Source organism: Chroicocephalus ridibundus, chromosome 5, assembly GCF_963924245.1.
Source record: "Chroicocephalus ridibundus chromosome 5, bChrRid1.1, whole genome shotgun sequence".
Classification (NCBI taxonomy): Eukaryota; Metazoa; Chordata; class Aves; order Charadriiformes; family Laridae; genus Chroicocephalus; species Chroicocephalus ridibundus.
In genome coordinates this window covers 29,001,165-29,145,343 of record NC_086288.1, presented here as the reverse complement: position 1 = coordinate 29,145,343, position 144,179 = coordinate 29,001,165, and the positions used below count along the sequence as shown (strand labels likewise).

The following is a 144,179-nucleotide window of genomic DNA, read 5'->3' as shown; positions in this document are numbered from 1 at the left end:
TGTAACACAGATGGCATAGCCCTAACTGAATTGTTAATAATTAATAACAACAGGTTCTCATTTTTAGTCGTCTGCAACAAAGAACTTCAAGCAGCCATAGGGTCTGTTTTATACTGAGAAAGGTACTCATTTCACACAGTTAGGCAAGGTGTCACTATGCATATAACTGTTACCAATACGCCTTTACAAAAAACAATAAGAACAACTCAGGAGCTCACTTCTGCCAAAGTCTGGGATTGCAGCTATAAGGTGGCTCATTCCCCAAGAAGAATGAGACCCTGAGAGGCTGTTTTTTTTTTTTTTTGTCGTTTTGGTTTTTTTTTGTTTGTTTTTTTTTTGTTGTTGTTGTTTTTTATTATTTTTTCTTTATCTTTAAATTATAATAATTGTAGCTTAAAAAAAAAGAGGAATGGTACATAGGTATTAGACTCCTCACCTTCTTTCATCTCTTCCTTGCTCTTTGCTGCAGTGAAGGTCCTTCTGCTTTGGACTCATTTTAGAAATTGCTGAGTTATTTTGGTTTTCTTAATGTAGAGGTTTGCACTTGGAAGTAATTGATCTTGCAGTATGACTATTAATGTCCAATTAAATTTGATATACTGTGAAAATAATTCACCCTTTGGCCAGGGGCATGAAGATGGATCTCTTCAACTGTGCGACTGAGCAAATGAAATCGGCCCAATGGTGGCAGCATAACATAAGAAATAAAATACAAAAGTATGAAGGATTTCCTTTTCAGTAAGGTTTTTAGGCTGAGTCATCACCGCCAAAGAGGTATCCTTGTTCTTTGGGTGTGGGGTTGCCTTTAAAACCAAAGCACGGCACTTATCTTTCTATAAAATTGGAAAGAAAAACATTTCGTTTTTTGCTGTCAGGCCACCCAGGCAAGGTCAGCACTTCACATGAGATGGTCCTTGTCTGACGGCCACCTGGTTAAGATCCTCTGCTAGCACTTCAGAGTGGGAAGGTAACATGCATTAGGGATCTTGGGTTAAAAAGAGATGTTTTCTTAGATGTGAAGGCAAAATAGAATTTAATGTCTGAAATGTCTCTAGGTGGAGTTACTGCAGATGAATAGAGGCATAATTTTACAGCTATAAAATGACTGCCTTTAACAAGTAAGCTCTTTTCTAGCTTGAAAAGAAATAGTAAAATCCCATCCTGTCAAACTTTGTGGGGGTTTTGTATGTTCTGATAATATCTTGATTAGATATCATTATACTGTCCTGGTTTCACCCAGAATAGAGCTAATTTTCTTTCTAGTGGCTGCTGTGTTTCAGATTTGGTATGAAAGGAATGTCAATAATGCATATTGTATTAGTTGTTGCTAGGTGATGTTTATACTAGTCAAGGACTTTTTTCAGATTCCCATAAAAGCTGAGAGAGCATAGACAGAACAGTGGAATGGCCAATGGAATATTCCATACCATAGACGTCATGCTCAGTACATAAATGGAGGTTAACTAGGGATCAGGGATCCACGGTCCCTGCTCTGGACAGGCTGGGCAACCGATCATCAGGTGGTGAGAGCCAATTGTGTCTTTTACCATTATTATTATTATGATTGTTATTTTCCTTTTCCATTATTGTTCTAATAAACTGTCTTTATCTCAACTCACAAGTTTTTGGATTTTTTTTCTCTTTCCCCTCCTTTTCTCTCTCTTCTCCCTACCCTTCTGGGGCGGGGGGGAGGAAGGAGAGAAGTCAGCAAGCAGCTGCATGGTCCTAGTTGCCTGCTGGGGTTAAACCACAACATACATCTTTTCTAACTTTCTTACCTGGGGCTGGGCCTGCATGTTCTTGCATTTGTCCAAAATCCAGCACATCAGACCCCACGTGCCCATGGAGGTCATGCAATTGAAATAACAAGATACATTTGCAGTGGTGGGTAGCATTATCATTGCTTGTGAAGCACTTTCCTTCTCATGCAAAAAGCAGAAAGAAAAAAACTTCATCGAGTTTGTCAAATACAATGATTTACTGGTGGAGGCTTGCAACACCTGGGAGCAGTCTGAAGGGAGAGAAATATTCAGCACAGGAGGAGTTAAACATCAGTGGTTCGAAAGGTTTTCATCAGGAACATCTCCTTTTTTGTGACTCTTCAAGGGGATGCGTATCCATCCCTCTTATCTTAGTGAAGCAGCTGGGCTACTGCTACCATAAATCAAGAGCAAAACTGAGGGATGGTGATAAGGAAGACTTATGGCAGGGTGGCAACGGTGCAGACCGGGTTAAAATGAGGCGCCCAGACCTCCTGCGGGAGGGAGAGATGGGGAACACGAAGCCTGCAGCGCGGCGGCGACTGGAGGGAAAGGGCACTGGTGATACCTGTCGGGTAAACCCTTCTCCAGCATGTGGGAACCCCCATGCCCCCAGCCTAGTGTGGAGCAGGTGGGAGGTAAGTGTGGGGATGGGCTCGGGGTGGGAGCGCTGGCACCAGGGTGTTATATGATGTCCTGGGCCCCACAGCCGGCCAGGCACGCCAGGAAGCGATGCCAGCCTCTGAAAGCCACTGGTGCTAGAGTGGGTCGAAGCCACAGGGAACCACTCGCACACAACAGCCTCTCAAATGTGTCTTGCAATGCCTTTCTCAGCACCATAGCCTTGCCCAGACCCGATTGCAATGTCACCGAAGCCTCTGCAGAAAGTCCCTGGGGCTTTCTGCTCACCAGCCCAGGGAACACAACACGGAACCAACCGATGGTTGTTGCAGTGCAGAGTTTAGGGAGTGGGGGCTTTTGCTAGTGCACAGTAACATGGCATCTTCCAGCACAGTCTTTACAAGTGGGAGTTTTTAAGCACTCCTCTTGATCATCTTTTTGATCCGGATCACCTGGCTTTGGCACATGGGTGATGGTGCAGGTGAGATGCTGAAGCTGCTGTAGGAACCAGATTGCTTAAATATGCATGCCCAGCCTGGTATGGCTCCCCCACTGCCCAGTTTGCTGGTGTAGCCCCACCAATACCACTGGACTTCCTCTTGCTTTAGAGCAGCCCCAAGAATGCAGGGCTGAAACATGCAAAGAAGTTTCCGAATGAGTCACCACAGAACAAAAGGGTGGGATGAGCAACCGAGAGGTCCCTCCAAGACTATGAAGGTGGTTTCAGGCCAGTGGTCTGCTTCCCACCGCTGTGTGGGGCAATGCAACAAGCTCCACATGTTCCTGTGTTCAAGGAGGACTAACACTCATTGCCTGTCTGGGGTCTCCAAGGAGCTCTCAGTTTTGGGGACTACTGGTTTCAGTACCTGGCGCCAGCTGTGAGGGTGAGGGGCTGCAGATAACCAGCCTGGAGGAAGCCCAGAGGACTCGTGCCTCCCTTCTCCATCCCACCTGCGGGGAGATCTCACTTCAGGGTGCCCCTCCTCCATCAGCAGCTGCTTCTTGAGAAACATCATTATGTTTCCCCTCTATCTTGGTCTTGGAGACATTTAAAACAGCACAACATTTACCTGAACACAGATGTAGCCATGGCTGAGGGCAAAGGAATATTTTTGCTAACTAATGATGAAAACGTGTGCTAACGTCTCTGCTTGCTGTGGGACTGGCTGCATGCTTTTAGATGCCTGTTCAGATGGTGGGCAGCCAAGCAAGGACCATTTGTGGCACCATCTCCCAGAGCTGGGACCAGTGCACTCCAGCACTTTGTGCACCTGCCTTTTGTCATGCATAGGTCTTGGTCTTCCTCACCCTTTAGGAAGGCTTAGGAAAAGAAAATAGAAAAACAACCACAAAACCTAAAAATCAGATTAGGGATTGTCCTGGTTTCAGCTGGGATAGAGTTAATATTTTTTCTAGTAGCTGCTGTGTTTTGGATTTAGCGCGAGAGTAACTTGATAACACATATTGGTTTTAGTTGTTGCTAAGTGATGTTTAAATTAGTCAAGGACTTTTTCAGCTTCCTAAAGAAGCTGAGAGGGAGCATAGACAGGACAAGCTGGCCAAAGGAATATTCCATACCATAGATGTCATGCTCAGCATATAAATGGGGGTTGGCCAGGGGCCTGGGATCTGTGATCGCTGCTCAGGACGGGCTGGGCAACCCCTCATCAAGTGGTGAGAGCGACTTGTGTCTTACTACTTTATTTTGTATATTCTTTTACCATTAATAATATTATTATTATTTTCCTCTTCCCTTACTGTTCTATTACACTTTCTTTACCTCAACCCAAGAGGTTTTTTTCCCCCCTCCTTTTCTCCCTATCCCACTGGGAGAAAGGCGGGGAGTGCCTGAGAGGCTGTGTGGTCCTGGTTGCTGGCTGGGGTTAAAGCACGACAGGGACAGTCAGTGGGCCATTTCTAAAGGAACTGCCTGTGAAACATCGCACCTGTCATATCTGACTGCCTACACAACTGCAAAAAGCCAAAAGCCTCCCCATAAAAACCAGCCTGGGACAAAAAGCGGTCATCTAGTGGTTCCCAGGCCACCAGCCTCACAGGCGCCAGACATGGTGTCACCACAGCAGTGAAGATGAGAGCTGCCAGCAGCAGATGGCTGATGGTCACGGACATCACCATGGAGAGGTAGTGTCTGGCAGGGAGCATTCACACTAGGACGTAGCCCCGTGGCAGTGGTGCATGGTCACAGCCTGGCTGTAGAGGTTTCCCCTGTGACCTGCAGCACCTGTCCCACAACGTCCTTTCCCCTTTCATTCAGAAATAGTCAGTCATTTGTTTGCTGTTATGTGTGGTGTTCTGGGCTCCCCAGTTCAGGAAAGACAAGGAACTACTGGAGAGACTCCAGCTGAGGGCTGCAAAGATGATCAAGGGACTGGAGCATCACTCTTATGAGGAAAGGCTGAGACCTGGGTCTGTTTAGCCTAGAGAAGACTGAGAGGGGATCTCATAAATGCTAATAAATACCTAAAGGGCAGGTGTCCGGAGGATGGGGCCAGACTCTTTTCAGTGGTGCCCCATGACAGAACAAGAGGCAACAGGCACAAATAGAACACAGGAAATTCCAACTGAATATGAGGAAAAACTTTACTTTGAGGGTGGCAGAGCACTGGAAGAGGCTGCCCAGAGAGATGGTTGAGTCCCCTTCTCTGGAGATATTCAAAACGCACCTGGATGCGCTCCTGTCCAACCTGCTCTTGGTGAACCTGCTCCAGCAGGGGTTTGGACTAGATGATCTCCAGAGGTCCCTTCCAGCCCCTACTGTTCTGTGATGTACCAGACATGCAATAGAAACAGCTCTTCCCAAACACCACATTTCCCACCCATCTCCCAAGACTTCAGGCAGCTTCGCATGGAGCACAAAGGAGATCCACAGCTGCGAGCACCTTGCAGCCCCCAAATCCGCACCCATAAAAGCGCCACCACTGGCTCTCACAGCACTGTGCGCTCTATATCCTGTGCCTGAAACTTTCCGTGACATATTCCAGCCTGAGCCACTGCAACAGTGACAAAATAGCAGTGACAGTATTAGGCAGTGCATGGTCACCGTGTGAAACCATCCTCTTACTCAGCAGCCTTTTCTCTTCTTCAGAAATGCTGCCCTTCCCTTCCCCAGAGACCTGCACTCAGCTTTGCCTGAGGTGGACCCTTAACATCAGCCATGTCTCCAGCAAGGAGCACTTCTTACCATATTTCTTTCCATCATGATTTTTTTCAGGAATATCATTTCCTCCCCTTAAATAAGAACAAACACATTCATCAGTAAGCAAATCGACCTATGACTTGCATTTCCTCTTGGACTTGCCGTTGGCCTACAGTGATTTACATACCCATCAGTGCTTCCAGGCCCCGCAGGTCCCCATTGTGTTACAGGAGAGCTGGTTTTGTCTTGAAACATCTGGGTATCATCCCTGTCTGAGCAACAGCATTGCATGGGCTGAACAGGGGGTCTCAAAAAGAACAGCAAAATTTCCTACATTCAGCCATTCAGCTCATCAGCCAGAAAATCATATGCTGGGTCATTTGCATGTCATTATTGCTTACCTATTTTATCTACTTAGCCTAATTAGCTAACTAGGCTCATTTAATCCTCAGCATTCACTAATCCCAATTAGAGATGGGCCTGAACCAGGACCTGGCTCCAATTAGGAGATAACGAGCTCTTGGCAACCTGCTGCCTCCAGAGGTCGCCACAGCCGATTGTGGTGCGTGGGAGTGCAGGAGCTCCCAGAAAGCAGAGACGAAGTGCCAGACCCACACCATTTCTGCCCTCAAGCTCTCCAGAGAGCTGAGAAGCAGATCGGGACCTAAATGTGCCATTTGCTTTGCAATGGTCTGCATATACTTCATGTGCTATTCTCCACCCCAAAAAATAAGGGGGAGTCAGTTTTTGCACCCATCTGTATCAGTTGCATCAAACCATCCTTAGTGGCCAGAGGAGCCTCCAGTTATAAAGTCCTTGCGTCTTGTCACCCTTCCAGCTGCTTCTTGTCCCCTTGGCTGATTCTGACCATGGCATGGTGACAAACCCACATACACGCTGTATCCACTGTTCATGAGTACCCGTAGCGATATTATGCCCAGATGAAAAAGTCCACTTGTTCTGTGACAGCCACGGTCACCCAGGCGGGCCTCAGGACTTGTTTCTGACTTGGCCATTGAAATGGGTCTGCTTGTATCTGCTCTGCTCCTGTGTCCACAAGAGAGGAACAGTGGCCTGCAGGGTGCCTGCTGGCACTTTGGCACATCCCCATGAACAGCAGACCCCAGCGTCCGACATTGCTTGCACCAAAGCTGCAGAGCTGGAGGGTGAGGGACTAGCGGTCTCCTCCTGATCACCCACTGTTGGCTTGGCTCCTCTCAGCATAGGGTCGCACTGAGAAACCTGATCAGCACTTGCCTCCAGTGTTGTTTTCAAAGACCCACATTTCCACCTGGGATTGTAACTGGCCTCTGTCTCCCCACGTAGCAGGGAAGGGTTTTACCTTCTGCAGTGCTGGTGCCATTGGCAGGATGCACTGCTTTTCCCTGCGTGGAGGCAAAGGACTGCTGGTAAATTGTGTGGGCAGGAGGCTCACCTGGGGGTCCTACAGCCTTTTCCTAACCCCACTCTTCTCTCCCCAGCCAGGGATCTCTGACCATGCCAAGATGTGGTTGCTCAAGTTGCCAGCTCCTCTCACTGGATGCTAATAGCTAGCTCACTGAACAAAGAGAATTCAATTTGGCATCAAAAAGCAAACAGCCCAATTCTGGTCTCTCATCTTTTTTTCCCTGCTGGTGCAGTACATCAGGCTTTTCGCTGATTTATACCTTGGATGCAAGAAGAGTTTCAGACCGACGGTTATTCTCCTGTCAGGTGTTGATGTCGGTGACGTGTCCTCACTGCAACAAGGGATGAAAGGGTTTATGAACTGGGGACATTCACAAAGGGAGCGTTCACCTCCATACAACGCTGTTGCAGTTGGCGGTGGGCAGTGGTGGGCCCAGGACCCGGCTGCCCGGGGAATGAGGCTCCTTCTGGCAAGCCTCCTTGACGAATTGCTCGTAAAAGCCTGATGCCGCCTTATGATTTTCTTTTTTTTTTCTTTTCTTCAAGAGAACCACTAGAGAAAGAAATGTTTGTAGTTTCCTTTGCTGTAGCAGAGCTTAAAGGGGATATTAACTCGCTGAAGTCAGTGGTGCCTTTTCTGCCTGCTTCGGTAGGTGCTCGAACCGTCTATCAAAGATGACTTTGATTTTCTGTGGTTGTGTGAGCCTTTCCTCCCATTTCTCTGTGAGGAATAGCTTCGGGAGGCTTCAGAGCTTAGATGAAATATTTGCGGTAGCTGTTTCTCAGCTTCTTTTTCTCCTTGCGTCATGACTGCTCCTCTCTTTTACAGTTGGCAGCTGTAATCACCGCTGGCCTCCTCCTGCTCTACATCCCACTGTGCTACGAGGACTTCCATTTCCACGTGGCTCACGTGTACGCTCGCCTGGGGTACCCCAACGCCCAGCACATCCTGGGGCAGAGGTATTTGCAAGGTAACATTTCTCCAAGCCGTGTCTGACTTGCTGCCAGAGTATGTATGGGTATAAGCCAGAAGCACAAACACGTCTCTGCGCTATGTGGTACGCCACCACACTGCTGGATTTTGTACACTGTGTTTTATATTCTCACTATGACTTTGCTACCTTGTCTCACACCCAGGAGCTGGAGTGGAAAAAAATGAGGACATGGCCATGCACTGGTTCAGGTGAGGTGCAAAAAAAACCCCCAACTCCTGCCATGGGAAATTGCCCTCTCCTGGGGAAAGGCTACAGTGGCATGGGAGGAGGAAAAAGAGCCGGCAGTGCTCTGGGGGGAGAGTCGCGCTGAGCTCTCCTGTGTTGGCAGGAGGGAGGTGCACAGGGCAGCACCGGGGAGACCAGGAGCTCCCCATCTTCTTGCTGTGGGTCGGATGCTTCCCTCTGCTTTCCCCACCTGCTATTGCTTTTTTTTTTTGTTAAATCAGCGGGAGGCAAGTAAGTATCTCGACAGCAAGACTGCAGAGGGATGCTGGCGCTGCTGCACAGCCTTTTGGGGAGGCTCGAGCTGCAGGTGGGCAGTAGGAAAAATATACAGGCACAGGAGGGTGGAAGGCCGGGAGATGCTGAGGCAACGGAAAATCAAGTTACGGCCATGTATTAATTTCCTGCTCTCAGCATGTGGTCCCAAGAGGTTTCTGTCATGTAAGCGAGGCAGCCGCGCCTGCTGTGTGCATTTGCTGTGGTACCCACAGTGATTACACCCATGGTGGGAGCCTGGGCTGCATCCCCTGAAACCCTCTTGCTCCTGCTGAGAAAGGGGAAGGATGAGGGACGGGGAAAGTCACTGTGCTACCCAAAAAGCCAGGGGAGAGGGAAGGCACGTTGGATGCTTCCTCTGTGTCTGCTCAAGGCATAGAACAGCATCAAGCTGCAGGATTTTTAGGGCTGAAATAACTGTGCCTGTGACAGCAAGGGTTGTGAACCAAGAAGGCATCTTTAAGGATATCTGTACTTAGAGAAATGCTGAAGCCTTGGTGCCTTCCTGAATAAGGATGTTTCCCAAATCAGGACCTGAAAATTTTAAAGGCGTCACATTTCAGGACACTGATTTATATATACCTTTTTCATTCTTTGCTCTTAACTCACTTTAAAACATTCAAACTCAGGTTTTCTTCTTCTGCACTTTCTCTTACCCCTTCCTTTGCTTCTCCCTTCCCGCTACAGGCAGGCTGCGGAGCAGGGCCATCCCCACTCCTCCTTCAACCTGGCGGTGGGGGCGCTCAGAAACATGACCGTGGCGCTTGAAGAAGGGTAACTTGAGCTATTCTTCTTCCTTTCCATTACAGCTGCATCCCCATCTCCTCCTGGGGAGGGGGGGAATGCAGTGCTGTAGATACTCCACACGTGAAGCTACCCCAGCATTTCTAATAGCCTCTCCTTGTATTGTCAGTAATGCAGCCCTACCTGCGGCAAGAAATCTGAAAAACTCAGTTAGCCCAATGAGATTTTAAAAAGTAGGTGACACAGTACCTAAAATGCCTGTGGTCTGATTACATATGTATTTCCATTGTTGATTTCCCGATCAAGGTAAGAGGCAAGACCCATACTGGTATAGAAAGAGCTATTAAAGACGCATGTGAATTTTCTGCTACAAAGACCTGTCTGTCATTTTGGGGAGCCCCCTTTTTGCTCCCCTTCCTGTCCTGCAAGGTCAATGAGAAGTTTCCTGTTGACTGCCCAGAGGTCGGGTTGAAACTGTCCGGGACACGTTTCTCTCCCTGACGTGCCTGCGCACACTGCACACCAGCATTCCCAGTAAGGCCCAAAGCCAAAGAAAACTTGCCTTGTGCTTTGTACATTTGCTGTGATGACTCATCCTGGGGCTAAGTGAAGCTGAAACAACCAATGAGTTCCCATCACAGCGAAACACAGTCCTTGTTTTTGTTTTTTTTTTGTATTGAGTTTTTTACATTTGCTCCAAATCTGAAAGTTAAAATTGGGGTTCGGGAGAGCAGTCTTAGGTTAACTGAAACTAAAAAAGCAACGTTTGGGCAAATTCTGTGAGTTGAAGCCAGCACATTTCATTTCAATCTCTGCTGCATGTCGCTTGATCAGGCAGACTCATGTATTGAGTGGTAAAAGGAGTATGTATTTCAAGAACACCAAATCCATCTCTACTTCAATTCAACTAAGATGAGAAAATCACCAAACACAAAACATACATGCTCAGATCATAGGGAAAAGCAGAAAGAAAATCAGATCATTTTCTGAATAGTGGAGAGTTAACTTTACAGATGCTTTCAGATCCAGTAGCTGTGGTCCTCTTATAAAAGCCTGAGTAAATAAAATTTAGCTAGGAATGAATCAAAGCTGCTCCTAGATTTTCCTGATGAAGGTTTCATGTCCTTCAGGGAAATGGAGAAACTCCTCAGTGTGGCAGCAGCCCATGGGCTCCAAGAAGCTCAGCAGCTTTTGGAAAACATCCTCAAGAGCAGAAACCTTCCCTGAATGACCACTGCAACACCGATGCTCATCCAACCATGCCTTCTTTTGCACCTAGCAACTCAACTTTCTCCTTGCTGATTGTCTAGTCTTCAGGCATTTGAGTCATTCATCAGACATTACGTTTGCTTTGCACTGGATCTCCACAGTCAGATCTACGGCAGTGATGTGTTGTTGCTCCTTCTCCTTTTGCTTCCCGGCTCAGCACTTCTGAACAGCGCTGGAAAGGTGGGGTGGAGGAGACAAATAGCCTTCAGGGTTACACTGACGATGGGCATATGAACGTTACTGAAAAAGCACCTCTAGTGTTGCACCAGCTGATCTGCTAATACTAAGTTAGATACAAATATTGATCGGGGCCTGATGTGGTGTGGCTTGTGCATTTGTGCTGTGTGTATTTCTTGCTCTGCTTATGCACTGCAATAAATGATCACGACTGAGGCTTTATCGCTGTAAATCAGCATGACATACATGCATGGTGTCATTTGTAACAGAAATGACAGTGATTTAATGGAAAATATAAATAATGTCCTCACTTAATAGCTATCGTTCCTTATCAGCATTACCATTGCCATGCCAGTTTCTGGGAAAAATAATTCAATTTAATGGAAACTGCCTTCATTGTCAGGGTGGTCTCGGTTTAAAACCACAGTGGGAGCAATTGCATTTCACGGGAAGTGCACTCACTAAACAAAGATCCACAGCATTTTGCTAGCAATAAAATTGTTTCCCAGGGCTGCCTTTGTTGGTGTGCAATCTTTCCTCTTTTCCGACTGTGATTATCCAGCTCACTTGTTGCATTACACCAGGTCCTGTGCTCCCCCCAGGTGCCTGAAGCCATGCTGGTGAGCCTGAGACCACTGAGGGAGCAAATGGGACAGCAAGCCCCTGGTGAAGGTCAGGCTTTGGTTTCCGAGAATGGCTTTTGTGCTGTGATTTGTAGGCAAAGGTGTGAAGGATTTTGCCCCAGCTCCTGTTTCCCCATCCCCTCTCGGGTGTGAGCATCACTATCTTTCTAGGGTGATGCCAGCAACACCCAGGGGGGCATCCCACGGGCACAACATGCTGTACCCAGCGTGGTGGGGGCTGGTGGTGGCTGGTGGCCACATGTTAAGCAAGGGATGGCCAAGTTTTGCCTCTGGTCCACCTCTTTGTCCCCAGGCTGGGCTCCTTAGGGCCAGCTCTGCATCTTGCTCCCAAGAGGAGAGGACAGAGTGGAGGACACCTGGGGCCTGGCCGTCCTTCTGCCTCCCCCAGCTGGTCCCTGGCAGCACTCGCTGCAGACCAATGCTGGTCTCTGTTTGCTGTGCAGCCGCCTGCTCCCCCCGCCCGCTTTCCTCCTTTCTCTTTCCCTTCTGCGCTCCCTCCCACGCATCCTTTTATTAAATCTGGTACCACAAAACCCGCAGCAGAGCAGAGCACCAGGCGAGTTTCTTTCTTCCCTCCCCCTCAAGCAGAAAAGCAAGACAGCGTTTGCCAACTCAAAAGGAGCTTATTTCCATGGCCTCTGCAGTGGCTGCGGACTGTGGCCCCAAGCCAGGACCCTTTGAAGGCAGGGAAATATTTCCCTTGACATGAGGCTAGTGCTGCATCGTGTCTCATACCCGCTTTTTTTCCTCATACAGTAAACACGCGTAAGCTCCTGAACTGGAAGTTAGACCTATGCTATATGTCTCATATGAAGGTGGGATGGCCCTCTATGTCAGGGTCAGTTTTTAATGCCAAGAACTTAACAATGTGCATGACGACATTGTTGAGTGTTTATGGATAAGAATCAAGGGGAAGGCCAATAGGCCAGACATCAGGGTGGGAGTTTGTTATAGACCCCCCAACCAGGATGTAGAGGCCGATGAAATATTCTATAAGCAGCTGGCAGAGGTCTCGCGATCGCTCGCCCTTGTTCTCGTGGGGGACTTCAAGTTCCCAGATGTCTGCTGGAAATATAACACAGCAGAGAGGGAACAGTCCCAGAGGTTCCTGGAATGTGTAGAAGACAACTTCCTAACACAGCTGGTGAAGGAGACAACTAGGGAAAGTGCCCTACTGGACCTGCTGCTTGTTAACAGCGAAGGTCTTGTAGGGGTTGTAAAGATTGGAGGTCATCTTGGGCAGAGTGACCATGACATGACAGAATTTTCAATTCTTGGTGAAGCAAGGTGGGGAGCCAGCAGAACTGCCATCTTAGATTTCCGAAGGGTGAACTTTGACCTGCTTAGGAGCATGGTTGAGAGTGTCCTTTGAGGGACAGTCCTGAAGGGCAAAGGTGCCCAGGAAGGCTGGTCTTACTTCAAGAACGAACTCTTAAAAGCTCAGGAGAAGGACATCCCCAAGTCTCAAAAAACGAGCAAACAGGGAAGTAGACCAGCCTGGCTAAATAGAGAGCTTTGGGTGAACCTCAGGAAACAAAGGAAAGTTTATGATCTTTGGAAAAGGGAGTTGGCTACTTACGAAAAATACCAAGATGTAGTGAAGCTATGCAGGGCGAAAATTAGAAGGGCTAAAGCTCAAGCAGAACTTGTCTTGGCCATGACGGTTAAAGATAACAAGAAGAGGTTCTTTCAGTATATCAAAAGAAAAAGGAAGGCTAGGGAAAATGTAGGCCCACTGACGAATGAGATGGGCACCCTAGTAGTGGAGGACACAGAGAAGGCAGAGCTACTGAATGCCGCCTTTACTTCAGTCTTCACTGCTAAAGCTGTCCTTCATGAATCCCAGGCCCTCGAGGCAAGGGGGATGGTCTGGAAAGAGGAAGAGTTTTCCCCAGTAGAGGAAGATCAGGTTAGAGACCACTTTGCCAAACTGTACCTCCATAAGTCCATGGGCCCTGACGAGATGCACCTGCGAGTGCTGAGAGAGCTGGCAGATGTTATTGCTTGGCCACTCTTCATCATCTTTGAAAGGTCATGGAGGACTGGAGAAGGTCAATATCACTCCAGTGTTCAAAAGGGGCAAGAAGGAGGACCCAGTGAACTACAGACCGGTTAGTCTCACCTCCGTCCCTGGGTGTCACTCCGAATGGAGTGACTCGTTCTGGATGTCACATCCAAGCTCGTTCAGGAGCATGAAGTTACTGGAAGTGGTCAACATGGATTTACCAAGGGTAAATCATGCTTGACCAACCTCATAGCCTTCTATGATGTTATAACTGGTTATCTGGATGAGGGCAGAGCAGCAGATGTCATCTATCTTAACTTCAACAAGGCTTTTGACACTGTCTCTCATAACATCCTCCTTAGGAAACTGAGGAAGTGTGGACTATACAAGGGGACAGTGAGGTGGATTGAGAGCTGGCTGTGTGACAGGACTCAGAGGGTTGTGATTAATGGAGCAGGGTTGAGTTGGAGGCCTGTAACCAGTGGTGTCCTCCAGGGGTCAATACTTGGACCAGTATTGTTTAACATATTCATCAGTGACCTGGACGAGGGGACAGAGTGTATCTTCAGCAAGTTCGCTGATGATACCAAACTGGGTGGGGTGGCTGGCACCCCAGAGGGCCGTGCTGCCATCCAGCATGACCTAGACAGGCTGGAGAGCTGGGCAGAGAAGAACCTAATGAGGTTCAACAAGGACAAGTGTAGGGTCCTGCACCTGGGGAGGAAGAATGTCAGGCACCAATATAGGTTAGGGGTGGACCTGCTGGAAAGCAGCTCTGAAGAAAAGGATCTGGGGGTCTTGGTGGACAGTAAATTATCCATGAGAAAGCAATGCGCCCTTGTGCCCAAGAAGGCCAATGGAATTCTAGGCTGCATAGGGAAGAGTGTGGCCAGCAGGTCAAGGGAGGTCATTCTCCCCCTCTACTCTGCACTGGTGAGGCCACAACTGGAATACTGTGTCCAGCTCTGGGCTCCCCAGTTCAAAAGGGACAGGGAACTACTGGAGAGAGTCCAGCGTAGGGCAGCTAAGATGACTGAGGGACTGGAGCATCTCCCTTATGAGGAAAGGCTGAGAGCTGGGACTCTTTAGCCTGGAGAAGAGAAGGCTGAGGGGAGACCTTTTTCATGTTTACAAGTATCTAAAGGGTGGGTTGAAGGAGGATGGAGCCAGACTCTTTTCCGTGGTTCCCAGTGACAGGACGAGGGGTAACGGGCACAAGCTGGAACATAGGAAGTTCTGATCAAATATGAGAAAAAACTTCTTTACGGTGAGGGTGACAGAGCACTAGAACAGGCTGCCCAGGTGGGTTGTGGAGTCCCCTTCTCTGGAGACTTTCAAGACCCGCCTGGATGCAGTCCTGAGTAACGTGCTCTAGGCAATCCTGCTTTAGCAGGGGAGTTGGACTAGATGATCTCTAGGGGTCCCTTCCAACTCTGAAAAGTCTGTGATTCCGTGATTCCATGATTCCATGAAGGGAGACACACCAGTTAAGTGCACCAGGCATCCTTTTCAGGCCTGTGGTACCCTCCTTTTTAGGCCTGTGGTACCCTCCTTTTTGTGTCTGTGAGCAGGAAGACCTTGTATTTGTATCCATAAAACAGCACCCACCAGGCCAATGGCATGAGGAGCCCTGGCAAAAGCCCCACTGAAACCCGGACCTGTGGTATCTGCTGCCTTGGCTCTAGCCCCAAAGTCATCCTCTGTGTTTTCTCCATCCTCTGTAACCACAGCAGCCAGTGTCAGAGGGGCATTCAAGCATGGTTGGGGAGAGCCACGCCCTGCTGTACACCTTCTCCAACTGCTGATGGCCAAATTCACATCCCTTTCCTATTGCCACTGGGTCCAGGATGACGTTGTTAGCTGCCCAGGTTCGGTTATGGCACTACGTTGGTGAGCACCAGGGGTACTAACCTGGCTATTTGAATAGCGACTATGTCAAGGACCTGGTAGGCAGGGTCGTTGCATTTCACAGGACTTAAGAAATCACCTTTTTCTGTCCCCCAATCAAAGCGAGTGAGCAGGTTTTTGTGCGCTTATCAATTTTCCCACCTGAACCATGTCAATGCCCAGCACCAAAATGGGCATTAACATAGACCACGAGACTCCGCAGCTACAAGGTGTAATATCAGCATGCTGCTCATGTGCCGGTTCTTTCATTTGCTTTCTCAAAAAAGCTGTTTTGGAACATGACATTTTTCTCTTTATCTCAACTGTAGTTTCCTTACCGGTATACAAGGTCTCCTACGAGGGGAGAATGACTTCTCATCCAATGCTTTCCAGGTGGCCTCTTTTTTAATAGGGAGTAACAAGAGCTGGACAATAAAGCACGAGCAACCTTGCATACATTTCAACAGAAAAAAAATAACTGTTGATTTAATAAAGGTGGTAATCAAACAGCAGCAGGAGGAGGCTATTGCAACTCAATGCGGTGCCAAGACTTTACCAAGAAAAGATGTTCACCAGCTTCATGCAATTTGCAGAATTAGCGCTTGCATGTTTACCTTTGCACCACCTTCCCTGAGATACATGTGGCTCCCACCCCAATTGTTGTCTGTACGATCCCCCCCCGGATTTTCTTTCAGTTCAATCCCACGAAACATGGTTTTGCAGTCGATGGCCAAGGGTATGCGCATTCACATTCCTCTTACCTTTTCCCCTTTCTCTCCACCAATCTGCCTTGCTGGGGCTGCACCAGCTCCTGGTGGGTGCAGGCACCCTGTCCCCCACCCAGGGAACAGCCCCTGGTCTCAGGACACTTGTCCCACGTGGCGCCGGCTGGACCTCCCCAGCAGCTGCCAGCCCTCTCCTCCTTGGCACTGCCTGTATGCAGGCAATTAGAAGGATTTTCTTTCCCAAAACACAGCTCTAATTATAATCTAATTCAGCTTATTTGAAGTACATTTTGGTAGCATTTCCATTATGCAAATATCAATTTATTATCCTCACATTATGTTTTGACTACAGTTGTGTTGCTAATTAGAGGCAATTTAACTGCTTTAAAAAACCCCATCCTTTCCTCTCCATGCACCCTTACTTCCTTGCAAACCACACAGAACAGACATTTAGCACGGAGTCGGTGATGAAAACCTGCAGTTATCAGCTCCGTTTTCATCACTCTAATTGACTTTCATTATGTGAGAAGCCACTTAGAAAGCACGGATTTTTCTGATTTACTTGGGTTTGGGGATGGAGGCGCGAAAGAGAGGAGGGCGACTTACTCCAACTGCATTTCCAACATTTTTTCTGCCCAAACTTTTGGGTGGGTTTGGTGTGGCCACCTGCTCCCAGCAACCAGCCACGCTGTTGCCTTTGGCTCGGGGGGAAAAATTATAATGACAATAGTAGTGGTCTGGAAAAGAGGACACATTTCTGCAATAAGAGGGAGGAAAGCTGACCCCAGGGATCTGGGATAACCCCCCCCTTAAACCAGGCTGTGGTGGAGGTATTTGTGTGTCCTGCTTGGCCCTGCCAGCAGAGGCACTGGAAAAATGGGGCAAAATCCCATGAAAGCAGCAATTCTGGTTTGCCCTGGCTGAGCACAATGGGGGAACTGTAAGTTTTGGTCATGGAGGCTGCCCAGCTGGCTGTGGGCCTTAGAAGATGGGCAGTGGAGATTTTTTTTGTGGGGGGAAACGAGACAGCCATGGGGAGGTGTGTGGGAACAGGGACTAGGCAGTGGGAGTTTATGGAGGCCTGAGAGCCTGCCAATCTCTCTCCAACATCCTCAAAAATCCCCACAAGATTATTCCTCCTAACGCCTTTTACAATGGCCATGACTTCTAACCACTTTTCTTCTTCAAACATTTCTGTTGGACATGTCAGAGGCATCTGCTACCACGGCTCAGGGCAGGAAGGGGTCCTACACGCTATGCAGGTGGCATGGAAGTTTTTGCCTCCCAAAGCATCTCCAGGGGCGTCCCCATTTGATGCAGCTGGCACGTTTTCTGACCGTAGAAATGCTGTTTTACCAAACATTTTGAGGAGCTCTCAGAGCTTCCCAGAAAGATGACTTTTGGCAGGGTGAAGGGAGCGTTAGTGCCCGGAATAAATGCCCATCGGAATGATCAAACCCATAGACGGCTAAAGAAGCTGTGCAGCTTTGGCTTTGAAGCGTGTGTGCTTCAGCAGCAGCTGAACATTAGGGGTCCCCAGTGGACTTTCAAAAGCTTTGTAGGGAGCGAAGGGGGTGGGGGGGGAAGGAGGGGGAGGAAAGGAAAAAAAAAAGACTGAAGCCTTCCTGAATTTCTCTACAATATAAATCCCAATACCCCACCCACCTACCAGGCGAGCTCTGTTGATACCAGGGGCGAAACAACAGCATTAAGGCTCTGACGTAAAGCGAAGGCAGCAGCCGCCGCGCTGTGCCTACAGAAACCCGGGGCTCGCGGGGAGGGCCTTTTCTTCCTGCCCAAAGCCAAGCTGCAGAGCTTTCTGCCCCGTTTTGTTCCTAATTGCAAGTGCTATTGCAGCGCAAAGGGTTCTTTTTGTTTTGCTGTTTTTCTTCTCCCCCCTCCCCTGCCTTTTAATTCGTTCTCCGCAGGAGACATTATCTTTCATTCGCAGAGTGAATTCAGTGTTCCTGTAATGGAGACTGGATGGCCGTGGGCAGGCCCGGGGGAAGCTCTGCCATGGCACTGCCACCCTGTGCCAAACCTCCTCTGTCTGGTGAGGAGCTGGCAATGAGATTAGGTGGCTGGTTTGCACTTGTGGCATCCATCAGATGTCTCAAGTGCATGGGACGCTCTGGCCGTCCCCTCTGTCCCGCTCTCCCACCCCATGAAATGCTGCGGGTCCTTCACCGGTGCCACGGTGGGAGCAGGGCTCGACCTCCCAGTGGTGGCCACAAGGAGAGGCCAAGCCTCGGCCTCCACGTCTGGATGAAGAGCTAGCAAGGCTCTTCCCAGCCCAGCTCAACACTGGTGGCACTGGGGACAGTGCCCCCTCTTTCCTTATCACTCCAGTGAGTAATTAGTGAGTGTGCCAGGCCAGCATATTGCCAAGCCCCAGAAGACGTGACCACTGCTGGAGGCCGTTCGGCACTGGAGTGGGCTTTGGCTGACAGGAGGGAGATGCAGACCCAAGCAGATCTCATGCAAGTGCTGGGCAACCGCACAGCAACGCATCCCCCAAAATTGGCATTTTGCGGGGTGCATGGGGCCTGCAAAAGGCCTCCGCCTCTTGGGAGCCCTCCTTAAAGCCCCTGGGTATGGTGCTGGTGGGACTCTGGTCACCAGGAGAGGAGGAGATCTTACCTGCAGCACAGAAAACTTCAAGAAAGCCATTTTGTTACATATCCCACTACTTAACAGCAGTACGTTAAATTAAGGAGCTCCCCAGAAAGGGAAGACACTGTGGATTTGTCTTCCTGAGGCTAAAATGAGTGTTTGGATACAAATGTCCAACAAGAGCCTGATAGCACGTTAAAGGGCGGTCATTTCAGCATCCCACAGCTGACAGCTCTGTAAATCAGCTCTCGGACATTATTGCATGTGATAACCTGCATCGCTTCCCCCCATGGCTTAAAAGGGAGAAACACCATAATATTGCATCCTTAGTGTGTTAAGAATTTCCTAATTCAAGACCAGCGTTGCACTTCTGCTTGGTCAGTGTTCTGCATGGGGCGCTTTCTGACAGCTGCTCCCAGCAGGATTTAGGACCTTTTGCAAGCACTGTCTCTGCCGTGCAGTGGATACTGTGGGAATAGGGCTTAGTAACCCTCCCCCTTTCCATTCACAAACCCGTTTTTAACAGTGAAAGAGAAAAAGCCCTGAAACTACTGATGGGTATCTGAAGGTTGTATGGGGTGGTATTAATTAAAGGTAGGTACCAGCCCTCACTGGGAATAACCCCTCGGCACAAGGCTGAGTGGTGCCGGGGACACGGTGGCTCACGAGGGTTGTCAGCCCGGTGTTAGCCACGGCACAGCATGGCATCCGTGCCACACAAGCCCAGCCTTACAGGGAGACACCAAGGTCTGTCTGGCCTCACACACTGGATGTACAGGGAAGAAAACCAGTGCGGTGCAAAAACAAGGCTGCACAGAGACCTCCATCATAAAATAAAATCTAAATCTTTTCAGGTTGTGTCAGTTTCCCTGATGCTAACAAGGTAACTCTGAGGGAAGTTGTCTCCTGCCCACCTTGTACCAGCAGGTTACCAGCTGTTCCTCAGGATGGTCAATGCCTTCCCATACAGCCTCATGTGCAGCGCGGAGTCCACCGGCTCCGAGAGCCAAATTGTCTTTATATTGAATTGGGCTGCAGATCTGCCTCGTCAGAAGAAAGATGTGGATTCACAGCCGGAGGGCAGAATTTGTCACCGAACAGTAAAATAAATCATGGATATTAACGCCAAATGCAATTATCCTTGGGCTATTCCCAAAGGCAGTAAAGCATCTGTGATTCCCCGACTCTGTGAACTTTATCAGTATCGGGTATATCAATACACACTCCCGAGCATTCAAAGCCAAAACCTGTTTGGGAAATGGCTTAAGCGCAGGCAGAATAAACGTCTTCCAGTGCTACATATCTTAAGTAGGACTTACTGAAAACCTGAAAATATGACATCATCAATCCTGAAGTTTTGAACCTGGCACCACCTTTTCAAACCCATTTCTGAGCAGCTGCTTCCCTCAGCTACAAGCCAGGGATCAGGGCACAGGGCTAGCTGTGACCTTTGCCTCGTCCCAATAAATGAGGATTCACTATTTTTTCCATGCTTGAAGTGTTGGGAAGGAAAGGCACGGTGGCTTCCCACCCAAGCCTCCCTTAGTGCTGCGGGTAATTGCCATCTCTTTTCATTTGGTCATGATTAGGCAGTGGGATTGGATAAAAATCCACCGCGTGCTGCATAAACCGGCTGGAAAACACCTACCTGCGACAGGTCACTAATACTAATCAGCTGTGATGTACTCCCTCCTTACCAGGAAGGGATGAAGGCAGCAGCTTTGTAGCCATGAACCCCCTGATTCAGCCCTCTCGGCTCCCCCAAGTGGCCCTGAGGCTGGGGCTGGGAGGGGGTGATGACCTTGGGAATAAATAGGCTGCAGCACAGGAAAAATTTCCAAAGTGGGATTATTCAGGAGGTTTTTAGGAAATCCCTGTTGATTTCAGGAAGGCCTGGGTCCAGACCCTCTCTGGGAGATTGCTGGGACTCGCTTTGGGCACGTGAAACATGGGAAATATCACATAGATTGATCCAACCCTGTTTCTGTCCTGCTTTTTGGGGAATTATGTCAATATTTCATGGAACATAAATGTAAATCCTTACAGGAAGCCATGATCCTTCTTACCGTTTTTTCTGCCTCAAGCTTAAGAAAGAAAAGAGGCAGGAGCAGCTATGAAAAATAAGACACCCTAAGAGATCCGTGCAGCAGCAAGGCATGACCATAAAAAGCAAGGCCATGCCTTGTCCTGCAGCCAGAACCTCCATTTTATGGTGCAAGACTCCGTGGAGCTGGAACAGAGGAGGAACCACGAGTGTGGAAAATAAGAGCGATATAACACATGACGGCCACGAGAAGTGAGCTGCTTCCTGCGTCGTATCAATCATTGCTTTGGCAAGACAGCTCCAAGCAAGAGCGCGCGTTATCAGTAACGGAGCAGAAGATACATGATGTTTGTAATACTTCATCGCACCGAGGGTTAACAGCATAGTAAAACATCAATGCGGCATTATTACCTCCAAGACATAGCCGCGTGTCATATTGCACGGCACCTGCTGAGGATTAAGCATCTCAATAAAGTCATCTTCTGACACAAAGTCGCTGCAGCAGCCATTACCGACCACGCTGCCCAAAAGCAACACAAAATATGGCACGCGAAAGCACTGGCACCACGGCTGGCCCTGAGGAGGCGGCTTTCCCCACCGGCAGCACAGGGCTTCTCGCTGCCAGGAGCTTTTATTTGCCTCGAGCTGCCCCAACAGCTCGAGACCAGAGCCCACGACACTTTATGAACCCCCAACACAAAATAGAAATCCATCCTCAGGGAATGGTGTTATAACCGTATTAAGCCAGACAGCGCCATGCATGGGGGTGAGGGGCCAGCGGCACTAGTCTTAAACAGCGAGGAGGTGGCTTGTAGGGCAGGACCTGATGGCATTTGGGGTGCTTGAAGCCAGTCGCCCTGTTGCAGATCAGCCATAGGCACTGGCTGGACAGAAGGCCCTCCAAATTCACCAAGAAAAAGGAGCCAGTTGCACAGGGGTCAATAGCAAACAAAGAGATGATACTTTATTTGTCTTTCTGGATGCAGTATCCACCACGTGATACATCAGGTGTTTTGGCCAAGAGTAATGAGGCAACATCGAGCCTAGGGCTGAGGAGATCCTGTTTTAAAGAAATTAATCTCCTCTGCTGAGCCTGGATAACTCTGCTGAGGGCAGATGATGCTTTAGCTCAGGGGCCTTAGAAATAACAGGTCCAGTTCTTCCAGGCTTTTTTTCTTTCCTTGCCTAGGGGTTGTTGAACAAAACAAGCCACGTACAAGGCACAGAGCTTGTCCCAGGGAACATCGCAGCTGAGCCGTCCTTGGCCGTGCGCCAGTTGCGATGAAGAGATATTTAATTTATTTTAAGACAGAAGCCAAACGTGAGAACCAGAATAGCTCCAAGTGCTGTCTGTGTACTCACACGTTGCTGCCTGCCGACCATCCTCGCTGGTACCCCCCCAGCTCCAGCACCGGCTGGATCTGCCACGGATCTTCTTGCAAATCTGGTTTTCTTTCCCCAAAATCACTTTCTGTCATCCAGACGTCAGCACGAGGCATCCGTTATGCACATCAGCGATCGCATCATCTACATTGACAGGGCAAACTGCTGAATTCAGAGCATGCATCACAGGCATGCAGGCGGATGCACACACCTATTGCTTGCAGTTTCACCTGGATGCAGATGCTTTTCCCAGGTGAGGAGTGACCTGCATGAGAAACCTCGGGTTCCCATCACCGCCCTGCATGAGCTGATGGAAGCTGAGCACCAGGGACCTGCAAAATTCAAACTGTGCGAGAAACCATCCCTGCCCTCTCCGCTGCCAACTCTGAGTTTACTGTATGCCATTAAGGAGGTCAGCTTTGTCGTTTTTCACTTGAACATTTTCCCTGGTGGCCCCATACATAGAGGCAATCCAGTCCTGCCCTGTCAGTCATTTTTTCACCACCAAACATAGAGACGACTTTCCAAAACCTTGCTTTTAAGTTATGTAGACCCAACGTCTCATCTTAGCAGTGCAAAGATACAAACAACCGTATTTCTCATATGTCTGAGGTTTATATCAATCCTTTTGGAAGAGCACTGTGAGATGAAGGGGCTGCTGGGTTGAGACTCAGAGGAACCTCCGGCATGGGGAGAAGGAAACGAGACTTTCAGCAAGGAAAAAAGTAAACTGTAGCTCTTTTTCCACATCTTCACTATGTTTGCCTTCGATATGAGGTTAATAAGAGGCATCGAAACATAGCCACATAATAGCCCAAAATAAGTCCAGGAAAGGAATCAAGTTGTCCCTTAGGAAAAGGCAAATGCCTGGGTGCTGTTTGAAAACTATAGGTAAAATTGTCCTCCATGGCTGGGGTACAGCAGCGGGCGGCCACGGCAGGAAAAGGGAGGACCCAGGGAAGGACAGCTAGACTTTGGGAGAAGGGCCTCTCAGAGGTGAAAAATGTTTTCTCTGCACTCAAAAAAAATAGGTGAATTGGGATGGCAGCCTCCACCTTTTGCTACCGCACAGCTGATACTTCTCCTACTCCCTGCAAAGTGACCTTTTAATTAAGGAGTCAGCTCAACAAAATTAGAATAAATGCTGCCGGAGCTTAACACTAACCAGATATCCCCTTTACTGCCAATTTTCCTCCAAAATGAATAGCCAGCCATCACGGTCTCTGCTGTGGCTGCCTCTTGCCTGGCTCTGCTCTGTTTGCCACTCACATCGGTATGGCCGACTGCCTTAAAAATAGAAAAATCAGCCAATTTTTCCTTTCTTCCATATGACTCATCCATCACAATGCTGGTTGATCCTCATTTGTTTCCCAAAATGCCTGCGTGCTGGTGTCCAAGTTATCACCAACAGGATTTTTATGAAATACTTTAAGCCAAACGTCAGTGGCTTTGCCCAGGCTCTAATATATATCTGAACTGAATCCAGCAAGTTTTGCCCCAAAGTCCCAATTCAGCAACACATTTAAGACCACACTTAAGTTATTTCATATTAAATTATTTTATATTAAATTGTTTCATAAAGTGGGATGAACGACTGAGTCGGGGCCTTGGGTCTCTGGCACATTCAGCAGTTCCCAGGCTGTTTGCCCAAAGCTCATTCACAAAACAGCAGTAACAACTGTAACATAACTCTCTTTTTCAGAGGCGGGGGGGAAAAACCCAGGTACACACATTTGCCTTCTTATACGAGGTGAGAACCAGACCAGTAAGTAGTTTCCTGAAGCCATTTGCAAGATCTGATTTAGGATTTTTTTTTTTCTATGTATAATGGCTAAAAAACTGTAGAACAAAAAGCCTTTTGCGAGTGCTCCAGCATTTAGAAAAAGCCAGCTAAAAATGTATTCCCATCACCCAAAAGATGAGTGCTCGGCTTAGGGAAAGTGCAGAGGGGTGGAGGACAGGCTCCATAGCCACTGAGGACCGGCACAGTATTGCCAGTGTCAGCAGAGCCAGCCCAGTTAGTCCTTTCCCAACCACCTTTACACCTGGCTGTACGAGGGGAGCAAGTTTTGTGAACAAACCCCATGTTCCCAACCTGCCAGGAGTGCAGTCTGGTGCTCCGTATTAGCATTTAATAGCTTATAAAATTCAAACCAAAGAGCAGGCACCTGTTGGTTAAGTAAACGCAGAGCCGCTGTGATGTGTTTCCATGCAAACTTTGCTGCAGTGGTGACAAGTCGTTGCTCAGACCTGAGTACAAACATCCTGCAGATCCCTGATTTTCTTGCCCATATATAACTATAGTGCCGCCTTTGCTATCCTCATATTCACTTATAGAAACGGCTCGCCTGGAAGTTGGCAAGTACTCAGCCACCCAGCAATACCAGCCCATCTCTACCTTATAAATGGGTAGCTCAGATTGTGCAAAATTTCTTTTCAGATATTTCTTCCTTGTTCATCTTGGCTCCTGAGCATGGAAATTTCGTATCTCTCCCTCTCTCTCTGCCTCACCATCCCAGCTCTATTGCTCAGGTCACCTGGCCAAATATCAGGAGCACACTGCAGCAGAAGAGCGGAGCTGAATCCATCCACTGCAGCATTCGGCGTAACGCCTGCTGGAAACCCCTCTCAAAGCTTTCGCCATCTAACTTGCTGAGTCAAAACAACCATGGCAAACCATTACCTCCCCTTTTTTCCCCCCAGTGCTAACGCTGAAGGGGGACAATCCTTGCAAGCAGCAGGTCTCAGCAGTGACTCACTCTGTGAAGACCTGGGGACTTCAGAAGACCTGGGAGCTGCATCATTCAACCATCATTTTGCATCATTCAACCAGATGAAATAACATAACACCAGAGAGCTTTAAACATCTTAAAAACAGCACAGACATATAAACATCAGAGATACATCCATCAGCATCCTGTTACCTCCTCCTAGATAACAAAAAGGGCAATTTTCAACTTAACAGGAGCCCACCACGCAGCCAGGGCGGCAGCAGCATCCATGAATGAGATAGACTTGCTGTATCGTATTACATGAACTATTATTATATTTCCGAATGCCCAGCTGTGTACGCCCCCTGCATCCCTGTGGCTCCCCTCCCTGCCCCGGGAGGCCAGGTGGGCTGAACAGCAGCCTCCGGTGCCTCAGCCCATCCGATGGGAGGTGCAGTTTACTCTGACCAGTGTTTGCAGCCCCATGGCAAGATACATCCATTTTCTTTTTCTGCTTGGTGCAGGAAAACACACTGAAGGGTTTCTCTTCCCTTCCCCGTTGCATTTGTTCAGCAAAGAGGCAGAGGATACTTGTGTTGGTGAGACCAGGGGGAAGCAGATTCGGGCAGAGAAGACAGCAGGAGACCACAAATTTTCTAAGCCTCAGCAGAAAGGTCACTAAGGCAACTACAATGGTGCTTCCCATCACTAAATGCAACAGCACATCTGCACAGTGGGAAGGGGCTTTGACTATCTACCTTTGCATAAAAGGTGCTGCAAGAGGACTGTGCTTGTGACTGCTCCATAAAAAACCCAGCCTGAATGTGTAATTTAAATTGCAGCGTCGCGGCGTACTGGCTGTCCCAGATGAGATAGTTTTATCAGCTAAAGAAATGCAATGCGGCCACCAATATTCTTATCCAGGAACTCTGGTGCAAACCCTTTCTTTGAAAAAGGATGAGCGAGTTACAGGCACATTAATGCCCATGGCCATAAAGATAGTGCCGAGATGCCTACAGACCAGGCTTCCTGGCAGCAGAAATCCAGGCTGTGGCTGTGAAGCTGATACAGCAACTGCGGAAACTGCAAACGGGCTTTGGGCGCAGGCAGAGGAGCGGGTACCGAAACACGTCCCACCCGCCGCTGCTGCCAACCCAAACCCCATCAGCCCCTGCTGATAAATCGCGTCCTTAGGTGACATCAATGGGTTTTGCCATGCAACATCTCGGCGTTGCAGAAGTTGCTTGCAAACTTTAGCATCCCCCCTGCCCCCCTCCACCATCTGCTGAAAGCCAGCCCTCTGCTCTGCCCTCCTGCCTGGGGAAGCGCGAGCTGGGGCTCGGCCCTGCTCATACAGCTGCCCTGCTTTGGGGGTGGGGTTTTTTTTGTTTGTTTTGGACATACACAGGCAAGGAAACATTTAACCTACAGTAGGTATCAAGGGAAAAGTTTCGTTAAGGGTGTAAGTCTAAAGAAGAAGTGATGAGGTGGAAGGGGAAGAGAAGTGCACGCTGTGGTTTTCTTGCGCCCACACATCCCGTTGAAGTCATGCTATTTAGACAGTACCTAAAACCCCCTGAAGTAATGTCAAGCTTTCTGTTGTCTCATATTAGGTTGCTGACCCAGAGGTGGGGCTGAGACCTGCTTTGGGAATGCGAGCATGCAATGGCACTGAAATACCCCTCGGAGCAGTATTTATGGATTAGGGAAAGAGAAAAGCCTTCAGTGCTGCCCGAAGCTCAGCAGAAACGCAGGGAGCTGAGCCGACGTCGGAGGGACAGAGAGCTTGCCTTGCTTGCTGTGTGGGGAGAAACCTCTTTCCCACTCATCTCTCTTGCTCACCCCCTGACAAGTCAGGATGTTGAGCGGCGTATACAAATCCCTCCTTACACTCCTCTGACTTCCTCAAAAATAGTTTTTGAGGAGTTTCTTTTCCTCCTTGTCCCACTTTCAAGCCCAGATAATCAGTGCCCGGTTTGCACTTGAAATGTTTAAAGAACTACCCCTACCTGTAGGATGGAGGAGTGCGGTAGCCACTCTCTCAGGTGTCCGAGTCATTTCTTGGAGATGCAGCAGCCTTCCTGGTGTCCCAGCGAGCCACAAGGTTGCAGCACAGAAAACCCTTGCCATCAGTGACACAATTACTTTTTGTGCACTTTGGACTGAGCTCCAGAAAACCTTTTTTCACAGTCATGATCCTCTGGAGAAAGAGCTGGGGGGGGAGAAATAAGAAAAAAAAAAAAAAAAAAAAAAAAAAAAAAAAGGAGCCTACCAGCCTGGGGTCCCACAGACTGGCACAGTAGCTCAAATGGCGGGAGCAGCAGGGAGGAGCAACTGGGATGTCCCCGCTCTGCACGAGCGTCCCCTTGCCTTGGCCACCTCCACCCTGAGGCTCGTGCAGAAAATGGGTAATGGGAGACGGGCACCTGCAGTGAGACCTGGTGGCCCCGTGTGCCGGCCTGTGGGACTGCAAGCGCATCCCGGGGCATCTGGATTCAAACTCACCTTGGGAAGCCTGGGTGAAGGAACTTGCAGTTTAATAAATTTGGCTTTTCTTTTTGAAAAACTAATGGGATTTTTTTTTTTCATGCACGGGAAGAATACTGTCTGGGTTGGAGTTGGAATGGAGGATGCAGCCTTGCAGCTGGTGCTGAGCGCAGTGCAGCCCCGCTCCAGCATGTATGGTACCCGACACTGTTTTTTCCTCCTGGCATCTCTGCCTCGTTTGGTTCATGGGGTGGCTTTACAGGGATGGAAGATTAAACCTGCCCAGGGAACTGTAAATGGTTGTTCTGATTGTTCAGGTGGTTACCTTTCAGCACAAGTGATCTGTTCACACGCAACATCTGTCGAAGGCATCAGCAACTGACACATCCACACCTCCTGTCTCACCCACGAGTACATCTGGTTGAAGGACCTCTGCTAGGATGCAAGGACCTTGCAGATGTTGCGCTTCATTACTTGGATGTCCTGGCCACCTCCTCTGGCCTGATTTTCCTCTCTGCCAACCACATTAAGCAGCCTGCTTGCACATCTAGGGGAAGTCTCCAAAAAGTCACATCACAGCAGGGGGTCGCTTCGAGAAGCAAAGACGGCGTGAAGCCCCGGCCCCTTGAGCTGCTCCACCAGCAGGTTGCAGGGTAGGTGCTCCTGCACAGGGAAGCTCTTTAAAAACATTGACTCAGCTTCAGAGCGATGGCTAGAGGATGGGTACAGTGGATGTTGGAGCTCCAGGAGGATTTTTCTCTGCTTGATGTTCATTTGCCAGAAGAGAGATGATGGGTTGGTCTTAACTTGGAAACGTGCTGTTTCTGTCTTGCAAGCAAATCCCTTTTGTTTCCCCCTTTCTGATACCCCATGGGCAAGGACCATCACGTCCTACTCTCTCCAGAGGACAAGGAAATGAATACAGGCTGAGTAAGTAGACAGAGGGCCACCTCCTCCTGGTTAGCCAGCTTAAACAGCAGGATTTCTTTAACACTTCACAACGTGAGGGTGCATCACGCTGGTTTCTGCTCTCCAGTGCTGGGCATGCTGTTCTACTTCAAACTGAAGTAGGCTCCTCCAAGCTTAGAATCGCTGATTGCCGTAGCCTCCGTAATCTCAAGTAACTATTATTGCCAAGAGCTCCTCAGAGCTCAGCGTGAGGACCACCAAAGCTGCAGTTCTCCTCCCCCCCAAACCCTTTCTGATGGGCTTTTGCATTTCTGACCCTGAGCACTGCTGGGAGAGGAGGGAGGAGAAGGTCGGTTCCCAATACCGGGGCAGGATAAAGAGCTTCAGCATCCTTTCCTCCATTTCGAGGCTGAGGCACTAAGGGAACGGTTTGTCCTGCTCATTGCAGCACATCTCAGCTCCACTGTTCTCGGAGCAGCTTGTTAAGGGAGTCCTCACTGGCTGGGACAACGATGCACATCCTTGGTGGTAAGTAGGATTTCACGCTGCAGACATCCTATGCTGAAAAAAAAAAAGTGTAGTCTTTAGTGTCAAAACAGACAAGCTCTTTTATTGTATCTGAGGGTAGAGGTATGCCAGCATAGGAGGCAAGGACATTGCACATCATTACTTGGATCTGCCATTGTGGAACTAGAAAGATGAGGGTGGCGGAGGGGGCTAACAACACATGGCAGTGCAGGAGATCCAGCCTCTGCCAGGGACACCACACCTGAAGACACTGCTCAATATTAAAACCATCACGAATGCAAAACCCACTTGCACTCATGGTTGGGAGGGAATAGGACATTTTCTCATAGCTTGAACCATAGCTTGTCAGCTGTGACACTTTCCCAGCAGCTCAAAAAAAAGGGCAATTGCCGGATACTTCAAAAAACCGAAGAGAGAAAAAAAAAAAAGCAGCCACCAGCCTGAGTTTTGGGGACCAAACCATTAGCTTGAGCTGCCAAAGAAGAACAGAGAAACCCCCGGGGCGTCTCTGTGAAAAGCCCGCAGGGAAAAGGCCGAATTACTGCTGCTCCCCAGCTGAGGGAAGGATGCCAAAGGCGAAGCTGCAGGCACGCCTCACGGCCAGAGGGTTCAATTCCCCAGCTTCAGGTGCTGCCTTGCACTTTGTCCTGTCCTGGAGCTGCGCCGCAGCAAGCTGCAGGGTCAGGAAACCTGCCCTGAGGGCATCCCTCTGACACTGCCAGCATCCTCCCTCGCCCCCCCGCACGGCACACTGGAGCTAACTCACCTCTGAAGTGCACTTTATTGAGCTGCGCTTCAGCTGATTAAACTAATTATTGCTCCAGGCTTAACGAAGTCATTCACCACTCGACTTTATTATAGCCATTATTAAGTATTTACCTTCTCTAGGTGGCAAGAGGTTCACCTGGAGAGCCCGAAGCCTTAGCCTGTGTGAAGGGAAGGCTGTAGCCAGGCACGTGGCCCTCAGCTGCTGAGAGCATCCCTGTGCCAGCCCCGAAAGGCAGGCAGGGGCTGTGCCACCGTGGGCAGCACTGCCACCATCCTGGGTGCAGCGCTTCGGCTCCACAGGCATCTCTGGGCTCTTCTGGGTGGCTGGGGGCCAGGGCTTTTACAGGGTCCATTCCCAAAAGCCTTCAGGCAGCTTGATGAATTACAACTCCTCCTTCACCGAGAGCCACTCGGGTGGATGGGTGGCTGGAATGCCTCTGAAAGGATAAAAATTATCAGTCCGTGGCTCATTAACCTCGCTGATTACTGCTCATCTGGAGCACAGGAGTCTGCTCCCCCAGGCCCGGAAGAGGCAACTTCTCATTTTAGGTGCCTCATTTTAGGCACCACAAAGGCTTTCCACAGTGTCCTGCTGGAATACCTGCGGCCACCAAGCAGTAAATCCACTTCCAGAAGAAAACGCCCAGGAGTCCACAGGGATTCACAACTGTATTATGGAGAAATGAGCTAAAAAAAAACCACAAACATTGAAAGCTACAGGCTTTTAGGAAAATAAACATTTGTTCTGCCTCCTTCTTGCAAAGAGTGGAAAAGAAGAAACATTTAGGCAAACAATTCTATTGCTATTTACATAAAACATAGGCGGATATTTGCTCCATAATGTGTGAGCTGAAGAATGAATAAGCTGCAGCCCCTAAAAAAATGAAATACCAGGGGCAAGTGCCAAAAATCCTGCTAAGTCTCCCGGGCTGGCACAGACCCAGACAAAGGAAGAGAGGATGGAGCCACCCCGCTGCTGTCCCCTTGGAAATGGTTCACATTAGCAACAGGGACTTCTCTCCTCCCTGAAGCCACCTGTGGACAATTCCCGTGAGAGGCAGCTCATCTAGGTTTGCTCCCCTTGAACTAAAAACCAGCTTTGCCACCAACTTGACTGGGGCCAGTTGGAGCATTATGCTCATCTTACTGATGTTATAGTTTTTAAAGGCAGCCGCGCTGATTTACCTGTGAATGCCCACCGTGTCCCAGCAGTCTGCCAAGGTTTCCGCATGTGACCTTGGTCCTTGGAACAGAAGTGATGGGCCCAAGGAAGAAAAGCTGAGAGGTTTGTTTTTCCCTTTTCTTTTTTTAAAAAAAAAAAAAAACAAAAAACAAACCAAAACACAAACAAACCACTTTTCTGCTTAAGCCAAAGGAAAATCTGAATTTGTGGCCAGCCCACCTGTTTACAGCAGCAAACCCAGACCCTTCTCTGGGCATCACGAGTTGTGATGAAACACGAGCTTTCAAGAGGTCTCATTTATCTTATGCTTTCCCTTCTGTAAGAACAAAAAAGCATTCCTGGTGTTCCGCTGGAGTCTGTTGAAGTATTTAAGAGGTTGAAGTCATCGACCACAATTTCTGACAGTACATTCAAAGCAGGTTACAGTCTCTCTCTATGAAGTGTTGCATTGCTGAATTATAGCAAATGCTGATGCCTTTGGGGGCAATAAAAATAACTCCAGTGTGCGACAGAAAATGAATTATTATAATTCAGAGTAATTCTTGGTAGAAAGCGTACCTTTTTTAATTACGATCATAAGTGCTTTTTGATTCTGAGATAAGAAGTGGTTACCATAGTGACCCAAGCCTTAAAGATAAGTTTTGCCTGACGCTGTATAAAACTCTATATGATACCTGCCTTCACAGAAAGCAATTCAGGAAGATGGGTTTTCCAAATGTTAGGCCTTGAGTATGAAAAAGCAACGTAGGGTATACGGAAAAATAATACCCTTTTGCTTTCTGCCTGAAGAGCCTTATATGCACTTTTCCCTGCAGGCACACTCATAGACGTTGTCTCAGATTTGGTGCAAGCTACAAATCTTGATCAGTTTTCCAGCCCATGTAGACTCTGCAGAAGAATTTCAAACCCTGTGGAGAATCAGAAAAAACGGAGAGAAGAAATCAGAGACATGTTTGTCCCTCAGAAAAAAACACCCACTATTGCCTACCATCGGGGGGGTTAAAAAAATGGTTTTACTTCCTTTGAACAGTCTTAATATATATTTCTCTAACAGACCATCTACCACCACTTCCCTGTCAAGATTTCAGGAAACATATTTTGAACTCACAACCTTTGCTATAGTCGAGCAAAGGCACATCTTGATGCATGAAGTGAAATGCAATCCTCAGTCAGACTAGTACAAAGTACTATTAGTCAGTAATATAATCTTTTTGGGGCTTCTTTTGTAATCCTTACCTATCTCCCCGCATCCCTCTTGTGGATTTAGAGGGACTGGTTTGCAGGGTTGCGTTGCGGATGCTCCCTGTCCCAAGCCGTGCGGGCACCTGGGTGCCGTGCTCCCTCCCATTGATAACCTGCTGCCCATCCCTGGCAGCAGCGAGGGCCATTCAGCCCTCTTTCGTTTGGGTCACCCTGGTTGTGAAACCAACTTACCTGTGGCCAGGCTCCCTGGGGACTACCACAGCCAGCATCATGGGGCTGAAGGACTGGGCAAGTTGTTGGACCTCTACTGCCTCATGGAGTGAAGTCATTTGCCTACACACAGCTCAAAATCATTTTAGTTATTAAAGATAGTGAGTCGAAGAGAGAGAGGCAGCACCGACCCAACTGGGGTGGCAAGGGGCTTTTCTCATGCCGCTGCAGAGTGTCTTGTCGTCAGTGATAGCCCTGCAGCACCCTACTTTGGTATACAACTTCCTATATTAAATTTACCCTGCTTAAATTACTTTATGAGACTTGGTCTGATCCCCAAGGTACCCCTGAATTGGGAAAGTACAGAAGTGGCAACCTCTGGCCGGCGAACCGTGGGTTTCTCACTTTCTGATGTGTCTTCTCCTGCTGAACCTTAGCCATCGCGTGAAAGTCCCAATGCTGTAGCTCCATTTGATTAATATACTAAGCCAGCTCAACCGGGGCTTAGTTTAGGCTCTTGGCTTTAATTAACCTTTTATTTTTGGAAGTTAATAGATGCAAAATTCTTCCTTCCTGAAATGGCAAGGGGGAGGTAGTGGGGTTTCAGAAGCACTGCCACCACCTTGCTTCAAAGCTGGCCCGCATGGGAGGAGATAAAACAGGTATGTGGCCTTTTCAGCTTCCCTGCGATGTGCAGGGAAGGTGCAGGAGGTTTCTCTCCCTCCCACCACCAAGTGATGAGTATTTTCAATAGCGGCTTTAATTAAAAAGTGTTGAGTCTTACAATAAATGTCTCCCAGTCCCCTGCTGCGGTTGTCTAGCAGCTATGAGGAAGACCAAGCCTGATCGCCTTGAGATGCCCAAATTGCTAAAAGCTGCCCCTCCTTTTCCTCAGTACTCTCTCCTCCCTCTCCCCTGATAACATGGTCCTGCTAAAAGCCGTCCAGTCCTGCCCCAAAATACAAAGGGAGCTGAGTCCGCTTGGCCAACCTCAGCTGTCCCCAGAGTGTGCATGGACAGGGTCCCCACCAGGCTTTTAACAAGTGGGACTTTTCAAACTCTAGTAAATCCTTTTGTGCTTCATCTCAGCTTGAACGCTTTTGCTTTCGAAAAATCTTGGGTGGAAAGGGCAGAGGTTTAGATAAGAAAAAGCCTAGAAGAGATTTAATTTGTGACATAAAAATGCTAAAGTGCTAGAGTAATTCCAACTATGCATTTAATATATGAATAATTAAGTACCTCATACCCAACAGTTTCCAGGCATGAGCCCTTCCATAAGCCAAATCCTTACCTTGAGACCAGCACTGCCAGCTCCTGTGAAGCTCTTCCTCTTCTAAAAACCCTATAAGCTTAAGGGCAATCGCAAATATATAGTGGTGTAAACTGGTGTGTTCATCATTGAGGCTGCAAAACAGAGGAAACTTTAATTAGTGAGGACCTTAACCTGTTGGGAAGCACACCATCACCGTGACCATTACCATCACTATCTTCTTCATCACTGTCTACCTTTCCCACTGAAAAAGCAAATTGTCCCCAGAGGGAATGAGGAGCCAGCAGCAACTTCTGGACCCAAGGACCTGGTGTGGGCTGGTGGCAAGTGTCCCCGTCAGTCACAGCACCAACAGCATCCACCCGTCCATATTTTTGGAAGAAAACATCGTGATGAAAGTAGAGGTCTTTTCTCTAATTGCCTGCAGGGCCAGGCGAGACCTACACATTTCCCAAGCTCTGGTTTCACTGCTTGCGAACATCTCCATCTGCCAGCTGGCCACGGTGCTTTGCAGCTCAGGGGCTGTCACTGCTGAAATATCCTTCGCCGCGTGGGAGCCCTGCACAGGGGCTTTGCGACTCACATTTCTCCTTGAAAAAATCCTTCTATTTTGTCGGAAGGGTTTTCAGTTTCTGGGGATGGAAACCTGTCTGTTCTCAGGGAAAAATTAACTGGCATGGACTTCAGGTGCCGTTACCTACCCACTGCTGCTGGATGCAGTGCGCCCAGCGTTGCCATAAAGGGCATTTGCAATCAGAATGCCAAATTTCTCTGCTTGGGGAGAAACAAAACTGAAAGATGGTTGCATCATTACTCTGGCATTTCTGGTCTATTTGGATTAAAAGATAGAAGTTTGCTGCAAGTTGTCCCATACAAAACCCATTGCTTTCTTCTGTAAAGCAATACTTTAATAGGTGTTTTTAGGATAGGAATCATTTAGTCCTCTATTGCAGCTTATGGATTTCACAGTTTGTGTATTTGGTAAGTTATACATTTACTTCTTCCAAGAAATTTCACAAAAGTTCAATCCAAACTGCTGGTTTGATTTTTGTTTGCTTCTTTTACACCTGCTCCATCAACAGCCTGCCGTGCAAACAGGTCTTTGCCAAACCTGTTAAACCAAACATAAAGCTGATATGAACAGAAGTCACCTGGACAGTTGGGGGGCTGGCAGCAAAGGAGGTGGGGGACGGGTTGCCGGTCCCACCCCGATGACCCCCATCACTTTGGGGCAGCCCACGTGTCCCAGAGTGGGGAGGAAGCTGCTGCCTCTTCAGAGATGTTTTACCAGGCAAACCCCTGCTGCGCCCTGAAATGCGGGTTGAAAGCTGCTGCCCAGAGCATCTCCCAGGTGAAAGGACATAAGGAAAATAAAAACCAAAAAACCTCAAACCCCCACCAACAAACAGTGCAGTGGGAACGAGACACCAAACTGCCTCAGGGAAGAACAGCAAAAGCAACAAGCGTTATGGTTTAGGTTGGCATGTTACTGTGAATACAAATAGGTGTTACCTGGCTCGTTTCGCATCTGTGTTATGAGCTTAACTACGGTAAAATGGATGGATGTAACATTTTAGTCAAGCCTAGTTGTCTTTAGGAAGATTATCTGCGCGGCAGTAGGTTTATAAATGGCTGTTAGGGAACAGAAGTGGTTTCTTGGCGTAGAAAAAAGCGCAGTGTGCCTGGTTGCAATTCTCAGTTAAGGGAGTTCAGCTCTTCTAATCACAGGTCTGCTCCCTCTGTCTCTGCCCCAGGGCTGAACTTCGTTAACGCTTTGGGCTGTTTCCCTTCTTCCACTTTAAGACATCAAATCCCTCTGGAAAAAACGAGACCTCTTGACAAGTCATGTTCATATCCAGAACTAACTCTGAGGGCTCCCTCCCCTCCACCACCTCTGCTGAATAAATGACCTGAAAAGGTAATGTCTCCATCCTGCTTCAGTAGTATTTTTCAGGTGGGTATGAGGGTTTTTTGGGGGGGAAGGTGGAGGTGCAGCCTGTTGGAACCCACACTCGATCTTTGCACCCCGGCATCATACCAGTGTCGGGGTGGTGAACCAGGGAGGGTTGTGCTGCTTTTGCAAAGGCTGATGAAGTTCCTTGCTGATGTTTCTCACAACAAGAGAGTGTGTGCTGGGCATCCCCATCATTCATATTGCAGAGCCATTTCTCCTGCCCTGCCGGAGCACCTCACGGGCTGGGAAAACCTGAATCCACCTGCTGCAACACCTGGGTCCATGCAACACGTCCAAAACCAACCACACTGTTTTTACAGCCCCGCACAACCCAACAGCACATTGATACGGTGATGGCTGTCAACCTCCCGCTGGTCTCTGCCTGCAGGGATGAAATACCACCTGGCAGCACAGGCTGCGCATACGATAAGGCAAAGGTTATCGTTCTTTTTTCATTTTTTTTTTAAGGTCTTCTAAAGTAATAAAACAAGAAGGTTGCGAGATCGTTGAAGCAGCTCAGCCCCCATCCATGCCTCGACGGCGTTTCGGGGAGGCGGTGCAGCAGGTAGCAGCACAAGGCAATGCTGGTTAGAGTCGTCACACCAGCTGCCATCCCCTGCAGCGCAGTGACACAAAGGCAAGAAACTGTTGGCTTGTTGAGGGTCTAGAAATCTGCTTGGGGAGTGCGGTACAGGAAAGAAACCCCAACATAACCAGAGGTGATGTTCTTACAAGGAACATTACCTTCCTATCCAGGTACTAAAATGTATTAAAAGCATCGGCTTCCCAAAACAGCTTTTGCTTCCTAACGTGCCACGGGGCTCCAAGTGAGCCCAGCTCTCCCCACCCAGGTGCAGATACGTCCTGGACACTGAGCTGCTCTGGTGCACCGCTCCCTCTGCGAGAGACCTTCATGTTTGTTTTCCACAGCACAAAGCTAAGCCCCCTCCGGTTTCCTAATGATCTCAGCTGGATTCAGGGCCAGTACCCGGGCTTGTGCCTTGCCACCAGCACGCCACAGGAAGCATTGCTGGCAGCCAGTTTGGTCCATGATGAAACCGGTTTGGTGCCATGTCTTCCCTCCCCGCCTTCTGCTGCAAAGCAGAGGGGGGCTGGTTTTGTGACTTGCTCGTATAAAAGCAGAGGTTGCCGACCCCAAGTCCTGTGCAGTTGCAGCGTGATTTGGAGGCTGGGCAGAGGAACTGCTAACATGGCAGTATCAAGACAGTGGTAAGATAACTTCCTTTTGAGGAGAAAAGGAGGCGGGAAAGGACAGGTAAGCACAGTATCCATTTAACCGAGACCATCACCGCCCATCCTAGTTTCTCTGACATGGCTCAACATTAAAGGACATCAGGTTAGAATAAACACCGGGAATATATTCCGGTCTTCGGTGGCTTTGCTTAAAAGTTCTCCTGTTTCTAACAACCCTCCTGCACATTTGCAGAGGCAAAAGCAATGCACACCCCCTAAAGCATTGCACCAGAACCTGCATGACACCAAAAATGCCAGCAGCTCAACCAATGTACGTACTGCAAATAAATACATACCAGGGTCCTTGCGTGGCAAACCCCTGCCCCATGGGACCCATACTCTCCTCGCCTCTTTGGCTGTGGGCTGGTTTTAGCAGGGAAGGCAATTCCAGATTTTCCAGCTAAACCAATCCAGGACCACCTCGTGTCCCAGTAACCTTTTTATTTGTACGAAACAACCGAGGTTAATTCTCTTAGTTTTGTATCTGGTATTTTGTGCTGATTCACAATATTGCTTAACACAACATACATAATTAAGAAAATTAACATGCCCAAGAGTCCAGACCTGACGTGCTGTAGGCTCACCTGACGGGGGTTTTGGGCCGCTGTTATCTGATGCTGATGGGGACATGTTTTCTCCATGCGAGCGCACAGATGCTGTCAGAGACCGCTTTGTATCAGCTCTCTTGAAGGAGAGGGAGGATTTGCACCAGAAGGTTTCACTGCTTCTCTGGCACTTTGTTATGGCGTGCTGGAAACTGCAAGTCAGCTTAACTAAAAATAGACTGATTTTAATTAATATGAGAGATGAACGCAAATGGCACAGGAGCTTCATGGTGTTGGTCTCCTCTCATACTGGCTCTGGTGTGGGGTCCTGCACGGGCTGCAGGTGGATATCTGCTCCACCACTAGCCTCCACAGGCTGCAGGGGCACAGCCTGCCTCACCACGGTCTTCACCACAGGCTGCAGGGGAATCTCTGCTCCCGCGCCTGGATCACCTCCTCCCCTTCCTCCTTCACTGACCTTGGTGTCTGTGGAGGTGTTTTCTCTCACATAGTCTCGCTCTTCTCTCTCCGGCTGCAGTTGCCCAGGTGGTTTGTTTTTTTTTTTTCCCCTTCCTAAATAAGTTTTTGCAGAGGCACTACCACCATCACTGATGGGCTCGGCCTTGGCCAGTGGTGGGTCCGTCCTGGAGCTCACTGGCTTTGGATCTATTGGACATGGGGGAAGCTTCTAGCGGCTTCTCACAGATGCCACCCCTGCAGCTCCCCCGCTACCAAAACCTTGCCACACAAACTCAGTACACCTTGATTTCTGTTTCATTTGCAGGACTGCAGGCCTTAAACGTGCTTTTCTGGGCATTAAGCCTGCAGAGCAAAGCAGGGCCTATGTGAGCCTTGATGAGCTGTTGTCCCCGTCCCCAGCGCAGAGGCATGCTAGGCTTTGTAAACGCGATGAGCTTCAGCTCTCATTTTTCCCCTCGGTAGCATGGGGATAATGTCACTCATTTTCAATTAGAAAACACAGACTCTAAGTATTAAAGTGCTTCATTTGAAAAGGATCTCTGAAAGCCTAGAAATTATTTTATCCGTAATAGTTTGGGTTTCTTCTTCTTCCCTGAATGCCATCTTGAGTACCTGGAACGCTTGCTCCAATAATTAGGTCCATTAACTTTTCCTTACTTTGCTCCGTCAGATACGCTGTTTGTACTCTACACTAATTCCTGCTGCTTCCAACACACATGGGTAACATAACCAATTCTATATGTCAGACCCAGCTATGGAAATTAAAAAAAACCCATATGTGCCTAATGACTGAGGCTCAGCTAAAGTTAGTGCATTGCCTTTGCATCGCAGTTGAATCCTAATGATTATGTTCCTAAAACTGGCACAGTAAACCAGCTGGTCAGGTCCCCTCATTTAATGGGGGGGGCGGGGGGGGAAGTCCTTCCTTATACTTTGGGTTTAATTTACAACCTGTGTAGGGACAGAAAACTGAGCGTGTGGGCAAAGCGTCACCATACCTGACCCCGTCCTGCTGCGTCCAGATGGCCAGTGGTGAGCTCAGCCACATGGAGAAAGGCAGGGCTGTGCTTTCCAGCCTACAAATGGCGCGGAGATGGCTTCCGTGCAAATTCCTTCATCCTCCAAACAGGGCATAATGCCCACCCCACCAAGGGACAGTCCCCGGGCAGCTCACGCTGTCGGTGATCTGTAGGCACAGGAAAATTGTTTCTTTGAAGCTTTGAAAACCCAGACCAGAAAGACAGCGCATTGGCATTATTCATTCCTCAAAGGCCACCCCTTACCTTCGCTCCCAGGACGCTGCTTGAAGCGTCAGACTGAAGCCCTCCCACCTGCCCGCCTCCCGCTTCTGCTGCTCCTTCCACGTCGCTCCGCCCCGGCGAGAGAAATCCATCACCTCTGCTGTGTCGTGCTCCTGCACGCGCCTCTGCTTCAGGCCAGCGAAGTTGCAAAGAACTGCTAAAATGCTTTTTAAAAGAAGCTTGAAAACCAACAATTAGCTTTGAGAAACTATTCGAAGGGAGAACGCATCATTCCAGATCGCACCTTTTACCGGTTTCGAGGCTGGGCACAGCAAGCAGAGAGTTGGGTCACAAACTTCAACATTGAGTTTAAAACGGAGCTTTTAAGTTTTGGGTTTTTTTTTTAAGTTTAAGCTTTTAAGAGCTGTATTTTCTTTTTCAGGTACAGTGGTCAACAGTGGCTGTGCGGAGAGGGCCAGGTTGTGCCCATCACAAATAGCTCTTCTTGGTACACAGATGTTTTCGTGGCTCTGCAAGGGCATCAGACCCAGCCCAGAGAGATGCAGGTGCCTTCCCTGTTGTAGCACCATGAGGTTTTGGAGAAGGGCAGAAGCAGACTGCCTGAGGGAACAGCTGAAAGCGGCAGCTCTCAGAAAGAGAGGAAACACAGGTACAGGATAATAACGATTTTCCCCCTCACCTGCTGTAGTTACTCAGTGAGACGCCATTGCCATCCATCAGGGACCAGCAAACCCCTCCTGCCTGAGCTCAGCCTTCCTGCTCCTAAGCTAACAACCAAGCCTGGGCAGCCATGGGGGGCCCAAGTGCATCCATGTTTTTGGAGGTTGGAAGATACCTCAGAGTCTCCATCCTTTGCAAACAGCAGCACTTATTTCCATGGAGGAGGGTACAAAGCAGCCCCAGCAATAAGTAACCTACCTGTGAGGGAGGGAGGGCAGCGCACAGGGCCAAATTTCCCTGGTGATCACAGAGTAGCAGCACCTGAAGGAATTGATCAGGGTGATGGGGGACATATGTGCCTCCAGGTCAGCTCCCCAGTGCGGTGAGTCTCTCCCAGCTTCTTGGTCAGGCATAGTATGGCACAAGAGGATGAGAACTTGCCCTGGCTTGTAAAGCAGTACCCGGCTTAACCAGCATGAAAGCGTGGCCTGGTTCACACCCCGGTCCCAGGTTATCCCCATCTCCCGGACGTCTAGGCTAGGACCCTCCTGCAGTGTGTTGGGCAGAGGTTAAATCACTGCAGTGCAAGAGGATTAAGCCATTGCTGGCCACGTCTTTAATGAATGACCACAGACTTTGGGATGCGAGGAAGGGCGCGGGAAGCCAGCCCGGCAAGCGTGGGGCAGAGGAGCTGCCCTGGGCAGCCATGGGGAGTTTGTACCCAGGAGGTGCTTTCCCAAAGAGGTGGGAGCCTCTTTGCCCCCCTGCCGTGAGCAGGGGCTCTGGCTAAGCAGAGGGAGCACTTAGGGGTTTCTGTCACTCACCTTTGGGATTTGACCTGCAAGTCCGGGCAGCCCTGATGCTCCGCGCTCTCTGTGCAGAGCAGCTGCAGGTACGCGCAATCACCTCCTCGCTGCCCTTCGCACGGGCTGTGTGCTTCGCCGAGCTGAGCCATCGGACCCCAGCTGCAAAGGCTCCTTCCAGTTACTTTTTTGATAGTAGCAGCTCTTTGCTGAGCTCCCTTGCACTAACTCTTCTTTGGAAAGGTAGGCCTGGGGTTCATGAATGTAGGACTGGAAGTATCTGAGTGTGATCAAACCAGCTGGCGCGGGGCACCTGCGGCCGCGTCCTGACGCTTACCGTAACCTGAGGGCTGAAGGTTGGAGACAGTTTTGTCTCTGCCCTGGGTTTTTCTTGGTGTGGATGTGAGCAGCAGAGTTCAGCGCTGGCTCTGGACTCCCCCCAGCTACACAGGTTTTGTTTCGCATTGTCTTCCTCATCCTTCCTCCCTCGCTTCGCCAGTTAAATCCAGACAAGGCGCTTGTATGCGTAAAAGCTGTCAAAAGAATAACTTACAAATACAGGAGCTAGAAAAGGCTTGAAGTGTAAAGCTGGCAGCCCCCGAAAAGCTGCGGGGATTATCCAATCCATCTGGTGCTCCTGGGTGCACAGCAAACAGGCTTTTGACTAGTTCATAACCGTGGCACACGTGAAAGGCTCAATTATTGCTTCTTAGAAAAACCAAATTATCTCCTGGAGTCGGAGACTGACAGCCACACAGTCTCCGCAGTGTTCTGCACGGCTGAATTTTTGCCGGCTTTTTCTCCGCTGTTCTGTACTGCCGGTAATTGCATTGCATTTTAATTGTTTAGCATCGTCAGAACTTCAGCCCCGGGGGCAGCGGAGGTGGTGAGAGCTCAACACATCAAATTACTACCCAAAGAGCAGGCAGACAAAAAGCAGAGCAGGGAGGGAGGGAAGGAAGGAGACAAATGAGCCACGTTCATTAGAAGAACAGCAACCCTGACCGGGGAAGTGTCCTACTGATGTAATAAGAAAGTTGAAAGTTGTTAATAATAATAAAGAGCACAATAACACAGTTGTTTTTCTATCAGAAAGCACCACATCTGGAAAAAATTAATGCACTGTGGAAAGCAGAGAGGAAAACCAGGGAAATGCTCCTTGCCCTCATAGTCCTGTCTTCCCTCCCAGTTTTATTTAACGGTGATGTTTTTGGTGGGGTTTTCTGTAGTTGCACTGTTTAGTGCTGTTCCCTCGAGTGCTACGATGTGGCCCCAAAAGCTGGCAACTCTGCTCCAGAAACCCCTCCGTGCGAGGCTGCGCGGCGCGGTTTCCCTAAGGCAGGCTTGCGGCTTGCCCTTGGCCAGAGGTCCTGAGTGCTGCTCCTTTCGCTTCCCCAGAAGATGCTGCAGGCCCAAATCCCTAGGGCAGGTTGGAAGGAAAGGGCTGTTGTCAGGCTGTGACACAGCACAGGGAGCAATGGCAGCCACGGGGCAGGGGCAGAAACAGAGGGAGCGGGACGGGTGCGACACGGACCCCATCCCGTGCTTGCAACAAGTTGGGCAGAAAGTGTATCTTTTTTTTTTCCCTCTGTAAAGGGCTGCCCATGAGGACCAAAAGAGGTGGATGAAAAGGCTGGATCATGCGCTGTTGATAAAAGAAATGAATTTTGCCACCTGTGAGTGTCCTGAAGCGCATCAGAGCTCATGCTGGGGCTGCCCTGCTGAGGCACCGCAGTAGCTTTAATCTCAAATAATGGACTAAACTCTGTGCAGCACCTGAAGCTGCTCCATACCCTTAAGTTACAGGAGATCCTTCCAGGGAACTGGTACAGCACAACGCGGCAGCCACAAGACAAAGGCTTATCTATAGCTGCCGGTAGGACAGCCCCAAAACTGCCCACCATGGAGTGGAGTCCCCATGCCCCAGCAGGACCTTCTTGGTGTCCTTTGCAGGCAACCGGCAGGCTGCTTGTGGGTCTTTCTCCTGGCTGCCAGCAAAGCCATGGGTGGATAAAACCATAGAATCATAGAACGGTTTGGGTTGGAAGAGACCTTTAAAGGTCATCTAGTCCAGCCCTTAAGAAGTCGTCAAACAGACAGGCATGTCAACAGGTATAGCTGGCACTTCCAGCAACGAAGATGCTGGTGGGAGCAGAGAGATTTCTGGCCCTGGCCCCGGCCCCGGCACAGCCTGGTGAAGTGCCTCTGCCACGGCTCTTCACCCAGGATAGCGTGCAGGGTGGAAAAAAGTGAGCTGAGAAGATCCTTCATCTGTCTGTGATGAGTATTTTGATGGTATTGGCATTTCACATGGGCTGCATTCGCCAGGGTTAATTAAAGCCTCTGTTTTATAGGTTGCCCTCAGCCATAAACTGAAAAGCTGCCTCAATTGGGAATCAATAGAGTAATCTTTAAGCTCATTTATTTTATTACATATAGAGTCATCATTTGAAGAAATTGAGGACCCATAATTAATGGTGCCGGAGAGGTCCCAGGACATATGTTTAAAGCTTCCCGAGGAGAGCCCTTTGCCCGCAGGGCGCAGTGTGCTGCAGGTGCCCGGGGTGCCGGAGGGCAGCAGCTGGGTCAGGGGATGCTCCGGCCGGGGAGCCCCGGGGATGCTCCGGCGCTGCAGAAATCCAACAGCAAGTCAATAGCCAGCACACTGGGCTGCTCCCTCTCCCAAAAATTGAAGGGCAGGCTGCAAACAGCAGCGTTGCCACCGCGGGGCACAGCAGAAAATCCAGATCCTGGGGTCAGCAGAGGGGTGCTGGCAACCGAGGCATCCCAGAGATGCTGCAAACCCTCTCCCCATCCCGAGCCAGCGAGAAGCGTGTGCTTTACCCCCTTCTCTCAGCCAACTGCGCACCGGTGTGCAGTTAAATGGTTCACCCCTCTTCAGTGGGGTGGAGTCGCTTCAAAACCACACAAGCCTTTGGGGGCTTTGGAGGGCGAAGCATCCAGATGGTGCCGCTGCCTCCCCTCACAGCGGCCTCGCCGGCGGGCGGTGTGGCTTTCCCACACCCAACAGACGGCCCCCGAGGAATAGTTTTGATTTAAGCACCTTTCTGAGCAGTGCCAGAAGCAGCCTGTAAATAGTCCCGTCCACAGACCCCAGGGTTTCGAGGGCTGGAACGATTCCTGTGATCCAATAAGCAAAAAAATGAACAAAAAGGCTGACCCGTTCATGAGCAGCTCACACAAGACCCTCAGCCAAACATGCAAAAATAAATATTTAAATACTTAGGAGGCTAATCAGCTGCTTGTGGGATTTTTTAAAGCACCTAATACCTACCTCTTCAGCCCCTACTTTTAAGAAATTATTATTTTCATTTTTCTATGCTGTTTTCTCATTTCTGGGCCTTTTTCCTGTAAATAATGATCAAAGTCTTTTTCTTTGTGGTATTTTTTCTCTTATGTGAGTCAAATAAGTTGCTCAATACAGCATCTTAGAATAGAAAGCCAATAGTCAATACACTATGCAACACCTTTTTTTTGTTTTTTTTTTTTTTTTTTAGTGCCCACCTGTCTTGTTTGGGAGTGGATCCAAAATCCCAGTGTGCTGAATGCCGCTGGCCGTTCCCAAAATATTGCAAGACTTTTAAAGGAACAGGGTTAGGATTTCGGGAAGGGGTCAGGAAAAATTTTCTATCGTTTAGGGATGGTTTTTGTCAGAGTTAGGTTGATGGTTGGACTAGATGATCTGAAAAGTCCCTTCCAACCTAGGCAAGTCTATGATTCTATCCTTGAAGACCGTGACTCGTCTTCCCAAGTTGTGCCTGAGGTGGACAGTGCTGAAAATACCTTTTTCCTGGCAAACCTGAGCCTCGCAGGCTTTACTGACGGTGACTAGCAGTACCCCAAACAAAGTCTTTGCCAGCCAGTTTTGTTCTTTAGTCTTGGATTGTCACACGTAGATCAGAATAATATGCTTGACCCAAAAACTTGTTTAACTAGTAACTCGTGAGCTGAACTAATTTGAAAGTGGATCCAGTTCAATCACATTCACGTGGGCATGCTCATTCCACACTGAAGTGGACGTCATTCACTCCTGTAGCAGATGATGACACAGAAACTGAAGGACACTCAGTTTAGGTGGGACTGTCTGCACTAGATTTAGCAAAACTTTAGTGGAAAGTATTTTACAAATGTAGATCCACTTTCCTAGGTATCCTCACACAGACAAACCTCACGTGTGGAGGAACAACTTTTGCTTTTGGTTGTTTGGTTTTTTTTGACCATGCTAGTGACTAGAAAAACTCGAGTGGATCTTTCAGACGTGTATTACACTAGAGCTGTTGAGCCAGACAACTGGAATTGATTTTTCATTTCTTTTTCATCTGCCTGAGCCATTGCGTGTAACTTCTTTAATAGCTGAGTTCTCTTTGCAGTCACTTTGTCACCTCCCATTAAAGCCAACTCCAGCATCTCCAGCTTTGAAGAAAAAAGAGCCCCAAACATTCTTCCAAATCCTTTCTGTTCTTTACAGATACCCTTCAAGCAAATCTGTCTTCTTTTCTTTGTACAAACGTCAGTTCCCTCCTGATACTTCACAAGGAAGGACAAAGGTCACACATTTCCCTTTACCACAAGCTCTGTTGCCTCAGGGGTTAAGAGGATCACAGGTTCTTCTTTTCTGCTCTCCACTAAACCCACCTCTTTTGCTTCCTACACTCACACAAGCCAGTCATTTTGAGGTTCGTTTTCCAGCCCTCCGATGAGAGCTTTGCTGTCTGCCATGCCCTTTATCATGAAAAGCCCAAACATCTTCCCCTGTTGTGGTGTTTCTCACTTTTCCCGTACCAAGATTTGCAGTGAGCCCCGCTCTCTCCCCATCAACTCTTGTAACGAGGAGGAGTGTTCTGTACTCCGCCTGCCACCCCCAGCATGCCTTCTGCAAGGTCTCATGCTCCCCCTGCCACCACAAATTTCTAGTGTCTGCTCTCTAGGCTCACTGTAAAGAGTTGAGCTCACTCTGTGCGATGGGAATGCAGAGTAATGAACAATAGTTGCATTTCATATGGGTAATGAATTGCATTTCTGCAAAGAGAAAAATAAGAGCCACTTAATAAAGAGAATAACTTTTAATAGGCAGTTAATTTTTTTTGACACACCATGGTAGTTCCTGAACAAATTTTGCAGAAACATATATATATTTCACGATCTTTCTCTGCTTTTTTTTTCTATTGTCCTTCCAGTACGATGCAACATGCTACAAAATACCCTTTTTTTTTTTAAATCAACATGAAAATCCACAATGATTGCTTTTTTCATAGGAAACTTCAGCAATCAGGAATCTCAATAGTTCCAGAGGCCAATTAGCGTATTTTAGATGGCCTGACCTTTCCAAAGTAGGCATCCAAGACTCCCCTGCTCCTGAGCAACCCAAGTGATCCAGAAATACCTGAACAAACCACATAAGTTCAGCTGCAGCATGAAGGACCCTTGTTGGTTCCTCATCTTTTACAGAGCTTCATCAAAAGCTTCTCTTGGTGCCACTAAGACAGAGAATTATTAGACCCATCAAAGTGGAAATAAGAGCAACAGTCAAGCACAGGGCAATGAACGCTTTTCAGCTTTGTGTATAAACATGAACTAACAAATGTGCTCAATCTCTTACCATACTGCTAGGAAAGTTTTATTATTTCAGAGAGGGAAATCAGAGAGAGAAGTTCCTCAAAAGCATCGTATCAACAGGTATCAAAACTTAGATCATCGTCCTGGCTCTTGGTCCTTGCACTTACACCACCAGTTGTCTTCTTTCCATTTGCCGATAAAACAATGGAGGTTCTTGGCACGCTACCAGAGTCAGTGGATTGAGACTGAGCAGATGCTGACCGTAATACAATTTTCAAACATTTATAGTTCTAGAAAAGTAGGATACATGCAGGTAGAAGCACTACTTGATATTTTTGAATTGCCAGCTCTGTACAAATTAAGAAAGTCTGTAATTAGCACTTGAAACACTCTTTAAACTTCCAAAGTTATTCAATAGCCCTCAGGAATCCCATGCATGACTCAGAACAGAGGGAAGAAGGTTCATCTGTAAAATTGCTTATCTTGCTGATTCCCTCTGTGCGCCCCAGGCTATATAGGAGACGTATTTATAGCACACGTAATGCAATTAGCCAAGGAACAGGTGAAAATAAACTATATTGCCTGCTACATTACAAGGATCATATTCAGTAATTTACAGAACTTCAAAGAGCCTCAGTGCAAGGTATATTCCCCCCTTCACAGAAAAAAGCACACACTTCAACATTTCACCCAGACATCCCATCCTGTAAACGTTTATGGCAAGCCAAACGTGTGCTACAGTGAGGAGTCTCATGGAAATCACTGAATTAATTTTCATAGTGGCAATTTGCCCAGTACTGTTTCAAGGGTCAGGCCCTGTTTGTATTTTGCTACATACAATTAAAAGAACCCTACCTACCATAATTTCAACAAAGTATGCTAACATATTCCTTCCTGTATGCGCAGAAAACATTTCTAATAACTACTATGCAAACATCACCTGATTTTTACATTCTCTTCAACCTTTTTGAAAATTTTCCTGCTTTTACTATATATGAAAATAATAAATACATACGATATACCAGTTATTAAGCCATCAAAAAATTAAGTGTCTTTCCAGAAGGGACAGGAGACACTTGAGCTTTAGAAGTCAAGAGCTGGTCATTAACGCAAGTGTCCTGCCTGGTAAAAAGCTTCAGCTGCTCCACATTTCCTGTGGAACTGCAACTTTGGTGGGATGTTCTTGTGTGTTGTGATAAAACAGGGTGCTTCACATCTGAAACGACAACAGTATCTCAAGATTATTATTCCAGGTAAGGTTGTTCAGGAACATAAGAGTAAGCTGAAATGGACGCCATAGAGTAAATTCAATATGGGGTAGACAATAAGGAGTAAATCCATTGTCCAGAACATTGTCCTGCACTTACACAAACAGAACCACCTCTGGCATTTCAGTAATGTAGGCAAAATTGCATTCTGCTGCTCTAATTCAAGGGACAAAGAAGGTTATTTTGTCCTTACTGTTGTCATTAGGAAAGCTCAATTTGTACATCCTGGTGGAAATGAGAATAGGCCAAAAACATCAAAGATATTTTGCAAAAGGGTCTCTCCACATTTCTGGTCAACCTCACTCAGTAGAGGGTGATAGGACGTAATCTAGAGGGGCTTCATCCCAGTGATGGTGGAAAACTGGGCTTCATCTGGGCCCAACATAGCTGCCTCTGTCCAGTCCATCCCACGTGTGCTGTGACAGTTCCTCAGGCCATCCTTCTCCTCAATCTCCCTGCACTACCCTGGTCACAGATGGCCCTTCCCACAGCCTGCCCCTTTCCTGCAGCCGCTTCCTTCTCCCACCATTTAAAAGGACCCCATTTCCCCACCAATGAGAGAAGCAGCTCCATGGGAAGAGAAGATTGTGGTGCCTGAGAAAGCTTCGTACATGAAGGAAAATGCGGCGCCCACATCACAAACAGCGGGTTTCAGAGGTGCTCTGACGGCCTCTGCCCTCGCACACATAAAAATACTGTCCAACACCTGCCAGTTTTGCATGTTAGCGACCGAGCCATATTAAACCACCTCAATGAAAGCGTTTGCTTTTGCATGATGTGGAATGGACGCAGATTTTTCATGAAACGAAAGGAGCTGAACTCTTCTGGGTACCAAGTTCCCTTTTTTACAGGTAGCCGCCTTCAAAAATCTCTACTTCTCACACAAACAAAAAGAAAACTCACCGGAGGAATTACAGCCAGGAAATGCTGAACAGTTAAAGCCAAATGCTATGCCTGTGAAGGTCTACTTCTACAAGGTGGCAGCTTCTTCAGTCCCTTGGTTTGCCTGGGGCTCTGTGACAGCGTGTCCAATCTGAGCTTTGTTTGAACCACCAAGGCTGCCGCCAGTTTAAGTTATTGCTCTTTCTGTTTTGCATTTTTAACCCTTTTGTTTAGTTACATGGCACAATACTGAGACTAACAAGTATTACAAACACTAGAAAACATTAATGTTACAGGATGTAAGATAAAAGCAATAAACTTACGTATTTATTGCTGAGGTGTGAAGAGTTGCCGGGTTTTATTCTTCCCCTGAGATGAGTGCTCTCCTAAGAAACAGAAAATATATTTGCATCAGTTAAACATGCAAAGACAAAAGAACAAATGAGTCTAGCGGGAACACATCGCCAACCACCGTACAAACCAGCCAGTCTCCTTGTCAGACTTACTTAAGCAGCAAAAACTGTCCACGCTATAGGTTTTTACCACTCTCTCTGTGTTTTATAGCCAATTTCCCCTATGATCTGCTCTCAAATGGTGGGTTACTACCACAAAGTATTTCCAAAGCAGTTCTCAAGGGGTTAGAAAAGGCGTAAGACTTTAATTAATTTTTAACTATGATTAGAACATTAAATTATAAAAAGAAGATACAACTATAAAATTACTTTTTGCTGATATCGCTGACAGCAGCTCAGTTTCTCCAGAGCAGAAAAATGAGCGTTTAACAATTTCAGTCAGGGATTACAGACAGTTCTCACTCCTCCTTCCCTGGAGAAGCGGAGCTGCTGCCAGCAATTATAGGCAGGCAAATAAGCATCCAGATGAGGATGCGTTTACAGTTGTCCTATTTCCAAACGCGTGTCCCAGGAACAGCAGTGGGATTCCTTTGCGTCAGAGATTCGTACGTGAACAGGGAGTGGCATCCCCGGACTGGGCAGAACCCTGTGGAAACAGGCACAAGAGTGGGAAAACCCAAATGCCTTTAGGAAACTGCCTTCTGCCTCCCTGCTCGCCTGCGGGAGACAATTTAATGCCTGACGCATACACAAAAGGCAAGAATGCGAAGAGATATACCACATTCTAGCAAAAGTGAATAAGTATTAAAAAACTTGCATATGACCTATAGCCTGGGGTTGAAAATTGTAGTACAAATTAGGATTATAACAAATTCACTGATTAGACATTTAAATAATTAGCAGTCAAATTAAATAGTTGCACTCCTGAAGAAAATAGAAAAGATTCCTCAGTGGTTTCCAGGCAGCTTTTCTTGGCAGCAAAAAGGGGCTTTTCAGAGACAAGTAGAAAACTTGGAATCTAATGGAGTTCAATGAGAAACACTGAAAATTGTTCAACAATAATGCGCTGGAATGGTGTTCGCTTCCCGAGTGTTCAGTTTTAGATAAAATTATCTTAAAAGCATTATAAAGTGTTGGTAAGTTAGAGCTTCGGAAGTTCCGATGATGTTAAATTTCAGCTAAAAAGGCCTTCAGCAACTACTTCAATAACTCATAATATAATTTTTTAGAGAAAAGGAAATCACAAGTTTCTGGTAGAAAAAAACCTGAAGCATTTCCACAAGAGCTTTGGTAGGTAAAAAGATTTTATTGGATAAAAATCTTGTTTTGAAAAGCTAAAATAAAGTGAACCAGTTCAAATATTGTATAGTTTTGTACTAATAACAGAATGAGATTTTCAGGAACTCCCATTTCTCTTTTAATTTGCTTTTACTTATTTCTTCCTTCTGCATGTTTTTACTTTCCTTGTTCAATATACAGAAATAGAAGATTTAATAGGGCGTGAAAAGGAGAAATTGGCAGAGATTGTTTAAAAAAAGAAGGTGTAGGAGCAATTCATTGAAAAATATATTACCGTGGAGAAGATAATATTAAATAGTAATAGTACAGTAATAAATATCAATACTTTATTATCAGTTCCACTCTCAGCTAGCTGCTCTGCCTACGCTAGAAATTAAGCAGATTTACTGCTTAATGGAAGACTGATACTTTGCCCCACAGGAAAATAACATGTAAGGAGAGGCTCCAGAGCCAGCGTAGCTCCCTGGATAACGTCCCATTGTGGATCAGAGCGTGAAAGGGGTGAGACAGCGCTGGCTGCAGGAGCAGACTGCTCCAGCAGTACGGGCCGACAGCGGCGGTCAGGATAGGGTCAGTGAATTTGCCATACTGAAGACCCTGAGATCGCAGAAGATGGTCTTGTGCCCTGTGTAAATTTTCACATGCCCTATATAAATTTTCTGGTGCTGTACACACAATCCCTGGAAATAGTGAACTGCCACAAACAATTGCTGGGGTCAACGTCCTCCTATAATACCAGTGACTGTCCGATGGAGTGTTAGATGCAGGCAGGGAAGTGGCTCTGCGTTGCTTTGCCACTGCACTCCCAAGAGGGCAGGAGCCTGCAAGAATTCTGAGACAAAACCAAGTTATCGCTAGTCCGTGATTGCAAATGTGTCTGAAGATGTTTGCATCACAGGTTGTATACTCGTTAGTGCCAACTAGCAGTTCAGTGATGATGAGAGAATGATTATATACTGGAGAAGGAATGGTCACACCGATGGTCTCTGACAAGAGGAACAAGGGCAACACAGGCTTTTAGATACGGGGCTGCAGTACACCTTAAAACTGCAGAGAGAGATGTCTAGAACAATTTTGGAGTGTCAGGGCCCAGCAGTTTGATGTTGTGCTAAATATCCAGCTGCAACACAAAGAGCAAATTAAGAACATTCAGGTTAGTTGTAAGTGGGAAGACAGTTTTATTGATCTCAAAATAGCCTTAACTGACAGAAATAAATTCCAATACTGCAAAAAACCCCAAACTTGCCCCCAAACCATCACCCACTAAAAATGAGACCTTGCTTCCCATAAGGGAAATGAAAAACAAATATTTGTGTTGATTATTTTGTTAGAACAGATGATATTTTAATTGATTGAAGAAATTCTTTCACACCAAACTGTTTGCCAATGGAGAAAATACACAGTGCAGTGGCAGTGCTCAACCAGTCTAGATGGATTACCTCCACAGTTTGAAGGCTGTTGTTGAGAGAGAAAGGGTATAGTTAATACCAACAAGAGCGAAATTGCTGGACAACTACATCTGTGAAAAATTGACTTTTGTTGATTCTGGGTTATCCATTTAGAGGAGGGTGACACACTTAAACTCCAGTGTCGCACACCAGGAGATGGAAGGTATCAAGAGAGACCTGAACCATCAGCTTCTCAGTATCAGTTGATCCCATCTGATAGGTACTATGGCAATAATTTTTTGACAATGGGTTGAAAGTTAATCGCACATTTGTCTACTTTGATAAGTAAATGAGTGAACTGCAAAAAGTGGAGATGAAAGGAACTGGAAGAAAGTATTTCGTATGGTTAACAGAGCGCTGTCAACTGCGCCACTGCAAGTGCAACGCGACCCCCTTTACCTGCGGTCCTGCCTTGTGACACCTCTCCTGAGGGAGGAGGAGTTGTGGGCTCATATAGGTTGGCAGAGGGCAGCGAGAAGCCAACCTCATATATATCACGCACTTCTACAAAAACTGAAAGAAATGATGCACAGTTTGAGAAAGAGGCCTCAGGCAGAATATTTGGAAAATGAAATCAGATAGATACTGACATGGAAGTTTTAGTTACAAGCAAACCCTTCCATTAAACCTGTTATTCTCCCTCTCTTCCTCCAAAGTTGCACCTGTTTGTTGATTTTTGTCTGAAAATGGATTGTAAACACAAAGACATAGGCACCTTGAAGTCTCTAGACATTATGGTCACGTAATACAGACAGATCTGTAGTTAAACCTTCTAACTTATTGCTGCTGGCAGCTATGGATGCCACAGGGGGTAAGACAAATTCATGGAAGTAAAAGCCACCAAGAACTATGAAGCATTAAAGATACAACCTCTGATTCAGGACACCTCCAAGCCACAGACTGCTGGAAGGCTCTAGCGGAGGACGCATTGCTGAACTTCCCTATTTGTTATCCTTGCCTTCACATCTCATGCTAGCCATTGGGGCTACATAGATCCAGGATCTGAGCAGGTACATCATAGCTTCTCAGCTTCAATATTAAAAAAGAAGGTACTCTAGCAACTACTGTAACACAGCACTGGTCTTTCAGACACACAACCTCCCATGTGTCACCCCTCAAACGCTTCTTTTGGAGCCCCGATCGCTGATTCACCCAAGTAAATTGGCAGTGTGGGCACTGGGCCTGATCCAATACACACTGCACACATCCTTCTCTGAAAGAGTCATGCTTAAAAAGGATGAGGATAAAGAAGATGTAACAGGAAAAAATTTGTACTCATAACTTCTGGTTCTCCTTATTTTCAGAGCATGAGAAGTAGACTAAGTAGACAGATACCGAGGACTCTGCAAAGTTAAATGTTTAACCAGTAAAGTAATAATACTTCAACGAAAATGCAAGGTTTTCTCCCTAACTAAAATTTCACCTGTGCAGTATTTGATTTGGTTTTTCACTCTCACAAATATACTAATTTCTGGCTATTAATGTTGCATCTTGATGCCAATATATGTGAATAAGCAATGGACACGCACTCAGATGAAATTACAGACTGTATAAAATCAAATTTTAAACCCTGGAGCAAACATTTCTCTGTCTCACCTTTGTGGAAGGCTATTGTATTGATCTCACTGCAACTTCCTCCCCCTCATCCCATTTGATTCAGAATCTGAATATATTATTCATAATACACATATACAGCAGAACATGATGATATAAAAGTGAGCTAACAGGTCATATCTCTATATGAGTACAGAAAGTCTTTGACCTGGGCAAAGCCCTCTTTGACATTATTGGGAAAGTTGGAAGATAAAGGATATAAAAAATATTCTTTGACATAAGAAATTGGTTGTACTGCACCTCAGATTACATTGCCTGTAAGAAAAAATGAGTTGTGCTGTTATTTCACTGTAATATCTGCTGCTCAGAAATTGCTTGAAAGTGGCAAACCAGTTTGGAGCAAAAAATTAAAGCACGTTTTTCATAAAATACGATTGCAGAAACCTATTTTTTTTATAAAAGTATAAAACTACCTCTGCAGACATTGGAATGTAAAAGTCTATCTTTACCATGCTGAACTAAAGAAAACCAGGGGTGCATTACAGATGCTGGAGAGCAACACTATGCAAGACCCAGCACCTGGAAGCGCTGGCTGGGTTTGGTGTGGGCCAGTGGGTCCAGCACCTGTGACGTGCTGCAGCACTCCCCCACCACGCACTTCACCCATGTCCCTGCAAACTGCTCCTCGCCACCATCAGCAAGCCAAAAGGTTCTGTACAATTCACCACGGCAGCAAGAGCGCCCATGGAAACATTCAGGTGAAGGATAGGAAGGCAATTGCTGCTGAACGGTCAGCAAAGGGAGGGGAGGTGGCTCCCCCAACAGAGGAACATCTCAGAAAGCTTCAGGTTGGAAAGTTACCAAACGCTCCATGGATGAAAACATCATCCGATTCTCAGTGGCCTCTGATTTTAAGAGACTGCTTTAAAGACTCTCGCAAATATGCACAGCTCACAAACTGAATTTGAAATATAGAAAGAAGTATATGCTATTTAACTTTTTTTGACTACAGTTTTGCCCAAAAGTCTCAGCTGGAAGTGTGTGTGCAGTCAGATATCTGTGGTGTGAGTAAACACAAACAGAATCCAGCCATGAGCTGCAAAAAGCTGAGAAAGTTTATTCTTCAGTTTCTATGAAGAAAGAAAACACAACTTCAGGCCATTATACAATACAAGGTTAAAAAAAATAGAGTATCAGAAAATTAGAAAGAGAAGGAAAGGGAAGCAGGTACTCGATCTATCTCTTTGTTGTGAGGGGACCCTTTTCTATGAAGCAGCTTCTAGGTTTTCTACCTGCAGGGAGAAAAATAAGATACTGAAAGTATACCTCATAATAGGAAAAAGAATATCGTATCCTCGCATTAGTAGGAACACCCGCACTTACTGCTTCTAAGCACGCAGCATGCCAGCAGGCTGCTCTCCGCTGACCTGCATTGCTTATCTTGCAAGTGAGAGGAGGAGGGAAGGGAATTTTCAGTGACAGAGTGCCTCACCTAGGGACCTGGCTTCTTCACCTACTCCTAGAGGCATCCACCTGGATCCAAGACAAAATGAGAGAGAGATGAAACTACCAACGCGTGTTGAGAAACCCCACGGTCTGCTATGGAACCATGCCCCCTGTCAGGGGTAAGTTTCCCTGGGTTGGACCCCTAATGAGGTAAAAACCAAAGATTTCTTACCTCCTTGAATGCCACAGTCCATGCTCAGGTGTGCTCAGCATGATAGAAACCAAGGAGGAATAGTCCTCTACCGCAGCTCCAGATTTGTCCCATTCTACCACAGCCACAGGTAGATTAATTAAACAGTCTCAGCACTTGGAGATTCATGGAAAGCAGTGATGAAGATATTGTTGTTCAACCATATCATTTCAGAAGACCACAGGATTTTCCAGGTCCAGACCCTAGCACCACAGTGGGCTGTCTCATCAGGTGCTGAACTTCATGTGTATTCCAATGACCAAAGCAAGTTTTTGTGCTGAATGAGAACAAGGGTTTTTTCTTTGTTCTGTGATGATTTTGGTGCTTGGTCACTACATATAGTACAGTCATCAGCCTCTGACATTGAAGGCTAGGAATCCTCAAAGCCTTTGCAGAGGCAGCTTTGGAAATTCAGGAAGTCCAGAAGAATGCTGCAGGCACAAACTAGGGTGATCTCAAAAGTGACCGAAGTTATGGGGTCTGATTAACCTATGCCATGAAATCCCAGATATCTTCAAGGTAGGTAGCTCATCTTGTGCAAGGGACGCACCCAAGAAATGTTATGAAAATCTACAGGCAGGAGGTACATCCAGTTGAAGAAGCAGATAACAGCTCTAAGGTTGTTATTACCATTAACCGACAGCAGTTTTTGGAAGAGATGTGGAGTATATGGGGCTGTTCTGCATCCTTGGTTCATATTACTTTGTAGTGCGCTGCCATCTGAGAGCGCTTCTAGAAATTGACTGATCCCTTCCTCCATGTGATTACAACAAGTTAAGGGTGTTTCAGGTGTGGCAGGTCAGGTGTCTCCTCAAATATTGATGTTTGCCTGGTATATTTTCCCAGCTTTGTTTGGTAGCAACACTTCAATTTTCATTTGTGTCTACAGTGAGTGTCTTGGGGAGCCCTGATGCAGACATGTACCATGGACTGTTTTCCAGCCACCTCCCATTCTAGGTGCCTCACCAAAATCTGAGCCACATCAGCTTTGACACATTTAATGTCCTTCCAGCAAATTCAATGCAGAACAGACAACACCCCTAAAAGCTGAGTAAGTCATATCCCACCCTATCATCGCAAAAGAGAACACACTGGTTCGAAAACATGCCCTAATGAATCAGCTTATGCTTAGGTGCCAGGATTATACCTAACAACTCCGAAATATTATGTCACCTGCCACATTCCTATGAGACTTTATATTGAATATTGAACTAGTTTGCTGCTACTATAAAGGCCCTTCATATATTTTACCTGCCTTAGAATGGGTACTCCAGGCAAGGGCCATAAAAGAAAATTGTCAAGTCATTACTCAGGTATCAAAATTTCTATCCTGCGTCATTCATCTGCAAGGACTAACCTTACCCCAATTTCTATTCCTCAATCTTTCTGTTACTGAGAATTTTCATCCCTCAACATTTTTCAGGAGTCCTAAAAGGTGATCAATACCTTCACTGGTTTTCAGTGAAACATGCACAAACCCTGACAGCAAAAGTTAGATATGTTTTCAAGATAGGCAATACTTTATCATTAACATCATGGATGATGGTATTGATCTCTTAGTCATCAAGTAAAACCCTCCACCTTATATTCTTGGGAAACATACCTGCCACTGACAAGCCAGATATGCAGTTCTGTGGGCTATATTGAATCCCAAATAAGAAATATTTTGCAGGTAGATTTTCTAGAGCTCTGTCTTGCAGAAGAGCCACCCTAAATTTGCCGGTATAGTCAACATGGAACGGCTGTAGCAAATCCTGTATTTGCGCATTAGTGTAAAACTTTTGAGACTATCAATCTCGTGGCTGTTCCGGTATCGTGAGCATTTTTATCCAAGTTGAACGTTCACATAAGAAGCATGTACAGGCACTTGTCTTGCATCAGGTGTTCCAGTTCACTGGCAAACATGCATGAAAAATTCAAAAGTGTTTAGTTTTGTCTGTTTGTTGTTTTACTACATCAGTTCTCAACCAGTGGTGCCTTAGAGCTCATAAGCCATCTGCAACTCCATCTTCCCTAAAAATAGTTTTAAAAAATGAGAATATCAAATCTCAATTTTACCTAGTGTTGCTGATGATATTGCTCGATTAAAAAAACGTTACTTTAGGCCAGGCTTAATTGAAGACTGTTCTTTTCCTGTATTCTTTCACATAAATTGTAGGTGTTTGAAATAATATCCTCGATTAAATCTAATTCAGCTATGCTTCTGAAAAAGGAGTTTTTTCTTTTAATTTATAATCAGAACCTAATTTTAGAAGTCCTAAAATAGGATCCTTCAGTAGTCAATGGACCTCCATAGGTCAGCTCATTCCAGTTCAAGATACATGTCCAAGACAGATGGGATAAATAGCCCTCTGGACACGTATATCTCTTTCAACTGACTGTGTGCAGCTGGCTTAGTTTTTAGATAGATAAATTAAGGCAAGATTAAACTCACCCTAACATTTGATCAAGATACACCACGCACAACACTGACACAGGGTTTTTCTAGGTTGCCTGCTTGAGCAGTTCGTAGGTCGTATCCTTATTTGGTTTTTATATATGGTTTTTACACATTTTTGAAACAATTATACAATCTCAAGGTCTTCTGTTTGGAATAATAAAAGTAAAAATTTTAAAAAGGTATACTTATAATTAAGCTTCAATTGAATAAATGTCAAAGCATGTTGTATGTATCCTTGTATGTTGTTATACGTATGCTTGATCTTAGGCAGCTGAGCAGGCTGGTGATAATGAGAAGATGATGTAGGTCTATCTGTAAAGTTAAGGCTGCTCTTAAGAACTTCCTAGTTTTAGTCTAAACTTTTTGTAGTTTTATTGGGATATACAATCAGAGGCAGCTATAATACACACTTTCTAAATGGTTGGACAATGAATTCACTTTTTAATTGAGCTGGATTTTATGTGTCTAAAAAGGAAAAAGAACACATGTAAAGAAGTTTTACACAGTGCAATTGTTTTTCGGTAGTTCTAAGAGGGACCACAAGTCAGACGTTTCTCAAGTTTCTATCTGTAGTACAAGAAACACTTTCCTTTATGCCTGAGCTTTTAATGAAGCAAGTAAATCGTATTCGAATGGGCAGGCATCCTAACATATTTGAAAATACCTGCATGAGTGACAAATATTTCTGTAAGAAAACAGGCCCTTCTTTCAGAGTGCTTTTAATTGAAGAAGTAAAGTGTCTCTAAAGACTGGGGGAAAAAACAGGACTTCCATTTCTGTGAAAGCATGTTTAATTTTGAAACTTATAAAGATGTAAGAATTCAAGTGAAAACAGTAGCTAGTTCAAATATGAATTGTATTAATGAGAAGAGGGCAAGAATCTTGTCTTCTAAGTGGTTATGACTCATACCTTCCAATTATAGCATGCATACATCATACTTCAGTAAAAAAGAATATCAAGCATCCTCTGGATGGAAGAAATTCAGATACTTGGTAAGCCAGTAGCTGATTAACAGGCACCAGACCTCACCTTGTGAAAAAAACCCCAAAAACCAGCGAGCCTGTGTCTTTTCTCATTTACCCTGCTGTAAACCACAAATAATTCTCCTGCTGCCAATGAAGTTATTGTATTGTTGAGAGCAGTATGAGGGCAGAATCAATCAAAAAAAATGTCTATGGAGTCCAGATTCTGACTTCATTCAGTTTTCAAAAAAAATACTAGGGTTTTAAATGTAAACATACACAGAACTCAATACCCCTTAAAGAAAAGCAAAAAGTCTATTCCCAAAGACATATACAAAACAAAAAAAAAAATTTAAAGTTCCCAGATCACAAAGCTCTGAAGTGCAGTCATTGAAGTGCCAAAGCATACTTTGCATTTACTCAGCAGCAGTGGGGCAGAATGATGCAGCCTGCAATGGAGCATGTTTCTCCTCCTCCTCCTCCAGCCTGTTAGTGTGCTGCCCTGTGCCTGCACGGCTGCCGGGACCTTACACATCTCCTGTTTGTTGCAAGGGCTGCCAGAGTGGCCCTGTGGGTCTTTTGGATTGTGCAAGATCTTCTGGGAATTGCAGAGAAGGCTGGAAAGTGCAAACTGTGCTTCGCCAGGAAGTAGAGGACAGTTCAGATCAAACGCTGTGTTCCAGAGAACTTCTCAAGAATTTAGAGGAAAAGGGAGGGCAGCTATCAGGCAACCTCTGAATGTCATTAGGGGAAACAGACGGCCAGAAACCTTAAAAAAATAGCCTATAAAAGCATAAAGTAAGAGTCTCTTTTTCCTGGACGACTTGTGCAGATGACGCAGGAGCAAAGATGGAACCTACATGGCTGAGGAAGCAAACTGCAATGGGTGAAGTGAGAAGGTTTCACCATGACTAAGGCTACCATGGGAGGTTTCTTCTTTGGTTGTTTTTTTTTGTTTGTTTGTTTGTTTTTTTTTTAATGTTGAATAGCTGGGAATAAGATTAGTCAGAATTTTGTTCTGCCTCAAATCTTATTTTTGCTACTTTGTTTCTTGCAGAACCTACAACTGCATCCATCTCTTCACTTATATTGATGAGATTTTGCTTTCTTTTGTGCATGTTATCTACAACCTCTGTTCCTTTGGGTTTTATTACACACATATTTTGCAAGAAACTGGATCAGTGAAGCACAGGACAGAGGAATTTGCAATGAGAGTAGGATTTTGTATGCAAAGGCTGGCTGGATACAGGGCTGACTGAACACTGCTGCCACCAACTCCAGCAGAGCCCTGTTTACATGCAGCACTGACTCCCAAACCTTTTGGACCCAGGGATACTACCAGTCCTCAAACTTCCTTGTATAGTGATACCTAGCTGATAAATATCACGATCATGGTTACTCCTGAACATGCCCAGCTGTAGATCACTTACCATCAATGATGTTAAAAAAATTATTTTCCCTAAACCAATCATACTTCTGACTTCCAAATACTGATACCCCACACAGTGCAGCTGCACCGCAGCTCTACAGGCTCCCGATGTGGGGATTTGCACCACAGAGGAATTGTTTGCAGTGACTTTGGCCTGACAGGAACTGAAGACGGTTTTACTAATGGAAATGACATCCCACAACTGTTCCTCTCTGTGCTCAGAGAGACAGACATACACACAGAGGAAACACTCACCAGTCTCAGAAGAAGCTGTCTTCACAGAAAGAAGTTTGACTCCTTCTTTATCTGATTGGGCCCTGTTGAAACCAGAAAACATTTAAGCAGACAGTCAGCATACAGCTCAGCATGAATGTCGGTCAGCCAAACAAAACTCCAAGATTATGATCCGAAGAAGGCAGCACCTATGCCAGTCTACACTTGAGGGCTTGAAACGGGCTTGGATGGGATCATGCATAAGTCTTGGTGGTGGAAAACACCATATACCAATATCTCTGAAAAAAATGCCTTTCTCTTAAAATATGTAATAAATTGAGTTGCATGATTCCAGGTTCATTCTAGTGCTCCGCAGAAGTACATCTGGGAGAAAAGAGGGAGTCATCTTTTTTCTCTGTCAATACAAGGTGTCTAGCCATGCTGAATTGCAAGAAAGACCACTTCAGCTATCCAGGGAGTCAGGGCTAGCAAGTAAATCAGTAGCCCAAATATTGCTTTTGGTCATGCAAAACAGGCCACAGCCAGACCCAATGGCCTTTAGTATACACCTTCTAATAGATCTTTCTCAGTTTCGCGCTCCTGAAACTCCTTATGCTGATACTATTTTAACTGAGCCTCTGCAAATGGAGTAGAGTAGAGAAGATGGGACAGAGAGAAATTAAATAATGGGGGACAACGAAAAAGAAAGAGAAAAATAATCCAGAATAAAAAACATTAAAAACAGAAAACATGAACAAAAGAATGGAGATAGGAAAGGATCAGGGCGGGACGGGGGGGAAGCCACAATCAACGGGGCAAAAATTGAAAAAAAGAGAAAAAAGACTGGGCCATTTGGCCCTGTGACACAGCATAAGCCATTTATCCCTTTCAAAAGGATCCACTGCAAAAGAGTTGAGAGCTATCACATTTCTGTCCATGCTGGAACAGCTGCTTATCATGCATGCAGGTGTACAATAACTGCAAGTGCATCACTTTCATCAGGATACTTCTCTTTGGGGCGGCAACAACTTATTACGTTTAAACAGAGAAAGATCAAAGAAAATCTCATGCAGAATCTGCTGCATTCACAAGTACCCCATGATAGATCTCAAAGCAATGAAAAGACAGGATTCAACGTACTGTTCAGTGCCGTTTTCTGGTCTCTCTGGAAGAAGGAACAAAGTTAGTATCACTTTGACTGCTGGAACTCTGATAAGTAAACATTTAGACATAGCTATTGCAGTTGCTGTCACAAGGCTTAGTTGTGATTTTGCAGTATGGCATTAAGTACATTAACACAGTCAACGAGCTTGAATGGCAATTGGTATTTTTCTCGTTTGTCTTCCCAAAAGATAACCATGTCATCTGTGAAAGTGAACTGATATTGCTTGAATTGATACTTCTGAAAACTAGGGAGAATAACGTGACCTGTGCAAGAGCACAACAGAAGCACATTTTTCTCTGCGGTTCCCAAATCCCCGGGTAGCTGGCACAGAGGAGGCGAGCATGCAACGGTTCTCGAGTAAAGAACAACTGAGCTAGAAGATACAGGGTGAGCGGAGTGAGAGAATAAGCTGCCAGGCTGTATGCTTTGGGGGTTTAACCTGGCATGACATCCGAGAACAGAGTCTGTCATCCCCACTGATGAGGAATGTGTTTCTCCCCCAAATGAATCATATTTTACTCTTATGTGCAAGTGCGGGCAGATGGATGGGGCCAAGGGGTTACATCGGAGACACGGGGCCAATTCTAGCCCCATAGCACTGGGCACAGGGCTCTCCATCCACAAGAGAAGCACACTGGATAGAACTGAACAAATCCTGCAGGAAGCACCACAATTATGGATCTACTCTCTCTAGCTTCCAAGTGAATTTGTTAGTACTGTGCCTGCTGGCATTTGTGCATGGGGGAGGCTGGCAAGGAAATGTTCTTCACCTCGTGTCTTTACCACTCGACTCCAAATACTCAGTAATTTCCTAAGCAAGGATCACACTTCCTCTGTTTATCTGGGTCTGGTTTTCCATGTCATTGGCTAAATTGGTTACGACACACTATTTGCCTTGGTCTACAGCTTCAACGCCCTGTTGTGAGCTTATATTTCCAAGGCCTGGTGATTTCACAGTTGAAGCTCTGCACAGGTCTCCTAACTCATGCCAGCTCGCAGGGAGAGAAAAACCACAGTCTGGATTCGAATCTGTGTTTTCACTCAATGGAGAATTGCATTTGCTTGTGGCCCACTCAGAAAACTCTTTGAAACATTTGGCAAATGGAATTCAGTGGAATTATACCCCATTATCTGAAGTATTTCATGGACAGCATCAAAACAGATACTGGCTTTAGCTGACCTGTCAAAATGACTGTTTCTGAAAATACTGTTTGCTCAGGTATTTTGTTCCCATATACATTATACCGTAACTGGAAAATTTTACTTATATATAATGTATGTAACTGTGTGTATGTATGTAAATATCAGGTATTTCCTACAAGAAAATTGGGACAAGAAAACACTGATATTTCTTTGCCTCTATTTAGAACAGAGATAAAATAAATATAGTGATTTTGTTAAACAATATATCCAAACTTAGTTTTCACTGCTTTTTTCTACCTTATTGATTGATTGTGTTAGCACAGCTGCTTCTTAGCTCTTTGTAGCTACAAAAATGCAAACAAGAAGCTTTATGGTATTATGTATTCTCCAAAAATCGCAAGTCATTTTTGCTCCCTCTGTTCTTCCTACTGATTTTGAAAATGAAGTGTTACTTTCCTACTTTAAGCAAAATACTTTAAAATACAAGAAGGTTCCCTATCAGACTACTGCAACATCTATGGTTAAGGTAATCTAATAAGACTCCGGAGATCTTTTAATACTAAAAAAAGCACATTGATTCCCGCCCCTCCCCCCTTCCCCCCCGAGAAATTAAACCAAATACCTGGAGTTTTCTTCTGGCACATTCTGTACAAAGCCACCAGTGAGAAGGCAGAAAGGGTAATGACTATCAAGGTGATCACAATTGGCAAGATAACGCCTGCAAAAGAGGGAGAACATCATTTTGCCTGCTGCCCCGGGCTTGCGTTGGCTCCGTCTACAGGCAGTCGTGTGCACAAAAGCAAAAGGCACCTCCAGCTCCACTTCACTAAACAACACCAATTTCTCTGGAGCAGGGTAACCTGATACTCCTCCTATTCCTCCCGCATCCATGAGCCTCAAGCTCGCAGCCTTTGTGGAGGTAGGATTTAGGCACCTTCCTTCCCCAGCCTTAGTCCTTCCCTGGCATGCGTGCTGCCCTGTGGAGCCAGTTTCACCCATTTTTCTGTAGGAGAGCGCCCCACTGAGACCACCGTAATCCTGATCAAAATACTCACGATTGACCCCCAGTGTGGATGGTCCCCAAAGGTTTTGCAAAACAATCGTGCTTCAGGAATACTTTTTTGACACATGCAATTTTTTTTTCCTCTTTTTTGAAAACAAGACTCATCTGAAAATCAGCAACTGAAGTGATTATTTCTCTTTTAACATTGTATGCCCAGAAAGACACCAAGGAGTTACATAATTCAGTAACATTCCCCACAGCACTTACAACCAGGGATAGAAAATGCAAGATCTCCTTTTTAAATGAGGACATTTCTTTCCTTTTATTATTTCCCACCATCTGCCATTTCCTGACAGGTGTTTCCCAGCCAAGAAGCGAAAAGGAAAGAATTATGTAATGAAGAGAAGCTTTCCCGGGAAAATATATAAGCCCAGTTTCTCCCCATTTATCTTTTTTTTTGGCAGCGATTGGCCACATTCAAATCAGGGGAAGCTGCCGCTGCATTCCCACAGCTTTCCTCAGCATCAGCCGTCATGCCTGCCCAATATTTAGAAACAGCATCTTTGATGGCTCTTGATGCAATTAATATTTAATATTCATATAGATGCGTGTGTGTATCTGTGGAACTAGAGGGAGAACCCAGAGACAAGTTTACAGTGCAAAAACATCAAACATATTTTGCTAAGCCAGTACTTTGGGTAGGAAATAGCAGATCTGCAGCAACACTGTTGCCCTAGAGATGCATAATATTAAAATAAAAGATTAAGTAACATGCACCATGCAAATATCAAGGGCTTGAAGAATATCCAGAAGACTCCCTCCTAGTCCTCCTCTCCCATGATAATATGAACAATATATTCATGTAATACATTCATAACAACATATTCATATAATATGTGCTCATAATGGTATATGAACAACATTTTCATACGTTTTCTTGTGTCTTCTCCCACAGGGGATGACTCTGTTCATATTTTTTTCCAGTTTTATCACTTTGACTTTAGTCCTTGGGAATAATTGTGCAGCTCTCCAGTGAGAGTGGTGTCAACTTATTAAGCTCTTATTCTCTTGAGAGGAGTTTTACAACAGGCAGTTAAATTGGGTTTATAATAGGGTCTACATCTGGTAAGGCTAGAAATAAAACTGCCAGTGTCGTTTCTGTGCTACTCCAATCGCTCATCAAAAGTCAAACTGATCAACTGAAAACTCAAAAGCTGGACAATAAAGCAGGAACACTCACTAGAATAGTGGATAGCACTCTCTGGCACTTTCTTGTTTCCAGAACTGCTTCCAGGACCGACAAAAGCTAGAATTGCAAAAGAAATATTGCCTTTCAGGTTAACATGTAATTGCTGGTGCTCCCCAGACAACTCTCCCTGAAAAATTACCCTCCCAAAACAACTTCTGTGTCCCTAGTTCTGAAGCCATTTGGTGCTCCACAGCTATAGTTCTTCTCAGTAATACCCGGATAACTTGGCAAGAGGGGTGGAAAAGTTTATCTAGTATGGACTAGAAGAAACACACACTTCACATGGGTGCAGTGCATAGGATCGTCTGCTTGTCCACTTACAGGTTATGAGCTACAAACTTTTTCACTTTTAAGAGGTTAAGGTACTGTTCAACATTAGAAGAGATATCTTGACAAGCAAATAAGTAAGCAAGAGAGTGAAAATTAGACTTGCTTCCAAAAGAAGACAGACCAAAATTTTTCACTGCTAATTACAAAAAAGTGCTAATAGCAGATGAAGAAGTCTAAGGACATGCAACATTAGTAGCTAGCAATTTTCTTGAGTGTGTTATAAAGGGATGTGTGCGCTCTCCCTGCCACATTTGGGGACAGCAATGACTGTTGGGAGCCTCTGGGCATTTTTTCATGGCAGGGTTTAAAGGAATGCATTTCTACCTTCAGGTGCTAATCTGAATTTCAGTCAGGTATCAACAACGCAATATATTAACTACCTTGTTGCATACAGTCTGTGGAAAAAGAATCACTGAATTTGAAAAGAGAAAAAAGAAAAAGCAAACATCGGTGCTTCCCTAGTTACATTATCCAGCACACATGATTGTATATTCCATATTGGATGGAGGCTTGGGTGGATGTGTGCTTGCTAACACTGAAGAAGCTGATCAGCAGGACAAATGGACAGCTAGATGCCTAGCATTGGAGTTGTAATGCAAAGTTGTGCATTTCCATTGCTCATTTAAATATCAGAAATGGCTCTGAAACGCGCCTGGGGAAGGTGGTCTGTTAAGCAGTGGGGCTAGTAGAGAGTGTGGCTCTGTATATAAGTAGTGAGAACATGGTAGCAGACACTGAGACTCTCATGCATTGCTCAGGTACCCATTCATGCCCCATACACCTGTAGGGATGCACAGAAGAGGGCTCAACTTCATGGGCAGAAACTACAAAATTAGCCGGGTCATTAAAACCAATTTCCCAAGGCCATTTTGAGGGCTAGAATACAATTTTGTTCTGCTTGGTCTCTGTATGACAGGTCCATCTTTTTTACAGATGGATTTTTTACTTTTTTGTATAGGCAGTACATGTAATTCTAGTTTGCTGAATTAGAGTAACAAACAAGGTTTGTTTGTCCGAACCCTGTAGGGGTTCCTTGCTGTAATGATTTCAAAAACTGGGGCCCACTATTGATAAATTTTTTGGTGAGTGTTTTTTCCCCACTATTCTCCTTTTGCCAATATTCCCAATCTCACAACTTATTGGTCTGTTTGGATATATAAGAATACATTTTCTCCTGCCTGATGCAAGAGGAGGAAGGCAGAGAACAGCCAGGGGGCAGTTTCTCCACAGCTTTGCGGGGTATGCCAGTATACCGGATTTTCCAGGTAACTAGGAGCCACATGGTTCTACTTAAAAATTTATGTGGATTGACTGGTAGTGCAAAGGGAAATATTTGAGAGAGCTGTGTTTTCATTTTTATTCTGCTGTTGTGTAGCTGTGTGAATTTTGGGCAGATTGTTTAGCTTCTCTGTTTCCTTTCTCCCCCTCCTTCCCCCTTTCATTTGTCTGGCCAGAGACTGAAACCTCCTGGGGAAAAGTGATCATTTACTATGTGCTTGTGTGGTGCCTAAACAATACAGCCACAGCTGAGACATTCTGATGCTACAGTGTAGGAAACAATCATTGTCTGAGACGCTTATCTCTGAAAAATCGCTGTTTCTTTAAAGCAGAAGTTCTCTCTCTGTGGTGCCTCTCTGCTGAGCAGTGATAATGCAAGGCTGGAAACTGTGAGCCATCATCAAGTGACTGAAATAGTTCTTATGAATTCGTAATTCCATGTGATTGGTTTAGATTTCCCAGGGAAATACTACTGCCCTTTTCCCTACTTTACCTGATATACTGCATGATATACAGGGCAAGCAGGCAATTATCACAGCAATGAGTTATCCTGGATACTGACTGAAAATGTCAACAGAAACAAATTACACTGAAAAACAGGAACATGTGTGCCTGCATTTGTGCAGCATCTCCTCGGGAGAAAAACTGAAGATTCAAATTCTCTGGTTATTTTTCTAGTCCTCTATGAAACGACCAAGATGTGAGTAATGCGGAAAGACAAATCCATAGGTCAGGTCAACCCCCGCTATCAATACAGGCTGGGGGATGAAGGGATTGAGAGCAGCGTTGCCGAGAAGGACTTGGGGGTGGATGAAAAGCTGGACATGACCTGGCAATGTGCACTCGCAGCCCAGAAAGCCAACCGTATCCTGGGCTGCATCAAAAGAAGCGTGGCAGCAGGTCGAGGGAGGTCATTCTTCTCCACACTGGTGAGACCCCACCTGGAGTACTGCGTCCAGCTCTGGAGCCCCCAACATAAGGACATGGACCTGTTGGAGTGGGTCCAGAGGAAGGCCACACAAATGATCAGAGGGATGGGACACCTCTCCTGTGAGGACAGATTGAGAGAGTTGGGGTTGTTCAGCCTGGAGAAGAGAAGGCTCCGGGGAGACATTATTGTAGCTTAAGTACTTGTATCAGTACTTAAAGGGGCCTACAGGAAAGATGGGGACAAACTTTTTATCAGGGCCTGTTGCAATAGCACAAGGGTTAATGGTTTTAAACTGGAAGAGGGTAGATTTAGACTAGATACAAGGAGGAAATTTTTTACAATGAGTGTGGTGAAACACTGGCACAGGTTGCCCAGAGAGGTGGTAGACGCCCCATCCCTGGAAACATTTTAGGTCAGGTTGGACGGGGCTCTGAATAACCTGATCTAGCTGAAGATGCCGCTGCTCATTGCAGGGGAGATTGGTCTAGATGACCTTTAAAGGTCCTTTCCAACCCAAGCTATTCTATGATTCAAACTACCTGAGATCATAAATGAGAAGTACAATAGCTAAAAAGAAGCACTACTGAATGAATAAAATGGATTAAGCAATTGAAAACTTTAACTCAGTTATCCACTTCATTCATTGAAGTTTCTCATAAGTCAGTCCATCCTGTCTACTTTCTCTGTATCTGGAAAGCGAATCTGGAAGATATTTTCCAGCTATGGAATGATATGGGATCAGAATAACAATCCATCACGGTAACAGGAGGGACAAGCAGGACTGCAGGGACCGGTACAGAAGAGACTGTTTCCTGACAAGCCCAGAGAAAGGAAAATAGGACAATACAATTCACTAGCACAGGAAACTCTTGCCTTACTCTGGGACCTGCTGCTTCTAACCACAGTTCGAGGAATGGGAGCCACTGACAAGAACAAGCTTCTTGGTAAACACTCTATTTATATCAATTCCCTATTGCATCATGCAACATGCCAGGCCTGATTTTTTTTTTGTGCTCCCACCCTGTTGCCTTTTCAACGTCTGCTAGTCCAACATGGCATTCCGCTGAAATCACAGCAAAGTTACTCACTGCTACAACTTGAGCACCAGTTCTCTGCTTCTCTGCACTATGCTTCAGGTTCATTCTTCCCCCCAGAGCCTCCTTGTTCCCTGAATATTTCCTTTCCTCAGGCTGCGCCCCCTCCCACCCCACACCAGCCCTTTTCACCAGCGTGCACGGAGCTCTTACTTGTCGAGTCTGTTGGGGAGCTCACGTGAAGGCCTGCAATAAAACAGAAGGAACAGGTTTATTAGTAACTGTTTTAAGGTTAGATGTCCAGAGTCTTCACATACAAACTGGCAGACTCTAGGAACGTGCTCAGTAACCCCACAAGAAATGCTGACCCAGAACTGACACGATGACACTCTTCTCAAGCCCAGAAAGTTTGAGCTGTGAAAGTCTACAGACATCCCTTATAGATGGGAGCAGAATCCAAAGCACAGCCTACGCTGGGTTGTTATTCTGCTTAAGAGGAGAAAATCCTGAATTAATTGATACATTCCTAAAAAATTCCTCCTGCCAAAACCAAATAAGTGCCTGGGAGTGAATAGCTGGTATTTAACTGACAAATAAGCATTTTAATAAAAGAACCTCAAATGCCTAATTGAGACACGTCTTCAAGTGTCACAAACCCCTTTAAAAATGAATCTTCATTAATCATCTTGGTGCTTTTGGCTAGCAGACTGCCGAGCAGCAGGAGTTAAGAGGCATTGGTAATGAAGAAGAAATGGACCTTGCAGAGCGCTGTGAACAATGCTTACTGGCCTGCTACTGTCAGCTTCCCCCGGCCATTTCACAAGTTTTTGGTGCAGAACAGTAATTTTTCGTTAGCTTTTTGTTAGTATGCTGCTGCTTTTGTGTATCTAGACTGTAGCATGCTTGGAAATTAAGGTGGCTGTGAATGCCTCACATTTGGAGGCTAGCCACAGGCAACCATCACTCCCACAGTAATTTTTACTATGTCGCATTAAATCTTTTTGCAATCACTTTAAAGTCGAAGGGAGCTGGGCACCTAACTTGTCTGTATCTTTTGAGAATATCCACCTGTGTGAACTGGCAGCAAAACATGTGTCTGTTCGTACAAGACAGACTGTCTCTTGCCAGGGGCTAGTAGACTGGCACTTTGCCCGCCTGGTGAGGCCTCTCACACTGCATTACTGGACCTACCATGGAAAAAAATCCCTCAGGCAATATATCCTTAGCAGTCGCTTATTATTTTGAGGTATAACTCACAGCATTTGGTCACCTTCCTCTAGGCTGGAGGGCACCATTAAAGCCCCCTCGTTGGGTCTCCTCAGGGTTCACTGCTGCCACAGCATCTGTGGGGAATGTGGTGCATCTGACCCTGTCCCAAGAGCTCCCTGGGAGGATGTGATCCACCAGGAGCAGCGTGAAGGCAGCCATAATTCCAGGCAGGCATTGAGCCTCTCCATTGAGTTCCTGGGCTTGCAGCACTCCTCTTCTGACCGGGGTCCCCGGGGAGTACAAATCCACTCTTATGCCCTCGCTGTACTTTCTGTGCTGCGGACAGATACTTTGCACAGGCAGCTCCTACCACTGGAGCTGTAACAGGAGTGAAGCACATTATTCTGCTGCTGTGAATGTACTTTGAAAACCAGAATGGCTGCTCATATTTTTCCTCCTCTCTGCACCCAATTAAAACCATGGATCACTTGAGCCACTGGGGTGCAAATAACCACTTTTGCTAATGATATATGTGACAGAGCTTTAACTGCATTTTAAGCACAAACACACATGAAAAGAACATTCAGGTTGAAAAACCAAGTACTTAAAAGTCAGCAATAAGAGCTCTTCTTGAGCATACTAAATATTAGTAATGCTAAGTACTCTGAAGGTATCTCACCCTGGCTTCCTAGGATCCAGAGGAGACTTTTTTTCCTAAGCCTTTTTATCATCTCATCAATCCATCTGAAAAAAGCAGTGTCAACCTTGCTCAGAGAGGATCTCTGTGATGATTCATTAAGCGATGTTTATAGCATGTTTGGGCAACATTAATGACAAGAGCCAAGGAAAAGCTTTCGGGAAGTTAATAACTCGCCTGTCAAAGGAGGTTTGGAATGATACACAGTACAGAATGCAGCAGGACACATACCTGGCATTAAGGAAACATCCAAATATGATATGATTCCTTGCTACCCAAATACTGCCTTTTCTTCAGCCTATAAGCAGTGGGATCCCATGGAAAAAATACCATGTGATCACACAGCAATGGTTGAACAGGCAAATGGTAAAGCCCTGTGCATGCATATTTTTGTAGAAAGGCAGAAGACCTTGTAAAGTCTTACAAACAGATCACTTCTCTATGAAATTTCAAGTCTTGTCCCCCACACCTGAGGAGAGTTGAGCTTTCCTAAGAAAATCCCCCAAGATTACAACAGAATTACACATTTTCCCTTAACTTCACTCATGCAAAAAACGTGAACCATCTTGGCTCAAATTAGAGCGAATAATAAATCAAAAAAGCATGTCAAGCCCGAGACTGATATCCAGGTTCAGCCCAAAGACTTAAGGTTTGTCAAAGCTGTATGCAGGTGACATAAGGCTCTGCAAACAAGAAGGGTCAGGCAACCTGCAGCTCAGTACTCACAGACACAACTAAAATCCATGCTGCTGTCCTGGCCAGACCTCATCACTTCAGTAAACCCAGACGGCAGAAATGATCCCAGGTAGGAAACATGACAGCAGCCCCCTGCCCTTCCTTCAAGGACTGTAGGAGCCTCCTGAGCCTTTGTTATTTTTTAAAAACTGCACTCTTCTACACACAATAAAACTACAAGCATCTTTCCCAAAGATATCTCACCCAGATTCTGCTAGAGCATGAAAAATTAAATAGGAAAAATATTGTGCCCTTCTCTCTCTACCCCTGTCACCAGTCTGCAAGCAAGGCGCCAGCTCACCCTCTGTTCAGAGATTGCTCAGCCCTGCCACACAAACAAAGCTGTGCTTGTGGAGCAGTTCAGCAGGTGATTTCAGTTTGCATTTTCTAAATAACCATCTAGTGACCTTTTTGGTGGTGGGGTCATACACTGCTGTTCTACAGAAAGAGAAGGACAGAAGAAAAAGCAGCATTTTGCTTGCTAACATAGTTACTAGAGTTGTTCTATCTGCCTATTCAGAGCTTACCACATCCTTTGCTGCGGTGAGTTAGGGGGCAGATGCTCTGCATAAATAATCTGGGAAGATTTCCAGATTCGTCATGAAAAGTGAGCTGTGCAACACTGGCTGTGCTGAGTCCTCGTTGTGCAGTAAGGAGGACAAGGATAAAAAATTTGGCATATGACAGTGGTTTGACTTGAAAATACCTGTCTGAGTCAGTTCAGCGCTGGTTAGAAGCTTGACAGATGGAGAAAGAGACCAATAACTAACCTCTCCCCACTCTGTTCTCCAACAACTGCTACCTAAGCAGCCTGGATACCCTGCAGTTTGCTGCTTCTGTTTTTGGAGGGCAGCCACAAGAAACTGTGTTCACTGGCAAAACAAATGAATAAATTTGGCTGATTACTCAGAGGGGATACCACAATATAAACCAAAGCAACATTAAGAACTTTAAAACACCTTCCTTGACCTGACCATGCTATAGATCTGTAAATGTGTTAACTGAGGCTTTACTATATTTTCTATCTCCCAGGCACTTTGATTTTTGTCTCTCACTCTCTCTCTCTTTGTGAAGAAGCTGAAGACATGGTGGGTAATTTTTACCTAATATCACTATCCAGAATTCCTACACAGTTTGCGTACAGAAAGAGTCAAACCCTCCTTGTCTTAGTCACAAGAATTTTTCTTAGGGAGATGCCTCCTGTGAATCAAGTGAGTAGGATTTATAATTGGAGGAGTGCAATAAAGATATCAATAGATGCAGCAGGTTGATTCATCTGACAGTTTATTATAATAGATCATTTGATCTTACCACCCTGCTGGGCGAATTTAAGCTCATATTGCTTTATAGATTTTTTTTGTTGTTTAGGTCACAGAATAAAAAGCTACAATGCTTGCAGATTCTCAAATGTGTTTGGACTCTAGACTGATCCATTAAATCCCCATTTTTTCACTAATTAAACAAAAGGAGAAAATTAAATATTAGCAAGCAATCCTCTGTGGAGGTGGAGAATGAGTAGGAGGTATATTACACCTGACAGCCAAAGTTAAATTTGAAGTGTATGTGTCAATGGCACACATGCAGGTTGCTCTCTTTGCTACAAACAGTCCCTTCTCTAACCTGGGTGAGCACTACACAGCCCTTCCTCCATGGCTGGCGGTTTCAATCTTCTTTAATACAGCAATACTGTTCTCTGATGTTTCTCCAAGTTCTTTCCTAGGCTCCCCCACTCATTTCAGTCTCTCTCCAGCTCTCTGTGGCACTCCTCCCACAACCTGATCTTTTGATATGGCTGATTGGAAATTTCTCTTCAAGATGTGCTTTTTTCTTTTTCTGCAGCAAGAAAGGAAATTTTCATCAAAATGGCATTTTTTTTTCTAATGGAAAATGGTCTCAAACCTAAATATATTCTTTTGCATTGAGGTTAGCCAGCTGAATTATTTTGGTTGAGCACACCAAGTAGAAACGTTCTGTTTTGGATAAATTTCACATGAATTTGTCTTCCCCTGAGCTCCCACGCAGAAGCTGTGGCTTGGGTGTCTTCAGCTTGCAAGCTCTGCTATTCCCTGTGGGATGCAGCGTGGGATGCCCGATTGCGCATACCAGCCTCTACTCTGGTGAACAAAAGATATCCAGCCCCTATGGAAGCCCCTGAATGTGACACTTCAAAGAGCCGGGAATAAATAATCTAATGGAAGTGAGAGAGTCAGCATTTCTTCTAGTCTCAGCACAGAATAAAACAACTGGCTTCACACTGGCATTGCATTAAAGATTATTAGGGTGCAGCACATGGCTTCCCTTGGCCCTGAGAGATTGCACATAAGAGAAGAAATCTGTTTAGAGGGAACCAAAACATTTTTTCTTAAAGTCTTTAATGTATACAGAGAGTAAGCGAGCAAAGGTGGCTTAAAGGTGCACCCGTTTGGGATAAGCTACCTAACTGATCAGGGTGAGTAATGGGATTTCTTGCATATCTAAGCTGCAAGAAAGAAGGGAGGAGCTGGTGCTGCGAGGAGACGGGAAAGGTGTAAGTGTGGAAATCCTGCTGCAGGAGGAAGCGAGTTTGAAATGGTAGTTTTATGGGAACTCACAGTACTGGCTGTGCCAAGCACCTACACTGACTCCCCTGGGCCTTTTCTTTCTCAGCCAGGCAATTATAGTCCTTGTGTCTTGGGTCATCCCAGAGCTCAAGAAGATTTATTGGTTTTACAGCAATGTGACCTGAGGTGTTGACTTTCACAAACAGACCCAAGGAAGGTTGTAAAACTTTCTGGGCAAATTTTAAACGTAAAACGTAATTGTACAAATAATGCAGTAGGTAATTCAATACACGTGATCCACATCCAGGTATGTATTACAATTATATTTTAACCTGGAGAATTTACTAGTGTGAGAGAACCTTTAATAAAGACATTGTGATTTACTGCTTTATTGCAGTGTAACAATGGTAAGGTTTCCATACCATGCACACATCTGCCAAAAGACACAAAACCTAACAGGATAATCAAGTAACTACAGCTCACAATATATGCATTACGGGGCGTAGCTTTATTGAAATAATTGCAAAGAATCCCCCCTAAATTAGTGGCCTTGGCTTAAAAATGAAAAAAATCTTAACTTCCTTAAAATGCTTATTGTTATCTTTTTGCATGCTTCTAAGAATTTCAGTGTGTACTGAGCATATGATAGTACTCCACTTTTATATCCAATCCTATCTTCTATGAAGAAAAATCACAGTACATGCACATGATTATCTCTCACAAACACAATCCGGAGGTTGTTAAAATGAGTCTTGTATCCCCTGGGGGATGTTAAACATTAGTAATAATTGGCATATGCAAACAAAGTCAATGTCCTTATTGGATTTACACATATGTAGATGAAAGTAAGTACAGAATGAAGTGAGAGCTCAAGAGACCTTAAGAAAACCTGAATAAGTGGTTCTTCAAAATCTAGGAAAGTTAAGCCACCTCAAAGCATAATAAATGATCACTCATATGACCTGGCATCTATGTTCACCTCAGCATTGCTTAGTGGATAAATACATCCAAACACACCCTAAACCAAAATAAAACTAGACTGGAATTGGGAAGGATTAATATCTTTTTGACCCTGCATGTGACCATGTTGTGCTTTGAACAATGTCATTCAATTGGTAATATGTGTTAACTTGCCCTCCAGATTTATTAACAATTGAAAAATTATAGCTGTTTTCTCCTTTGTCTCCTTTGCTTTGCAGCCAGAAAATTTATCTCAATAACCTCCTCTGGCAGTCAATGCTACACAATGACCACATACAGCATATATAAAGATTGCTATCTTTTGTAATTTATATCCTCCTGTAATGACATTGAGTATCCCAAATGAATGTTTTGAAGTTCACCTATCACTCATCATAACTTCATAGCTAGATGACATGGACACAGCATACCCTGCATGAATAAGGAGGTGGCCCTCATTCCAGGACAACGCATAAGTGAAGAAGAGACTCGAAATTATTTGCATCTTTTTAACTGTTTGTATAGGAAAATAGAGTGTATGTTTTCAAGACTTACCTGAGGTTCCAGGAGCAGAAGTGGTTTTTTGTAGAGAGGTTGTAGAGGAAAAAGACCCTCCCGTAGTAGATGAAGCATCCAAACTCCCATTTTGTGCCAATTGTGTTCCACTTTCTTGCGTAGCTGGAAATGAGACAGACATTCAGGTAAGATACACTTGTAAAAGCATTGTCTTAGGTCCTGCACCATCCCCCAGACAAATATTCCTGCCATCAGAGAAGAGACTTAAGGTCAGAAAGCACTAGAGCTCCTGGTAACATCTTGTCAAGCAACGAACCATCCCTACAGAGTTGTTACTACTGGCATAGTTAAGGCATCTTTAAAGCACATCCTAGCATCAGAAACAGCCTCACATCTGTGCCAGAAGACAGCCTAGAGCTCTGACTTGGGAGCCCAGAATAACTAGACAGTCTTGCACCAAGAACAACATAAGCAGAAGATAGAAACTTGCTTATTGCCCTCTACCTTTAACTTTCATTTAACAAAAAATGGGGAAAAAAAAAAAGCAAGCTTCAGCCACAACTGTCACATAATGCTACGTTGTAAAAAGTTTTAGGGATTGTAATTAAGAGCAGAGTTAATTTTTTCATTCTGTGCTGTTAAGGCCTAGGAAATAATATATCCCTGAAAATTAATGTATGAAAAACTAAAGTGTCTTATTTCTGCTCTCACAGAGTCAATAGAGGATCAAGGCCACCTGTGTCACAAGATTTGCAGTTTAGGGTGAGTCCAAGGTGGTGGTGCAGGGCACCGCCTGACCTTGTGGAACTGAAGGTCACCAAATGACAACAAGAAAGAATTTAAGCTGTTCCAGCACAGCTGATAATTCCTACGCCTACGCTCAAACTTCAGCATAACAACAGGCGAGACAGTGCCTACTGAATAAAACATAGGGGTGCCCAAGAGTAACCTTATACTTCCTTTCTGATATAAACCAGAGATGCGACTGAGCTGTAAACTGTTTTAAGTGCCCCTTCATATGAATTTCAAACACCGGAACTAAAACAACTTTAGCAACATGATGTGCATGCAACATGTGAATGTTGAGGAATGCTTCATCACATGCTTTTTTCAGAAACTCCGATTACCAGTTTGACCCCTCAAAGAGCCCTTTTCTCAGGAAGAAAACCCCAACACTTTGGGGGTGCTCCCTATTGTACCACCACACACCCTTAACTTGGACCTTCCCTTCCCCTTTTGTTTCTTAAGTGCAATACCTTGGAGAGACAACCTTCAAAAATCAGTGAGCTAAGAAAGACTGAGCAGAAGCCACTGGAGTCCAGGGATTCATACGACTTTGGGAACTGAGAGGAGGTGGGCAGCCAGGGATGGTATCTTTGAAGATCAAGGCATGGAAGGAAACCAAACTGAAAATTATGCTAAACAAGCTTAAATGCCTAAAAGTTTCACTGGAATTCTAGTGAATGAGAAGCATAATTTCACTGTCAGCTCCCTCCAGAAACCTCAGCATTGTACCCGTTCAGTATGCAAGCCCAATCTGTAGTAGAGATGACGGCAAAAGACCCTCTACATCATTTTTTACTATGTTATAATGCAAGGATCTCAGAACTTTAATCATTCCTGCATTCTCATCATAGAAGCTTTGAATGAAGTTTTAAAAGCTAATCTTTTCCACTTTTGGTTCTTACTGTGGTTGTTTCAGACTCAAATTTTAAATGTTGAATTTTAATCTGAGAGCAATTTAAAAGAAAAAGCAAAAACCCCAAAGAACCTGCTTCTCTCTTTAAGACGCACGGGCTTGTGACAGTAACAGCAACCATCTTGTGTCTCCCTTATCATAAGTTAGTAAAAGCTTGCATGGAAGAATGAAAAGTACGGCAGAATAACAGTAGGCCTTCATGTGCAGAGACATTTGAACATAAATACGCTTTGCAAATGCTGCAAAACAATTGTGTGTGTGGGAGAGACGAGGAGGGAGGCATCCAGTTGCCTTGTAACCCCATGGAGAGCTGTTTTCCCATGGGGATCACACGTTCCAGGCATCCTATCAGTCCTGGCAGCAGCCCAGCCCTGGGTGCTCCTCTTGTGTTTGGGAGCTGTGAGAACAGATTGTTCTCAGGAACACAGGCTGCGCGCTGGATATGCCTCGGCAGGGGATCACAGCATTTCCATTTCATTTTTTTTTAATTCAGCCTGGATGAAATTCTTCCTGCGACTCAGGGGTAGCACCAGGTATGACTCATGCCTTTACCTACAGCTTGGTGTGAAGCTTGTTGCATTTATTTCATCAGACTGCAAAACAGGCTCCCTGCTCCGGTGTCAAGGGGTGAAGTAGAGATGCTACGGTGCAAAAGTCCATGTGCCCTTTTTTACCACTTCCAAGACAAAAAACGCAACCTGGTGGGGAAGGTTTCCTTAATTCGACTGTAAGATTAAATCCTAGCAACCCAATTCTCTGCTGACTTGTGGATTTGAAGTGGCTTTTAAGCAGCATCCAAGCCTTACTCCTCATACACAGCATAGGCTGTACCATTAACACATTTAGCAGATCGAATAGCTTCTGTGCCAAAAGCCTATGGGAACAGAAGCATCCCTATCCAGCCACTGCTCACATAACACAACGGCAGCACTGACAGCACAGTACGCCTGCTAGAAATCTGCCTTTTTGGTAAATCACATAACTCATATCTATGCAAGGTTTAATTTGATCTCAACAGGAGGAAACAGTGCAAGTCCTTACTGCGGTGCCCATGCTCTGTGCGGGAACAGGTGGGGGACTCTGCGCGGGCACACGGTGACTCAGTTCTGCTGTCCCCACTGACACATCGCTGCAGTAATTCATCACGCTTCGGCTCAGCCAGCCGCAGCAAAGATTTCTGCCTGCCTGGCAGGGGGAGGCCCGGGCTCGCAGAAAAGCAGCACAGCAGAGGAGGGTGGCTGCTGCCATTGCTGCAATAGCACTCACATCATCGGTTAGTGGGTTTATTGTCAACAGCTGATTATGAATAAAAATGGTAAAGCAGTAAAGATTGTAAAATAGCTGTCCGAGTGGGGCTGATTGCTGCAGCAGCATAACTCCCTGGTGGTGATGCAGCTCTGCCTGCTGATATTTTGATAAGATAAATGACAGTGTGTTAACGTGTATTTGTCAAAGGGATAATCAACAACAGGGAACCTGAAGCTGCTCTGCAGAGCTGCTGTCTGAGCCTCAGGTATTTCCTTACTCGTTGTGCTCTGAAAATCCTTCATTTTCTTTAACCAAGCTGAAATTAGAGACATATTCTCACTTGATCTTAGCATGATTTTCTACTTAACCTACGTATAATCCACATATATTTTGGCATTTCCTAACAGTACTTTAAATTTTCTTTACAGCAGGCAGTTACTTAACTAGCTTAGACATCATAAGATGCTTGAAGTAAGTGGCAAATACTCTGCATATACTCTGTGCAATGCAAGAAATATAGGCATCTCTACCTACGTGTGTTAAAACCTTACTTGGCCTATCAATGAATCAAGGGAACACCTTTACAGGACAGAAGGAACTACACCCAAACAATATTAAAATGTCAGAACAAGGGCTTTTTATGATGGAAGACTAAACCCTGACCCTTGAGCTCATACTTTAGCATAAACACACATATAGGCCTCACCCCTGTAATCAATAGCCTGAGAAACCGTTCGCATTAATGAATGCATTCATGAAAGCTTTGAAAAATCCCAGTGTAGCAAAACCAATGCAACTTCACGCCCGTTCAGAGGAATGGAAATTGGCTGGGGAGGTAACCAAGCAGATCTCAGCTTTAATGTTTACACTCATAGCTGATTGCATCTGCTGTCTGCCAGCTTTACATTTTCTGGTAAGCAAAAAACCCCAAGTATTTCAAAATACATGTTTTAAAACATCTCTCTGCCTAATATGTTTCAGCAGCCAACCATACTCAGTGTTTACCTATAGCATGTGGTAACGACCTGAAGACAATTGAGCAATCCATGTAGCCACAACTCTCTTCCGGTAGTTCTAGGGAAGTAAAGCTTCCTTCTTAATTACCAGTAGTTTGATAAAAAGAGAAAGAGTATTTTCTCCACTCTTTCCTTTTCTCACTTTTTAATACTTAATATTTTATTGTATCATGACGTATCATCATCCAGGAGAGTGGCATGAGATAAATTAGAAACACAACAGCCAAAAATCCCCTCTTACTTGTAATTTCATACCTTGACCACTGACCTTGCATAATATGCTTGCTCTGTATCCAAGGGAGGAAGAACAAAATCATAGAACCATAGGGTTGGAAGGGACCTCTGGAGATCATCTAGTGCAACCCCCCTGCCAGAGCAGGGTCACCTAGAGCAGGTTGCACAGGAACGCGTCCAGGTGGGTTTTGAATGTCCCCAGAGACGGAGACTCCACCACCTCTCTGGGCAGCCTGTTCCAGTGCTCTGCCACCCTCAAAGTAAAGAAGTTCCTCCTCATGTTTAGGTGGAACTTCCGATGCTCAATTTTGTGCCCATTACGTCTTGTCCTGTCCCCGGGCACCACTGAAAAGAGCCTGGCGCCATCCTCCTGACTTTTGTTGCATTTTATTTCATATTCTCTTTGATGACCGCAAGTGTCCCAGCATATGAAATCTGGATTGCAGATGCAACTTGCTGTAGTGTGGCACCATATATATTCTTGCTTTGGGGCCAGCACTGCACAAGTGAGGTCACTCTTTTGCCTAAATGTGAGCTATTGGATTTGACCCCTTATATTAATAAATATGAAGGTCAAGGAGACAAGTCTAATTGCTGGCTTCCAGTACAATAAACAGGGCAGGAGGGAAAAGAGGGAGAGATTGTACTTATGGCCTGCAGAGGAAAAGAATTCTGAATAGTTAAAAAAAAAAAAAAAGACAAAGTTGTTTGCATGATTTCACAGCATGTGGAGCACTGGGCACTTTTTCTGAATTTATAATAAAAGGTGACAGCAGCCACAGAAATTGCAGTGGAGACAGGAAGCCCTGTCAAATCTCTGCTGTGTGAATGCAATCATTCTACTGAAGCTTTTAGCAGGGACTGAAGCAGAGAAAGCAATGGCCTCCACTACAAAACAAAAGAGGCGCCTGCTTTTTATTAAAAATCAGGTGTAGTAAAGGTAAAATTTGAAGTGTCATAAAGGTACTGCCTCCATCCCGTACAGACAGCCCTAAAAGGTGGAGAAGTGAATGCTAGTGGAACAGAAAAAGAAAGAATAGACAGCTTTCACCTCCTGTCTATGTTGAGAGTAGAAGTCTTGCTATGCCTGTGCTCACTTCAGGGAGCGCGACTCCCCCAGCCCTGTGCTCCTGCTGGGGATGCTGACAGGGGCTGGGAGGGTGCAGTGAAGCGAATGGCACCTCACCGTGCCGATGTGTGGGGTCGAAACAGAGACGTGGCTGTAGCCTGCAGTCAGATGGTGGTTGAGGGCTCTGTGGGTTTCCTGCAAGGGCTGGCCACGCATTTGTACAGCCCCTGTGCCCTGTCCCAAAGCCACTACCCTTGTGTCCCATCCCACCCTTTTGCGCTGAAGCCCAGGCTGTGACTTTCTTGAAAGGTACACCAGAATTTTGTCATAAAAACTACTAAAATTGGTTTTCACATACACAGTTTTTCCAAAAAGCATTGAAAGAAAATATAAAGTCTTTTAATGCAGGGCAGTTCCCAATGCCTTCTTTACTTTTCCTGCTTACAAAGCGGAGTGAGAGGCAGGGAAGTTCTGGTTGTAAGGTTCATTTATCAACCATTTTTATCACAAGTTTTTGGGTATTTCTTTTAGCTTAAATGAGGATTTTTAAAAATAAATCACAACCCAAGCAACTAGGGACTGAACTCTAGCTGGTGGGAAGAGAACACAAGAGGAACAGAATGAAGGCACATTGGTGAAAACGTCACGCTCAGGTCCATCGTACCTCCAGCACGATCATACGTCCAGCACTAGTTTTAGTTTTCTGGGGCATCAGTGCGGAGCAGTGTCCAAAGCTAGGCTACACTGGCAGGTATGCCTTTCCTTGTTAGCTTTCCTGTCCCTGCTGGGAGCTCTACCTGTCACCAGTGTTTAGTTTTAGGTGCCTGTGCTGCTCCGGTACCCGCAAGCCAGGAGCCTTCGCCAAACCAAAAGGACTAGGAATCATATCCATGATGTGACGCACCATGTCGTGCACTTTGGACAGGCCCACAGGGTCAGAAATGCAAGCTTTAAAAGATTCTTTGTGGCCTTCAGTATCACTTCAGCAGCTTGTGCATTGGCCAGACTGTATTCTGTGACTCACCGATACTGGCATTTAAAAGCCAAGCCAAAACACAAAAGACTTTGGGCTGACAATCAGAATACTCCCTACACCAAGCACAGCGGGAAAGCTGCATCAGTAGAAGATGTAACCACTAAGTGAAAGGGTAATTGCTCTCCAGGCAGCTTAGCAGGCTCAGGTCCGTGAGGGGTAGCTTTAAAATAGAATTTGCACAGAGAAAGCATGCAGACCGTTTCATAGGAGTCCCTTTTTAGGCAAGGAAACCAAGGGAAGAGAAGTCAAGTTCTAATCATTTGTCACAGTTCAGTACGCTCTAAATATCAACTCGGAGAACACTGGTGTACCACTGACTGCTGAGTTAAATATCTGGAGTATTTATTTTTAATTTTTTGAATCAATTAAGTATAAAAAATGGAGTATTTCAAAGCTCCAGTTCAGCAAAGGACTTGAGCAAACATTTACAGTGCAGTTCATAGACAAAAAAGGGAGACTGAATTTCATCTTAAGTTTACTGAGTTCCTTTTGGATGTTATTCTACTTTTAATTAATACAACTACTTGGTGGATACATAGAATTTTTTTTAAAATTGTCTTTTTCTAGACTCCAATCTGAGGCACTGGGCCAACACACATTATTCTGAAGATTTATGGAGAACAAAAGTATCTCCTAAGATTGATGCAGGGTAATTAGTACCACCTCTCTGCTTTCGGTACTGTGACTCATAATAATATAGAACATAATTAACTACAGCATTGTAACATATATAAAATAAAAACCAAAGGGGGACTGTTCTGACACCACTCTGATCACCAAGAATCATTTATTTTTGATTAAATACTTATTAAAAAAAACCCAAACACAGAAGAAAATAAAAAATGAAAACCCTTCCAAATACATCTCTCCCAATTACAGGGAGATTCAAATCCTGTGTAATGGCTTCAGATCACCTCCACTACAAATTAAAAGAATAATATTCTTTGTGTAAGATTCTAGGGCAAGATTCATTAAAGGTATTTAATATGGTAGGATGAGTAGCCCTGCTTCACCAAACCTCCAAGTCCCTAACCCAAAGTACTCTTTTTGACCTCTCTTTATTGTTCCACGCTGTTTTACAGAATAAATACAATAAATCAGAAATCTCTCAATGAAATTATCGCTTACCGTTTGTTGTGCTGACACTTTTGTCTGCTGCTGTAGTGGTCACTTTTACTGGTGGTTGTGTTGTTGTACCTTGTGTGATTTGTTGCGTAGTTCTAGGTGAAGAAGACGTGGAGTCTAATAAAGGAACAACATTCAAATTATTTCCTCAATTTTGTAGACACACATATGCACACACACAAAACACACCTGTTGCCTTGCTTGCAGCCTAGTTTTAAATTATCAGAAGAATACTTCAATTAAATTGAAGGCCAACAGGGAGAGGGCTCCCTTTGCTGCAGAGAAAGCCACTCCCTGTCTCATAGGTGGGTCAGGTCACCCCACTGACAGTGAGCCTCTGAGAATGCAGTTACAAGGCCTGGCTTGGAGCTGCCTTGAGTCTGACCAGGAGGAAGCTCCTGCACACACCTTCAAGATTCCAAAGTGTTTTCTATCTGTAAAACAAATTCCCAAGCCAAGAGGCACTCCTGCTTAATTTCCTGAACAACCACTGGAACAGCATCAATGATTAGCTCAAAGAAACTGTCACTTACTGCTTGTGATGGATTCATTTGGAGCTCTGGTTGCAGTTGTTGTCAGCACTGATGCCTGCAATGTTGTTGCTTGTGAAGTTAGTGCGTTCACAGCTTCCGTTACTGCAAGAAAGGCATTCACATCTGTATTGATTTATTTTATCATGCCTAAATAAACATCCCATACCTTTAGCTGCCTTCTCTCTCAAAGACAGTGAATTTCTGTTTAAAGTCTGGCCCTTACAGATCTTTATTACCCACACTTTTTTAAAGAGGATTCCAAGTGCTTATGTTTGGTATCAGAGGGAAGGGTTGGCCTGTGGACAATCTACAAGTTGCCCACTGAAAGTTAGCAGCTGTATCTTCAAGCTGTCCCCCAAGGGAGAGGTGTATGCTCTTTGGGAGTTATCCAGAGGTGCCTGGCAAGACTGCCAATGGAATAGGTGAGGGGAAAGGAGCCTGGTGTGGATGGATGGATCTACTCTGCTGTCAGACTGGACTGCTGACTAGCACTTTGCTGCATACCTGTTTCATAGGAGAAGGGATGTAAACTCCCCAGAAAGAAGCGCAAGTGACACACAGGAACACAGCTTATATATTACAGGTAAAGAACTGAAGGGGAAGAGACTCTAGTAGCCTTTGTGCAATTTTTTTCTCTTCTCTCTGCTGACCACCTCGAGCCCCAGTTGAGTCATCTTCTCTGGCTAGCTTTCCCAGACCCTCTTCCTCTGCACCCAGATTTCTGGGTCAGCACCTGGCAGGCCTTCCTCCGAGGTGTGCAGCAAAGCTTAGGACATCTTGGATGAGACGAATAAGTGCTATTCCCCAGGGTCAACTTGGTGCCCTTTGTAAGGTGGCTCCTGGTAGTTCTCTGCTCCAGAGGGATGAGATTTGAAGACTGAGGGGAGGGGAAGGAGCTCCCTTGGTCAGCAGGGATCACTTCCAGCTGCTGCTCATATAGAAAGAGAGGAGCAGAGTTGCCCAAACATCACTAAGGCAATAGCAAGGTTTAAATCATTGTATCTTGCTGTGCTGCGATAGCATACTGCAGGTCCCATGTGCCTCCAGCACATGCTCAAGGGAACAGACTGGCCAAATTGCTGCCAACAGATCTGGGATAGAAAAAACCATAAGTAATCATTTTAAGAGCCCAGTTTTCAATTCTGTAATCCAATACAAACTGAAAGTGCTACTGTCAACTACAGAGGCTCATTTCAATCCCTGACAACAACCTAACATGTGTCCTACTACCTCTTCTAGCACTTTTCATGGATGGGAAACATGACAGAATAGGAACAAATCATGACATGACATGTCATTTTCCTTCATGTGACTTGAGTACTTCTAAATGCAATGTTCACACCAGAACTTTTAAAATATAGCTTATACTTTCTTCCTCTGCTCTCAGGTTGCTGGCTTTTCACCTGGAATAGCAGTGCCTCAAAGAATGGACACTGATAGGAGTGTGCTCCACACCCACAAAGTGCTTTAATCTCATAGTGGGCTTCTGATGCTTTTCACATAGGCGTAAAGAACAATACTGCTTTCCCTTCTGCAACAAAAAGCTGCAAGAGAAATTCAGTGAAACATCTGAAGAGGTCATTCACTGTGAGGTGTTGAGCCTTTATTAAATGTCTTTGAACCAAACATGAACATCAGGGGTTTTGAAACATAAAAGAACTGCAACACAATTTAAAAGGGACTAATCCTTCTGCTGTAGTAAACATAATACATGCATACTTCACCTAGCTGTGTCTTATTTACCTCCATTACTAGCATTTCAAGTGTATACATCATTATCATTTCAGTGCTTTCAGCTCCAAAACAGACTCATTAATATCTCTAGTTATCAAAAAAAATATAATCCTGTGTCCAAGTTTTCTTCTGTCATCACTTATTAAATGCAACAGTCTTCAATATTAAAACTAAAAGAGGAGTTGATATTCAACTCACATGAATGAAATATGGTCAATACTGATTTTTCATAACTACAAAGATACAAAATAAAGAGAACTGAATGTGTCAGTTGGAGATGTAAACCAGAAACACAGACTTTTACCATATGAAGCAGATACTTTCTGTGTTAAGTCTTCATAGTTTTAGGACATTATGTTTGATCTAGTAAAAGCAATCACAAACAAAAGAGAAAGAGAATGCAGCTTTTGAAACTGAAGGCCCTGGTGCTATCCCCCTACCCCCAAAAGTGAATCTTGACATCAATAATTTCAAGAAGTTACCAATAGCATTTTTGCAAATGACAGCTTTATGCACATGTGTTCTTTCCTATTAACTGAGGCCCAACATTACTGTGAAAGTCCGTGTCCTCTTCTGTCCCTCTACACCCACCAAATCAGATACTCCCTGCTGCCCGATCCCTTAACTGATGCTGTTTCCCAAATTATTCTCAATCTGATGACCTCTTGAACTATGTCTTAGCCAATATTTTAATATCTGATCCCACTTGAACTGCTCCTTGAGAGCACAGGAACTCACAAGGATTTCAGCCTTTTTCACATGAAAAAAAAATCCAGCCTGCTCAAATTAACCTTCTCCTTACTAAGATCCCTCAATCCTTTCTTCTCAACAGACTTTTATAAGAGGCTCAGGGAAATACATTGCTCTACAATCACCTGACATGAAATAATTCACCTATTTTCTCCCAGAACTTGCAAAAGCTGAAAGCTAAAAAGGCAATGGGAGCTTCAGAAGAGCAGATAACAGTGAATATGAACTCTTACCAGATTTTGATTTTGATGCAGGAACGGTTGTACTGACGGTACTGTTTGTAATACCATCTTCTGAAATAAACACAGAGAGAATCATATTACTTCAGCTGCCTTCCAGATCTATTTAGCACTACATAGGCATATAAGTTATAGAGCAGCAACGACCTTCCTGGAAAAATCAAGTTCAGAAACCTATTAGCAGAAGCAACTAAATCATACAACTCTGCTAGGAACCTTTTCAAGCTGTATCCTAAATCTCTTAGCCTTGCCCTCACTGCTGTAATGGGGACCATCTGCTATGGCCTCCCCCCTTGGTCTGTGGGTTGTTTTCCAACACGAAAACAGTCTCTAAGTCTCTAAGACTAGTTTGGAAAAAAACCTGGAGCAATTAAAGGTTTTTTTGCTAGCTGCTTCTCTCCTTGAGTACAACCACAGTTGTGCTGGGTCTTCAGGGTGGAGGATTAACTAAAGTACTTGGCTGCAGGAGTAAGCACCCATTCTCTTGCCCTGGAGGAATAAAATTGTACTAGCTCCCTAGTGTGTGCAAGCACTTCAGGAGGGGTTTTTGGCATCACCCTGATCCCTGTATCTGAGGGGAAAAGGAGAATTCACAGACCATAGCTTGGGAAGCACTAAATAGAGTAATGACTGAGTTTCCTCACTGCCCTCGAGGCAGTGCTCCAGCTGTTGGGAGTTTACTGCAGTATATGATGCCAGTATTAAAAATCCTAGATCAAGTTATTAGGTGAAAGTCTCCAACATTACAAAACAAACAAACCAGCCAAAAAAAAACCCCAACCAACCCCACAAAACCAAAAGCAAAATAATTTCTGTATCTTCTTGGCTGTGCTGAAAATTAGTAACAGTATAACTCAACTAGAGTTTTGGCTTAAAATAAAATTTTCAGTCTTATTTCTTGAGTGTCCATATTTTTCTACTAAAAAAAGTTAAGGGGGTGATGAAGAGGATGGAAAACTACACTGAGTCAGAAACAGTGGCATTTCACAACCATTTTACTCCACTGTGAGGCAAGGATGGGTACATTCGGGGAGGAAGAGATCAGCTCTGTGACCGGATGGGAGAGCAAAATGGCATGGACTAATCCCCCAGTGCTTTCAGGTTTGGAGCATGACATCCTGTCACGCTGCATTAGCATGCTGTAATATAGACATTACAAAACTGAGTCAGGACAGCATGTCACTATTCCTGTGTGACTCCATTCATGGTAATATCTGCTGGCATTCTCTCTTTTTTTGGCTACAGGGCAGAACAGTCAGCTTTGTTCCCTTTGCTCAGCATGCTGTGTGCTGATTAACATTTCACAAGCACTACCCAAGGCCTGCCAGAGTCACAGATCTAACCTGGAAAAAAAAAAACCAAACATAATACAATTGCAGGAGATCTGCAGGCACATATTAAGGCCTAATCATGAGCCCTTACAACTACTCTTCAAGCAGTGTAAGGTGTTATTGGCCCTCTTGGCACCTGTGCACTTCTAATGGGCCTCAGCTGGGTTGTTGCCCCTTCCCAGTGAGCGCCACTCTCTTGGGCATCGCTTCTAGGTACACTGCTGCCTTTGCAATGCCTCCTCACAGCACGTGCTGGCCCAGCTTCATACAGGTATATCCCATATCCAGTTAAATCAGTTCCCTATGGGCCTGCTGCTGCCCCAGCCCTACTGCCCAGGACACATGAACACAGCCAGGCTATGCGCAGCCCTTTGCCCAGTGCATTTAGAATACTGTTTTTCCTGACGTTTAGTTACCCAGTTAGAATAATGCTTCATAACCCACACTTGAAATACTTTGAAAATAAATTCCATCCAAATAGACCAAAAAGCAATCTTGTTTCCCTAAACAACGAGCATTTTTCCATCTTTTCATTCTCATTACGAGCTGCTGACAAAGCTCCTGTAAATCCTCACGCCACAAGGCCACAGCACTAAAACAGAATGTTTTTCCAACAGTGCCTACATTTCATATGGTTTGTTAGAACATCTCTCAGTAACTACGGTGTCTGTAATACCAGCTGAATGCACTAGCTGGCCAATTAGCTCATTCCCTAACTCTTCCTTTAACTCAACATGGCTTTGCTTAAAGCCCACCGCAATACTTAGATCATTCATCCTTTAAAGACGTTCCATTTAATAACCATGTTGATAGGCCGAGATTTCCTCAAAACTAAAAAATTGAGGATTTAAGTCACAGTTTTGTTATGATTCACAATTTGCTGATTTTATCACAGGCTAGAGATAAACTAAGGTAAATTTGATTAGCAGAGTAGAATAAAGTGGAGTTTTATGAATTAATTGTTTTCTTAAAATGGTGGATAATTAAGTATACTTGAAAAACAAGTTGAAAGCAACATGCAAAAATGCTTAAAACTAGCCAGGATTTCAGGGGGAGTTGGTTGATTAAAAGAAGCGATAGAACTTGTGGCTTATTATGCTCTTACTTGCAATGTTAAGTTGTGACTAAGGAGAATCCTATGGGGGATAAAAGCAAGAGATCAAAAATGATTGAAAAAGGAACTATGGCACATTAGAAACTGTTGCTAGACAAAGAGAGACACAGAAAGATTAATTTTTCTGGTCATGTCAGGTTGGTGGCAGCCTCAGATGACCGACAATGAATTAAGTTATAATTGCATGGTTTTCAGCAAATTCAGATGAAATGACCCCTTTGATATGAGAGCACCTTGATGTACTCTGACGTGGAAGTAGCCAAAACCTACTTGGCAACTGCTCCCACACACAAACCTCTCCCATTTGCTGTGCTCCCTGGCAATAAACTCAGCCAAAAGAGCATAGGTGACCTGTGATGTAGCACTCTTGTGCCTGGAGAACACTCGCAGAGCTAAAACGTGCTCAGATGTGACACAGAGCTGAAGCAAGGGATGATGGTGGTTGTGGTAAGATCCAAAAAGAAAAAAAACCAAGTGTCTAAAAGTAGACAACAAGGCGAGAAAAAATCACAACTGGGAGAAAGATAACAGGACAGGAAGAAGATGAGAAGGGAAGGGCAGGAAGGCCCAGAGACAGTTAAGACAATAAGGGCGGCAGGGAAAAATAAGAAGGAATTAAGAGCTCGAAAAACATTTGACCGATGGCCACAAGGCCAAAATGAAAAAACAGAAAACTGGTGGGTTTTGGTTGTTTTTTTTTTTTCCTTTCAGGTTCACAGAATTTCCCTTTGTTGTCCTTTCTGGCTTGGATTTAAATTATACATTTGTTCTAAAATTAAAGCAACAGTCAAATCATTTGTAACTGGTCTTCAGACATGAACCTGAAATGAACGAACTGAAACACTGAACTTTCTTTTTTAAAATTCAGAAGGAGTCCCTGAATTTAACCAGGGCTGACCAACAGCCACAGCTGTCCTCAAACGGCAGCTTTTGATGTAGGCTTCAGTCTCCAAGGTCTGAGCTTGGAGCTCTCATCATTTCTTCCCTCTGTCTCACTCATTATTTTTACCTTTACACTGGGAAGACTAAGATAAGCGGGTTTTGACCTTGTGTTAATTAAGTGCCTGTCACTGCTATAATCAAGACAGAAAAAAAGCAGAAATGACTGCATGACACTACATCAGTAGTTCTGTGTATACATTACAGGATACTACAGGGCACAAACCACTAAGTTTTAAAACACCACATGAAACGGCTCATACAAAAGTGAATGCCAAAAAGTCAAAACAAAAACATTTTTGAAGATTAATAGATTGTTCAAAATATAGATTGATTGTATTCATTACATGAATTACTGAATTTAAATGCTGTCTTGTCATCAATATCTGGCTTTGAAAATAAATCATTTTTATGGAAAAGTCACTATCACTACAGAAACACTGAGTGAAATGGCCTGTTTGACATTTTTTCACTTGACCTTACACTAGGTAGACAGGAGCATATGTTCATATTAAAATCCCTCCATTCAAATGAGGCCACAGCTGAAGTAATTGGTCCAGCTTCAGAAGGGTGTTGAGAAGGTTGTGGATGCCTGGAGTGGGGCTCAATGGAGAACCATAAAAATCATCAGGAGTCTAGAAAAAAATGACCTCTCAAGAAGGATTGCAAAAGTTGCGTTTGTTTAGCCCAGAGAGGGAAAGATTAACAGAAGGCATGGTAACAGCGCTCAAGTAGGTGACGAGCTGCAACAAAGACAAAGGAATAAACTTCTCATTACATCTGCTGAAGGTGAAACTAGAGGTAATGGACGAGGGAAATCTGGACTAGAAACTTTGCAGGTTTTTCAATGCCTGCGTCAAGCTGATGGCGTAATAGCCAGAAGCTAGTGTTTTAACAATTTTCTTGATGAAGATGTCAGATATTCCCACTCAAAAACCAGACCAATACCCAAAAGGTTGTAGCTGGGAGCAATTACCAAAGAGGTGTCTTGAGGAAACCTGTACGTGTTAATATCCTGCTTCAAAGCTATAAAGCAGAATCTACAGATGGCATTGTTAAGGTTTTTTATTGTATATTATGTTTGTTTGTGTGACCCTGGGCCTTTGGAATTATATACAAGTCATGGAGAAGTCAAAGTTGCTTTCTTGCTTTCTGTCTTTCCACACCATCAGAAATAAATAGTGATCTTTTTCCAGGAAGCAAATGATAATTCTGCCAACCCCCATGACCATAATAAAGCCTCCTGTAACAGCTGCTCCAGCAGTATCTGTGGGAAGACTGTATGCTTCATGTGACATTTTGTGCTTTCTGGAGAAAGTTATAGCTGTCCTTGTGAGAAAAGCTGGTAGTGATATTCTCAGAGTTCCCAAAAAATAGCTGCTGCCTGACAACGTACACAACCTGTTTACTCTTACCTTGGAGCTCTGTTGTCTATTATGTTTTCTCTTTCATTTTCATTTATTGCTGCTTCATCTCTTCATTCTCTTATCTGACCTTTCCCCAGGCCCGGTGTAGTTCTCGCCATTCTCTTATTTCTGTTTTTACTCCTCACCTATCTTTCTTTCCTGGCTCATGATGTTCTACCCTAAACTTTGAGATAAATTTCTTTATTCTCTTATAATGCATTTTTGTGTAAAGGGTCTGGCATCCTCCAAAGAAAAAAAATTTGCCTAGATGAGTAGTTCATCTCCCGTCAACCAGTCACTGCACAAACACCGCTCCCATGTGCGGAGAGCAAAAACAAGTTTTGGACACTGCTCAAACCCTACTCAAGCCCTCCAAACAGAACTCAAGTGCACCTGAATACATTAATTTAGGGATCAAACTTAAGGTTTAATTCCTGATGTAGAGATAAGCCTTCTACATGGGCCTTCTACCCGATGAGGTTTAGCGTTTAGGTGCGTTTTAGCTTTCCTCCTCACTAATGTTTTGCCGAGGCCCAGGCTGCATTTCCAGCTGAGAGGGAGGAAGGCAGAGTGCTGTAAGCAGTGGCTGGGAAACCCAGGTCCAGTTTCCTGCACAGCTTCAGGATAATATTTTGCCAAGACACATATAAAGTAGCTTTAAAGTAAATGCCACCAGTGCTTATGGCTGGTTTGTAACGATACAGCGCTGGCAAGTTCTCCTATCCAACTTCCTGCACATCCATGCCTGTGGCATCTGTGCTGCAGCGCTGGGCTACCATAAATAGTTCGTGAGCTTGCCAGTTTACAGCTCTCCTGGATATATCATCACAAAGAAGATAAATGGCTACGACTGTGGAGTAGAGATTACTCCATCCTCACCAGCATGTCTATGTAGGACAATGCAGTTTAATTAGTTTAGATGGAGCTTCTGGAACTTAATCTCCTTCCTTCAGATCATCCTAGGTATTTCTATGTATTTTGCCACATAGACACTCCCTGTGTCCCATTTTCCAATTGATAAAAGAGGAATAACAGTATGTTCTTATTTTCTAGGGACTACAAACTGCAATGCAGAATGGCACCACACTCTAGCATTAATGGAGTTATGCAAGAAACAGAGAGATTTGCAGGTAAAGATCTCAACTGCATCTTCAGGTTTTTTTATTTGGGTCTTCCATAATAATAATATGGATACAAGCTGCACCGTTTGCATTTGCAACCGATCTCAGCTTTCTCAATATTTTGCTTTGTCTGGAGCATGTGTTCAGTGCAGAATCAACCCTCTGAAAATACTGCAGAAAGCTGTAATGTAGGAAAAACAAGGAATGGGAATAATTTTAGATAACTGTTGTTATTTCAGTCCTCCCTCTGCATTTCTGCAGTTCATTTTATGTCCACTAGATACAGCTTTTTTTCTTCACATACTAATTGCACAAGTAAGAGCTACCTAATACCAAGAGAAATGCATTGCCAGGAAATCTGCCAGGCTCAAGGCAGGCATGTTCCTAAGAGCAGAGGGGTGTTTCTACAGTGTTCTGAGAAATCTTAAGAACAGTTGTCCCCGTAGTACTTTCATCTGGAGTATTACGTTCAGACTGAAATCGTGACATCAAACTTCCCCAAAATCAAACAACAGTGTTGAATTGTGGTCATAGGTTAGTCGCTGGTTGGCTAAAAATGACTAACCCATACTACGCAAATTATTTAGAAAACCAGCAAGTGCTGCAAAAAATCTTAGAGGAAGCATACATGCTTCCAGATTGCAAAAACTTCCATTTGGGATGTATTGTTAGAAGAGCCTGAAGTGCAATTTTAACAGCGTTGCTCAAAACCATCCTTTCTTCCTATTCAAAACCTCTAAGATCACAAATACAAAACCTATGAGTTTAACATTCAAGAATTAAAAAAAAAAAAACAAAACAACAAAATATTAAAAACCTGCAGATATTGTATTCTAAAAGAATTAATTTGATAGAAGTAATAGTCTTTCTAGTACATTTAATCCTTAAGGACTCAAACTTTAAATCTTTCCTCTATAGTCATATCAGCTAGATTTTAAGGGGAAACGAAGGTTCTGATGTAATCCAGTGAATGGCTGGAGCTGATAACAGCGTGTGGTAAAGGATGTTAAATTAAACAAAGCCATTTGCAAACTTTGTGAATTTGAAGCAAACTCAAAGAAAAATACACAACCTTCGTGTCTTCATATTTCTTCAGTATGCTAAAGCAGTACACAAAGCACGTCATGCCTCACATATACACTCAGATGTGTTTGTAATAATACCTGCACACAACTATTCGCACTGTGATAGCACTTGGTATAAGGAAAGCTGCGTCCCTAACAAGAGTCACATGCAGGATCACCGCCACTGCAATATCATCACAAATCAGAATTAAAAACTGTTTTTACAGCCTGGTCTCACAATGCTTTTGCACTTCCTAGCACAGCCTTCTGCAACACAAGCCATTTTTTCTCCTTAGGATTTTCTCTGTGTGAATATCTTGCAACAGCAACTGGAAGGACTACATGGACCCTGAACAAAGTCACACCAGTCATGTTTAAGGTGAACCCCTGTGAGATGTAGTCAGATACTACAGGCAATGCTAAAAACCCTAAGGCAGGGAGAGAGACTGTGTTCTTTGCCACTGATGCCAACCAGCTGGAAGCCTGTAACTCCCGCTGCCTGGGGAGGGGGGAAACCAGCTCCCCTTTGCCAAGCTGTTACCTTCCTTTCAGTCACGCCTCTCTTCATCGGCAAACTGAAAATGTACTATACAAATCCTACATGTTGAGGTGTTACATTTAAGTTCAACTTCCTACTTCTCCACTGTAGCTCCTGGTCCTGGTTAGCAGGCTGGTCTCACAGGACAGAGATTACTTGCTACAAAAGAGTGGGAAAAAACATGGGCGGGAGCACAGGGAAAGACACCGAGGCAGGAAGGAGAAGCTCCTGGGCCAGAACGGCACAGCACCCTACCTGCAGAAAGCAAAAGCACCTGAAAACAGGAGAGAGAGGAAGATGTTAGGGGAGGGAGAGCATAAATGCAAAGCCCCATAGCTGGAAAGGGAGACAGGACAGGGCTGCTCCTGCATAGCCTGGGAAGAGACAGCAGCAACTGGGGCAATGTGGGACTTGGGCTCTGCAGAGGGAACTTGAGCTGGAGGCACCCATCTGCAAGAGCTGAGGAGAGGAAGGAAAGGGAGGGAGCTGCTGCAATTTCTCCATCAGGGAACAGGGAGAAGGCAGGAAACGGAGCTTTGGTGCCAGCACTGCCCCAGTGCTCCTCCTGCTTGCCCAGGCGTGTGGGTAGCATGACCCAACACCAAGCACTAGCAGACAGCTGCTGCGAACTACTAATTCCCCAAGCAAACAGCGCTGTTTCCACAAAGCCTGCTCAGAGCACCCAGCAAACAGCTTCTGCACTGGGAGCCGCCACGCAGAGACATACTGAAAAAGCAGCTGCCGAGGACCAGCCTCAGCTAACATGGCTGTAGGTTGTTAAGGGCTCCCCCTCAATGGAAACAGTACTGAGAAGGGGTTGGACGAGTGCCCCCATGTTTTATTGAGCATTAGAAACAAACCAAGCACGGCATGCTTTGCCTCTCTGCACACGTGCACTTAAGAAATCTGAGCACTTACCAGCAAGTTTCATGGTTTCTTTTATTGACTCAGAAGAAATGTAAACTCCCTATCATGGGCTTTTAATCACAAATTTTCTCAGTGTACTTTCTGCTCTTATGTGAAGCTTGGTGGATATCTTTATTACCGTGTACTATAGCAGGATGACCACGTTGTTTTCACTCCATAAAATAATAAATGTGCTCAGCATGCTCATCAGCACTGCAGCCTGCCTCGGTCAAAGGATACAAGCTCTGTGCTTCTCTTTATTTAAACCTGTTAAATCTATTTAATAGGTTTTAATTAAACCCTTTAAAGCTATTTAAACCACCAGATTGTCACTCTTTGATGGTGATATATTTGTCTGTCCACGTGTAAGATAAAAGGTAGGAGTTACTAAGGGTTATTTTATAGTATGAAAACTAAACTGCCACCCCCCCATTGCGTTAGTCATGCTAAATCAATTTGAAAATGTCTTTAATGGGTGCAATTTTGTATAGAAAGAGCTTTTTACATATTGTGCATTGCTGAGTATAACAAGAAAGGAGAACCCCTTCCCCTGCAACAGGAAAGAACAGGAGCGTTGGTGTAAGTCACCCCCACCCAGAAAGCAGAGAGAAAACTATGTCCTTCTCCGGGTAGTGCTTACAATGCTTTTTCCTTACCATGCTATTTGCAAGCCTATTTTTGATTTCCCAGGAAAGAGTGTGTTTGGGTAGGGCAGATATGAAACAGCCAGAGGGGAAGCTGAGCCCAGGTCAATCAGTAGTTCTTCTTTGCAACGTGCTGCACCAGTTAGTAAAATCATAGTTCTGCTCTATGTTTGTGATCCAAATGCATCTGCAGCAACATGACTAATTGTATAATTCAGGAAAGGGTCACTTCAGTGTCTGCTATGATCTATTTATTTTTAGCACATCCTGGATCAGCCTAGACACCCATTTCAGCCACACCCGCCCATGCCACTCTGTTCCTGACAAAGCTCTGAAAGCCTCTGGAGCATCAAAAACCTGTCCCCATCAGAAAATTTCTGTGGAAACACTGTGAACTGCTTCTATAATTAATGCAATTCCATGCTCAATTGAGTCCTTCTTCATCTTTTCCACATTGCCTAGAACAAAGGTTAAATGGTACAGAATATCCCAAAGGGAAAGCCCAAAATGAGCTTTGCAAGCCCAAACTGGAGTACAGTCTCACTGGAGTTAGGTTATATGCAAGGATGAAGGATATACTTTGAAAATATCTGATTTCTGTAATTGGCACGTATAGCTGATGAAGACCTCCTTGTCTGAGAGTATCTTGCAAAGTTGATTGAATACTCATGTTACTTCGCATTTCTGCCAATCTGATGCAACTGCTAAGCTCAGATGCGAGACTGAAATGCTTTTCTCACATGCTTTATGTTCCGAAGTAGGAATTAAAAAAACAGTTGAAGAGAGAAGAGCAGTTGAAGCAGTGGGTTAGCACTGAGGACCTACACTATCAAAGAACATCCGTGCCAATAACCAGCTTCCTAGTGGAGCAAAATGTGGACCATACTCAAAATGCTCAGGCTTGTCCAAACCCTGGGTCTCAGTCAGTGCATGGTGAGCTAGGAGCTGATCATCTCATGTTGGTGAACAGCTATAGACTTCACTTGTATTTTTATTGGCAATTAGTGGGATTTTATTCCCTGTGACAATTACAACTATTGTGAATGAATTGTTCCATTCCTACCCAAACCCTTCTGCTCTTCTTCTCCCTTGAACATTTCGTCCATAAATGACCAATCCTCATTTTCCAATTTTTGCCAGTTCTCGGAAATGCAAGGTGAATGCAATTAGGGAGGAAGCAGTGAGTGCACTACAAGAAAGCATAGTAAGATAAATTGTGCACTAGTTCACCTAAATTCGACAGCATTGAGACGCGCTAGCCACATGACGCCATTACCACAGGGAATCGCTTGAAAAGGGAAATAATGGATTCCTCAGAAGCCATTTGAACTGGACGGGATAAAATGCGCAAAGAACCAAAAAACAGTCCTGCACTGGGAGATATTTTGCCTCTCACACCTGCGCTGTGTCCTTCCCTTGCCATCATCAGCACATCTCGGGGTCTGGGTTATTTGGCATACATCTTTAGTGAGTTCTTCCTCTTGTTACACATTAGAAACTACTCTAGCGAGTTGTTGCAAGTGAAGCCCAACAGTTTGGTAAATACATTTGCTGCCTTCTGAACCACAGCAAATATATTAATAAACTACTCTTGTAAGAAAGAGCCTTCCTAAAGATAACCTGAAGCTGCTCTACTGTAATAGCCTTTCTGGGCAGCCAACTTCTGGTGCTGGCTATAATTTCCAGGATATGTATGTTTTGTGGCAAAGCAGACTTTAAATTCCATAGGATGTCCAGAAAGCTCCATAATTCAAATAATTCATTAGTTTTCAGAAAGAGATTTTAACAGTCCTGTGAAGAAATGAGTAACTACAATTGAATTCCATGCTGGCCCCAAACATTTCTTTCACTGTGCCACAGACTTTGACCTTTACGACCATTCATAGGAGTCAACGGGAAATGAGGTTAGGAGAACTTAGTAGGAGTTTCAGAGAGTTGTAATTCCTGTGGGGAAAAAAAAAAAAAGCCCAAAGTTTGGCTTTTGGGGACTTTAAATGGCAGTGGAAGCATTAGTCACGCATCACCATCCACACCCTGGATGTGACACAGGGAATTTGGAGGTGAAAACATTTGAATTGCTCATTTCTTGCCAGACCAAAACTCAACCTTTTCACCATTTCACCTAACAGCATTTGGTGATATTTTTGCTTCCATAGCCATTGAATGAGTTTGCAAACACTGATATTTACATTATCTATATCGTCATGATATATAACCCATGCTGAGACAAGGAGGGATAATTCATCTGTCAAAGAAAGATGATTTCAGACTGTCCATACACTGGGATAGATAGCACCACAGGTATTAACATTTAGAAGGTTATCAACACTGTATTTCAAATAAAAGCCTAGACTCAAGGTTGAACATGGAAAGTGGGAAACTAGTAAAAATGAAGGAATATATGGGACTCCGATCACTTCAAATAATTATCAGGCAACGGAATAATGCCCCAACAAATAAGGTATTTTACAGAGGAAAATAACGTGAATCCTTGGCCAGGCATGGTAAATTAATCTCCTGGCACTGTTTTCCTCAGACTAACTAAAATCCAAAGCTTTTGCCATTCTGATCAGTTGTTGCATCAATAGCCAAACCTGTCAAGCCCAAATATAATACTAATCTCCTGCTAAAGATTATGAAAGAAGAAATCTTCAGGAAGCATAAGCATCTCATTAATATAATCAGGGATTTAACTGATTTAACCCTAAAGTTTTGATTACACTGACACTCCTCAAACCAAGTACCACATTGAGAAATCATGACATTAAGACAAACTGAATGCACTTTTTAGAACGATTACATATCTTGTAGAATTCTTCAGACAGCAAGGCTGGTGTAGTGCTCCCATCCTGGCAAAACGCATAATTTCATTAGAGTGATAAGACAAGGCAGAAAGGTTACAGCAGATAAATGTGATGCAAAACTATGTGCCACTTGCTCTGTGGTTTCAGCAACCTGAGATACGTTGCTATCTACAACATGCAGCTAACACCCAGGGGCATGTTAGTGCCATTGGAAAAGAGAGATTAAAAATTGTTGTAAAAATATTCTATTGGTAAATCAGCTAGGATTTTCACCTGTACCAAAGTCAAGCAAGGATCCACTTTCCACATAAAAGCAGTCAGAAAATCCTTGCCCTGTTACTAGTTTGAAACATAATTTTTGGAGTACTAGCTAGTTAGTCTGGTCTGAAAGGGGCCACTGTCTAGGCTGGCTGCTGAGAAGAAAAATCATAGAATCATAGAATGGTTCGGGTTGGAAGGGACCTTAAAGATCATCTAGTTCCAACCCCCCTGCCATGGGCAGGGACACCTCCCACTAGACCAGGCTGCTCAAAGCCTCATCCAACCTGGCCTTGAACACTTCCAGGGATGGGGCAGCCACAGCTTCCCTGGGCAACCTGTTCCAGTGTCTCACCACCGTCAGAGTGAAATTATTTGAAATTAATTTGGACCTCTCCAGACCAGCCTCTATTACATGCGTGGATGGCATCAGAGGGCTTCTTACCCCCTTTCTACCTTTCCTGACAGGGGACAATACCCCAGCAGATCACACCTACTGATTTTTTTTCCCTTAGAGCCATTATATCAGCAAGTAATCATCAGAGCACAGCTTTCTCACATGGGAAGGTAGTTTCAGAAGGCACAGCATAGAGATAGCATCATATTAAATTGTGTCAAAACACTTTTCCTACTTCAGGTAGGTCTGGCTGATACAGTGTGCTGCTGTTAGGGTACCCAAGGATCCACTTTCACAAGATGAATGCCTATCAACCTGTATCACTACCTGATAGCTCAGGTGCTGGGACAATAACAGTGGCTTGCATGGCAGGACATGGTGTGACTCAGGGTCTCGATTCTTCTGTTTAAATCCGAGACACCTATTTTTAGAGTGCTAGCTGAAACCAAAAGTAAATGTTTGTCTTCTAGGGGAGCCAGGTCTTTAATTGTTGACTTGTATTTGGAAATAACAGCTGCTACACACACAAATCCAACATTGTCTGTTTACAGAATTGCAAAAGAAAACCATCAAAGGGTCTTCCTTGAGTTGTCTCAGCAAACAATACAAACAGACACCCCACCCCCTGTCCCTTCGTGAAGAGCGCAAGTAATAAGGATGTCTTTCCCTTGTAATTTTACTGTGGGGCCTTGCTCATCTTTAGACTGTTACATTAACCTGGCTACCAAATGGCACCAGTTAAAAACACTCCTTTCCCTAGGTTAAGAGTTTCTTAAAGATTATTTTTAATTCCTATTTTTGCAGGTTTTCCACACAGGACTCAGATGCGTAAACAATTGGAGACCAAATTAGAGGTCCTTTCCTATTTAGAAAAAAAACCCCACAAAACCACACCAAAACATATGCCTCAGCAGATGTTTTCCTAATTTATAAAGGACTAAAGATTAATATGAACTCTACGTTTTAATCCAGATAAAAGAGACAGCTAAATAAAAGAGAAAACATTCTGGTAAATTTTCGGAAAAGACAACCATTTGTTGGGCACGTTGTATGGCATTATGTATTCTCAGGTTTGGAGATGAATGCTGCAGGCAACTTGCCCTTCAAATTCAGTTTCTATTTATTTTGGCTGCAAATCATAATCTCCTTATCAAGCAGGTATCAAGCCATCTGCTTCTATCCTCAGTAAATGCTGTAAACTTGCATTTAGGTTTAGGGCTAGAACAAGCAATCTTCTTCTGCCCAGTGATAAATACACCTTTAAAATCCACTAGGCAAAATTGGCCCTAGATGAGAAAGATCCAATGAATGAAAGGAAGGTAGCATCAAGGGGAAAAAAAAAGGAAAAAAAAAAAAAACGATAGAGTGAACGAAAAAATCTGTACAGAAACAAAAACTCAATTAAAGGCTCTAGTAAGCTCCAGCAGTACAATTTGATTTTTGAGTAAGCTAGTCTTGCAAACTGCTAGGAACAGTGGAAACACCCAAAACGCATTTTTTTTTCCCCCAACAGGCAAACTCTCAAGACATTCAAAGTTTGTGTTCAAGCAAGCTAAAGGTGTGAAAAAGCAGCTGGTTATCTAAAGCCTATTCACATTTCTCAAATTTTCAGAGCTGACAGTCTGTGCCTTGCTGCTCTCTCCCAGAGCACAGCCATGAATAATAACCCAGCGTGAGGGGAGACCATCCTCAAAAGCTTTAACTGCTTCAAACAGTTTAGTTAGTATTTAATTTGAAAAATGAATTTTTTAAAAGACTTGAAGGCTTGTGAGCTGAGAGCAGAGAAGATGGAAAAGGAAAAGACTATCTCCCGTAGTTAACAGAGACAAGAGCAGAATTCAAATGTATGTAATCGCTACAGGAGCCCTGTTTTAGTGGAACTTTTCTCAAGCTATCAGCCTGGGAGCCGGGATTAATCTACTCTGTTGTAGGGTTGGGGTGATGTCCCAGACTCCACAGCATCCCTTTAATGGGGAAGGGGTTTGGGAAGCACGTCACTTAGGGTTGATCCACAGTGTAATGGAACCGCTCCAAATTGCTTTAGTGGCCTTTGGGCCAGGCTCTCAATGCCAAGATTTGCTCCGACCTTTCTGAAATGAAAAAGCGCCCTTGGTTTTTTTGTAGTACTGTTAATTTTGACAAGAGCACCCTTGGAGAAAGGTACTGCTAGTTGTCAACAGGGGTCACTAATCAGATGTTAATAAACCCACCCGCTGTACCACTACAACACAAGACAGTAAGTTCCAGCTCCCTCACTTGAGTGGATAACCTGAATGCATCCAGACTGATGCTAAGAGGAGCACAGCTCCACTCTTCTCTGCTGTCATTCCTGCAAGAAAGAGACCTGGGTGCCTGAGTGACAAGGAAGGTGTGGTGTGCCACGAGCACTTTGTGGAGGACATCTGCTATGCTGTGTAGCCATAGCCATGTTGTATTACAAGGCCAAGGCATGGGAAGACATAACCTTTAAATACTTACATTATAAGTACACACCAGTTCCTCTCATCTCATAATTTAGAGGACTAAACTTCACCTTTACACATTTTAAAAGTAATTACATCTTAATACAGACTCAAGAGCATTTATATTTTATTACTATCCTTTGGTAATATATTCTTTGACCACTTCCAGTACTGTCTGTTGTTTAAAGCTGGAAATGCTATGAAACAACCCAGAAAACATCGACATATGTTTTGGACCAGGTAAGAATAAAGGGCAATGTGCCAGAAGGACTGAACACCTTGAGATGAGCATGAAGGAACTCCTGCTTTAAGCATGTTATTCAGCTCTCAAAGATTTGAGAAAAGCCTTGAGAGGATGGACAAGTTGTCAGGAGGCTATCGGCCTCCACATCCGTACATAACTGAGCCTCTAGTAATTTGCTGACAGAAGGTAGATGCCATCAAAACATCAGGCACTTCTGAGGATGCAAGATCCCAAGATGAATTAGAAATTTAATGAGAAAGCACGGCCAGCACACAGGCTGAAGGCGAGGCATGAAATTTGGAAGCCCCACAGGAGAATTGGTACGTTCTTTACTAACCGCAATGGAAACATCCTTGTCCACTTCTGCTTGATTTACAAAAGATACAAAGACAAGCAGCTTGTGTGTATTATGTGAAGAGGCTGCAAGCCCACACATTACTTGTCTTGGTAAGTTTTGAAGATAAACTACCCCAAAACCTGTGGGAGGGAGTATTAAAATGCCGGGGTGTGATTTGACCTTCTCTAAATTTTACTGAGCATAATTTTAAAATACAAAAAGTGTTTCTAAGCAACTGGAGAAATGTCTTGCTGCTGTCTCCAATGCTCAAAAAAGGGAGACAGAGCACGAGGGAGACTGGCGTCAGCCTCCTTACCATCCATGCCCCTCTTCAGATTATAAGGTCCTGCTGTTACAGCCCGGATATCCAGGACACTCTAGTGATCGCAAACAGTGGAAATCCAAAGACTTTGGTTCAACCTTATATAACAGACAATAAAACTGCTTCTGTCTTAACAGGTGATGCACGGGTTACCCTGACGGAAGCTTGACCAGATTATGTTCTTTTACTTTCACAAGGTAGAGACATGCTCCAATTTCCCCACACGTATTCTTACTTTTCTAATGTGAATTTACAAACAGAGTTTCATTACTATGTCTACCTTGCAATAAAGCATTTAAAAAAAAATACTTTTACAGAACCAAAATTGTTCAGAGCAAATGTATCCTATGTGAAATTTGCTTATTCACTGTCATCAGTTCTGCCCTCTTCATATCACGCAGAGGAGGGAAAATCCTTTTTAAAGAAAGGATTGTATGAAATTGACAGAATTCCTCCCACCTTTGCATGTTGCTTTCTGATAAGCTTTATGGACTGTTGTGTTAAATAGGCTCCTTTTGATCCATCTCCACTTTGCTTTTCAGAAGTTGTGAAATTAAAGGTTTAACAATGACAGGAAGGCTATTTTTACAAGAAGTAGCAGACAGAGAATAAATAGTACCTCAACACAGATTTTCGGGGCTTGTACTTACTTAACATAGTTTTAAAAGCAGTTCTTTCTGTGGCACAGTCTTATTTTTAATCTCCTTTATTGATTTTTTTTTTCTAACAGCAGCGAGCCCAAGCAATAGCATAAACTACACCACAAAAGACATTTCTAGATTTTAACACAATCTGAGCAAAAGTTGATTAACTTTTTTTAGATCAGTTAATCTAGTATTATCAATTTTTTAACTTCTGATTGACAAAATTCCTTACAGGCAATCTGTGGGGATTTGTGGAAGCTTTGGTTATAAGTGTTCACAGCAGCGGGCCAGCAAATGGAAGTACAGATAAAAAGCAGATTTGACTTCAAATGTATCTTTTTACAAAGGTGATGATAGGCTCTGGCCCTTGTTACAGCCCTCTCACCCTTTCAGGTTTTACTAATTAATTTCACTGTAAAAGCATGATCTTTCAAGCTAAAGAATAATGAAAACAGCAGTTCAGTGACCATATGAACACCACAAAGTTTTATTAAAATCAAAGTTTGATTTGAGAATCACTTTTAAAAGATATTGCACTCAGTAACTCATATTGCCCCCCTAGGATTGCATCCCTCATTATTTGACACTTGATAAATGCTGTAAGCACCTATATCTTTGAGGGCAAAACTAAGATAATTTCCGAGAGGTACCCTTGGCCAAACTTGTTGCTGGCATAGCACCAAGGAAATCCATCAGGATAGATTTGATTTGCAAGAGCATTATTTGCAAAAACTGACAGACATTTCAATTCCCCCTTAAAGCCATCTGTACAAAAGATTCTTTATTTCAAAGAAGAAAAACAGAACGGAAAAACTTTGTAAATATACCTCTGCTTTTACCTCCTCTCAGATTGAGGAGCTTCATGACACCTAGAAAGAGAGCTGTCACAAAAATACAATGGCAGGAAAGTTTTTCACAGAACACATATAACTCAACTACCAGTTAGTACCTTCTTCTCCTCCAACACACAGTCTTTCAATCACTGCACTAAAAAAAAAAAGCATCCAGCTACTGACAGCTAAGCTTTTGCTCACAAAACACCCCACAAATGTGACAAGTCTATCCAAAAAAGCCAAAGAACTTACCTCCCACAACGCAAACACAGAGTGCAGTTAGGAAAAAGAAGGCAATCCCCAGGAGCTTCATGCTTGGTGGTGGTGGTGGTGGTGCTGCCAGCTCTCCCTTGCACAGCTGGGCAGGGAGTGTTCTCTCACTCTGAGGCAGGCCTTAATTACTCCATGGAAAAAGGTGTGTAGAGACTGTGCCTAGTCACTGCCCATTCCTGCTTATTTTGGGGACTTTGATAAAGAACAGGAGGAAACACAACATACTCCCTCTGGGAGTTCAGTACGGAGGAGATTTATTGTTTCAGTCCTTACAGGAACTCCTTTTCTTTGGCAGTGAACTGTGTTTTTGTTAATACGTTATTTTGTTCTTCTTCGGCCACGAGGTCAGGAAGGTTTTTGAACAGAGGCAGATCTTTCTTTAGAATATACTATATATCACCAATTTACATGCTGTAGCTGGGGATACTTTTAAAGGGAACATTTATGAGCAGCGAGGGAGCCCAGGTAGTGGGGGATAACGCAGCCAAGAACAGAGGAGCAAAACAAGCAACAGGAGCCTTCACCTGGCTCTGCTTTGTGTTGTGTAAAGTGGCTTTGGTGAAAATCACAGCTGCTTTACATTAAAGGCAGAGAGAGTGCCTCCCTGAGAGAGCTACCATCCTGCAACCAAGAGGATGTGAGGGGCCACAAGCACGGGGTGAGGAAGTGACTCCCATAAGGTGTCCCAGCACGGAGAAGCTCTGGGCTCTGCAGAGTTAGAGCTGGAGGATGTGGGTTTTTTCTTTAAATGAAAACTGGGCTTGTTTGTTTTGTTTTGTTTTGTTTTTTAATTTAAAAGTTGAAATTAGCCTTGACTGTGCCTGCTCAATTAGTAATGGAAAGGTATTTTTATTCTTGTGTGTAGGTACTTGCTGTGCCATGGGATGAGAATACAGTCCCCAGACTGAGTCTCTTACCTGGGCTGTCTAATAAGCTAGTACAGAATTGCTCTCTTCTCCTCAGGACCTGCTGGTCTGGGAAACTTTGGTATCCCTCCTTCTCACAGCCATTTCTCTGAGTTCTGTGGAAGAAACCCGAGCAGACCTTTAGAGTTAAAGGCTACCAAAACATGATCTCATTAACACTTTTGTGCTCTGTGCCTTAAGGATTCAAAGCAGCTGATGGCAATTAATCACAAAACTTCAGCCAGTACAAGAATGTGGTGCAGTATGTTTGCTCATCTCCCTCTCTGTCAAATCTCAGGAAAATTTGGTGGAAAAATTGACCTCACAAACAGCCTACTTATTGCAGTAATTAAGATACTGTTTTCCCTCATGACTGTTTCTCGCTATAAGGGGAAGTGTTGGAACAGCTTTGCATGCAGGAACTCCTAGGAGCTAAGCCACAGTGCTTCCAACAACAATACTGTTTTATTCATGGGATGAGGAAAACGGTAGCAGCTCAGCATCGTGTGTGGAATAACTTTTGTTTAGTTAAAGAAATTACATTTTTACATCTTAAGGCTATGACTCATCCTCTGCCTATTGCAGGTGACAGAAGCTGGTGCTCAATAGAAATCTGATGGTAGACAAGGATTTCTGGCACTTTGGCAAACTTAGGTATTTGCATCCATGTGAGATGCAAACATGTGAGTTCTCCTTAGCGAGACTGTGTTTTCACTATCATTGGAAAAGATCACACAGTAATACAAACTTGACTCAAAGTAGAGGTTGGCCAAACAATGACACTTTTGTCAAATTGATCAGAGCATATGGCAGGGAGTTAGTGCCAGTGCTGTTTTTATGCTAGTTTTGTGCTGACATAGGACCTAAAGTTAGAATGGGCTAAAAAAGCAGTAACTACTGCAGCAGAAAGCCCTCAAGCAAAAAGATAAATCTGATCATGGAGAGCAAATTCATCCTGGGTTAGTGCTGTTTCTGATGTGATAAGAGAGACCTTTTATCTACTGCATTGCCAAACCACCACCTGAAATGTTAATTCTGAAGAAGGATACAGAAAGGAACATTCTTTTATTGACTGAAATGAAACCTCTGCAAAATCTAAGAGGCCTGAGGACAGGATCCTTTCCTTGGGTTTTGAGACCCAGAGAAACTATTTGAATGCCTAAGAGAATATTGATTTGGTTCAGTTCTGTTCATCTGAGTAGTAGCTTCTCAAGGAGCCCTCAGTGTGCTGCTGACGGTGGTGGTTATACCTGCAACTCACTGAAGGCAGAAAGGGCACAAAGTGTTGCAGCCCTGCCATAGCTACCCATATCACTGGTACAAGTGTGGAAAAGGCTCTTCAACCTCATGCAAGGGGTTCGGAGGGAAAGAAAGAGAAAGGGCCATATGTCTTTGCCTTACACCGTGTCATGCAACTCAAGTTGTACCTCAGAGAGTCCTAAGGCAACTTACTGCCTCCCTGAAGCGTCAAGAGAACTGTGCCCCTCTAAGACACTCGCTAACGTCAACATCCAAGGCAGTTAACTTTTGCTAGATCAAACTTGGTATGGCTAGCAGCAGCATGCACAGTAAGGAACAATAGGAATAGAAGGGGAGCAGCTCAAATAAGTCACTGAAAGAAAAACTGCATTGCAGCTTCTGGCGTGCAGTGTCGGAGCTGTAGAAGAGAGATTCACAACTCTTGTCAATGGAAACATTTTTTTTCCTTTAAAAAGAAATCATTTAAGATTTTAAAAACTTCCAGCAATCTTTCTAGCAAAAAATTATTCCTCTATGTGTTCACTGAGCAGAAATCTTCTGTTTTTCTCCCTACCAGCAAGTTAAGTTTTCCTTCATTGAATAAATGTTTTTCTTTCTTTCCTCAAACCAAGAAACTTAGCTTCAGTGCCAACTTGTGCTTGTTTTATAAAGAGAAGTTTGGTCATTGGTACTGCTGCCAACTGTGGTATTATTGCCAGTGCTGGAATATCTGGAGTTTCACTTTTGAGCCACAGAACAAGTGACTGTGTGACAGTCTCACTTTCCACGTTTTTTCAAGTAAGCTTTTTGCCCTCCTGGTTGCAGAAGAAAACTTGAAACATGACCAAAGAGCACTCTAGAGAATGAAAGGACTCTCTGTTTTAAAATACCATTATTTTGTTGTCCAATAATGGTTGGGGTAGCCTGAGTTATGTATTTATTTTTGCCAGTGTGGTATTTCATTATTAAAGGGAAACCATTTACTGCCACAGTAGATTTGCAGTTACAGATTTATTGGTCTCAGGCTGTATTTATATATTCTTTCTTAGTTCACATTGCTTGGAGCAAAACATTGCCTTTTTATGCACAGTTCTCCTATGAGGTTGAAATAATTCCCTTCAGATTTAGAGAATGTAAAAATTTTACATATCATTCAATATTCTTGAAGCACCACTGCTTAAAACAGGAAATAATATGGACAGCCATGCTGCCTTGCTGCGAGCTACTGGCAATTTCCATTGTGGGTGCGAAGAGTAAATTCGTCAAAGACTTTACAAAAGGAAAAAAAAAGGTACAAAAATACAGTCTTTGATGATTTACTAAAGTGAAGAAACAAACACACTGACTACATTTGCCGGCCTTTCCCATCGATGCTTGCTATCCCTTCCACTGATGGTTATTTTAACTCTCATAGCAGAATGATAGAAAAAGAGCAAGTTAATCTCCAACTCCTGTTTTGCTACATCTGTATTTCAGAAAATATATCTAAAGTGATATTTTATCAGAAATTACCTATAACTTACCTGTATATTTGGTTATACTCCCATAAGCATGGTAAATTTACATTGAAAAATGCAGTTGTAACAATGTAGAAATACATTGTTTAGTTACACTTTCTGTTCTTTTTAAAAATTTTTTAAAGTATTTGTTTTAGTCTATTACATATATTAAAATTTTACTATAAAGTAGAACTTCAAGGAACTTGCATATAGCAGTATGAAACCAAGATATTTTGATAATCATGTATTAAAGTTATTCTGAAAATCCATGCTAAGGGACATTTTAAAATGTAGATATTTTGTTCTGAATTTTTTATGGAAGCATTGGAACATCTCAGGGAATAGAAACGTCAGTGCCCAAATTCCTCTGCACACAATAATAGTGAAAATATGAAAGATCAGGCTCGCAAATGTATTTAAATGCTTAAAAAAACAAGATAGACACCTTTTCTTTGTAGCACAGAAATCCTTAAATGTCATTGATTTGATTCAGAGCCAGCTGCTAATGTAAAAAATTCCACTAAATCTCTAAGTGCCTAGATGCCTTTATGTAGGCACTAAAGACCAAAATGCATTTAGTCTGTATTCAGTACTCTTTTTATAAAAGATACTTTCAAGGCCAGACCTAATAGAATTACTGCAACTCTAGCTATCAGGCTTGAGTATTGTTTATTTGCAATACCAACAGACTCTGTAAGGATACTTGTTACTGCAAAGCATGTTTTTCCTCCTCTTTCATACCTGGAACTCTATTGATGCACTACAGGGAGTGAGAATATGTTTGAAGGAACTGGCTCAATGTTTATTCACTTGCAATTGATACAAGTCAGGACCACGTTTGTAGAAGTGTAGTTGCCACTCTGCTAGAGTGCCAGATTTCAAAGGATATTGTATGTTTGAGGTATTCAGTAGATCCATGTCACTGTCAAAAGAGTGCAGCACATTTACACTCCCAAACTACCTCTGTCCACCTCTCTCCTACTGTACGCTCCTATTACTACTGCTAGCAAAACATGAGATAGATAGATAGATAGATAGATAGATAGATAGATAGATAGATAGATAGATAGAAAGAGAGCTCTGCACTTACACATTTCATGTTCCTGTTTCCAAAACTCTATTTCCGTCCTAAGCCATAGTTTATTCCACTGTCTCATGAGTCTTGGGTATAAATAAAGACAGTCTGTCTCATTTTTGTACTCAGTCCTTATTTCCTAATCCAGTAGATAATATCCTTTAATAGAAGGACACCAATTTACCCTATAGATGATGACCTGGTTCATTGGCTTCAGGAGTTACTCAGATCTAGATTATGTACTTGAAAAGCTGTGTACTTGCTTGTTTTTGTTGAGTAGTCACCCTGTGGATGTCCCTTGACTTTGTGAGCTTCTCTCTTGGAGTTGCAATGTGCCACTTAGCAGCCAAGGTCCTTCTAAGGACACTATTCTAGGTCCATTCTTTCTCTCTTGGTGAGTTACTGATGTATAGATATTTTGATCTTGCTGGCCAGAGAGAAGCTTAAGCATAACTACAGTGGCAGAGAGAAGCAAGCTATGGAGGGAAAGGTACTGCTGCCCCAAGTCATATTTCATGCTTACATATGGGGAGTCAGGAGAGCTGTAAGAGAGAGACCATAAACGGTCATTCTAGGGATTTAAAAAAAAACATGGACTTGCAAACTTAGAGCAAGGAACTTCATGTCATGTAAAGACTCACACAGAATGTGTTTATAGGCTTTGCATCCTGTCCTGAGCTAATGAAATGGGAAACAGTGAGTCAGTCTCAGTTTCTCATGTTATTTGAAACGCATGGAATGATTATACGGTTGGCTGTCTCAGAGGAAACAAAACAGAAGTATGTGTTTGAACCATGCCTTAATTTTCCAAAAGGCTGAATAAATCCAGCCACTATCTATCCAGACTTACATCTCATCTTTGTTGTGGTGAACTGCAGTGAGCTCATTCTTCTTGTGCCTAGTTAAAAAACAGGCATCAGGATGAAACTCCAGTGGACCTCAATACTGAGAAGCGAGATGTACTTTCTGTTCCAACCGTACTTGTCAGTTTTCCTGGGCAAGTTGTTGTTGGACATTAAGCTTCTGCCGAGCTGAGTTTCTGTGGCTTCTCTTTTCCATTTGGTTTCCTCTGCACAAGCAGTGGAAAAATGTATCAGGTTTCTCGTCAGTCCCATGAGGGGACAGATACTCTGTGCGTTGGCCTGTCTAAGCTATAGTTTTTAAGTGTCAGCTTTCTTTTCAGACCACTAGTGCCAGAAGAGAACATCTTAGAACACTATAAAATATCTGATTATAAAGAGGCTATTGTACCTAAGTACAACACAATATTATAGCTTTCTCAGCAACGAACACTATGCCTATGCTAGTATCCCAGCATCTATTATAAACGTATGTTTTCATCCACTCATAAAAGGAGTCACTGAAAAAACGTGTCCGGATTTCTCATTGCCCAGTTTTATTTCTGTTTGTTGATGTTGTGAGATTTGAGGGGCTCGGGCTACTTCTTAGAGGACCCTGGGAGCTTCTGAGCTGCAGGACGTGGGGCTGGAAAAAGGGAGAGTTACAGAAGATTTGGCAGCTGCGCAGAATTTAATGTTGGGCAGATAGAGAGTATGCAGGAACTGCCAGGCCAGCACACTCATTTCCTGCATCTCTTACTCCGTCACAGAAGTGAGGTAAAGAGACAATTCATAATGAACAACTTTTTCTGGAACTCATTACGACATGCCAGAATTCACATATTATGAATTTGAGACTAAGTTATGCTCCAAGACAATGTTTAGGTGACATTTTGTTGCACAGAGCTGCTCTTGAACTTAAGACAGCTCCTCTCTGCTTGGCATTTGTCCTCATGATTTTTTTAAATTTTTTTTTTGCAGCTATCTATCGTCTCCTCCAATCCAACTTCCAGCATTGATAGGCCTGAACTCTTTGTGGCTTAACCTCCTTATCCAGAACTGCTATTACTGCTGCTCCTCAGCATTTGGCTTCCCAAGCCTTCATTCCTTTGGTGTATTTCAGACTTCCTGTTGTCGCTATCAGAATGAGTCCTGCTGGCAAGCACTTTTTGACACATGCAAAATACAATGCATGTCCGGTCTGATAAGGAAACAACGTCGCCAAGAAAAGTGGGTAAAATCTCTGTGCCAAAATATACCCCCAGCATTTCAGCTTCCTAGCAGACTGTGTATCTGTCCCTTTAAAGATATCGTAAAGATTTTCCTGTTCTCTGCATTTCTGCTCTCCAATTTATTCAGCAATACAGAATGGGCTAAATGCTTTCCACAGCATGTAATAGCTAAGCAGTAAGTAGCCAACTGAAAATAACAGCATCTTGGGCTTGTACTAAAGGCAGGTATTTCAGATCATCCAGATAGTTGGAAAATGCACAAAAATTTTCACACATACCTGCTTTTGGTAATTTGTTATATTGCTGGAGAGTTTGTCATCAGGAATGCACCTATTCACATTCATCTCTGCTTACACTCATTTAAATCTTTGTTCCAGACAGCTGGGATAATAAAACTTTTTTGAGGGAAAAAAAACTCCACCAAACAAGAGACAAAAATGGACTACTAGCATTCTGTGCTGCCACGTGCTGTACTTAGGACTGTCCAGTAGCAATGGAAAATGCTTGTAGTAACAAAAAGCTGTTAATAAACTATTACTTATTATGCCAATCACCTTTTTTAATTAACTTTATAGTATATGCTTATATGCTGTTATATCTTTGGAGTTATAAAACTATGCTCAGGGATTTTAAAACCATGGGTGTTTGCAGCAACAACACTGTATCTCATTTTAACATTAAAAAATGCTGATTTGGAGTCAAAGTCTACACAAATAAGTTTGGCATACCATGAGAAGATGTCTAGGCAAAGAATAGTTTTAAAAAATTGCTCGCCTCCTACATCTCTCCATGAAGAACAGGACCACAGACAATATACATATTATGCTCTAACAAGTTAAGACAACATATTTTCCTTTACAGCTGGACTAGGTTAGGAGACACTTAATCCCCACAGCTCAACTGAAAAGCAAAACCCCGGTTAGCTCTGGTGAATCAACTGGAGTTACACTCTGAAGTTCAGCACTTCAGACACTGAAGTTAGTACTTTGCTTTCATTTTTGTTCAGTGCTGGGAATAGCAGGTGGACATCAATTACTTCTACAGACTAGTTATTTTTGTTTCTTGAGGGATGGGAAAAGAAAGGAGGAACAATGACAAGGCTGGAACAATGCAGTCCACACAACTATAGTTTCAGACTGAGTACCCTAATCACGTTCATGAAGGAAGTAAGCTCTCAATAAAACTACAGCATATTGTTCTCACCTGACTTTCTACTGTCTGAATAGTTTGGCTGAAGACAGGGAGTATTGCCATCAACACGAGCATGTAAAAACAGGTAAAATATCTGTCAGAGATAATGCACCATGGTTTGGGGCAGAGATCTGACTCCCATTTCTGTAGGGCCCTTGCTATCCTGAGAGTCTATGAGGTGGAATTTCAGCCTGGAAAATGTGTCATTTCTCAATTTATTAATCCACTGGTTATCTAACTTTTGCCATCACCACAGATATGGAGGCCTATTTTCAGCCTGCATGTGTGAACCACAGCTGGGGAGCATAGGGTTTAATCTATTAGAGAAACAAGATGAAATGCAAAGTCTTTCAAGGGCTAGCTGAGGTGTCAATTCCTCATACACACACTATCAAATCCATGTGTTAATAAAAGATGGGTAGAAATAGCCAAAACCTGTGAAGTGACATGTTGTATCATCACATTTACTGAAGTAGGTGTAATGATAGCACAAAACTCCTCCTTTGCAGGGGTATTGCTGTATGACAGAAAGTTCAATTTTGTAGAATAACTTCAACTGCATTAGGAGAAATGTAGTGTTGGCAATTGTTCAAGTACTCATTGAGGAAACCTAAAATTTTTGTTTAATTTAATTGGCGTAACCCTTTTCTGTCACCTTCATTGCATAACAGAGCTTTACAAGAGGAGACTGTTTCAACATAACTTACAGCTGCTGGAGATCACTATATAACCTGATGCTTGGATCTGTTGTACAACTAAGACTGCATCAGCTCACTACTTGAAAGAAAAAAGCATTGGAAAGTACACGTGTTTAAAGAGGTAATATCTAGACATTAGTACCGCTCCAGCAGAATACCAACGAGCAAGGGGCGAGAGGAGCAATACCTGACTGACAACCTACAGCCAGCCCCTCCTCTGTGGTCTCCTTACTTTGATGGAGCAGTTTATAGCAATGACTCCTTGCTTTTGGAGGGGGTGAAGGAGGGGCCCTGCACTTCAGTCCTTTGGTAGCAATTGGTGTTAGAAAGACTTTCATTTCCCCAGGATCCTGCTTGGTGGGGAGGCTCTGGGGCGAGTCACTGAGCCACCCACCGAAAAACAACAGGAAGAGTCACAAAATCCTTCAAGAATAACAATGACTGGGAGGTGTCTTCATCCAGGCTAGATTGCTGTTTACTGACAACATTTCCAATTGCATTGGAAATATGCTTCTTTCAGGCCATATTTTTATTTTATTCCTTCTTCTAAAATGATTTTTTTTCCACAAAATCTTGCAAACAGTGGAGTTGATGGAATACTATTTATCAAGCTGACTATTTAGTAAGTTTTTCTACTTTTTGTTGAAAGATTTATTTGATAAAGAATTTTTTAAACATTTGGTCATTCTCAGAGCCGGCGAGATATATATCCTTTCAGTACACATTTTGGAGACTAAATAGCAATATTTGCTGAGGAATTTAACTGAAAATAAAGTTTTCTGGTGTTCAGCCAGACCAGATCTGCACTCAAGCCAGGCCAGATCTGCTCTTTAGCCAAAGTTACAGGGCAGATTCTTCAAACCCTCCCAGACTGGCCTAACTGTGCTCCCAGTGAAGTTAATTAAAAAGCCCAAAACCAACCTTTCACCAATTTCAGTGAGCAGCGTTAGGGCTGATCATTTTGGAGAATTCTGCTCACATCTATTCTGCACTTATTTTAGTGATAGGTTAACAAATCTGTACTTTGATTGTGTAATGATTATTCCTATTAAATTCATCTGGACATCTTAACATACAAAGTAACACATGGAAGTGTTCATAGAATCAGGCCCTGGAGAAGGAACTCTGGTATGTGAATAGAAGTTCTTCATTTCTATTTTCTGCAAATCTACTGCATCCTACTCCAGCCTCATATTATATTCCCGTTGTATTAGTACGTTGGCCTCACTCAGAGTGGGAACTACATGGAATAGGGATTATCCTTATTTCCACTGGGCGTTAGCCCAATTTATGGGACAGAAGGGAACCTGCCAGTTAGAAGCAATACCACCACCAACAGGAATTTTCCATCACATCAAATCTGGGATTGAGTTAGCTGTGAATTCACTGAACCATTGGCCTGTGACATTCGCTGTGCATGAAAATGAGCGAGTATAGGCAATACTAAGTAGCAGGTCATGGAACAAGAAGCACACGTCACTTTTCCTTTAACGGGTGAGCCATATGTGACCTACATGTCAACCAAAGCACCCAATAGTTGCCCTTCTGCAACTCATCTGCCCCTTATACAGGAAGCAGCTGTCACCAATAACCACACATGACCTTGCTAATGTGACCTGCAGACACCTGAGTGCTCAACTGTTAAGAGTAACAAGAGAGTACCCCATTGCATCTAGATTTGTCACTGTAATTAACACCTCCCATAACACCATGGAGCTAAAGACTCGGCTGAACACTTCTTGTCTTGTTTTCAGTATTGCGAGACTTAACATTTTGTTTCCCAGTCCTTAACAGTTTTGACATGCCTTCCATTTCCCTGCAATGAGCATTGCTTTTGTTTGGCTTTTTCCTCCCTGTGTTGCATCTTCATACAGTCAGATTTCACTTCTCCCCTTTGTACCTGCACTGATAACAAGTAACATTTTTCCTTGTTTATACAACAGGCAATGCAGTATATACTCAGCTGGAGTGGGTTCTGACCATATGACTATCTGGCAAACCTACACAACTAAGGTCTCACTAGCCAAATTATTCTCTTGGAGATCATAAAAACAAGAGAAATGATTGGGCAGGAGAGAAAAATGAAGATAGTGTTCACACTTCTGTAGCTGGCAGATATTCCTTCTCAAGTTACTATGGAAAATTACTTCAGATGTGGGAAAGCTGGGGCTATTTTACTGCTAAAGTCCTTCGGTTTAATGCATTTCCTTGGTCAGTAAAAGCAGGGAGAGCTTCTGACAGCCTTCAGCTAATAGGTCTGAACTCCTGTAATGTTCAATGATGAGCTGTGGCGTGGGTGAGGGCAAATGTTTCACAAACACTATCTATTTACACAAGACATCAAGAGAACCTAGGAGTCTAAGTCTTGCATTTGGAAAAAACTTCACAAAAATAAAAATATGTAAATCAAAAATGGGCTGAAACTCAACATCAGCATGCTTCAAAAGTGGGTGTCTAATGTTAGGCTCCTAAATCCTTTTTAGCCACCAAGATTAGTAGCTTGATCTTTGCTACTGGTAATCACCCAGAAGGTTCTGGAAAAGTAGCTTATTTAGGCACCTAAATGTGGGTTTTAGGAGCCAAATTTAGTCTCTCAAGTCTGAAATCTCAGCTGTGCATTCTCAGCCAAGGACAAATAAGAGCACCAGGATTTTCAGTTACTATTAGAGTTCTACTTCCAGGTCAAACACAAAATCAGAAGGGCTCTAATTTTCTAGTTCTATTTTAGATGCAACCTCAAATCTCCCCATTGCTGTAGTTATTCTGTAGGTGGTGGAGAGGAAGGATGGCAGGGCCCACAGCGGGGCCCCAAGCACCAGAACAACCCGAGGACCGCGGCTTTGCTTCCTTTCCTCCCTCCAGCTGCTTGTGAAGTTGTCTCAGGTCTTGCTGCATTTCCCTCAGTTGTTTCCTTCCTTCCATCTCGTAATCTACGTAAAAGCCACTCGTGGCCTGTCTGGCTGCTTAGCCTCCAGTACAGCTCCAAAAGCTCTCATGTAGCTTTCAGCCCATGCAGTGGTACCATTCCCACCTCCCGCAAGACAAGGGACTCCTGAGGCCCCAGGGATCTCGTACACTCCAGCAGCCAAAACTACCTGCCTTTTGTCTGCTGAAGAAGTGGGTTTGTCTTTGCTATGTAACTGGTAACAGGATTACTACAGGGAATTGGAAGATAAAAATAAGCTATTTTAATTGGTTACTTTTAAAAAGGCTCTGTTTTCCTTGTCAAGACCCTCTGGAACACAGAAAGCATAACTCCAGGGTACGGCTACGCTTGAAACCAAAACCTAGGCTAAATCTTAAGCAGAAGCTGAAGCCAAAGCCAAACCAGAAGCACAAATCAAAACCAAATGTGTAACTCTATTCCTAGAAAGTCCTCTTTTCAAATAAAAATGTAATTACGCTCTTATTTTCTCAAGCCTCGCCTATACACAAAAGCTGTAACCATTTTACTAACCCATTTCAGAAGATTATTTTTATTTTAATTAGGGCAGCCTTTTTATGTCTTTTTAGGTCATCCTCAGAACACCTTGCACTGATTTGTCTTAATTCATTCCTAACAGTCCAGGACAGCTTTTGTCTCTGGAGTCCTCAGAATGAATACACTATATATTTTACTACCTGGATTTTTTTTAGTGACTACATTTGAATAATTTTATGAAAAGTAAGAGCCTTTCTGAATTCCTTAATTGAATTTAGTGTAAGACTTGTTTTTTTAAAGAAGTTCATCTAAGTCACCCTCTGCAGGATTGCAGTGTGGACTGTGGGAGAATAGTGGTGACTGGTCATAGAGAGGTAGGGAATTAATCCGAAGGGACACTAAAAATAGCATGAGGAAGAAGCTTTTTGGGGCTGTAGCCACCCTATTCAGTGAGTAGAGCAAGGTGGCAAACACTTTGGCTGGAAGGTCTTAGAAAGATTACAAAACAAAAATTAAAAGGCAACTGATGTGAGTTTAAACCCTTAAATATCCCTTAGATAAAAGGAGAAAACGTTTTCACAGGATAGTGGTGCTCCTACATTTTAGAATGGCTTTGGGTTCATCTCCTAGAACTGCTGACCCTCTGAAATCCACTGCAATCCACGTCAATGTGAGAAAACATAGATTATGTGAACAAATGCAGCAGGCCGTTGAAGCAGTATTTTCAAGAGCTCACCCATACACAGTTGATGCACAGATTTTAGTGGACACTTGTGACCAAGTACAAAGTTAAGAAACCTTGCAAATCAATTTTCAAGGGCTTCCCCTTGGAGCACTGCCATGTATGCAACACTCAGATCGTCAATTCAGGGGTGGCCACATCCTCACTTTAGTTTCACCATCCTTGTTGGTAAAATGAAGTTAGTAAACTGATAAGAACTAATGTGGCTGATTTGGTGGAGACTAAAGAGCAGTTTAATATTGCAGCAAAGGAAGCTATATGAGCAAATGTTATTACAATTGTGAAAACACACCACTTCTTGCTTAAAGCAGAGCCCCACAGTAATTACCAGAGCCTTATGTGTATTTTCAGTTCTTTCGTTAGTCAAAAGAAAGCAGGAAGGGCTGTGCACTGATTCTTAGTGATTCATTGATTTCCTTCCTTCCATCCCTAGCTAGAGCTTTACTGGACGAGTCTGCACTCATCGAGTAGTGCGTGTAGCACTGCAGTCAAGTAATGCCCAGCGTAAGATAGACCCACCAGCCCATTACTCATCTTCCATAGGAGAGCAGTGGCAACAACAGCACTGTCCTCCACAAACACTCCCAGTGCCTCCTGGCAAACCATAGGGTGCTCTCAGGAATACCTCTCATTTTAAGTGGTACTCTGCTTTCTTCCCCTCCAATGAACCTTGCAGCAGACAAGCATGCCACAACCGTGTCGTCACCAGCCTTGTCTTGCTTTGATGGCCTGACAGACCTCTCTATTCTGTGTGCCTGAAAAACAAGGTGATGGATTACCAGCTCAGAATACCTACTACAAAAGCAAGTTGTAAAATAAGAAAAGGTAAGTTTTCAATACACCTGGACCTGTTCTCTTCTCTGAGATGTCATACAGCATTTCTCCAAGGTGTCTCTTAGCTGCACTAGTTCAGATAAACTCAGTAAAACCCTCCCACCGAACGCTGGCTTCCAAAGAGTTTTCCCCTATTCCAGTTAGGGTGTTACTATGTGAAAGCTCATCTTCCAAGTAGCTCTTGAGTCCTTATTTCTCCTTTTTTAAAAACACCAATAAATATTCAAATAAATCAGTCTAGGGGAACTCAAATGTGTACGTGGCTTAAATGATCTTATGATGTCTGCAAGGCTATAAATGAAACAGCATTCCGAACTGTCCTGGAAAGATCCTACAATAAGCTGAATTCTCCAACTGTACCTTAAAACTGCCTGCTTAAAAAAAATTCAGGCAAGGGATGTTCACAACATATTTCATGACCATGAAACACACGAGGATCTTCATGTCCCAGATGAAGGGTTGCCTGATAGTCCAGCCGTGTGTCTGGAATTTAATTGTGTTTTGACCTATGTCTTTGGAAGCCCTGGATTATTTATGCAATAATTTTAACAAACAAGATCAAGAAACATTCAAGGTGGCTGGAATAACCTTTTCAAGCTCCTTGCACACTAAGCTCTAACTACCACTGTGTTTTTATTACTGGTCAGAATAATATCACTAATTAGATGTATCACTGCAGTCAGCCATAGAAAAATTATAGAAATGGTGACCTTCTTTAAAATTTTTGTCTGAAGCAATTGACACTTTGGGAAGGGCTCCCACTGGACTGGGGGTTGTGAGTGGGCTTTGGTTTAGATTACTCTCTCTCTGTGCAGCACTTCCCTGACTGTCCAGTGTGGAAATCCAATTGACTTGAGAAGGAACAGGGATAAATCTCTGCTGAAAATGCCACCTTTAGTCATCTTTTTATCTTCAAACAACCCATGTAAGCTCAGTGAGACTATTTCAAAAGAAAATTTTAACATATAAATACTAAAAGCAGCTCCACCGTTTCCCTGAATTGCCTTTTCAACTCGTTCCTTTTTTATCTTGGCTCTTCTCTTGTAGCAGTTTTTACACAAAACAAACAGACTAAACATTTTTCCTGCGTTACAAAAAGAGTGGCACAATTCCTCACTGTCTAAAGTCAATTGGAATTTTCTCAATAATATGGAAAGGGGCAAAACCCGGCCTCTGATGGCTGTAGCACTTGCTAAGAGCCATAGCAAAACGGCTACTGAGTTTAATGGAAGCTAGAGCTGCCCTTAGGTTCCTACATCCTTTATTTGCATTGCAAGAATGATCCAACTGTCCTGTTACATTTTCCCTCACTCAAACAGGATCCCATCACCTGTTCTTGTCCAGACTTTTCCCCATATCCAAAGTTCTGTATATTCAATTTCAGAGTCTTATCGCCCAGTTTGCAGTGGCATTATGCTACCCTGTCTAGTAAAAGGACATGGCTCAGCTCTCGGCAAAATCAGTAAAACACTGAGATCCCAGCAATGTGACCCGACACAGATCCATAACTGAGCCTTCCTCCGTGTTTCCTCTGCTCTTTAGCCTTGAATTCCCACAGCTTCTCAGGAATTCTCTCTGCTTTTTCTTCCAGAGCTTTCAAAACAAAACTGATAAAATGATTTTTCTCTCTGCAGCTCTTCAAGGTTCTTTAGACAGAGCAACCAAACCGTGAATGAAAAAAAAACATTTGGCATAATGTTCTGTAAACAGAGGTTTCAGGATTGATGTTGTGAATAACACAGGAACTGCTAAGCCAGGATAGGCAAGTGGTGCCTCTGGTTCTCTGTAATTCTGTGGATTACAGATCACACATAGTTGTCAGTCATTATTTCCACATATTTTCCTCCAAATCACTAGCTGAGATACTGGAATTAGCTATGCCCAAGATTTTTTTCTTTATGATTGTGAAAGTGAAGGGTAGCTATAGCCCTGGTCTGAACAGGAGAGCAGGACACGAGGAAGAATCATATACCCATGGGTTTTACACAGCTGTCACAGGATATTGGAGCCACTGCTAAGATTCACAACTGACTACTTGTCCATCATAGGTCCAGTGGAGCAGCAGGGATTAAGACAATAGCACTGGAGTTGTTGAATGGGACATATAGACCCAACTGCACCCTGTAACTGTGTGTATCTTCGTATTTTGCAGCTCCTCACTCCTGGGAAGGAATGCCTCGTTCTATTCTTATTTCAGACTGACACAACTTGAATTAAATTAGTAAAATTTGTGTCTGCTCCAATTCCATCACTTCAATATTTTGTAGAGAGGAGAAAATTGGCTACTTGTTCTTCTAAACAGAGGAGCTCCTCACTTATTTAAGATGGCTGCTTGATATCACCCTCCCAAAAACTTGTTAAAGGTACCAGTAACAACACTGTCTATCCCTACAGGTGAAAGCCCTGAGTCACGCTTCAGTTCTTACTCATTTCCAAATCCCACTGACTCCTCTCACTGCAAGTGGCTGAGGAGATGATATCGCATGTATAAAGGATGTGCATTATTATTATGTTAATGTGTATGGTAATATCTTTTTAAGTAAACTATTGTTTCAGTACAAAATACCATCATTTTTCAGTTTCAAAGGCCTTTTTTTTTAGTTAAAATGGTGGTTAAGCTTCATTTTTTCCTTTTTTCTTTTCTTGTTGCAACCCTTCCATTCCAAAATCAGAGATGCCAAGCTTTGTCCTGAAGGATTTCTCCTAGCAGAATTGTGTCGCAAATACTAATAGTATTAGTATCGTCCAAGCTGGATAATTGGCAATCCCAAAAGAACTGATAGGATCTGTTGCCTATATATTATTAGCTCAGGGCTATGTAATGGCCAGCTCTAATTGATTTTCTTTCTTTCCAGTCATACAAGTATAAATCATAGTTAATGATTCTCTCAAGTCATTTCTAAGATAATAAGTGTCTATAGTAAGCATGCTGCCACCACAAGTAATACCTTTGATGTGCTTTCTTCCTAGGACGGACAGAAAAACATCATTCTTCATCCTCCCATTGAGCACAGATTAGAGATTCAAACACGTTAGGCCAAAGCTCAGACTACAGTGGTACATGATGCAGAGCAGAAGGGACTGCATATACGTGAGTTCCATAAAAAAAATAGCAGACACTATTAAAATGTAATGATCATAATGCAGCCGCCCTGGCTCCCACTGCACTCAACTACACTTAACAAGTCACACAATGCAGTAATAGCTACCCTCACAAAGCTCTGTAGAGAAAGTGGAAAGTGGCATAACTGAGTTGTGGAGTTTCAGGACTTTTAAAGCCAGTTAATTGGACCTTTAAAATATACTAAATGTCTATTGAAATGCAGGCCATAATAGCCCCCTAAGGAGAAGGGCTTTAATAGCTTTATGTATTTATGTATATAAGTGTATATATCTATTAAATATATAATAGAAACATTGCTGTATAAACATATTAAATAAGCATAGAACGAAAAACACTTTTTACAGAAACATAAATGAGTATGTGAAAGCAAGGGCAACACAGGTGAATGCAAGATGTAAATGTACAGCAGATAATTTTGCACAAAGACTTTAAAAAATAAAAGGTCAAAGCTTTTTCTTTAAAGAACATTCTGCAACATCACCAAATAGGATATAAACAACATAGTAGCCACAATGAAATGCTCTATTTCCTCAAATAAACAAACGATGTTAGGTAACAATTGTAAGAGACTGATAGAAACTGAAATAATGTTCCAGATCGTTTAGACCAGTTGAGCTGTGCTGGGTGCATATAACAGTAGGAAAAGCAAGCAAATCTGGCAGTAACCCAGTTTCCTTCTCTCAGAGCTGGCTGGTAGTAGCTGGAGTGTTTCTGACATTACTCTGTACCATGCTGAACGCTCACTGCCCTCCTGGGCCAGAACGGCAGTGAGAAACCATGTGGACATAAGAAAGCCTCTTTCTCTTCACCAGATGCGAACACGGGACTCCCTGGCTGTTACAGCCAGGATTGGGTCCATTTGGAGCAATGAACCAAATGCATCCCACAGCATCCACGTGGGTGTAATCATTACTCTGCATATAATCAGTATGCTTTTCTATACTAACCTCCTTCCGTACTTAAAGGGAAGTGTTTATGGCAATTGAGGCAGGTTGACCAAGGCCTGAATAAATCTAGAATACATAGTCGCAGATTAGACATATGTACACCAAAGCTGTTATTTGTATAACTACAGATTTGTATTACCTTCCACAACCTTTTTCTTCTTTTCGTTCTCATTCTTTACTCAGGCAAAGCTAGTGGGAGTTTCTCCCGGGGCAAGAACTGAGCTGAGTGCTAAGTTAAACGTTTCTTTGTTTCAGGTAGTGTTCCTTTTAAGAGATGTTATATCAAATGCATATTAATTTTATATTAATAATGTACTACACTGCATACACATACACACACAGAGGTATGTAAAAATTGCAAGCCATTTCATCACTGTAGACAGTAAATTATCCATGAGCCAACAATGTGCCCTTGTTGCCAAAAAGGCCAATGGAATCCTGGGCTGCATAGGGAAGAGTGTGGCCGGTAGGTCGAAGGAGGTCATTCTCCCCCTCTACTCTGCACTGGTGAGGCCACAACTGGAATACTGTGTCCAGCTCTGGGCTCCCCAGTTCAAAAGGGACAGGGAACTACTGGAGCGGGTCCAGCGAAGGGCAACCAAGATGATTGAGGGATTGGAGCATCTCCCTTATGAGGAAAGGCTGAGAGAGCTGGGACTCTTTAGCCTGGAGAAGAGAAGGCTGAGGGGAGACCTTATTATGACATACAAGTATCTAAAGGGTGGGTTGAAGGAGGATGGAGCCAGACTCTTTTCAATGGTTCCCAGTGACAGGACGAGGGGCAACGGGCACAAGTTAGAACATAGGAAGTTCCGTTCAAATACACGAAAAAACTTCTTTACGGTGAGGGTGACAGAGCACTGGAACAGGCTGCCCAGGGAGGCTGTGGAGTCCCCTTCTCTGGAGACTTTCAAGACCTGCCTGGATGCAGTCCTGAGTAATGTGCTCCAGGCAATCCTGCTCTAGCAGGGGAGTTGGACTAGATGATCTCTAGGGGTCCCTTCCAACTCTGAAGTTTCTGTGATTCTGTGATCACAGTTCATTGGGAGGAAAGCCAGAAAGACAGCCATTACTACTGCTTGAAGCAATGCGCGGGCTGCGGCATCAGTCCCTGTTTCCATGAAATCAACACCTTTCATAAAAATTCAGATGACTTATCGCAAAAAATATGAGAGTGGGGATTTTCAGGTGGTCAGCCCTGGCCTACATCAAATAGGTGGAATCAGAGTTAGGATAATGATGAAAATTGTCTCTCATTCAGGTCAATCAGTCCAAGATGGTTGCTAAATTGCATCACACTTCCCAATGAGGAATGAAATCTCTGGAACGAGTTCCTGCCACAGAGGGGTAGAGTCTCTGCCCATTGATTTCACGAGGAGTCTGATCAGGCCCAAAGTCAAATGAGGAGAAAAGTGGTCTTGTGTACTTTTGAAACTCCCTTTTGCTTTCGGACATCAGGGTACAGAGGTTCAGATGGGTGAATAGGTGGACCATAAACAATGATCTCTGCTTCCATATTTACTTAGGAATGCTATACTTGGCAGAACATGTTTCCAGTAGCAGAAAGCTCACTTCCTGATGTCAATATAATATTTGGCAGTTAACGCATACTCCCCAAAGAAAACCATGGCACAGTTTGAACACAGTGTGCAAAGGTCTACGATGTTCAGATGCACTGGCTGAGCTTTTATTTTTTGACAAATCTTACACCAAAATGTGCAATACAAAAGAGAGACAGCTTAGGCACTAAACTCAAGCAGATTGCAAGCTGTTGTTCCAAAAACACTGAGAGCAGCTATTGGAATATTTTCTTCGCATATGAATGAATTGCAATAATCCTGGAATAAAGACAGGCTTTTGGCTATTTTGTGAAATAAATATTTTCCTTGTATAACATTGCCCAGTGGATTAAAAAGCAAATTAAGTACAAGCCTGTGTCTACATTATCTAAAGCTCCAGGATCCCAGGAACCACTGTCTTGTACAGCATCACATGTGCACAGCATCATTAAGAAATGTCAAGGCCATATTTTACTCTACTCCCTTCATATGCATAAGAGAAGCAGGATTTAAGTCATAAAAACATCTCCCTATTATACCCTAAAGTATGCAGTTTCCTTGGGAAAAATCATGAATTCTAATTTGTTTTTGAAGGAAGTAATCTTTTTTCTTGGCAGATCTGATAAAAACAGCCCACAATTATCTAATCTGAAGGTCATGTCACACTCAAATAACTAACCTATCTACACAGTGGATGGAAATTCTGCTGTCACCACCCATCATGACAACTGTCGGCGCAATAAAAGCAATGCTGCTGCCTGCCTTCCTGGTACATCCCAAATTGTCGGGATGGTAAAAATAAGTTCTAAGAACAAACAAACCAAAATCTGTAATATGTGGATATGCCAGTAAACTTTCAGACAGGAGAGAAACAGAGGTCAAGAGGAAGAGGAGCTTCTGTAATAACCATGTCTTTGCCACTGCAGTTATTTAGCCATGCTCCGTTTAGGAAAGCAAGAGGGGAGGGTGCTGTATCTCTGAGGAGCCAACACTCCATGCTATGAGCAGATCATTAGAGAAGCCTGGTCTTCCATGGGTTTGGGTCGCTCCCCTCTCTCCCTTTCCACATCCCATGCTCTTCCCCCACCCTTGCAATGCTTTCATTTCCCCTACTCCAATCCCTCACCATGTGCCCCCACCATGTCTGACCCCTCTTACTGGTACTACCTCCTGTCTGGGCACCTCTCCTCGCCGTGGCTGCAGAACACATGTGCTGGCCGGGCACCAGAGGAGGAAAAGCGTGGGGTCAGCAGTGCCCATTTCCCTCACGAGGCACACGACTCACGGGTCTTCATCCTCGTTCCATCTGCCAGTTTTCATGCGATTCTTCAGGACTTCATCTCTTTGAGGCCTTTGCCCTCGCTGCCAGGTGAAGTTAATCCATGAACCCAGGGGCTGCTGGAGGGGAAAAAAATACACACATGAGGTTTTCTCTCCTGAGGAGAGGTGAAGGTTACGTATGCCCGAGTGGAAACTGTGCGCAGGGTTTACCAATGGGCCCCGCTGGGGGCCCTCCCTGAGCAAGCAGTCATCCACCTCTGGCACCATCGCCTTCGGGCTCTCCTCACGGAACACCACCATGAAATAATTATTATTGAATACGTCTCTTGTTAATAAATACCAACAATGTTGAAGCACACTTTAACAGCGGTGGAAACTGTGACCAACCAGATGGGCCTAGGCCTCGTCAACCTGGGCCTGGCTGGGGCCTGCTCCTCCCAGCCCCGTGCTGCCGGGGAAGGGAACAGGAGGAAAGATCAGGATGCTACTCATCTCGGGGGATAAAACATGATGACTATCAATTTATAGGGTGTTACTTCTCAGAAAAAAAATAAGAAAAACCCAACAACTGTTGGTTCCTCACAGTATCGCAGAGGAAAAAGTGCTGCCAGAGGGAAGATCCCTGCTACCTCCCCGGCCCACAGCAGATGGCACCAACATTTAGTCAAGATTACAGCCTTTCTGTAGCTCTTTCTGTTTGTGGTGGGCAGGAGGTACTGGATGCTAAGCTGAAAGGTGAGGCCTTTTTGCTGAAGTGAATGTATCCTAAAAAATAAAAAGTACTTTCCCTGTCAATACGTGAAAAAAACCCTCTGTTTTTTATGTTGCGTGCTGCCTTCTCCCTTGCAGTGTGCAGGGAGCCAAAACCAGCAACAAGCTGCAGCTACCAGACTCTGATCTTAATCTATTGCTTAAATTGATTAGCTCTCTCTTGCTTAACGAGTGGTCATTACGTTATTAATTTGCTGCAAAAGGAAGGGGAAGATGTGATTCACTCAATTCTTTTCAGAACAAACCCAAACAGTGTAATTGTTAATTAAATCACCTGAACTAATTAAACTATTTGGAAAAATTAAAGAAATTGAAAGCAAGTGAGAGAGAGAAAACTTCTCCCTTTGTCTTGCTCTACTGAAGTGCGCACCTGAAATCATAGGTTGGTCTTCCTCCGCTGAGCTTTTGCTGGTTTAAACACAGTATTTCCCCAGATCTTTTGTCTTTGCACTTGCAAACCTGGCAAGGAAATGGCAAACAAGAAAGAAAAACTTCTCATTGTTAATGTTTACATAAACAGCAAGTGTTCACCACACAGATGGTTTTCGTGCAAGGCTCAGTAAGTACTACATCCAGCACTGGACTTGGAAGTGTGCTAGAAAGCCATTTTGTATTAGAGCAAAGACTGTGTGGGAAGTAAAGAGAGGAACAAAGGCAGAAAATTCGTCTAAAAAAATATTACTTGACCCTCCCTTAGGTCTTTCTGCCAGGCTGCTCCTGGAGCTAAGGAACTTGAACCAGGGTCCCTGAGCAGGGACCTGGGGAGGGAAGGAGAGGAAGATGCTTCCCCCTCAGTGAGGACCCAAGTGGCTTCATCTCAGCTGAAATCTGCTGGTGTTCCCCAGGCCACTTTGATACCAAGTACACAAGGTTTGATCAACAAAGAGCAGTGGTTTACATTTAAGTGGTATCTTTAAACACAAAGGGCTCCACATGTCTTTACAGTCTTTGTATCTAAATTACATCACCTCCTGCTGAAATTCAAACAGATATATTTGATATGCAAAATAGCTGTAGTCTAATTAAAAGCACTGCAGCTAGATTGCTCTGCATGCCACGCTTGTGTCCAAAGATGATTTTATACTGTATATTTTTATGAGTTAAACAGCGGCTGTACGGGTGGATAACAGCATCACCAGGACACAAATGCAAGGAGAAATACAGTCCAATAATAATAAATATTACAGTTTTTGTGAATTTGTAATTAATTGTAATGTCCCTTTTCGATCGAGACCACAACAGTGTTATCACAGTCATGTGCCATTAAGAATTCAAGATACTCTGCTAAGGAAGATCACATTTTGTCTTTGCTGAAAGGAATGAGAGGTGATTTTGCACAGACCCGGTCAGAACAGGAACAACTGCCAAAGGTTTACTGTAGTCAACGTAGAAATTTCTCTATTGCTCATGATAACAGATTGTCAGGTATAAGACAGAATGCAAATGGAGAGGACCAAGGAAGTGATTTAAATTTAGTGTTTCAGAACAAAATATTGTTGGAAATATTTTTCTTTCTAGGTAATGTGGAAAAAAACCCAGAAAACACCAAGGCAACTGCTGCAGAACTAATAAAGTGTTCCCAGTCCTACTCCTATGTCACATTTGTAACAAGTTAAATGGTAGTTTCCAAGGGCTCATCTATAGCTAAAGAGATACTCTTAGTAGAAGAAGAAATGTATAGCTCAGTAATATCTTTGATCCCCCTTACAGTAAAGATTTGCTTGCAACAGCAAAGTATGCCATGCCATTAATGCCTGAATTCACGGGATTATTTTTTTTTCTTAGTGTATTACATATATTAAGTTTGTTAGTATATAACTGAAAGGGGAAAAATCCGTTGGCAGCTTGGTTGCTTTGATGAAGAGCAAGTGAAATCACATTTAGAATGCTGGAAATTTTTGAAGTGCAATGCAACAAAAGTACAGTCACTTGCAGCTGATAATGTTAATGCCAACTTTAGTAACCACCAGTATGTCTCCAAATGAATGATAAACAGGAATGAATGTTTGCCGCCAGCTCATTCTCAGTTCATACCTGTTGATATGTTTAGTTGGTCACAGATAAGTCATCTTTTGATCATGGAAATATGTAACAAAATCTTTTGAATATTTTTCCTTACTTCTTAAAGAAATTTTGGAACTACACTTGACATCCCATTCTGTCTACTTGGAATACATGTTCCCACACCCTGGTTAACTTTGCATACTTCTCTTGGAAGATCTACGTAATGGTCGTGCTATTAGAAATTACTTTTTACATTAAATATAGATTGTGCAATTGCAGTTTCTAAGTAATTCAGAATGCAGAAGAGGGAACAATAAAAAAACTTTTTTAGTGACTGAACATATCTAGTATTTCTTTCAAAATGTGCTTTAAGAGTTTTACAGTGTGGCTTTGAAAAACAGAACAGTCTGGTTTCATACATGCTGAAGTTCATGCTAATAGATTGACTGAGGTGATTGCAATGAAGAATTAATGACTAATTACTTCTAAATAAAGTCTGAAAAAAACCAAAATCATAGTGAAGCAGGAAAACTAGAAAAGATTTTTCTTTCAATGCAATTAACTCTTACTGTCTGGTTGGGGGAAAAAAGTTACTTTAATAGAGATTTTTTTTAAAAAAATCTTTTTAGGACATTGTAATGCTTTTTAAGAGTTAAGTATAGTTTGTGTGAAAACTATCATACAGTGTGTATGTGCTCATACTTGAATCAGGAAATGGTCTGATATTCCATAGTTTACAGACAACTATAAACCATAGTTTCTGCTTCTGGAGTTTTGCCATCATATACAATTTAAGGAATGTTTGTGTCAACATACCTGAACAGATCACAGAAATCTTCTAAATACTGATCCTTTGAGAGCAGAGTGGAAAACTGAAGCCACCTCCAACCATTTCTGTCAGGAACACTATAAACTGGTTTCAGTGAACAGATGTATCTGAAACATATTTGAATTAATAACACTTACAGGTGAGCCGAGGAGGGAGGGAAATAGAAGAGAAGGAGAAAAGACTGTAGCCCAGGGCATGCTTGATAATCTAAGATGTCAGAAAAGCAGTGTTAGGAACATAGGAGAACCTAAAGCAGACTGAAGTCACTCCGTAGTGAGCTTTGAGACGCTCAGTGGAGCAGCCCACTGCTACCATGGATCATCCGTTCTTCACAAAGTTAGGAGCCACTCAAGGCAGATGAATACTATATTCCAGTACCGAAAAATATATAATTTGGTATGGGTAGGAAAAGGATTGTGGTTACTCCTTGTAAGGCCAGGATCACAAAAGAAATAGGATTTTGCATATAGCTAGGATTTTATTCTATTTGCAGCTTCTGTGAAAAGGCTTTTTCCATTTTAAGTTGCCAATGCATGAGCTAAATAAATATGTGGGCAATGGCAGTCCCTATCCTACAGGAAGCATGCTGGAAAATACGTTTGTTCAAAAAACACCCAGTGGAATAAAAAATATATTTAACTCACAGTTAAGGGGCCACAGAGTTCAGCCCCATTTGACCAACTTACTGCATGCTGATTCAAGCCTGTGGAAGAAAATTTGTTGAAGTTCAGTAAATACCTGACAAATGGTAGCAACGCAGAGTCACTGCTATATGCGAGGCTCTTTCAGATGAACTCTTTGGTAAGCAAAAATTTTCCATTGTGAATGCACCCTAGCCACCAACATTTCTGCAATACTTTGTAGCCATCACACCTGGTGCTCTAAGCTCCATTTAAACTAATAGAGACTTGAGTGGTTTGAAAGTCTTCGTTCAGCTTTGGCTGACACCCAAAAGCCGTGGAGAACAGGGGCCTGGAGTGCTGCCCTTCACAACACTGTGAACTCTCTGAAGCTGATCAATGGTGTGGGTATGGCTCTAGTGAGCAGCTGCAAGATGCTGGTCTACGACAGGCAGTAGAAAAAGGGAGCTTTACAACCATCTCCCTGTTGACGCTTCCAAAAAAGAAGTCACCGGTGCCACGAAGACAGCAGACACCAGTGAGTCTGGGAAAGAGAGTTACTCTTGTGCCCAGCCTAAAGCTGGAAAGAGCTGAAGAAAACTTCACACTGATTTTCAACCACCCCCATGAATCACCCTTGGACAGAAACTACACTGTGCAGGATAAAGGAAATAAGCACTTGGCATAAACGTAAAAGAAGAAGGAAAAACTCTCACTTCTCTGTTTTTACTTTCCCATTCTATTAATTTCTTGACGTTGTTACTTCACTGTCCCCTGGCAGTCACTGCTTCTGTGCCACGGTCTTTTAATATGCAACTCCTTACCCCTCCTCAGAGGTCCTGGTTTTCACAATCTGCCTTCAGATTTTACCCAGTAAATTTCCCCTCCTCCTAAAATCTCCTCTGTCACCTTGGCTATCTTTTCTCCTTCTTTGGCTCTCCTTCTCTTCCCATCAAACAGATTGTTTCCCAAACCTTCCGCTCCAGGTTGCCCGGTGTAATGTACTGGCTGTGTCACTTTATTTGCATTATGTCATCCCACCGGAGGCAGCCCCCAGCCCAGAGCCCAGCCCCATTGCTCCTTAGCAGAGACCAGCATTTTATTTTAGCACAAGTGGAGGTTGCCTGAGCTTCCAGCTCTGCTCTGTTGTCCACCCTCTAGCTGTACGTCTGTGTATCATTGAGAGGTGCCTCCTACACCACGCTGAAGGCTCGGTGGATGGGTCCATGGGATCTATACCCTACAGAGCTGCAAGTAGGGGGAGACCCTCAGGGCACATCTGGCAAAAGCAAATCCTTAAGCAAGGCAGTCATAAGAACCAAGGTCTCTGCTGAATGCAAGCGTGCTCCCACTTGTACTTTAAGGGCTTATTGTTACTATTTTTTTTATTTTGGCTAAATGTGCTTGGTTTGCCATATGTTCAGCAAACAGCACTGTGACCTAACTGCTACCACCACGCCAAAATTCAAAGCAAAAAGATTGCAGTCATCCTTTAATATAGACTAAAATATTCCCCCTGCTTGGCTTTGATCTGGGAAAAAATACATCACTTTATTTTTGCTTATATTTCGCAGGTGCTAGTCTGCACCTTCCCAGCATGGTCAGTCTCATCCTAAATGGTTAATGTTTGGCTAAACTGTAAGCATCTAAAAACAGGATATTACAGCAGAAAACCGGATAAGTGCAGTAACAGTGGGAGTTGCAAGGCCCTTCCCAGTTGTCCCCTCTCCCCCACCCGTCAAAACAAGTAGAGATAACATCTGAATGCATGCGTGTCTAGTTAAAACCCTGTGCAAGTTTATATACAAATTAAGTGCAGATTTCTGGCTTCTGGCAAGTTTTGTTTGTGATTACCAGTGCTGCAAAAGTTGACACAGACATCCAGGACTGCAGTGGAAAGAGTGCTTCTTGAAGGCATTCACATCAACACAACAAAAACAGCGTTTCCCCCTCTTCCCATGAAATGAGGAATGGCCATGGATGGCAACCAAGAGACTCCAGGCTTGATGTGACACCTCCTTCCCCACCCGCATTTTTCTGCCGAGCTGGTGGGCTCACCTTCACTGTGCCCTGCGAGGCAGAAGGTAACGGTGGGTCCCAGGAGAGGACAGGTCAAGGGAGGGAGATGGAGAGAACTGACGATTTCTGCCCTAATTCCCTTCCACAACACTTTTTCCTCAGAGAAGGAGAGGACCATGTCTGCCACTGGCCTGCACAGACTACCTCACCTGGGTGAGCTGATTCACACCTGAGATGAAACCAGCCCAACATTTGCACAGCTGTGGAGGAAGGGACATGGTAGCTTTAACACAAAAGAGTTAGAATCATCTGTTGCCCCTGTGCAATGATGCGTGTAGGAAAATGAAGGGGTCTCTGTTTCTCCCTGCCTCCTTTTCTCCCCTGCAAGGTAAAAGGCAATCTCATTTTCAGCCTTCACGTCTTTCTGGACAGTGAGCTGTTTACTCACATGTGTTTAGAGCCAGAGACTTCTTTGGTGGCACAGGCACTTCTGGGACAGCAGCAGATGAGTGAATATAACCACCACACCAGAGCTAAACTTATTCTGCAGAGAAGAGTTTTATTCTATGCGACTTAAGCCACAGTTGCTTTTGCTGTTGAAATCCGTTTGTTGTGTGTTCATTACAGCACCACAAGAAAGGGAGAAAACTTTTAATTCTCTAGAAATTTAATCTTTCCATGAGAATTCCTGAAGTTGTTCTCTTTATTAGATTTCCATTCAACTTTGTGTTTTGGGTCTTTTTAGTGTAGATGTGCCTAGAGCTGTAACGCAAGAGGCTGATCTGCTTTTCCATTGCATTCGGCTGCTTCTGTGCCAAGTTCCAACATGTCCAGAGTCATGCACACTTCTTCCCTCCTTTAAAATAAGCAAAAGAATCCATGTTTCCCAGAAGAGTCATGAAAAAAAGGAAACCGCTATAATAAGCCACATTTCTTCCTGAAAGGGAGAAGTAGCAGAGAAGGGAAGAGGGAAAAATACTAATGTAGGATGTGCTCATCCTATTAGCCTAGCAACAAAACACACTGGAAGGCAACAGCGCTTTCGGCATTAAACATACTGAAAGTCCTCATGTCAACAAAACAAAACCGCATTCGTGACGGGGAAATTTCACCTTAACTGGATGTGTGTCATTTTGCCAGTGCCACCACTAGGGAAATAAATCCTGCAACATCCATTTTATGTGAGGTTCTATTTACCATAACAAGATAGATTTGTTCTGGAAATTTTTTTGTCAATATATCCTTTGTTAGGCAGTACCTTCATCTCCTAGCAACAGTGTGGGGAAATCCATCAGAGACATGGAATTTAACTGCAAAATAGGATAGCTCACTGTAGCTTGTGCGCTTCTGGAAATCTTCACTGACATGCAAATATTTTCATACACTTATGGTGTCTGTGTCCACTGGCAGACTGATAATTCAAATTAGAGGATGGAAAAAAAAAACAAACACAAACCCCCTCCCCCTCTCATTAAAAACAAATTGACCAAGGCACACGAAATGCTGAAATAACTGCTCTGCCTCTTGCTCTTGAGAAGGCTCTTTCACACCCATACACATTGCCCAAATCTCGTGGGAAACTGGATACATACATGCCGCATTTGCAATGTTTAAATGTCATCACAAAACAGTTTTTCCAGCCTCAGAGATTTGCAGTGTCGTATTTCAAAAGGTACGACAGCAACAATAAACCTCTTGTAAGCAACACAGAGTCACTAAGCAGACAGGGGTGCAGAAGATGGCAATGCTCTTCAGGTGCCCGTGTTTTTCAAGACATGTCGCAACCTCTGCTTTTATTTTATTTTTCTCTCTTCCCAGAGAGAACCTGTGCTCCATTTTAAGGAAGTTAAGGGTGAGCTAAAATGCTTTAAAAAATCTCTAAGGGATGTCTTTTAGTTGAGCCCTTTGATCTGCATGCCATTCTGCTGGCTGTTTTTCAAGGTTGAATTTGTCCCTCAGGCTGGTCTCAGCTTCCCAGGAGGTGACCTGCCTGGGGTGAAGCTGCCACTGCTGCAGCTCAGCCTCTGCAAGCACAGAAAAGGGAGGGACGGTACTGCAGCCTTGTGGCCTGTCTGTGGCATGAGGAAATGGGAATTCCCTGTCTGTCCAGTCCTGACCACATTTGGAGCCTTGCAACTGATAAAACTTGGTGCTGTCTCGGGTCACTCCACAAGGGTACGAACGCCTCGGCTTCATCAGCTGCATGCTTCCAGAAACACACGGGCTGCACGAAAAGGTCTGGCTTTTGTGGAAATAGGCTTTGCCAAAGAGATGTTGCCAGAGACTTTGGGGAATGAGTTTGAGGCTTTCTGAACAAAGGTGTCCTCCAGGCACAAGATCTTTGCCTCCCCAGCTCCTTGTGCACATTACCACGCACAAGAGCCTCCATGCAAGCACTGGTAGTGATTCACCCTAGTGCTCCCTGTCGGACAGCACTGTCTAAACCAGTCCCTCGCCTCCAACAGGTTCTTATGGACACAATTAAAAGCCCAGTAAAGAGTCCTGAAGTCTGTGTGGGCTCATACCCACACCCCATGAGAAATCTGATTTAAAAAGTAAATTGTACAGTTTAATCTCCCACATTAGTGTAAAAGCGATTTTTTATTTGCCAGATAAGACAAATATTTCTGTGTCCCTCTACTGCATGTTCACAGAAGGGGCACAACAATAGGTGAAACTGCCTTTATATGTTCAGTAAAATTTCCCTCAGGATTGAGCATCTTCCAACATACGTTGTGGAGGAGTTTCTTAATGAAAGAAGAGGTGTCCCAGAGGTACAGTCGAGCGCCGCTGAGGGACTGAGGTAGTGTCATGTTGTTCCCATAGATCCTTATTATTTCAGCTGGGGAGAGAGGGAGCCAGCTGAGGGGGGGCACCGCCGCACCACTGAGCCAGCCTGAGACTGGGGCTATTCCCGGGGGGACGTTAACAGCACCATCAAATCAAAAAGAGTTTGTTTTTCAATTATGCCTTATAGACGTGCAAGGGCTGTAGGGAAGGGTTAATTGGCAACAAAGCAAATAAATAGCTCCCGATACAAAAACAATTATTCAGATCTCTGTTGAACTCTGAAAAGGCAGCTGGGGAGATGGGTGGGGGAGAAAGCCAGTCTTCGGCCAAAGTCTGTGCTTTCAAGAGAAAAATAGTACACAATTATTGGGTATTGCCGTTGTATGGGGGAGATCTCAGCAGGGACCTGAACTCACTTCTGACCATCCCTGGAACGAAAAGGCTTTTGCTGCAAGGAAATGCCAAGACCCTCTCTTCTCACTGCCTAACCCTCAGGCATTTGCGGAGGACATGGGAACCATTCCAAGTAAACCCTGCCTGCTTTAAAAAGGCATTTAAAAGGGTGTTTCGCTTGTCATCTACCCTTCAGTGAAATTAGCTTTCTGACTTGGGCATAATGATTTCAGTCACTGTGAATTTATTTCCACCTAAGCTGTGTTTGCTCTTGAACTTTTTGCTATTGACTCGCACACATGTTCAGTATATAGAGCAAACACTTTGGTGTGAAACAACATCATACACAATGAATCATCCGTGCTCTGGTCCACAGCCATCCCACAGAGAGCTTGTGCTGTCAGTCACTCTGTCATTTGCAAACATAGCTATAAACACTCAAAACCAGACAGTTATCTTGTATAACACCTTATGGAGAATCTGCCTTAAGAAAACAGGAGCCATGTTAATGTATTTTTGGAAAAGCTAGAATTGAACGATAGATTTTTTTTGGTAAGGAATCAGGTTTTGGACAAGTTCTGTCTAAACCAATGCATCTGAGCGAGATGATTTAAAAAATAATTATAAATTAACCTTTGACTTACAGCTGAACCTGTTCTGGTTTCTATGGCAATGTGCAGCTATCAACAAGCATTAGCTTCTAGCGTGGAGAAAAAAATGCATTTACTCATCCTGGGGAGTTGCACTAAATAAATTATCAGTGGTAACTCCAGACATCCTGATGCCACTGTATTATTGACTGATAAACCTTAAATCCCTTCATCACGTACGTACATTCATGCCAGAACTAACACCAGTCAAAAATGCAGCAAATGCAAAAAATGCAATGTTTGAGAATTCGCAAAATTTGGGTGTTACCTTTTTGTCAATTGTTTGATGAGTAGCAGCCATAGAGTGGTAAGACAACATCAGACAAAACGAACACATGCCTTTATAGAAAAAAAATAGCATAAGGCCTATATTCTCCTTTAAACTGTTTGGAGATTGAAGTAACACACTGTTTGCATGCTCTCAGCACCAGGGCAGACATCAGTCAGTGTCAGCAAATGCTTTGCTTGGCACATCACTGCAAAATTTGGCATCTCTTATTCCCTGAATAAGCAGCTTGCCACTGGCACAATTCTGCATGAAAAATAAGCACAAGAATTATTACCACTAATTAGATTAATGATATACATTCTTTTATATTAAAATGTTTGCTAATACCTGGTTGCAGAATGAAGATAATACAGTAGATAGCTCATTGCCACAAAATCCAGTCCAAAATCTTTCACTCCAGGATCATCCTGTGATGACAGTGTAATCCAAAATGCACAAATACAGAAGTACAGGCCTGCAGTTAGGTGCCTCTTCCTCCTGATGGGTGCAACCCACAAAAGTGTCAGAGGTTTGTTGGTTGAGGTCTAGTATAAAAAGATGACACAAAAAACTCTGATAGTTTTTACCTACCTGAGCCAAATGTGACCTTTGAGAGTTCCCTGACATTTTACAGTTACATTTCAGCAGATGCTGCCATTAAACAAGGTTCGAAATAGCCAAAGCAGTGCATAATCCTCTTTAAAAATGTGATTGCCCACACAGATATAAATACCGGCTGGTGTGCAATTATGCCATGCCCCGAGAAAGAGGGAGCCCCGAGAAAGAGCTGCTCCTTCTCCCCTTGCTCTAGGTGGCGAGGGAAGCGGTATGAGGGATTTCCTACCCCAAGCCCTGCCAAGCAAGGCTGGGAGTTTTGCTGGCTGCCCTAGACTAAGGCACCCAGCCTTCACCCCCTCGGTTCCCTGCCCCAGAAACAGCTATTTTTCCCCACAGACACACTATCAGAGGACTTAGGAAGCCAGAAGCAGCGTTCAGCCCTGGGTAGTAAGCCCGAAATGTAGTTGTACACTACCCCAGTTATACTAAACGAGGCTGTGGGCTGTCAATTTTAACCCATCATTGATTTTTTTCAATCAGCACATATTCTGGCTCCGGGGATAAAATCTGAAATACTTCAAAGCGCAGATGGCCCAGCTTCTGCTCAGAAACATGGCTTTTCATTCCTGTGCAGCCAGAAACAAAAGCTTCGCATCTCTTTGGAGAACAGGCATTGCTTCACGACATTTACAGTTTTTCAACTCAGTAACCAGTTCCTCCCTGGGGGACCTTTATGTCAGGAAAGACAGAGGGGAAATTGTTTAAAACTTCACACTTAAGTCCATATTGACATACAAAGCCCATCTGCAGAGCCTTGTGCTATCTCCGAGGGGAGAGAGCTGCTGCCTCCCCTGCAAATGAATTCATTTGAGTGCGTGAAGATTGGCCTAGAATGAAAGAGAAATCCAAAATCATTGCCAGCAAGACTCTCAGACCTCTCTGCAAAGGAGGCAGCCTCAACTTCTGCCCACACGGGTCCAAATAAACAGAGTAGATCCAATTACCCAATACCAGGATCTGAATCAATGCAATTTTTTAGGTCCAGCCATTACGCCCAGCTGTTGCTCATTTATCTCATTCAAAATCGCAACAATTAAACACTCAAAGATCATAAATTCACTTTCCCAATATTGGCACTGAGGGTGTACTAAGGAAATTCATCCTGCGATTGATCATAGTCGCTTCAGGATCTGTTATCAGTGCAGTGAAGCTCATTTCCCTCAATAATATATATACACACATATATGCATTTTTCAATCTGAATGGGAAACGTGGGAGTTTTGCTCTCCTCTTTCCCTACCCCACCCCTTTTTGGTCTGGGAACAGAGAATTCAAATTCCACTCAGCCCTGTCACAGCAAACAATTTCCAAACCATCTGCTATCTAATAAAACAACCCGTCTAGACAAACCCCAAGCCAGGCAACAAATCTGATATTATACTTGAAGTCATCACAAGTATTAACAACCTGCCATTGCTAACCTGTCAAGCTTCTTCACTGGGAAAAGGACTCACATTTACAGTCTCAAGCACTGGAAATGGGGAAAAAAAGAATTTCCATCATTACAGACAGAAAAGCTGCTTAGAAGACGGGACAGGATCTGGTCAGCCCAGCTTGGGCACCATTTATACCCACACAGTGGGTGCCTAAGAGAGCAGTGAGCAGCGGGGAGAGATGGGTGCCTTAAGGGACCTGTCTGCTCGTGCTGGAGCTCCCAAAGGAGGTTCAGTGTGAATTAAAGTCGGGTAGCTGGGGTCCCACCAGCCTTGCCTATGCCAGTATGATAGGGAGCCCAGTATATTCAGGATTTGCTGGCAACCTGCTTTAAATTCGCTACTGCTGAGACAGTGGAAAGGGATCCCAGGTTTACTGAACTCAGACCCCTTGTGAGAAATGGATTAAAAATATTATCTGTCTCCAATGACATGAAAAATGAGCTTTTTGTTGTGTGAGCTGAGAGCTTTTCCTTCCCCTTCCTCTTGGGTTCTTTTTTTTTTTCCTAAGTGAGTTGATTTGAAAAGAAAGCTGTCATCTCTCCTTGATGAAAGAGCTCCTAAATACCCAGAAGCACCAACAAAACAGGGCTCCAGTTTCTAGGCATTTCACTGTGCGATTCAGAGCCAAAGTCAGAGGGCAGCAGTCTTTCCAGGGAAGGGTCACAGGGCCAAGAAATAAGCTTAGTTCCAGCTGTTTCAGGGAAGAGGTTTTGAAGCTCCTTTTTTGTTAGGAAACCTGGGAAACCAAGTTATGGAAGTACGTAGGCTGTTAAAAGGCTTTCCTGAATCTCATTTTATTCGGTTCAGAAAGAGTCAATTATGGGATTACAAAAAGCAAGCAAATAATACGCGTAGTGCTGTAACGCTTAGACGTGGGTTACCTGTCTGGAAACTCTTTTTCCCCAGTCTTTAGCAGTTTGGTCCACTGGAGCTACATCCAAAAAGAAAATATCTCTGGCGGGGTCTGACCCATCACCTTCTTTAAAGCTTCCATTGATACAGAGCTGAGCGGCCACGGAAATAAGTCAATGGGAACTCAGGCATCTGTTTTCAGTGAGAGCTTTTGCCTAGCCTACAAAGTGCCAGTCCGCATCAGAATGCCATAGTACATCTGATCAAGGGATCGGTATTTGTCTGTCCAAAGTTTTGCTTGAGTATGCAAGACCAAATTCCCTCTTGGGTGGGCTAGTGAGAGGGAGAGAAGTTGATCAAGACTCTTTTGGGTACATTTGAGCTGAGCAGTGCCTGAGTCCAAAGGTATGCCCAGAAAGTACCTGGTTGTTTATATGAGTGACCTGTCCAAAAGAATGTCCTGGTCCCCTGCTGCTGAGTTTCCTTCCCACAAGAGGGAGGGATGGTGTGGGGACCGGTGCCCTCTGAGCCGGGAGCAGGGTGTGCCTGAGGCAGGCTTAGAAATGCACTTGGGTCCTCAGCTGAAACACAGACAAAACACTGACAAAAATAGTTATTCAAGGTGCAGACCATCTCACTGCAGTGCTTGTGAGTTCTCCAGACCCTCACCAGCTTCATTGCCCTTACAGAATCATAGAATTGCCTAAGTTGGAAGGGACCTTTCAGGTCATCTAGTCCAACCATCAACCTAACTCTGACAAAAACCACCACTAAACCATATCTCTAAGCCCTATGTCCACCCGTCTTTTAAATCCCTCTGGGGATGGTGCCTCAACCACTTCCCTGGGCAGCCTGTTCCAATGTTTAATAATCCTTTCCGTGTAAAAATTTTTCCTAATATCCAGTCTAAACCTCCCCTGGCACAACTTGAGGCCATTTCCTCTCGTCCTATTGCCTGTCCCTTGGGAGAAGAGACCGACCGCCACCCTGAAATGGAGAAAAAATTCCCAAACTGTGAGCTCTGATTACAAGCACTGTTTAAGTCTTCTCAGATACGACCCGTGAGGTCAGAGCATCGACTTTGCCGCTCTGAGAAAACTGTGATCTTTGTTTTCAGTGCTGATCTGAGTTTGAACCACAGCTGTTCCCAGTGAAATTGTGCTTGATTTTGGGAAAAACGATGGTGAACTGGTAAAGACAAATCTGCAACAGAGAAGCATATTTGGGCAGTGGAATGGAATGAGTAGTTGTACTCACCCAAATGGGATGATAAGATGGGATGATAAGAGAGTTAGTGACCCTCAGAGGCCAGGAGTTAAGGGAGGAGTCAGCCAGGCGTACTCACCAGCATCTCCTCCTCTGCAGTAGGCATGGACGTGTTGTGATGATGGACTCAATCATTAGACGTTTCGAGATTTGCTTTCATGATACAATGTCACTGGTCATTAAACCAAGTCCAGGTGAGGGAAAGGCAGTGGGAAATGGGAAAAAGAGCCTGTAATTAAGTCTTGCTGGTTTTGGTATCTGGAAGTAGAATGAAACAATCGACTGTTTGGAAATGGATTCTGCAGTAGCTGGATGATAAATTACAGGATAGCCATGTCACCTTTAGCAGCACAAGGCAAGACCACTTAAAAACCTATTTAAATTCTAAGAATTATAGCTATATTGATTAGGAATTACAGTCAATTTAGTGGTTTCCTTGTAGTGAAGTAGAAGTAAGCTGTTAATCTAAACTGCAGTAAGTGTTATAAACACATCCAATTTTGATTGAACTGTTACCAATGTAAACATATCATTATAATGAAATTAAAGTAGTAGCAAGAATTGTGGTATGAAGTTCTAGCCAGATCTCAGTGACATTAAGATAATAGGTAGAAGTGCAGAAAGTATCGATCTTATGTGACTAATAGGCTGCTTAATAAAGGGAGAAAGACTTACACAACGAAGAACTGAAGATAGAAAATATTAATAGCAAACCTGAAGTGCTGCTTCAGTGCATGCTTGAAATATCACAAGATGTTAGAAAAGCTCATTTACAAATTAATATTCCTTTCATATTTAGGAAGTATGAGAACCTAGTGTAGTATAGCTGCTATTGGTACACAGAACACTGAAACAATATAAATTAGACATAACTATATCAGGGAGTTATACATTTGTATCTGAATACAAAGGAAGAATGTAGTTCCGTTTAGAGAGAGCAAAATATGTTTTTTCTTTCCTTCTTATTTAACGTCATAATTCATGTGCTTATGTCTCTCCATTTTTCCATAAGTTGGAGCTAATATTGCTGTGACATTTAAAAAGACTGTTCTGAGAAGAGACTCATAAAGATAAGGGGGAATTCAGCTATTGGAGCGCTGATTACCATCTTAATTATATATTTCTTCTCATTACATCTGATAGCACGCGAATCCTTGCTGTTTATTTTCTGTCTGTGAAAGCTATGCCCCGTTCAAATTCTGATTCCTGCCCTGAGGATAACTCTGGGAGAAATGCTTCCAGCCTCCATATCCAGCAAGTGAGAGGTGAGGGGACACCTGCCCACTCGTAAATACCGGCAAACGTTGCTCCAGGTTTCACGATGCCGAGTATGACCCAGCTGCAAGTCACTCAGCCACAGCAAGACAATAACTGCGCTCAGAGGATGCCATCAAAGACTTCCAAAAGAAACCTGCTCTGAGATGAAAGAGAAAATTATTATGGTAATCAACTTTGCTAAGAGAAAAGGAAAGCTGTTTCTCTTTGGGAAAATTTCCAGTGCTGAAGAAAGGAGGGGGGAAGGCAGGGAGGGAACATGATAAGGTCTCACACGTTCAATTGATTGTTCACATCTAACAAAAATAGCCCCAGCCTGTTCCCATTGTCCTGCAGCTGCTGGCTTCATCACGCTCATTGTGCGTTTCCTCGTGCCTGAGCAATGCGGTTGCACAGTTTCCTCTCCTTCATTTCCTAACAAGATCTGCGATGAACTGTAAGAAAAGCCAGCAGCACTTCAAAACAATGCCTTGCAAGTTTCTCTGGGGCCATCCAAATACTCAGGCTAGCGTCTCATAGCAGAGAAAAGCAATTTCAGGCAAGCACCAGTGCAGGTAGCCGGGTCCTGTCCTGAAGCAGGATGCCATAGCTTGCAATTTTTATTTTTTTTTTAATTCCAGGAGCACGTTTGCGTTTATGTGTACTTCAAGCTTGCTCATTAGGTGACAGGAGAAGCTTCCTGCACTCAAGGCCAAAAGATCTTAATCTTGGGAAAAGAATGCGCGCAAAAATGTGAACATTGTATTCAAAAGGTTTCCCTCGCCTCTATGTATTTAACAGCAAGTGTTAATTCTCCAGGGAATCATTCCTCTATAGGCAAACAGGTTTTGGATAAAGAGCAAGGTGTGGGGGCTGTTTCTCCACATTCCTTCACTGGTCCTGGAGCCATTTAAGGTGAAATATCCACCTGGTGTGGCAGGATTGGTCGTACAATGAACCTGCCCAGCCCTTGTGGAAATAAGCCATAGAAATCAAATCATCATTCCCAAGAGTGGTATCTTCTGCATACAGAAGTTAAACATCATAGCATCGTAACTGAACACCATAAGGTGGTTGAAAAAAATATTTTGGAGTCTATTAAACCTTCATTAGCTGAATTTCTCTCTGTCTTTCATTCCATCCCCAGGAAATTACAGAACACTTTCATGTAGAGAATTTACAAAGACCAGTATTTTGCATCTATGCCCTTCTTCCAGCATAGATTCAAGAGGCAAGCTCTTTCTCACACCCCATGATGCTTCTTATTCTTTGAGAAATGTTTTCTTCATCAAGGAGTTCCATTTACGCAGAAGTAATTTCAGATGTTTCAAATAGAACCAGCTGAGGGAAAGATTTGCTCTTTCAATTGGTTTTGTTGTTATTCTTTACCATTTGTGAATACCTTAACTGTCCCATTGGATAAAATCAGCTTGAACAAAATCCTCTAGGTGAAACAGAATTAACTTTTGGTGAGAGGTGCTGGATAAGAAGTCTAGACAGCTATGGACTAATCTCTAGGCTATTGTGAAGCTCCCTGCCCTGATATTTCATCAAAAAGTCACCTTTCCAGAGCAAATTGCTGGCACCCAGATGTAAGCCAGCCTTGCACGCAGATGAAGGAAAAAAGCTGTTTGGGAATAATCAGTGAAAGGGAAGAGCACCTGTGAAAGCATCCTCAGTAAAAAAATATTTTTCCAGCCCCACTCCTCCCTCAGCAATCAGTCTGCTTCCTGGACGAGGGACTTGTTAGCCCTGGAAATCCAGCCAAACAGATAAGCTACACTTCGGTTCACCTTATTTGCTGCCAGATCTTCAGTCTCAAAAACACTTAGTGCTCAACAACTCTTAATCCAAATGTCAGCTTTCTCCTCTCTCCTCCACTCAAATATTTCACATAGCTTGGAGTGAGGAAAATCTTTGCTGGCGTTTTCGGAGCTGCTCACAGCCCTCGTCGCAGACCTTTCCCGCTCCGGGTCTTGACTGTGGGCACTCAACCCTTGAAACATTTATTTGGACTTTTAAACAGGCATTTAATGACACATGCAGCCTCTAAGAGAAATTGAGAGCATGAATATAAGTGCTTTTTGCATTTTGAATAATAAAAAAGGAGAAGGGATAATATAATGACCAGTCTGTGAATTATCCATTACTTCAGGCAACACCTCGCACAAAGCTCATTCAGGTACCTGGAACCCACAAACTAATCAGGGTCTTAAAATTGCTGATAGGCTCTATTCAGTCTCTTTTTATTATAGCTTGACATAAATTCTCCAATAGTTACCAAAAAACCTCATTTGACCAGAGGGAACATAAAATAAGCTTACTTCAAATGCTGCCACTCATGCTCTGGCATGTATTTTAGCAGCTTTTCTTCAACATCATAGCAATGGAGTCATTCTCCCTGTATCAAGCCCCTTGAATTTGTAAGTCCAAAGTAAAGCTGAAATTAGAAAAAAACCTGCATTAGTTAGATAACAACAAAGAAAAACAACAAAGTTATTGTCATGTCTACCTCATCAGCTATATGATTGTTTCAAACATGCAATACTTCATTAAGTTGAATTAAGAACAACACAAATCAATTTATATTGATTAAATGTGAGAAAAAGATGGCATTAAATAAATGACAGGTCAGTTCCTACTGCATAAAAAGTGGACTGTGATGAATGTTTAGGCAACTCATTTTCTTTTGAGTTTGTCAAAGCCGAGTTAAAAAAGAAAGCAAATTTGTTCAACAGGTAATCCCTGTTATCTTGGGAGATGTGGGTATAATGGATATATCAAGTGTGCAAATGATTAGGGCCTGTTGTTAAGTCCTGATGTGCATGGAGAGATACCATCCAGAGAAGCAATCCAGTATGACCTCCTCCTAATCACTTCTTTCTTGGATATTCCTTGGACTAAATTGTGCATTTGTTGTCCTTAAAAATCTCTAAATCCTTGCAGATATTTTTCATTACTATGGTAACTGTTTTGAGAGGAGCTGGTGATACAATCAGAGACATCCGCCACTAGACAAACTAAATCAATCATTGTTTTATTAGTTTTATTGTCTCCTCCATACTCACACACAGACCTAAAATAGGAAAACCGAGAGTCTGCTTGCTCCCCAGCCTGAAGCAGTTTGCACCTCGAGTTAGATAGGCTTTGCATAATGAGAGGGACTGAGCTTTATATTCCACCAAAACCGGTCACATCAGCTGTCTAAAAATACTGAGTCCTCCAACAGACCACAATTTATTTAGTTTTCTTGCTACGTCTACTCCTCAGGCATGCCAGGGTAAGCCTAAATAGGGCTGTGCTTGAGATTCCCAGCTAACTCTGCCTGAGCTAAGCCAAGCACTGGAAGCAGCTTTGTGCAGGAAAGGTCCACATCTGGGCATGTGCACAGCTGCTGTATTTTGGCATCTTGTGCTTATGCCTCCACCAGGCTTAGGAAACAAAATCACAAAGCTCTGGAGTGAACTTTGAGGAAGACATCCCTTTTTCAAGCTCTTATGGCTTGGCAATTACAAAACTGTCTTTGGAGATCAAAAATGTGGCTTTAAAATTTCCTAGGCTCATGGGAGATTTGAGCGACATATTCCCAGTATCTCCAAAATGCCTTCAAGCAAGAATTACCACAAGCACCCTTCACATTTTCCAAGACAAGTCTGTAGCCCTGTCTGCTCTCCAAAAGACCAAGGGGAAAAAAGCCCTGTCGTCAGGAGAGCTGTGCAGCTGCTGTCCTTCCTCACAGCGCTGAGAGGACACCCTGGAAACAAGAGTGATTCCAGATCTTCAAAAAAAACCCCAAAAAACCAACAACCAAACAATTGTTTTTCCCCAGGGACTACACTGCGCAGTGTTACTGTAATATTTTGCATCCAAACCAAAACTCAGGCAGGCTGACACCTGATTGTTCACTACTTACTGTTATTCTCCAATTTGGCTTCTTTCCTTGCTTGTATGCACGAGTATTTAAAAATAATTTCACAGTTCTCAGACAGGATATCTCCTGATATCTTATGGACTACCACCAATGCATGGACCAAAGTCTGAGAAACGGTCGATTTCCTACTCTGATGGCTATTAATTCACCCCGAGATGCAAAGCCCCTACCCTGTCCCAGGCATCTGGATTTCTTTCCCTGGGACCTAGGAATCAAGCACTGCAAAGCCTGTAGACATTTAGGCCATTTCTTTGCTCTAGCTCTGTGGCCACCACAAAAGAATTTTCAGTCCAAAACCCATTCCAATATTGCTTACTTCTGCCTCCCCCAGGAGTGCCAGAACTTTCTCAGGCATATTTTGGAAGGATTAAGTACATCTTTCCTGGTAACAGGTTGACGATGTTCTGAAATACTATTAACGCATTAGGGACCCACGCTACTGATGCCCTCCTTGCCAGCATCAGCTCACCTTTTCACACCCTATAATAACCCATAAAACTCCTGCACTGCCTTGTTGGGACTGAGTTGAGAATTTTGGCTAAAGAGAGACAGTCTCCCGTTCTTATGCAGGCTGCTAAATAAAGCCAAACCAGACATGCGGACCTTTGCAAAGACTCACACAGCTGTGGCCATACTTCATATCAACTAAGAGGTTTTACCAACCGGTTTTCCAGGTCTGCTGCAGATCCCTGTGACTACCAGTGCCACCTCCTGGTACCCGAAACGTACTGAGATCCAGCCCTGCAGGAATGGTAGCATGAAGAAACACAAAATATCCCAACCCTCACTTCTTGCTCAATTTTTGTTGTTCTCTACAGACTTTTAAAAACAGCTATTTATTTTACAGATAATCGAAAAAGTTAAATATTCTTGTATCTATAAATGAATGAGAGGACAGGGGAGATGTCAAAGGCAAGAGGTTACAATGGATTTTCCTTTCTAGAATATCCATAACAAAGCTAAACCCAAACCAGATATATGCTCATCAAACCAGCTGAAGCTGAACAAGAGAAATCTTGGGAGTTTAAAGTTTTACTCAGAAATATCTGCATTCATTCAAGACAGGAAATGATTGAGGCATTTCTGAACCTTGGACACAAAACTTGAGATTTCGATTGAAGATTTGAAGCTAGTGGTTTTCCATTGTATACCACAGCTCAGGTATACAATTTACACCTATTTATCCAGGCAAATGGAAGGGAGAGAGGCAAGGCTATAGTTTAAGACGCAGCTGCTGGCAGGAGGCAGAAGAACAGGACTCTGCTCAAGGCTCTGCCAATTTTCTTTCTCAAAGTGACCAAAGATGTGCTGTTTCTTCCTGTAGCAAGTGAGGTGTTGTCCTCAGGTACTGTCTACTTCAGTATCCTTATCACCCTCAAGCAAAACCCCTCAGGACAGTTATTCCTGAGTCCCTCCAGGGGCACTGCTTGCCTCCTGGGCTCAGTCACATTTTTGCCAGCCTATTTACAGAAACCAGCTCCTGAAAATGCAGGTGAGGGGGGAA

The 144,179-nt window shown here is 43.9% G+C and overlaps 1 protein-coding gene across 1 annotated transcript; it reads right to left on the bottom strand.

Annotated features, from left to right (window-relative positions):
* Nucleotides 1-45,225: 45,225 nt before the first annotated feature.
* Nucleotides 45,226-102,583, bottom strand: EMCN (endomucin). Its single transcript, XM_063336086.1, has 12 exons — nucleotides 102,368-102,583; nucleotides 84,746-84,805; nucleotides 82,029-82,130; nucleotides 81,499-81,612; nucleotides 74,108-74,230; nucleotides 67,625-67,657; nucleotides 63,830-63,895; nucleotides 62,209-62,304; nucleotides 60,419-60,443; nucleotides 59,321-59,382; nucleotides 48,207-48,269; nucleotides 45,226-46,949 (listed from the first exon to the last, which is right to left on the bottom strand). Exons 1-11 carry the CDS (start codon nucleotides 102,426-102,428, stop codon nucleotides 48,211-48,213), a joined length of 801 nt encoding a protein of 266 aa, XP_063192156.1. The 5' UTR covers nucleotides 102,429-102,583; the 3' UTR covers nucleotides 45,226-46,949; nucleotides 48,207-48,210.
* Between the last annotated feature and the right edge of the window lie 41,596 nt (nucleotides 102,584-144,179).

What these genes read in the sequence shown, in the direction of transcription:
- EMCN (XM_063336086.1), bottom strand. Translation starts at nt 102,428, where the DNA reads ATGAAGCTCCTGGGGATTGCCTTCTTTTTCCTAACTGCACTCTGTGTT. An exon ending in CCAGAAAACGGCACTGAACA is followed by an intron (nt 59,383 to 60,418) that starts GTACGTTGAATC and finishes TGGTTTCAACAG; the next exon opens with GGCCCAATCAGATAAAGAAG. An exon ending in GACAGCTTCTTCTGAGACTG is followed by an intron (nt 48,270 to 59,320) that starts GTGAGTGTTTCC and finishes TCTGTTTCTTAG; the next exon opens with GAGAGCACTCATCTCAGGGG.